The following is a 102,504-nucleotide window of genomic DNA, read 5'->3' as shown; positions in this document are numbered from 1 at the left end:
ATTTATTTGATAAGAGAGACACAGCGAGAGAGGGAACACAAGCAGGGGGAGTGGGAGAGGGAGAAGCAGGCTTCCCGCTGAGCAGGGAGCCCGATGCGGGGGCTCGATCCCAGGACCCCGGGACCATGACCCGAGCCAAAGGCAGATGCGTAACAACTGAGCCACCCAGGCGCCCCAGGATGTAGCATCTCTTGACATGCTGCACCTTCTTCTCAGAATTGGCTTTAGCATGATATTTGTCTTAACCTGATATCCCTTAGGGAAGACTGAGCCCAGGATGCTGGGTCATAGGCATTGCTGAGGCTGCCCAGAGTTCAGGGTTAGGGAATGCATGTATTATTCTGTTCTGTCTGGTTCCTAGGGGCCGGTTCCATCTTGGAGGAATTTTGCTTTTTTCAGGGTTTGAGACATTCACTTCTGGGCCAAGACCTTGGCTATAGATATTTCAGCTGCAAGCACAGCCCACATGCATGAAAGGCCTGGATTATTTTGTGGGTGACTGCCATTGCTGAGTACTGGTCCTCCTGCTGACAGAGCTGACAAATGGAATTAGAAGCAAAGGAGCCAGCCGATAATAGGGTCCGTGGGACATAGGCAGAGGGACCTTCAGGAGCTGAGTGTCTGGAGGAAAGGAGACTGAGCGTGGAGCCTAGGCCAGATCTTTGCCCTAGCTGTCCCTTCCCCCCCCCAAACTTGAGGACACAGCCCTCCCTGTGTTCACCATCATTACTCTCCCCTCAGAAATTCTTGGCAGGCAGAAGTGTTTGCTACCAAGAGAAGTATGTCCTGGCACAAGACTGAATTGGTGAGAACAGCCTAGAGGTACTTTGTGCCCCTCAGGAGGCCATCTTCAATCCCTCTGACCAGTCCTGACTCTAGCTTATTCTCTTCACCCCTACCTTCTGTTAGAATTAAGTCTCACAATGGGACTCCTGAGTGGCTCAGTCGGTTGAGTGTCTGCCTTCAGCTCAGGTCATGATCCCAGGGTCTTGGGATCGAGTCCTGCATTGGGCTCCCTGCTCAGCGGGAAGCCTGGTTCTCCTTCTGCCTGCCACTCCCCCTGCTCGTGCTCTCTCTCTCTCCCTCTGGCAAATAAATAAATAAAATCTTTAAAAAAAAAAAAAAAGAATTAAGCCTCACTCATTCCTCCCAAGTTCCTTACTGAGCTGGGAGCTCTCCATGATGTCATAGACTTCGCTCCCTAGTCAGATCCAGTTACAAAATAGCTAGCACCCAGATTACCACAGTGAACAGTCTTTCCCTCTCCTGGTCTCTCCTTTCTGCCCAGCTCACTTCTATATTGATGTAGTGCCTTTCCCCCTAAGTGTCCTTGCCTTTAATTCATGGTCTTAACAACTGAAGTCACATCAGAACTTCCTTTTGGAACCACAGAGATCCAAGGTTCCTGGAGTCAGTGGAGGTCTGAATCCACCCCCCATAGAAAGTTAGAGAAAGGGGAGAGACCCCTCATCAGAACAAAAGATGCAGTCAGCTCTAGCTTAGTCAAGAAAGTGTCCCCTACATCCCAAGGCTGGAAGGCCCAAAAGTTCGATCCAGGCAATGGATGGGAAGACTGAGTTGGCATGGAGAGATGAAAACAAGTGGCAGATGGTGCTGAGGAACATCCCGGGACTGAAGAAATGTGGTTCCCAGAAAGGGAAAAAGGAGACATTGGCAAAGTCTTACTCAGCAACTGTGACAACCTGGCCAAAGAAAGCTGCAAGATATGGCTGAGAACACATTTATGGTATCAGGATGCTGCTGAGCTCAGACACTCACTGTTCTGTCACTTCTTCTTGTGCTCTTTTACCATAGCCAGAGTAAACAGCCTTGGTGGCCAGGAGGGATGGGTCAGGAAAAGCCAGGAATAGAAGAGATTAGAAAATGGTCCCAGAGGGCGCCTGGGTGGCTCAGTTGGTTAAACCTCTGCCTTTGGCTCAGGTCATGATCCCAGGGTCCTGGGATCGAGCCCTACATCGGGCTCCCTGCTCAGAGGGAAGCCTGCTTCTCCCTCTCCCTCTGCTGTTCCCCCTGCTTGTGTGCTTGCTTGCTCTCTCTGTCAAATAAATAAATAAAATATTTTTTAAAAAAATGGTCCCAGAAACTTGAGGAATTGCTGAGGCCAGACCTTTTTCTGGGTGATAAGTAGTGAGCATAGTCTGTGGAGAGACTGAATCCAACCCCCAAGGGCAGCAGGAGGGGCGTGGGGCCCGAGTGACGTAGGCTTTGAATGGCTTAAGTCCTGCCTGGCCCTTGACCTCCCCAGGTGCTCGAGGTAGTACGAGCCAACTATGACACGCTCACACTGAAGCTGCAGGATGGCCTGGACCAGCATGAGCGCTACTCGGAGCAGCACAAGGAAGCTGCCTTCTTCAAAGAGCTGGTGAGTCTGCCCTGCCTCCATCTCTGCCTATGTCTCTTGAGGGCCCTTTCCCAGCCAGTGGGTTATACTGTGCAGCTGGGCATCTAGGGAACAACCACAGTTTGCCAAAGGCTGATGAAGTAAGACTTGAGGGGTCTGCTGAGATTGGGTGTGGAACTTCTCTTCCAAAGCAGCCCAGGACCAGGCAGTGAGAGAAGATATTCCCCAGGGTACTGGTGCCAGGCGGGCAAGGGTGAGGGTTAGGGTTCTCTGAGGCAGCATTGCCCGTCCATCTCTCTTCTGCAGCCATGGAGACAGCCCTTGAACAGCTCCAGCTGGGCCTGGGGTTTGATGTGTGTTCGCAATGGCAGCTCTGGCTCATTACTCCTTATCCTGTCCTCCAAGCAACTAATGAGAATCATTGATTCTTCTCCTCCTTATGCAACACTTCTTCCTAAATTCCTAACCGGCTTCTGGTCTGAATGCCCTCCCAGTCTCGTTCTCCAGTCTTCACTCCCCATCCCCACCCCCCCTTCCAATCACTCAGCTGCCTGCAGCCCCCACCCGTGGCCACCTGGAGCCAGTGAGCATTTGCTCTGCCTCCTCCTCCACCCCCCAGTCAGCACTGCCACAGAACCCGGCTCTCCCTGTTGATGGTCTCTGTCGTGCCCTGTGCTCAGAGCTGCTCTCGGGAAAAGCTAGACCTGCCTGTCTCAGTCCTGCCACTCCACCCGCCTGGTTGTAAATGAACATTGTGGCTGGGGGCTGAGACCAGGACACGCCACACCTCCTTCCCATAGCTCAGCCCTCCCGCTGCTGGGGTAGAACGCGCCTCCTTCCCCTGCCGTGTTCGTGATGAAGGTGCGGGGTTGTAGATTATCTGTCTTGTACTAAACGCAGTCCAGCTCTGACCCTGACGTGAGATGCGTGAGATTTTGGACTTGCCCAGGGTGAGGAAGATCTGCTCTGCAAGTGAGTGAGTTGGGAACAGGGGGAAGCCATTAATATAAAGAGAGCAGATTCGAGCATCTTTATGGGGTGCATGGCAAGTCTTTAAGTTGATGTGGGGGTTTTACTAGGGGTGCAGATTTCACAAAGAGAGTAGGACATTGGAGATGAAAAGACTGTGGAGGAGAGAGTTAGAGGAGCTCTGTCTCAGGCCCTTTGGTACTAGGCACGCCTGACTCAGTTCTCCTTATAGCTATACCTCTGACACAAGGGAGCAAAGAGGGTCTGTTCTGACTCGGAGCTAATGGCCTTGAGCTGCCTGCTGGTTGCCATGCTGCCCTTTCCTCTGCCTCCTGCCTAATGACTTCATTACATTTCCCACAGCTAAGCAGAAATTGGAGGAAAGCTCCCTGGTCTTTGAGGCCCAGGGTAGATACGCATGCTTTTTCTCCTTTTTCCCCCACTTTGTCTCTCATACACCATTCACTTCTGTTTCCCATGAACGATGCTCCTTCAAGAGTGCGATAGATTCCTCCTAGAACCCACTCAGAGTAGGAAGTCTGGCCCTTTGACTCCTTCTCCACAGGTCCTTTCCCCACTGATATGGGCAACCCTTCCTGCAAGGGCCTCAGTCTATGGGAAGAAAGCACGTGAGGGGAGCAGTGGGCACACACAGGGATATGCCCCAGTCTTTTCTCTAAAGCAGGGGGGCTTCTTTGTGGTATGGAAAGAGTGCTGGACTGGGAGTTAAACCTGGGTCCTGCTTCCAAGCCTGGGGCTCACAAGCTGTATGACCCACTTCCGGTCATTGGCCTCCTTGGATCGTACTCCTGCCATCTATGCCAGACAGGGGCTGCATCTCTAGGTGTTCTTTCCAACCCAGGAAAGTAGATAAATAGAGTGAGAAGATCAGAAATGCATTCTCTGGCATCATTTTCTCCTCCTCTGTCAGACCACTGATCAGACCAGTCCCCCTCTGCATGGCCAAGGCAAAGACAAAGGCCTGAGCTCACCCTCCTTCCCTGTCTGTGCTTACCTCTACTTCTTCAGGTCAGATGCTCTTCTCACATCCACTAAAGTTTCTGTCTCTCAGCCCCTCTTCTTTCCTTCTACTTATATGTAACTGTTTGCTGATTTACCTGCAGAAATGATAGCTGTTAAGGTTCATCTCCTAAGAGAGAAACATGTAGCACTGCATCTTGGCTTTGTCCCTCAGGCACTGCCCTCTGTTGTGTGTAACCAACTCTCTCCTCTGTTTTCTCTCTGCCTATGCCCTCTCACCTTCCCCAACCTTTTCCCAGGTTCGATCCATTAGCACCAACGTCCGGAGAAACCTGGCCTTCCACACACTCAGCCAGGAAGTCCTGCTCAAGGAGTTCTCCACTATCTCCTGAGGCCACGCAAATCTGAGCAGCTGCTGACTGCCCTTACCCATGAGGCTCCTGGGCTGCAGGGGGACTGAGGGGAGAGGGGCTGTCCCCAAGGTTGGAGAATAACACAGATACCGAGTTCTCTCGGTGAAGGCCGTGCTTCAGTGGAGCTTGGACAGCAGGGCCAGGAGGGGCAAACCAGGGATAATCTTATTTGGGGAGGGTTTGGGTGGGCACAGGGAGAAGCCTTCAAGAATATGGGGACTTCCAGCATGGGCTCCCTGGATACCCCCTCACATTTCCAATTGAGATTACAAATTGTGGCTGCTGACTAATTTTCAGGGGCTGTTGGGGGAAGTCTTAGAATGATGCCAACATCCTGAGAGTCAGTGGTTCTCCAAGGCTTCTGAAAACAGACTCTCAAATGTAGATGGAGCCAGTTCTGCTTTCTTTGGGCCTGGGGCTGAGCTGGGCTTGAAATCTGTGTCCCCTGCCCCTGCAGGCACTCTGTCCAGTCATTAGGACCCTTAGCTCAGCTCAAGGTAGGGTAGGAATGGAGGACCTTTTTTCTACTTTCTAAATCTGGGAGACTGGAGACTAGAATCTGCCCAATGCCCTGCTGTCCGGCCACCAATTTCTGGATTTGATTCTTGGCACCAGGAGTACCTGTTAGCTTCCCCTGCCTTCCAACCCATTGATTGGTCAGCACTATAGGGTCACAACGTTAGCTTCTAATTTTCAGTCTGGTTTAAACTGTCTTTAGGGTGTGTGTGTGAAATAAACATTGACAGGTTTTCTGGAGCCCTCAGGTGCCTACTTTGCTGGTTCCCTTTCCAGCAGCCTCCCCACCTTCCCAATCACCTTCTCCTCTGGGAGCCTCTCCTGCCTCTGCTGAGCTCCCCTCCACTGTTCCGCCCCCTCACCCGGCTGTTGTTTACAGCCAGCCTGCCTAAGAATTTCCTCTGGGGAGGAATCTGTTCCTGCTGTGGTCTGGTGCCTGGAAGGGAGAGAACCTGCTGGGGGCAGGGTGCCCTCCATCTCAAAGGGGCCAGGTGAGCATCATGGAGAGGCCATTCTGTCTGCCCATATTCAGGGTGGGGCGACAGGCGAGTCTTCTGGCCTTTGGGAAGTTGGCCCATGATTCCTCCTCTGGACAGCCTCCATTGGACTACTGTAGGCTTTCCCTACCCCTTGGCTGCTTTCAAAGTAGCTGCTCTGAGATTCCCCCCTTCTAAAGCACTTTCTAAAGCCCTTAGGCTGGCAGGGAACAAGCAGCACAAGAAGACTGGGAGTAAGTGCAGGAAACCAGCAGTGAGAGCAGGTCTGGGACCTCCCTGACTGCTATTCCTACTTAGCTTCAAATCGCTTTAGGATACTTGCCTTCCCTGGGAACCAGAGTGTGGCTCCAACATGGAGCAGATATGCACGAGTTCCAGAGAACCCACCAGCACGCTGCCGTACATAGACGCAGATTTCTGAGAGATCAGGGGCTGAGTCATCTGATCGCTAGATGGCGTAGCTCAGCCTGGGGCATATAGTGTTCTCCACAGTTATAAACCCCGGAGGAGCTGGAGCTGGAAGCTGGTGGCAAGTTGAAGTTATTAAAAATTGATTTGTATGGGACGGTCTTTTTAGTGTCTTTTGTTCGTTTGCTTTTCTTCATCTCTGTTACTCTGACCTCATTTCTCAAAGACAGTTAAGGTAATCTCCCAGGTGCTGGTCCCGTCTGCCTAGGGGACCCCTGCCTACCCTCACTCTCCTCCTAAGTCTCCTGGCCCTAGTGGAAGCCAGTTAGGTTCAGAGAGGTATAGTCTCCCTTGCCTTTGCTGCTTATGGTCTCCTTTCCTATGAAATGAACAAGGACATGAAGCAGAGGCAAAGGACTCCTTGCCCTCCATTGTAAAAGTCCATCTCTTGGCCCATTTACATATATCTGTTCTAAGAACTCTGAACAGGATCCCCATCATCATCTAGAATTCACCCCCTAAAGGGGCTGCCCATGCTCTGTCCGTGCCCCAATGTCTATGCCAGGTCTGTGGAGAACCCTCCAGAGCCAGGGGAGAGCCAGGAGCAGGGCATTGCTCCCAGAGAGAATCCTTTTAGCTGCTTGTCCCCGTCTCATGCCTGAACTCCTACCACAATTCCTGCTGAGTTAATTGAATCAAGTGCTTGGAAATTAAATCCAATTGAAGACATTAAATGTGCTGGGGTCACTTTAGCTGAAGCTTTCAGTCTCAGCAGGTCACTCCTCCAGAGGAGCAGTTGGGCAGGCAAGAGGATCACATGGGACATTGCCACCACATCATCCAGACCCACCAGACACTGTCTCCCCACCCCCCCACCCCCCTGCCTTCCTTCTGGCGGGTTGGGGGCTCTTGTTCTAGTAGTCCAGTGAAGAGCCTGGGGAAGGTCAGACAAGTAGGCTCAGTCACTCAATAGCCATTCCTGGGAGAGCTGGAGGCAGCCCAGCTCAGTGATAGCCCTTGGCTTCAGAAAAGGAGCTAATCCAGGGGAAGGGGGCCTCATAACAAAAGCATTTCTTCCCACTCTGTATCCTCACCTGGATCCCCCACACCATTCAGTGACTCCCCAAATCTTCTGGAAAATAGAAGGAATCTAGGACAAGGCAGGTCACAAGAGAGAAGGGCAGGAAAGTTGAAAGGGAAAAAGGAACAAAAGAATAAAGTCTTGAAAAACACCTGGTTCACTCTTTTCCTTTTCTTCCTGGTGGGCCAATGGGGGTCATTAGATCAGGGAAGAAGGTACCATCAGAGTGAATGTAGCCCAGAGACGGGTCTTGCAGTGGCTGAGAGTTGGAGTCTTTCTGAGAGAAGAGAAAACTAGTCCACTGGCCTGAGATGAGCCTGTTAGAGGCTGGGCTGATCTTTGCTCTGCATCCCTAACCCCCTCCTAGCAGGGTGGGCACTGGCGGGGAGCCACAGAGACCCGTACATGGGAGGAGAACAATAGAGAAGGTAGGGGTTGACATGGAGACTGACCTGAACAGGACACACAGACTTACCCTGGCTGGTGCTGATGGTGGGAGAAGGAGTGCCTAAGAGTTGGGGTGGGGGGGGCACGGTTTCCTCACAGTGGGTCTTTTCTGGCCCTGCTCCCTCCTCCACCGCCAGGACCCATGGCTTCAGGTTTAGGGGGTAGTGTTGCTGGAGAACCAGTCTCCCTCCCCGCACTTCCCAGCTCACCCTTTCACCGGGTTCCTCCCCCGAGCTGCAAAGAGGAGGGGGCGGGGGGTAGGGGGAGCCAATCCCGGCAGCGCCAAAGGGGGGAGGCGGCGGTGACAGCCGCGGGGAGGGGGCGGGAGGAGAGAGGCGGCTTGGCTCTGGCTCCGTGCTTAGCTCCGCTCTGCCTCCGGCTCTGCGCTCACCTACTGCCCAAGCCTCCGGCTTCTGCCCCAGGACCCCCGGCAGGACCCCAGTCCATCCCAGACTCAGCCCCAGCTCAGACAGCGTGCAACGCCGCCAGGGGGCGCCGTGTGAGCGCCCTATCTTGGCCACCCGGCGCCCCCTCCCACGGCCCAGGCGGGACGGGACGGGGGCGCCGGGGGCCATGCGGGGCCAAGGCCGAAAGGAGAGTTTGTCCGATTCCCGAGACCTGGACGGATCCTATGACCAGCTCACAGGTGAGTCAGGGGCTCAAGGGTCGCGGGAGGGAGTGTAGATTCCATCCCCGCAGACCCTTAAGCCTATCTGACCCTGGCCAGGCCCTTATTCACACTCTACCCTATTCCCAGGCACCCTCCAGGTTGTTCCGGGCGGCAGGACACCGGGGTTCAAAGCCTTGGGTCCCGTGGGGGGTGGGGGAGACAGGCGGGCAGGTGGGGAGAGGCAGCAGGTGTGGGCGTGTGTGACACAAAGCTAGGAGAGTGTCTGGAGTGGGAGGTGTTACGTGCGTGAGCGCCTGTCATTCTTTGTGTGTGTCTGTGTGTATATGTGTGTGCGCCTCCCTCAGCTGGTTGCCATGTGCCCTAGGCTTGGTGATAGGGTGAATGTGATTTTGTTGGCTGTGCAATTGTATGATCTTGTCAGATGTTTGAGGTTGTGTAGGACTCTGTTGTACTAATGAAGTTGTTTTGACCATGTGTCTCTGTTGTATGTGCAACTCTGTGCTTTGAGTGTGTGATTCTGTATGCAGTGGCATGTGACAATCAGAATGTGTCAGGGCTTCACTTTATGGGGGTATGTGTCTTTGTAAGACTTTAATGACTGTGGCCCTCCTGGGGCAAGCATTTGTTAAAGTAGATTGTATTGTTTTGTGATTGTGAGACTATGCAGATTATATTGGCAGTTCATGCTGATTGTGTACTTTCATGTGGCAATGTCTGCAGTGGGGTTCTGTGTCTGTGACTCGTCTTACCCTTGCTTCCTCTCTGGTTTCCTGGTGTAGAAGGGGGCCTTTACCGCACACCACTGCTTCCCTATGTTTTCCACAAATAGCCCAGGTGGACTCAAGGAGGGACTCTAGTGTCTGCCCAGCCTGGCTCCCAGGAACAGCACCTGGCCCTTATGGGGAGGCTTTGGTTAGTGTTTGGGTCATTGCCCCCTGCCCCCAAGAAAGTACTGAGATATCATTCTTTCAACTGAAGCTCCTTTAACCCTCAACAACCCTCTCAGAACTTCATCCAATCTGAAGGAAAACATTCCCTCTTGCTTCCCCTCCAGACCCAGAGATAGAAGCTCTTGGCCTGGAAGGTGCCGTGTGACCTTCCCAAACTACTTTGCTGCCCAGGCGTGCTCTGTCTCCCACAGTATGGAGTACATCTGTGCCCTCACATATTCCTGGGTTTGGTAGGCAGACCTACGTGTTTGTGTGGGTGACTGTGTCACCTTGTATACATTTCCATGTGTGTTTTCTGTCTCATTGTGCAGCCTGCCCAGGAACTCCAACAATGAATGGGAGGAGGGAAACTGTCTCCTGTCTCTGAAATAAGTTGGGCAGGTGGGGGGAGCCCATGACCCTTGTCTGTCCTGAGGGGAGTGAGGTTAAGTCTCCAGGATGGGGAAGAGAACTAGGATCTAATTGAGACACTTGAGAAAGGGTCTCCCCTACTCATTGACCCTGGGAAAGTCCTAGTTCCTATGCCGAGACTCCCAGAAGGGAGAGCCCTTTGGCTCAAGCAGGCCCCAGATGTGACCTAGATGTGGTTCAAACTGTGATGGAATCCAAAGGTCCAGCTCTGCCTTGACCTGTGTTCTCACCAACCCAGGATCCTTGGGAGTTTAGGGCCCCAAGTTGCTCATGAGCACCACATTAGTCAGTGTTTGCTTCCTGCTTTAATTGATTCTCCCCTTTAGTGGAACCATCCCCTCCCCACTTGGCTATTTGAAAGAGAGACTGGGTGAAGGTGGGGAAGTACTTGTATTGCAAGGTGCAGGAATGAGCTATTACTTTTGCTCTCTGGGTCTCACTTTTCTCATCTCTAAAATGGAGGTCTTGCCTGTCTGCCTCCCAAGGGAAATAGGTCAAATGTTGACAAGTGTCAGGAATGGTGTTCATCATCAGCATCCCCACTGTAGATAGCTCCACACACGACTTGGAAAGTAGAAACAGCACTACCAGGAGCTCTCCTTTCGAGGGAGGGCTTATCTTACAGCAGGAGACAATTGTGGTTGGGACTCCCCCTGATAAGGCGATAAGGTGCTGGGTGCCTGGAGACACCGGAGTTGAAGCCCGAAGGGGAGTCGTTGTCCGAGGTGCTGAAGAGCCTTCTGGACGGATGTACTGCCATGCCTTCCTAGTTCCCAAAGTTCCTTCCCTGTGCAGGCGGGATTCCTGGGATGGACATGGGGGTGGTCTTTGGCTTCCGTCATTCTGGTCCATTAGATTGACAGGGAGGGAGTCCTTAAGTCATCAAGGCATCCTGGGTATACACCCGATCATTTTCCTCCCCCACTCCTCCAGACTCAAAGCTGGGGGAGATTTTTTTTTTTTTGGTGGGGGTGGGGAGAATCTGAGCCCCACCCCGCCCAGATCTACCCCCTCTGGTCTTCCAAGCCTGGTAGGGCTACTTGGAAGTATGGCGTGGTGGGAAAAAGCAGCAATCGGTGGCAGTCCTGTCTAAGCCGGAAGCTGGGGGAAGATGAGGAGAGAGTTGGGATCTGGCTGGCCAAGGCCTGAACTCGGGTCCCTCTGCTCGTAAATATCGTTTCCCCAGTCTAGGGCGCCCCCATGTGGTCTTAGAGCAGCCATGCTTACGGAGCTGATGCCAAATGGGGATGTCGCCTCCAAATCAAGGGGCAAAATTTGCATGGAGTTTGGAGGTGACTCTCGCCTAAATCATAAATGTAGGATTTTTAGCCAAAAATACAGGATCCCGGTCGGAGGAGTGGAACTATGTCTCTCCTGTAGGCTGTCCCAGCAGTTTGAAGCCGTCAGTGGGTCCTGAAAGGGTTTCCTTTGGGTACAGCCTGATAGGAGTCCTGGAAAGGGTCGGGGCTGGGACTGAGGGGAGGAGAGCTTTTCCTTCATGCATTTGGCTGGCGGTCAGCATATGATGGGAGAATGTGAACCCACTGGAGCAAGACAGAGGGACACAAAACCGAAAGTTATGAGAGAAAGGGATTTGGAGCAGCCTCTTTTGCCACCCCACTACAATGTGCAGTTCCTCCTCCTTCCTCTTGCTCTCTCCCATTGGTTTAGGAAGTATGGAAGTGTGGGACGTTGCCATGACGACTATGTCCTCTTACCCCCCATGGCTTCTCCATGCCAAATTGGGAGGAGGAGGTGTGCGACAGGCAGAGAAGGAAGGGCTGCAGCGGGGCAATAAAGAGTAACGTTCATTATCCCCTCCGCCAGCTCCTTTTTCACAACCCGTAGGTGCCTCCCCTCCCCATTAGAAATCCAGAAAACATTCCCAAAGAAGGCTGAGAGAGTCCGTCCTCCCCTCCCCCACCCCGCCCAGTCTAGGAACTTTGAGGACGGGTGCTTCAGATGACGGGGCCAGGGTGCGTTTTCTCCCTTGCAGCCCAGAGGAGAGAGCGAGCGGAAGATTCTGGTCCTGCCCGTCCGGCCCTCCCGCGCCGCCCATGCAGGGCCCACTGGAGTGGGGGCGGAGACCCGACCTCCCCGGGCCTTGGGGGCGGAGCTTCGCCAGTGTGCTCTCAGCAGAACCATGAACCGATGCCCCCGCAGGTGCCGGAGCCCATTAGGGCAGGCAGCGAGATCCCTCTACCAGCTGGTGACTGGGTCGCTGTCGCCAGGTATGAGGAAGGGAGGAAGGGGCTGGACCCTTCAAAAAGTGAGTGAAGTGGGATAAGAACCTTACAGAGGTGGGGAGGGGAAGGGCCCCTCACAGAGATGGAGGGAGCAGGATCCCTCAAAGGAAAGGGTTTAAAGGGCAAGCTCCCTGACAGAGTGGAACTAGGGATAGGGTTTCTTATAGTGAAGGTGGAGGATAGGGGTCTTCAAAGAGGAGAGGATAGGGGGCATCATGGTCCCTCAAATGGTGGAGGAGGAGGCAGGGCTTCTCACTGAGGATAGAGGAGGGGGCCTTAGCAGGTGGATGTAAGGGGCAAGGCCCCTTGCAGAGATAAGAGGAGGAAGCTTGCAGCAGAACAGGGAAAAGGCAAACCCTTTACTAAATTGCTTAGTTTAATGGGATCTTAAGATGCCTGGGGTCAGTGTCCAGAAGGGAAAAGTCCTGAGGTGGGACAGGACCAACATAAAGTCAGCTAGTGAGTTCATGAATGATGGGATGAATAGACTTGCGTGGCATAAGGATTGTATGTCACCATTTTGTCTATCTCTGGGAGTCTGTACGAACAGGGTTATACATCACTCAGGTTGTAATCACTGGGTCTGTGCATCCTCGGGGTTGCCTATCTTTGGGATTCTGTGACACTGAAACTGCATGTACCTGGGGTTTTGTGCTTTAGAGTTGGGTTGAGGGTTCCTGAGTCACACTAAGTGAGTTGTGTAGTCTTCACAAGATTGTACCTTGGTGTGGGATGTGTCGAATTTATGACATGTGGATTGTGGATATCATATCATGGTACTGCTGAAATTTACGCACACCTCCACCTGGGTTGACTCAGGGCAGCCTGGGCAAGGCCCACAGAACCTAGCATCACCTCTCCACCCGGCCTGGAGAGACCAAAACCACCTAGCCCCGTGGCATTCTGGGATCTGTAGTTCTCTGCCTCTCTCCGTGGTAACCTCTTGAGCCCCTGGAGGCCTCTCCTTGCCATGTGTCCCCAGAAGGAGGGGAGTTGGGGCTGAGCTAGAGCCATGCTTGGCAGTCTCTTGGGGAGCATGCGTCCCTCAAGCCCCCTGCTTGGACCTGTCTCCAGTGACAGATGGCTGGAGCCCGGCAGGGCCAGCTCTCAATCATAACAGGAATGACTTCCAGGCCCCAAAATAGCCCCAAAGCCTAGGGAGTTCATTAATCACCTAATGCAGCTGGGGGCTGCCGTGTCTTCTGGCCTGGCTGGGGATGGAATGGGGCTGGGGAGCTGAGAGAAGAGCTCTGGGGTCTTCACTGGCTGGGGTCTTCACTGAGGGGTCAAGGACTGATGAAAGTGGTACAGCTACATAGGGTGGGTCCCCTCATAAGGCAGTATTATTCCAGGTTTGAACTGTGAGAGATAAACAACTAAATGTTAGGAGTATCTCTGCAGTGAGATTTGAGGGGCCTAAGGAGGGCCCACCTAATGCTTCAAGATAGTGTTCCCTTGAGCCCTCACTCTGCCTGAAGTGCTTCCATTAAGACTTCATTCCCTTGGGTGAAGAGCTAAGTGACACAGGGATGCTTAAGGACAGATCTGGGCAAGTTTCTCTTTGGGCCCTAGGACTTGAAAGGTCTCTCAGTGGGGAGGAAGGAGAGTCTGGAAAACAACTCACTCTTTCACTTACAGACCTTCCCACCAGGGCCCTGGTTGATTAAGAACCCCGAGTCCCTGTGAGGCTAGGTCAAGATCTCTGAATGTTGAGGGTGAGGGTGAGAGACAGAAGAGGAGGGTCCAGGGACAGGGCAACAGCCTACAAGGCTGTCAATCTCTCTATCTGTGAATCAGCAGCAGAGAACCAGAAGATGTGACTGTGCTCCCTCTTTCATTCCAGATAGTCTGGCTTGTCATTCAAGGCTCTATGGAATCTGAGCCATTTTGGTCTTATCACTTACGGCTCTCCCAACACAAACTAAGCTACAGTCATCCAAGGTTCCTTGACCCCACACACATTGGAAGGACAGACTGGCAGATCTTTGGTCCTGGTTTAAGTCTTGATCCATCCTTCTCCATCTGTGCTATCTTGGGAAAATCACTTCCCTGAGCCTCAATTCTTTCGTCTGCAAAATTGGTATACTACTACTCACTCTGACCATGTCAGCTGTAAACACAGGAGTAATAGACCCTACCTCTCAGGTTTATTATGAGGACTAAGTGAGATGATATATGTAGTGTCCAGGACACAAAATGTGCTCAATAAATGTGGACCCCTTTGTTAAGGTAGACTGTTGACATTTAGCCATCTTTTAAGAACCAGCTCAAGAAATACCCTCTCCAAGTTTTCCCTGGCCTCCCAGTTAGAGAGCTTTTACAGTTAAATGAGCTTTTATAGCTCATTTCATGGCCTGCCTAGAACAGTTCCTACCACATAGTAGGCACATAACATATTTTTTGAGTGAATAGAAGCCTTATAGTTCTCTCAGTGGGCTGTCTCTCCCTACCCAATGGAAGCCAGAACCCTGTTTAGTTCACCTTTGTTCCACAGAGCCTGGCATTCAGTTTATATAAGTCCAATTTTTAAACATCTTTGCCCTTTAGGAGCTTGGAATCTAGTTGAGGAAACAGGACTGATCCAGAAAGATCTGGGTTCAAATATGCATCCTCTCATCTTAGCTAGGTGACCTCAAGCAAGTCTCTTTATCTCTATGGCCCTGGTTTACCTCATCAGTGAAATGGGCACAATACTATTCAGTCTACCTACCTCATAAGGTTGTCATGAGAAGCCATCAGGATAACAATGTTTGTGGAAATGCTTTGTTAATTGAGAGTTATAGAAATGTAAGGGGGAAGATGTTATGTTATTAATAATGTGCAAACACTTCACAGTTACTCTGTGCCAGGAGTTATTCTAACAGCTTTCGATGTATTAATTCATTTACTCCTCCCAGCAACCATATGAGGTGGGAAACAGGCACACAGAGGTTAAGAACTTGCCCAGTTAATGGCAACTGACAAAACCAGGATTTGAATCCAGGGAATCTGGCCCTCTGGCCCACACTATTCCCTACCATGCTATGCTGCCTCCTTTTACTATTCCCACTTAATAACATTACAGAATTCAGTGCTAAGTTTTGAAGGCCCAACATTGAGTTCACTAGAAATTCAGGTAGTTGGGAGCCTGCTGAGGACTGGAGGTCCTGTCAGGTAAGAACTAGAGAACAGAAGGAGAACAGAAAGGAAGGCATTCATAGCAGGAGCAAAGGCACAGAGATAGCACCGAGTTTGACGTGTTTGGGGGACAGTGAGGAGGCCAAAGTGGCTGGAAAGAAAGGAATCTGCTGATGAGGGTAGGGGGAATTAAAGGCCAGGTATGGAATTTGGACAGTGATAGGGAGATACTTGCTGGTTTCATCTGTAAATCTGTAACCTCTAAGGAGTGAGAAGCCAAAAACAGTCCCTAGATTGACTTCTTCCTGGAGGAGGGGTGGAGGGGCAAGCAGAGGACCAAGCCAGCCTGTGGCATACCCTTCTTCCCATGCTTTCCACACTTTCCACAGATGTTGCGGGGTGGGGGATGAGGAAGGGGTAAAATAAGGTATGAGATGGACGCCTGACCCCCAGTGGTGGCCATGTAGAACTGCAGATCAGTGAACTTCAAATGAAGTCGTAGGGACAGTCCCACCCAGACTTTCACCCCACCGCTGGAGGTGAGACACACTCATCCCAGAGCTGGACAAGGGAGAGGGCTCCCTCTGGGGTCAGTCCCCCTAAACTGGGCCTCCTGAGTGGGCAAGCTGGCTAAGAAGGGAGCCAGTGTAGTGTGACGATTTAGAGCACAGGCTCAGCGCCAAACTGGGTTAAAACTGAGGCTCTGACTCTTACTGATCTTGGTGATTTTCTTAACTTCCTTTTGCCTTAGTCTTACCAGCTGTAATGTGGAGGTAACGGTACTTCCTTCATAGGTTTATTATGAAAATTAAATGTGATCATGTCTGGGGGCACCTGCAGGGCTCAGTTGGAAGAACATGTGACCCTTGGTCTCGGGGTTGTAGGTTCGAGCCCCACGTTGGGTGTAGGGATTAGTTAAAAAATAAAATCTTAGAGGCGCCTGGGTGGCTCAGTCATTAAGTATCTGCCTTCGGCTCAGGTCATGATCCCAGGGTCCTGGGGTCGAGCCCCACGTCGGGCTCCCTGCTTGGCGGAGAGCCTGCTTCTCCCTCTCCCTCTGCCTGCTGCTCTGCCTACTTGTGCTCTCTCTCTGTCAAATAAATAAATAAAATCTTAAAATAAATAAATAAATAAATAAAATTTTAAAAAATAAAATCTTTTAAAAAATGTGATAGAAGGGCACGTGATGTAATGAGCATTGGGTGTTATATGCAACTGATGAATCACTAAATTCTACCCCTGAAACTAATAATACACTATATGTTAACTAAATTGAATTTAAATAAAAAATTTAAAAAAACATGATCATGTCTGTAAGCACACAGCGTGTGTTACCTAACACAGTGTATGCTCAGTCAGTGTTTGCCAGCACCAGCCGTAGTTCAGAGGCTCACTGGCTCTGCGAGCCGTCCCCCACCCACCCCTACAAACACGCACACCCACACAGGCACATACACACCACCACCACCACCACCACCACCACCACTGACAGAGAGCAGGGAAGATGGGGGAGGGGCTCCGGGAATGCTCCAGGGGGTGAGGGTAGGTGGTTTCCTTGGAGGGTTCAGATTTCCCTCCTCCTCTGGGCTTCTCCATCAGCTCCGTAACAGTTTTCAAGGAGCAGGCAAGGCTTTGGCAGATCCTGGCTGAGAGGAAGGGAGGAGCTCACTCTCTTCTCTCCCAAGGAATCTGAATCTGTGGGGCCCAGAGGTAGCCACAATAAGTCCTCTCCCCAGGGGGTCATGATAAGGCTAAGCAGCCTTGTTCCTGCCCAGGCTATTGGACCTAATCCTCCTTCCCTTGGGCCTCAGTTTCCCCATCTGTGGCCTGTGGAAAGAGAGGGCTTCCCGCCTCACAGTCTCCATGGCAACCACGATCGATGTTGGCGGTGTCCTCCTGGCTGGAGAGGTCACTGCCTTCCCCCCGCTTATATTCTCATACAGCTCCACGCAGATACAATTACACAATCACTGTAGACCCATAATCCTAATATAGGACACATCTGTACTATCAGTCTTCAGACCTACACCCACAGCCCTGCTAAACACGTACCCCTCAAACCCCATACACACTCAAATACTCCAGGGCACGCACACACACATACCATGGACAGCCAGGTCACTTACCCATATAGACAAGACACACACCTAATAGACAACACACGATCATGTGTAAACCACACACAGAGACACACATAAGAGGAGAAACACCTACTCTCCCTACACTCAGACACAGGAATGCACACAAGAAAACACTTATATTCTGCCACATACATCTATTACTTATACATGTGCAGCTCATAGTTTCCCTCATACACACACATACACTGCCCTTCCCTGCCCTCTCCCTCAGCATAGCTCCTCCCTCTGCCCTTTCCCTTTGGCAGAGTAGCCACAAGGTGTCTGGGGGAAGCTATCCTCAGGGACAGAGGCAGGTCACTGCCTTCCTCCTCTGGCCTGGCCTGTTCTGGCCCATATCCTTCTCGCCAAGGGCTCCTGAGATGCCAGTCTGTAGGCTGAACTGGCCCCGTAAAGAGGAAGAGGCCGTGGCTGGGAGGCGTGTGGGGCAGAGGCGGGGTGAGGGGGCGGGGAGGGAGGAGATGCTGGGAGGGAGAGGGGGAGGGAGGCTGCAGGCGGTCCCTACACGGGCTGGGGAGCCTGAGGGGGAGGTGGTGTGAGGAGGGCTGCCAGTGTGTCTGAGCCTCAGCTGGTGGGGGCCATGCCCCAGGCCCACGATGAACCTGGAAGGGCTGGAGATGGTTGCTGTGCTTGTGGTCCTCGCTCTGTTTGTCAAGGTCCTGGAGCAGTTTGGCCTTTTTGAGCCTGTCTCCTTGGAAGGTAACCCAGGTGTCTGGCTGTGTCTGGGTTGCTGACTGGAGGAGCAACAGCCCGCAGCGCTGGGGAGGGCGTCACTCTGCTTTTATGACTGGGGGCAGGGGTAAACATGTTAGTGATGGGACAGGGCTTCTGGGGGAGGTGTGGAGGGGTGCTTGGGGAACAGGACATCTGAGAGAGCTAAAGAGGGAGATTCAAGGAGTGGGACTGGGGGAGGGGCTTCTAGGGGAGGTGAGGAGGGAATCTGGGGGCTGGGTGTCTGAGGGAGGTGAAGAGAGAGGGCCAGGGGCCAGGGTGTTTTGGGGGGGTGATGAGGGGCACAGCATGGGAGGACTGGGGTATGGAGATGAGGGGAATCTATTGGGGACATGAGGAGAGGTCTGGAAACAGGCAGGGCTATCAGGAGTAGAGGAAGGAGGTTCCAGGGATCCTGAGATAACACCAGACTTCGGGGGAGTCCCTTTGGGGCCAGGGGCCCACCATGGCTCTGAAGACGTGTGTGACTCTCCACACTTCCATCCTTGCAGGTGTAGGTTACAGAGTGTGTGTGGACTCCGTGTGAGAGATACAGGGGGTGTGACCATGTGTTCATCTGTGTGAAAAAGGACAAAGTGTGTGACTGGGTGAGCCTTTGTATGTGACAGGGATGTGATTTAATGTGTCAGAAGGAAAGGGTATGTGGCTTTGTGAGATGGTGAATATGACTGCCTGAGGGGGACAGGTTGTGTGGCTGGGCCCCTTTGGGTACTGGATTGTGTGTGTGGCTGTTCCCAGAGTTCCCTGAGGAAATACCAGCTCCATACTCAAGGCTTGGGATGGGGGTGGGTTCAGGAGGGACACAAGTGGGAACACTGTGAATGAGACATTTATAGATCAGCTCTGACAGGAGGGTGAGGGGTAGAACAGATCAGGGACCTTGCTTCCCAGGCCCCCTTGCCCTCCCAGTTTGTCTCAGGATCTCCAGGTCCTGGGCATTGGGAATGAGAAATCACTTCTCCACATCACCCCAAAGTCGAGTGGAGAGAGTGATATTGGAGATACAGAGGGGAGCATGTTCTGCCTCCCCTGAGAGATTTGGCCTCTCCCTCCTCTTCACACCAAGAATTGTGCAGCTCCATAGCACAGCTATTCTCTAGTTCCACCAGGGACAGGAAAATAGGCAAGAACCGTGATAGGAGGGTTATAGGGTAGACACCGGGGAGAACTGAAAAGATGTGAAGGGAGCTGGAGACAAGAGGAAGGGCCAATGAACTGCCTGCTCTAGGGTTCAGTAAGAGCAGGAAACCCCCAACTCACCTTCCATCCTCTGCTGCATTTATCGGAGTGGGGTGGGTAGCAGGTTGGTCCTAGATGAACTAGGGTTCATCCAATCCTGAAACGATGAAGTCCATTTGGCTCTGACGTGCCGTGCCATGCCCTTTAGACTGGTGGGAAGAGGGGTCATCCAGGAAACCCAGGTGTTCTGTAGGCTGAAGGCAGCCCTTTCCCTTCCCACCTTTCAGAGGAGCCTAGAGGAAACGGAGTCCTGGGAGCAGGGAGGGGACCAGGGAAGGGGGGGAGTGTGAAGACGGGGAGGTTGGGAGAGGCGGCGGTGCCGTCCCCCTCCCCCCGCCCTTCCCAGTCCAGCTGCGACCACACCACCGGAGGCCCCAGACGCAATCCGGCTTCGGGAAACCAAAGTCGGGGCTAATGGAGCCCTGGGCTGGGGGCCAAGCCGCCATCGATCCCCTACTCGGCCCATGGTCTCCCTCCTACCTCTCCATAGCTCTGCGGGGGGAGGGGAAGAAAGGAAGTATCGGAGGGGGAGGCGTTGACTTTAAGCACTTACCTCCTGGGAGTAGGGCCGGGTCCTGAAGGGTGGAGCCTGGTTGGGGGGGGCGGGGCCTGCGTGGGAGCTGGGATGCCCTAGTAACCTACAACCCAAGGAAGTTGGGCCCCTCCAGGAATGGACTGATCAGTGTGCTAGGGCCCTGTGGACTCTGGTCCTGGAGTCTGGAGGTGGATGCTGCGGGAGACAGGCACACCAACGCAGAGCCCTCCCTGGGATGCAATTAGAGCTATAGGACACAGGTGTAAATAAGGGGAAGTGAGGGGAGCTGTGGTCAGTGGCTCTGGATAGCCCCACATTACAAAAAATACTCATCTCCAAGGTCTGTTATTGCTTCAAAGTTTGCTATCATGTCACCTTCAAAAACATGAGAGGGGGCACACTTTTAGGGTGGGTGAGTTAGCTGATGAGGAACTTTGTTCCACTGGTAGGGAGATTCCAGGTGCTCTGGGATGAGGGGTTATAGGAAGGAAAGGTGGGCAGAACAAACATGGGTTCTGTTGGTGATGTGCAGTCTTAGGTAACTGGGCACCTAAGTCACAATATGATATGGGTATGTGTCGTGGTGACCTTGATATGTGTCATAATGTTATAGGGTCACAGTATATTATAGTGTGCTTAACACACCGTGTCATGATGTCCCATGTGTTTTTGTATGGTTTGATCATGCTGCATGTAAGATGGCCTATGTGGGTCCTCATATGTGTGTGTCGTTTTTCCTAGGCTACATTTGTATGTTTGTATTAAGGAATTCTATGTCAAAGTGTGTGTGTGCCTGCGTGTGTGTGCATGTGTTGGGGCCTGCTTGATTAGGCCATTGGGTTTGAGTGAGTTGCTGGGTATCAAGCTGTCCTTGTATGGCATCCATCACTGTGATTTATCATTCTATGTGTCACTGTACACGCTTGTCACGCGTGAGAGAGAGAGAGAGAGACAGAGATAGAGAGGTGTTCCTACCCAGGCAGTCCTTGGGTTGGACGTCACCCTCAGACGTCCAGCTATAGCACCGGAGCCAAGGGCACTGGGTCAGCAGGCACTGAGGCCAGTGCCACCTCCCCTTGGTGGCCTCACTGTCCCCAACTGCGTCCCATTATACAAGATGCCTGAGTGGACTTTTTATGCCTGTGAAACCCACTGGGCTCCCCTCGCCCAGCCCCAGCTATTCTCACCATTCTCTTCCAGTCCTCTCCCAACACCCCTTCCCCTCAGGGTTGATTTGTGATGGTGGGGAGGGGAACGGAGGGATAGTAGAGGTTAATGTGCCTTCCTGGGGTCTTCTCTCTTCCCAGGCCACCCTCCAGGGCCCACTAAAAAAGCGCTGAAGCAGCGGTTCCTCAAGCTGCTGCCTTGCTGCGGGCCCCAGGCCCTGCCCTCAGTCAGTGAAAGCAAGTGCCTTTCCTGTGCTTCCGGGGGCGGGGCCCGTGTGTGTCGGGGTGTGGCCAGTGTGACAGAAGCGGGCCTGCGTGTGTGTGTGTGTGTGTGTGTGCGTGCGTGTGCGTGCGCGCGCGTGACCGGTGGGGGTGGGTGGGCGCCGGTAGGTCCCAGTGTGGGGAGGGCGTAGCTTCAGTGCCAGGAGCAAGCGGAATGTGGGGCGGGGCCAGTTTGGGGGCGGGGCCCAAGTGTCTGTGGGCGTCACGGGTCAGCAAAATGAGTGAGCCCCGGTGTTTGGGCGTGGCCAAACAGCCCGTGGCAGGGCTGAGGCCTGAGACTATGTGGGTATGGCCAATGTAGCCGGGCAAGACCAGTCTGCTGTGAGGTCTGTGCGTGGCTTAGTGTCTGCGACTGTGGCCTCCCGCTTTGTCCTGGGGAATGTTTTGGGCCTGGAGATGCATGTCGTCCCTGCCCTGACTGGATGGATGCAGGTGCCTACGATGGATCCCGTCTTCCTCCAGATGCCAGGACACTTGGGTTTTCCAGTCCCAGCCGGGCCCGAGTTGAGTGGCCTCACTTTGTCTCCAGGCCTGTTTCCTCAATTGGGCCTTGCCCACCCCATAGGATCATACTGAATTTTGCAAGCCACAGAGACCCATTTTGTAGTTATTGGAGAGTGTCGTTGTGTTTGATTCCACTGGGTCCCACATGGGGGTAGATTCGGGAAAATGACAGGCGTGAGCCCACAAGCATGTGTGTGGGGGGTCTGTTTCGTGTGTGTCTGTGCTCGTTCATTATTTGTGCCTCTGCGCGTGGGGCTGGGTGTGTGTGCATTGTAACACGCAGGTCTGTGAGATTTGCTGTTGCGTGTGAGGGGCGAGGTGTGTGTCTGCAGTTGGCCGGGTCTTCCACTTTCTCGGTGACAGTTCGCTCCCTTCAGCATTAGCAGTCCCAGCTTCCCTCCGCCCCCACAGACCCCGCCCGCTGGACCCAGGTGACTTACTGTCCTGGTGGGGGCGGGGACGGGGGCCTTCGGGAGCGTGGGGTGGGGGCACTTGCCTGGGGACTGGATGTTGGGAGCCTGGGGCAGGACTGGGATGGGGCCAAGGGATGAAGCCTTAGCTAAGGTTTACTGGGAGCAGGATAGGGGTGGGGTCTGGATGGGCTTGGCTGGAGCTGGGCGGGGCATGGCTCGAGCATGGCTGGGATAGGCGGGGATTGGCTGGAGAGAAGGATCTGGGCGGGGCAAGTGTGGGGCTGGGCGGATCTGAGTGGGTCAGGGAAGGCCCAAAGCCTGGACCCTCAGACGCTTCCTCTTGAACCTATTCTTTCTACTCCTCCCTTCCCGGGATGAAGATGGGGCTGGGGGCCTTCCCCTTCAACGAGGGCCAAGGGCCCGGGGGCCAGCGATGAGTCGGACCCCTGGCTCCAGGGCCAGGCCTGCCCATGGGCCCAGCCACCTGATAGACCTGGAAGCTGACCAGCGTCTTCTCCTTGCCTTGATATCCTCAGACCGGGGTCCAAGGAACTGGCAGGCTGGTCTCTGGTGTTGGAGATGGGGAGGTTGGGTGGGTCGGTGGTTTTGAAGAGGGTTCGTGGAGGCCGGGCCTGAGGCGCGGCTGTTCCCCCCTCCCCACACTGCCCCCCTGCAGACAGCGTGGAGGATGAGTTTGAACTGTCCACGGTGTGTCACCGGCCAGAGGGTCTGGAGCAGCTGCAGGAGCAAACCAAGTTCACACGCAAGGAATTGCAAGTCCTGTACCGGGGCTTCAAGAATGTGAGTGCAAAGCAAGGCCAAACTGGGTGAGGGGCCGGGCCTATCTCGGACTTCTAAGATTGGCCTGGATGCTTTAGGAATGTGAGAGGGAAGGGGAGGAGGAGGGACCCCTCTTCCCCAGAGACCAAACTTCTAGCCCGAGGCTCCTGCCAATTTGAGGCAAGGTGGAGCCTGTAGACTGGCCTGCTGGTTAGTTCCATTTTTTAAAACTTGTGCACTGAGAAGTCTTGCCTTCCTTAAAAGAACTGCATGGTGAGCCCCCCGAAGACAGGAAGCTTTTCCTTCTCTGGGAGCCTCTGGCATGGAGTAGGTGGTGGTTAGTAGAAGGGGGTTTTGTTTCTGCACTCCATCTGGTTTCTAACTTTCCTCCTACCTCCCAGGAATGTCCCAGTGGAATTGTCAATGAGGAGAACTTCAAGCAGATTTACTCTCAGTTCTTTCCTCAAGGAGGTGAGAGGACAAGGCCTGAGAGGAAGCAGCTGTCCATCTCTAGGCTGAGTTGGGGAGAGGGTTCTGGAGGGGCTGGGAATGCCAAGCAATAAGAGGGGTTCGGGGAACCCCACAGAAGTAGGAAGTCCTCTCCTGTCTGGAAGCCAAACTTATCCATGCTTATCCTACAGACTCCAGCACATATGCCACTTTTCTCTTCAATGCCTTTGACACCAACCATGATGGCTCCGTCAGTTTTGAGGTGAGCTGGAGGAGGTGGGTCAGGGAGGCCTGCTTCTTGGGGCTTCAGGGCCAGGATCCACAAGCCAAACCCATATTGGGGATTGGGTAAAGGGTATCTGAAAATACAGTTCCCCCTTGTCTCCTTCCCAGGACTTTGTGGCTGGTTTGTCGGTGATTCTTCGGGGAACCATAGACGACAGACTAAACTGGGCCTTCAACTTGTATGACCTCAACAAAGATGGCTGCATCACCAAGGAGGTGTGGAGCAACTGAAGAGTTGGAGAGCTTTTATGTGTGGGGGGAGGTGCATAGGGCCCTAAGGAGGAAAATGTGACCCATGCATGCTTCACCAGCAAGGGGTGAGGTCTGCCCTAGGCTCTAGGCCTCCTGATTTGGAGGCTGGGGGCTCTGAGGAAGGATCCTTTTCTTTCTTGGCCTAATAGGAAATGCTTGATATCATGAAATCCATCTATGACATGATGGGCAAGTATACTTATCCTGCACTCCGAGAGGAGGCCCCAAGGGAGCACGTGGAGAGCTTCTTCCAGGTGCCTGGGACTGGGTAGGCTGGAGGGTCCTGGAGTGAAGGGAAGGAGGCAAGGTCCTGGCAGGGAACTTACCTGAGTTCTGCCTGCCTCTCTCCTGTCATCCCTCCTGTTCTCTCTACCTGACTACCTTTTTGCAGAAGATGGACAGGAACAAGGATGGCGTGGTGACCATTGAGGAATTCATTGAGTCTTGCCAAAAGGTACAGACCCCTGCCCTCCACATTTCCATGATCTGGACTCAGGGTCCAATTCAGTGATGTAGGAGAAAGCTCCTTTGGGCAGAGTATCGTCTCCCTAACTTGCCCATACTCCCAAGTCCTGTTCCTCCACAACTCGGGGAGGCCTGTCCCTTCCCTACTTCAGATCTCTCTGGGTGTCTCCTTCCTTGCCACCTCTCTCTGTCTCTGAATGTCCCCATTTCAGGTGAATGTCCCTCTCTGTGTCCCTGCTAAGCTCTTTTTTATTTCTCTCTCTCTCTCTCCAATCTGCCTCTCCCCCACCATGGCTACAGGACGAGAACATCATGAGGTCCATGCAGCTCTTTGACAATGTCATCTAGCTCCCCAGGAAAGGGGGTCAGTTGTCCTGGGGGGACTATACTCTAGCCCTAGTCCAGGTGGAACTCACCCTTCTCTTCCCAGGTCTGTCCTCATCCTAGCTGGGCCCTGGGGGCTGTAGGAATCTAAGAGTCTGGGGATTCAGTGGTCCAGATTGCTGGAGCTAAAGGGGCCAGGGCATGGGCAGAGTGTATCTGTGGGGTGTTCCCAACTCCCAACAGCTCCCACCCCCTTCCTGCCTGACACTCAGTGCTGAGGGTACCCCCGCTATAGGAAATAAATGGTCTCCACCTTCCATCCCCACTCTAGAAACTACAACACTAGACAGAATGTCTTCGGCTATGGTGCTTTCCCTATCCCTGATCTCATATGCATTTCCTCTAAGATTTCCTTCTCAGAGAGTCTGTTCTGTCTATGGCACTGACTGGCCTTTCAGACCAGGGCCTTTGAGAGCCTTATAGGAGGAGGGACAAGAATGAAGAGGGAGAAATCTTAGGCCTGAGCCAGGTGGTTAGGTCATAGGTGGCTGGGGTAGAGTGCAGAAAGGCCTGGAGATTGTCAGTGACAGCTCAGGCATGCCAGACTATAGCTCTGAGCTCCATAGGTCTACCACCCCCAGGCTATCAGAATTTGGGTTCCAGGCCCTTCAGAAGACTCTGTCTCCTTGGAAATGCCCCAGAAATTTCCATACTCTCCTCAGTATTCCAGGAGAGCCTGGGATCCTGATGTCTGGCTCATGCCTAGAATTCCTTCCTCTCCTTCCTTCCTGTTTGTGTGGGTGGTGGCAGCAGCAGGGGAATATGGGTGGGAGATGTCCCAGCTGATACCTGCCGAAGTTTCAGGCTACCCTGTCTGAAGGCTACAACTCAAGTTTTCATTTGCCATTTCTTCTAGACTTGGAGGCATGGAGTGAGTCAGGGACCATCCAGTGGATGCCTTAGAAGAAAGGGGAAGGAGGGAGGCAGGCATAGCATCTGAACCCTGTGAGGGGGGGCATTCACTAGAATCTTTGATCTACCCAGGCTCTATTCCAACCCCCCACATAGTCTCCTCAATTCCTACTTAGGGTCTTCTTTTGCTCTATTCAGTCTACCCAGAGATGCCCCCGTACACACCTAGAAGGCAGGGACCACTCTTGCCATGCTGCCACCCTTTAATATACCTGCTCGTTCCATTTAGCTCACCCTCCCAGTCAGTCAGGATCTGAGGGGAAGGGCCCCGAGGGAGCCCCCTTTCCCATCAGAACACTGTTGACTGCTTTGCATTTTTGGCTCCTCTGTATATTTTGTAAAATAAAAAAATACACCAATCCAATAAAACACAATGGCTATGCACAGGCTGCTGTCTCTGCCTTTTTGTCCCTCCTGCTCCACACATACCTCACAACACTAATTCCTGTACCTACAGTAGCCTTTTAGATTCCAAAGAAAGTGCCTCTCTTTTTCATAGCATAGCCAACCCTTGGCAGGAGATTGAGACACAGGTTCTGGAAGGGTTGGAAACCTACCTGACCTCAGAGAGGTCCCCATGTGAATCTCTCTCCCACATCCTTAGAGGAGATGAGAGACAGGGTGTTAATATCCCAAAGATTATGCCAAACCAGCTGTCTTTTGGCTAGACATTCTTACAAGTTGAATCAAAAATTTCTAATTTACAGACATCTTAGTTAACCTCAAAGTGCTTTCTTTGGAGGGGGGATTCCCTTTAGTTTCTAAAGAAAGTTCCTTTGTGTAAACATCCCAACCTTGTCTCCAATATGGACATAGTTTGTGTCTATACTCCAGCCAAGAATGATGAGGGATCAGATGGGGTGGACCAAGGCACCATGGAGCAAGTGACACAAAGGGTAATAGAGACTTCCTATGTGGAATGGCTGCCTTTCTTTGTGCTGTTTCTGGAGAGGGGCCACCAGTGGTAGGTTCATCCCATCCTTTCTCTAGGGCACCATTATATGGTGACTAAGCTTCACCATCCATAGAAGGGGGATCAGGCCTTCTCTTCCATCACTGTATACATTGACAAGGTCAATGGAGGAGTATGGTGTCCAAGAGAGAAAAACTTACTTTCACAAGCCATCATTTTGTCATCTGTGTTTCCTGCTCACATTATCACACAACTATCTGCTCCATAGGATTTCTTTGGGTCACAGCCCCTCTAAAGGATCTGATGGAAGTTATGGGCCCACTGTCCATATATTTTTGTATCCCTGAAGCCCAGTCATGGACCTGAAGTTAAGAACCTGTGGTCTAGTCTTTTCTCTCAGCCTTCCATTGTACATAAAAGGAAACAGCCCCAAAGAGGGAAGAGGACCTGCTCAAGGTCACCTAGTGAGTTTATAGGAGGATTGAGACTAGACCCGGTCTCCCAAGTCTCTGTCCAGGTTGCCTTGGGACATAGTAAAGATTTGTGAGTGAAAGATGGATGCTATGCATATCATGCAGAGTCTAAACAAGTTGGCACTGTGACAGCCTCTCATGGTACCCTCTACTTGTCCTTTGTGGCACTTCTCCGTTTGTCACTATATAATTATTTGAATGATTGTCTTCTTTGATACACCATAAGCTCCTGAGGGCTCCCTGAATGCCTGGACTAGGTTTCTTGCCCCCACCCCCACCATCCTATCCTTGAGGCCTAGCATATAATAGGTATTCAATAATTATATAATTGTATGATTGGATGAATGAGCATGGTGATTGTGTGTATGTATCTCAGGTATGGAGATGGTCTCTATGTTTTAGGGTAGATTCAAGTTTAAGGGAAGTTGAAGTCTGAGGCTGAGTGAGGTGAGAAGTGTCCCAGAACCAGGGAACACAAATGGGATCCAGAAAAAAACAGCAGGTTGGCATTCTGATAATTTTTTTCTGGCCACTGGTTGGATTCTGAATGTTGTCCACTGCTCCTTCTCAAAACACTCTTTTCATGCTTTCTGGTATTTCATACTCTCCTGGTGTTCCTCTTACCTTTCTGGCCACTGCTTCTCCGCACCTGCTGGGAGACTCATCCTTTTCAACTGGAATTCTAAACGTTGAGCCCCATAGCTCAGACCTGAGTCCCTTCTCCGAATCACATCCAGTCCCATGGCTTTAAATGCCATCTATATGTAAGGGATTCCTAAATTTATATCCTCAGAATTCTCTTCTGAGCTTCAAAACCCATATATCCAATTGCCTGTTTGACATATTCATGTGGACCTGTAATGGTCAAACTTAACGTTCTTTTTTTTTTTTTAAAGATTTTATTTATTTATTTGACAGAGAGATAGACAGAAGAGCACAAGCAGAGGGAGTGGCAGAGGGAGAGGGAGAAGCAGGCTCTGCACTGAGCAGGGAACCTGATGCGGGACTCGATCCCAGGACCCTGAGATCATGACCTGAGCCGAAGGCAGACGCTTAACCATCTGAGCCACCCAGGCGCCCTTAACGTTCATTTTTTAAAAAAGATTTTTATTTATTTATTTGAGAGAGAGAGAGAGAGAACACAAGCACCGACTGAGCCACCCAGGTGCCCCATTTAAAAAAAATTTTTAGGGGCGCCTGGGTGGCTCAGTCGTTAAGTGTCTGCCTTCGGCTCAGGTCATGATCCTAGGGTCCTGGGATCGAGCCCCACATCGGGATCCCTGCTCGTCGGGAAGCCTGCTTCTCCCTCTCCCACTCGCGCTGCTTGTGTTCCCTCTCTCGCTGTGTCTCTCCTTCAAATAATATTAAAAAATTAGATATTATTTGACAGAGAGAGAAAAACTTAACATGTTCAAAATGGAGTTTTGATTCCTCCTTTTTCAGCCTTTCCATCTTAATAAATGACACCATCTACCTGGTTGCTCAGGTCTTTAGTAGTCTTCATTTCTTTCTACTACTCCTTTATTTTATTATTATTATATTTTAAGTAATCTCTATGCCTAACATGGGGCTTGCACTCATGATTCCCAGGCTCTACCAACTGTGCCAGGTAGGCACCCCCTCCCTCTACTACTTTAATCAATCACAATTCCACCACCAAAGGTGCACTGCCTGTCTCCACTGCTCTTTCCTAGGCCAAGCCATTATCATGGTTCACTCACAGATTACTAGTTATTTTTCCATCTGAAGTAGCCCTTCCTTGCTGTGGTTACTCTTTATCACATTACTTGATTTCCTCCCTTCATGGCACTTATTACAAACTGAGACACTGTGTATGTAATGAATTTATTATTGTATGTTTCTCTAATCAGAATTTAAACTGTGAGTGCAGAGCCCTATTTCATTCATTCCACAAGTATTTATCATAGGCCTACTAACCTCTGGTTCCTGTTGGAGATACTAGGGGGTTGAGGTGTGGTTTGGGGAAAGAGTGTGTGGCAGGAATTTCCCTTCAAGTTTGAAAGGTGCAGATATGGAAAGTGGATCTTGCCTAGGCCATGGACCCCAGAGTCTGGACAGTGGATGAAATAGCGGCTGCTGACTTGCTAGCAGTTGCCAAGCATGAGGCAAAGATGAAAGTGTCATGAGACTAAGGGCTGAGGTCAGCTGGAATGATAACCCCAAATCCTCCAAGGGACCACAATATCCACTGACGCTGCTTATGGCCTCCAACTGGTATCATAAGAGGTCCCCTAAGAAAATGCTTGCCTCTAACCCCCATCTCAACACCCCAGGACTAAAAAGAAAGAGGGACTATAAGAGCCCCTGGAGCTACAAGTTGGGCTACCGCTGGAGTTGAATATATTGACAATACTAAGTCTTAATGATCAGAATGAGACTGAGATGCTCATTTCACATTTACACCTCGCAAGCTGAAACGATCTCTTAACCGACGTAAATGTAAATAAAGTGCGTATGACGGGACTACAGGGAGTTCTGAGCACAAATGGCCGCAAGAGGACCCAAGTCCATCTAGGGCTCAGGGAAGGATTCCTTAAGGAAATTATGTTTATGCTAAGGCCCAAGGATTTCACACAGTTCACGCTCCCCATTCCCAAAGATGCCAGGCCTTTTCACCCCTCGCCACAATTGTTCCTCTGTTCCACCAGCCTGGAGTGCTCTCTTCGCTTCCCCTCTATTCCGTCTCACTCCTACTCGTCCTTCGTTCCAACTCAAAAGCAAAGCATGGCTGCCACCTCTCACCAAAGGAGGATTAAGTCAGTTCCTCCTCTGAGTTCCCGCAACACTTGGGTACACCATGTGGGGATTGTGCATGTACTTGCTTGTCTCCACCACCACACTGTGAGCTCATAGTGGCCCAAGAGCCCAGCAAGACGCAAGCTCAATTGGTCTCTGCCGAACGAAGGAATGAACTAATGACAATTTTTTTAAAGGGGTTAGCGCCAGGCTGGGGGTAGGGGAAAATGATTCAAGGCAGAGGGGTAAGCTGAGCTCCTTGGAATGTCATCTTCACAGAACCGATCCTGGGTCGGGCTGATGTGATGAGACAACCTATTAGAAGAATCTCAATAGAAAATAGGTCAGTTTCTTCCTATCTCTTTAAGAACTAGAGGCTTCGTTTCCGCGCCTGCGCATTGAGAGAGTAAACACCTCTTTTTCACCCCCCCATCCCTATTGCCCCAACCAGCTGCAGCCTCCTCCCATACTCCCCTTCTTCAGGAGAGGTAATGGTCCGTTCCAGGGCGCCCGGCTCGTTCTAGAGGTGGCGAACATAAATGGTACGCTCCACTACCTTCATTACCTTCCGCTTTTCTCGTATCCTCTGTTCTATTTCCCCCTACCAAATGAAGCTCAATAGGCTGGCCCAAAAGAAGGGGGGGGAGTCGGGCTGAGGGGACCGGTCTGAGCCGGTCTCCGGCGCAGGCGCAGTGCGGATAAACAGGAAGCGGGCGGTGGAGGCAGCGGTGGAGGAGATCTAGGGGCTTCGGGGGGCAAAGAGCGAAGAACTAAGATTATCCGGAGGCAGCAGAGGCTAACTGCGAACAAGAAAAGGAGGTTTGGCTATCTGCCTCCAGGGGACGAGAGGTCGCGGCCTCGCTCTCCGTTTAGGCTTCCGGCTCCCCAGCTTAGGCTGAGGCAGCGGCTGACAAAGGGCTCACGCCGGTGCCGCCGCCCTTCTCATCCGGGCATTCGGGTCCCTGCGGAGAGGGAGGGGGAAGGGTAGAGGGGGAGGGGAAGGAGCAGGAAGGGCGCGCGCTTGGAGCCGAGGCCGTCTCCAGGGCTCCGGGCCGGCGGCCCAACGGACGGAGGCCGAGGAGGACCCGCAGAGGTGGCGGCGGCCGTGGGCAGGAGGATGGTGCAGAAGGAGAGCCAGGCGGCGCTGGAGGAGCGGGAGAGCGAGCTCAACTCCAACCCTGCCGCCTCCGCGGGGGCATCGTTGGAGCCGCCAGCAGCTCCGGCCCCTGGAGAAGACAACCCAGCCGGGGCCGGGGGAGCAGCGGTGGCCGGGGCGGCAGGAGGGGCTCGGAGGTTCCTGTGTGGCGTAGTGGAAGGTGAGCGCTCTGGCGCGGGCTGGGCGACAGCGTCCTCCGGTTCCGCCCCGGTACTAACATATTCTCTCCTCCTGAAGGGGATGCTTTAGGAGGCTCTAAAAGGGTGTCACTCCTTTGGCTCTGAAACCTGACCTTGCTTAGACGAGGGGAGAGGCGCGACGGTGGGCCAGTCTTTCCTCACGCTCGCCTTTCCCCTCACGTTGTTCTGCAGCGTTGGATTCCCCGCTGCCTATTAACTGGCCGGCCCCCACCCGCCTTGTGCTGGAGCCAGGCCTGCTCCTGCGGAGGCGGCGGTGAGGAGCCTCGTGTTAGGCTCCGAGTTGTACGTCTTTGTACCTCGGGATCTTGTTCCCTAGGGTGGTCTCTTCAAATGATAAAACGTATGTAATGCTGCTGTCCTCACCCTTTGGAAAAAAAATCAGCCCACACAGATGTGCTTGTATTCCTGGAGTGAAGAGACGCGCGGTCGGCCTAGGGTTTTACGAATTCTCCCTTTGCTTAGTTTTTTTGGTTTGTTTTTTGTTTTTTTGCTGGCCAGTCCCCACGCCCCCACCCTTTGGAGTTTCTTTAGCAGCCTAGAAAATTGTCCTTAGCCAGCTGCTGTGCTTTGGCTCTGGGGGATGAAGCTTTGACTTTAATAGTGTCAGAGATACGGAATTTTAATTTAGGGCCTGCAGAAGAGGATTAAAAATGCCCTTCTGATTCTCCCTTCCCATTTCAAAAGATGCCGGCTTTTTTTTTTTTTCTTTTTTTGGTCTTTGGGGAAAATGCTTTGAAGACCATCACAGTTTATGAATACAGTGGACAGATATTCAACTGAACATTATATGGAACCATGAGTTACTTGTGTTAATTGATTTTGCCTTGAATACAGAATGTCTTTTACTTTTCTGAAGTCTTGGCTGTCTGCTTTATTAGTTGTTTCTAGTATATAATGGTGTGCATAGGGGTAACGCTGTATAAAAATTAGGAGAAATAGAAGGGTTGCCCTATTGGTTGACAGCTTCAGCTTTTCCAGTGTTAGCATATATATTCATTTGAAGGATGGGTGGTGGTTGTGGTATTTTAGATAAAGTTTATAGGGGAGAACAGACTAATATGTAGTTACAGTAAGGAGTGAAATAATTCACAGGTTAAAGGTCTTGCAGAATTTGGGGGAAAGACAAAATGGAAAACTACTTATATATTTGGAGTCCGTGTTTTTGAAAACATGATTGCTTTGTGTGACTTAATCTGTTGGTGTATTCATTGGGCTTGTTTCCGTGTAGGGAGAGTCTAGAAAAAGTATGTATTTTGTCATCACAGATCTTGGGGTGGAGGGTTGAGAAGAAGTGCTAGGGGATAGAGAAATTTTAGAGCTAGACTAGAATGCAGCTAAGGAAACTTGCCTGCTACATCTTCAGTAATTACAGAGAAAATCTTGTTGTGGTTTAAATAAGTTGGTTTGTTTTTTTCAGAATAGTATTGAAAGGAACTACTCAAAATAGAGTTGTCTGTCATCTATTGTTCCTCCTTCCATATGTATTTTTTTCTTGGTGACTGAGCACCTGATTTTGGGGGGGGGGGGGGGTAGTTCTAAGTTGGTGCCATTCTTAAAAAATGAATGAAGAAAGGAAATAACTGTGGGTATTGGCAGGATTCCTTTTTAAAAAATTTCTTTTCCTTACACACCTTTGTTGGTGATAACTCATGTAATAGCACTGTTTCCTCTTTGTGGTGACAGTTAACCGAAACCATGAACCTGACTCTCAGCAAAGTTAGGGTTTGTGAAGATAAAATGTTTCTTTTATATATTGAAGCAACTCTAAAGGAGTGTTTAATGCCTATTCCTTTAAGAGAAAAATGATAATGCCAAGTGTTGTAGGAAATCTAGAAAGACGTGTATAAAATTTACCTGATGGTTTAAGTTACTTGTTAAGCGGTAACACTGAATTGTCAAGATTGAAAGTGCTGCAGTTTCATACATAGGTATGCAATGAATTTTTCTTTGGTTGTCATTGTTCTTATTTGTGACACAGAGTAACCATCCTGTGTAGAGATTGGAGTTTAATGCATTACAGAAATTTCAGTTTTAGGTAGTCTCTTAAGTAGACTGTGTGTGTGTGAAGAGTATTTTGGGTTCATGATACAATCTTAATCGTAGTACTCCTGAGAGGTTGTCTTTACCTCTTGCAGGTGATTAGACAGAGGTGGAAAATAAAGGTTAGGCAAGATGTAGGGTGTGATTAGCACACGAGGGAGCTGCAAATACCAGGTTGGTGCTTATACCACTGCTTAAGTCATTCCTCTGCGGATTTGTTTCCTGCAATATGTGTTGGTACTGCTTTGCCCCCTTCTGGGACAGTGGAGCAAGTCACATTCTTGAATTTCCAGTTGTTCCGACCTTTGCTCTGGAATTGAGACTACTTGAGATTCCTATTTGGGCCAGCTCCACTGTTGAACTTGTTGTGAATGTAGTTTAAGGCATTTTTGGACCCTTTTATTATATCAGGAACTTAAAAAAAAAAAAAGGTTATCATAAAATTAATTCAGTCAGATTTTTTTCTAATTCTCTTCCTGATTTTTTTTTTGCCCCTACCTTTTTACTCTCCCACCGCCACTCTAAAGTCAGTTTAACTTCTCTCTCAGGTAGTAATTGTTACTGTAAGTGGTTTGGGATTACTTTGCTTCCCCTTCCTCTGTTTTAAGATTGAGATCTTTTAAAAAGTTAGGTTTAGGGGCACCTAACCCTAACCGGGTCAGTCAGTAGAGCATCCAGTTCTTGGGTCATGAGTTCAAGCCCCACATTGGGTGTGGAGATTATTTAAAGAAAATAATGAAAAGTTAGTTTTAGGGGCGCCTGGCTGGCTCAGTCGAAGGAGCATGCGACGCATGTTGTTGGGGTTGTGAGTTCGAGCCCCACATTGGGTGTAGAGATGAAAAAAAAAAACCCTTTAATTAGATTTAAACATATTTGGTCTTTTTTGGCAGTGAAAAGAGATGATGTTATAGGTGTTTTAAAAATAGCTGTTGTATAAGTAATTGTTAATGGTAGAAAAATCAGAAAATTTACCTAAGCAAAAAGGGAGTAAAAGTCATTTTATAACATCACCATCTAAAGACACCTTAATGTTTTACTAAATAGCCTTCATATACTGGTATATTGTACACGCTTTTTTACAAAATGGGATTGTACTGTATGTTTTGTAATCTGCTTTTCTCAACAGTTTACCACATTTTGAAACTTGAAAATAATTTCATTCTTACTTTGAATCTAGGATTTTATGGAAGACCTTGGGTTATGGAACAGAGAAAAGAACTCTTTAGAAGGTAAATTTTTTACTTTCTGAAGGAGAGTCTTAAACCATTAACATTTCCTTTTGTTTGAAGAAAAACTAACACTGAGTAGGCCAGGTGCGTTTTGATGATTTCTCAGTTGCAGAAGTTAATTTTACCTTGGTCTTTTACCTCTTCTTCACCTATGCCAGGGGTTTTCAAAGTTTCTTGGGGAAACTGAATAGGTTTTGGGCTTCACCTGTGTCACTCGGAGCTGTTTTTATTTAAGACTTTAATATGTTGACATTTCTTGTAATAAAATTTTTTTACATTTCTACTGGATTACAAAAAGGTTAAAAGCTACTGCTCCAGAATATTATTAGCTGTTTAAGAGATGGAGATGTTCCAAGAAAAGGGAAATATTGTGATTTATAGTCTATACTTGTTGCCTATTTATACATATGTAATCTTCTTTCCCTTAAGGCTCCAGAAATGGGAATTAAATACATACTTGTATGCCCCAAAAGATGACTACAAACATAGGATGTTTTGGCGAGAGATGTATTCTGTGGAGGAAGCTGGTAATCTTTTTCTTTTTAATCCATAAATTCAGAATATGTTAAGAAAACAGCTATATTTCAGATGTAGTTATACAAAAATTTTATTAAGTATTTCATTTTCTCTTCGTAGGTAGTTTCTTTTTCGTCTTTCTGATAATTCTATGTGAGTTGTAGTGCAGATTGAAAGAGTAGCACTAACGATGCACAGCCATGGTGTGATTCATGGTTATGCCAGTCTGACTCCAACCTGTTCTGTAATCATAAATTGTACTTTTTAACTTCTGTCAGTGGTCTGAATGGTAGGCCACTGGACAAAAGGGTGCTGAAGCAGTAGGCCTAGGGCAAGGCAAGTGAGGCGCTTGCCTTGGGTGCAAAGTTTAAGGGACTCCAAAAAAATCAGTGGTCAAGATAAATAATATCTTAAGCAATTTTTAAACCAGAATTAATGCAAAAAAAAAAAAATCCACGAACAAGATACCAAAATTTTAAGTAAAGACAGGATCCATATTACTGATCCTTTTGCTTCAGACTCAAGTATGGCTTGGTCTTGACCACTTGATTACTTGTCTTGTCTATATTTAAAATAAAGATCTCACCCTAGTCTAGGCTTATACTAAAGTGAAAAGCCATCACAAACTATCCTTGCTATGTGTCGTCTTATGTTTTAAGTACATAAAATTTGTACATAAGATAGTACATCACAGACCCTCCTTCTAAATTAGATAAGTGGTACTTTTCTTTGGGGACTTGTAAATGGGGAAACATTTTTATACTTGGAATTAAATGGTATACACATGTAGCTAACAAGATACTTGGTTACAGAGTGTAGCCAAGGCACTGAAGGCAGAAAGTTTTCTTAAATTATGAAGAAGCAATTAAAACGTATTCCATCTCCATCTAGTGTTGCTTACTACTCTATATAATTTAAGTGTGTGTTCAACTTAATTATTTTTTGGTGGTGCTGGTAATGAAATTTTATGTGATCAGTAATCAAAATATAGTCAAATGACTATCTTGAGATACCACTGAAAGTTATGTAAAGATACATCCTGTGATATATAGAATAGGATTTTATTTTACTTAGGAAAATTGTCTATCACATTTTAAAAACTTAAAGGATAAGGATTGTTAAGGCCATCACTTAACCCTGGTTGTTAAGAACATGTTTTTCTTTTTTTCAATTATAAAGTAGTTATATGTAGATTTTTTTATTTAAGAATGTCAGTTGTTCAGAGACTACAAAAACAGAAACCATCTCAAATACTGTAGGAAATAAAAATGGTTTATATTCAGTAAGAGAAGTGATGCTTAATTGAATATTTTTGAGAAATGGCAGTGAAAGGAAGAGAATGCTTATTGATTTTAGGGTGACATTAAGTCACATGAGGTTCGTGGCATTTTATATGGCCTGTTGTCACATTGGACATGACAGTTTGTAAAACTTAAGGGACTTTTCCTTTCTTGAGCTATTGCCAACTGGAGAAAATGACCTCTTCTCTTTAGTTGAAAGGTGAAGGTTCTTTAGTTTTCTGTGCTGCTTTCTAAAAACATGGACTCTTTTCTTTAGAGCAACTTATGACTCTCATCTCTGCTGCACGGGAATACGAGATAGAGTTCATCTATGCTATCTCACCTGGTTTAGATATTACCTTTTCTAACCCCAAGGAAGTATCTACATTGAAACGCAAACTGGACCAGGTAACTTCGTTACTTTCTCATTATTTGTCCCTAAATCAGTAAACACTGTTTTCTGAGTTGCTTTTATGAAGTTAAAGGGAAGGCAAACTTTGGGGTTCCTGGGTGGCTCAGTTCGTTGTGTCTGACTCTTGATCTCAGTTCATTCAGGTTTTGATCTCAGGGTCATGAGTTCAGGCCCCCTGTTGGGCTCCACACTGGACATGGAGCCTACTTAAAAAAAAAAAAAAAAAAAGGAAACCAAATTTATTCTTCTTCTGTACAATTTTTTTACTTTAATGCTCTTCACAGAAGGATATTTTGTGAGTTAAGAGAGCTTTACTGGAGGTACCAGTGCTTCTCAGACTTTAGTTTGCATGAGAACTATCTTAAAAGAAATGCTTAGAAGTGATTCTTAAAAGAATGCTGATAGGGTCCATTTCCAGAGAGTCTTAAACTGACTTGGGGTGGGAATACGGACTTGGAGTGGGGACTTATCTCAGAATTCAGGTTGTCCAGAATCACATTTTGAGAAACTCTGTATATTATTGGGTACTTGACTGAATTTGTGACCAGGGTTATAGAAAACAGGGTTTTACCTGTTAAGACGTCAGTTTCATTTGTTGATATGGACAAGAGATATAATTCAGTCTGGAAATGGTTGGCTGGTTTCCCAAGATTAGAAGGAAAACAGACTAGGTAGACGTGTAAACTGATTAGAATCTAAGTTCTGCTTAACATAAAAGCTGCACATCTTGGGATGCCTGGATGGCTCAGGTCATGATCCCAGGGTCCTGGGATTAAGTCCCGCATTGGGCTCCTTGCTCAGCGGGGAGCCTGCTTCTCCCTCTGCCTGCCACTCCCCCTGCTTGTGTGCATGCTTGTGCGCGCTCTCTCTCCTCTGACAAATAAATCTTGAAAAAGCTGCACGTCTTTTCTGGTAAATTTGCTGATACATTACACATATAAATGTGTGCATGTTTCTTTAGGCAAAGGTTTACATTTTTTTAAAGACTTTTTTTTAGGGGCGCCTGGGTGGCTTAGTTCTTAAGCGTCTGTTTTCGGCTCAGGTCATGATTCCAGGGTCCTGGGATCGAGCCCCACATTGGGCTCCCTGCTTGTAGGAAGCCTGCTTCTCCCTCTCCCACTCCCCCTGCTTGTGTTCCCTCTCTCGCTGCGTCTCTCTCTGTCAAATAAATAAAATCTTTAAAAAAAAAAAAGATTTTTTGGGGCGCCTGGGTGGCTCAGTTGGTTAAGCGACTGCCTTCGGCTCAGGTCATGATCCTGGAGTCCCGCATCGGGCTCCCTGCTTGGCGGGGAGTCTGCTTCTCCCTCTGGCCCTCCTCCCTCTCATGCTCTCTGTCTCTCATTCTCTTTGTGTCAAATAAATAAATAAAATCTTAAAAAAAAAAAAAAAAAGATTTTTTTAGAATTTATTTGAGAGAGAGTGGGGGGAGGGGCAGAGGGAGAGGAAGAGGAAGAGAGAGTCCTAAGCAGACTCCACACTGATTGCAGAGCCTGCTTGGGGCTCCATCTCACAACCCTGAGATCACGACCTGAGCTGAAACCGAGTTGGAAGCTTAACCAACTGCACCACCCAGGCACCCCGGCACAGGTTTATATTATTGATGGCATTAAGATGATTAAAAATTAATGAGGTTAGGGTGTCTGGGTGGCTCAGTCGTTAAGTGTCTGCCTTCGGCTTGGGTCATGATCCCAGGGTCCTGGGATCGAGCCCCACATTGGGCTCCCTGCTCGTAGGAAGCCTGCTTCTCCCGCTCCCACTCCCCCTGTTTGTGTTCCCTCTCTCTCTGTGGGTCTCTCTCTGTCAAATAAGTAAAATCTTAAAAAAAAAAAAAGTGAGGTTAAATTTCCATGAATATGCTTTTTTTTTTTTTTTTTAAGAGTGTGGTGGGGGCAGAGGAAGAGTGAGTTTTGTTGTTTGTTTGTTTGTTTGTTTGTTTGAGAAAGAATCTTGAGCAAGTTCCACGCCCAGCACAGAGTCTGATATGGGGCTCGATCTCACAAACCTGAGATCATGACCTGAGCAGAAATCAAGAGTGGGTCGCCTAACTGAATGAGCCACCCAGGGTTTTTAAGAGGTTATTTTCCTGTTTGTTCAAATACTACTGCTACGTTCCTTTAGATTCCTGGACTAGTTAGGTTTATGTGCAGAGATTAGTTAAGATCATTGTGTCTTTGGAACTAGAGCAGGCCTAGGTTTTTCGCCTCTTGAGTTCATTATTTGTGTTTTTGTATTTTTCTGTCTGTTTGGTCTTCTGTAATCATCAGCCAAGGAGGTGTAGGATAGGCCATATTGTTGAAGCTTTATTGGAACATAATGCATTCAAACCCAAATGAAAAATGTTTCCTAAACTTGTCTAGCTGTTTAGCATAGAAAATATAAAAACAGTAGGTTTGGCTTTGAACACCCTAAAGAAAATGTTTGATTTAGGTACAACTGTTAAGTGTCTGCTTTAATATTTGGAATCCTGTTTTTTATGTAAGCTCTATGCCCATTGTGGGGCTTGGAATTCAAGATCCCGAGATCAAGAGTTGCCTGCTCTACTGATCGAGCCAGACGCCCCTTGTATTTTTACTCTAAAATGAGCTGCTAAAGGGATGCCTGGGTGGCGCTAGTTGGTTGAGCGCCCAACTCTTGGTTTCAGCTTGGGTCATGATCTTGGGGTCCTGAGATTGAGCCCCATTTCTGTGCTGGTCTCCCTGCTCAGCAGGGAGTCTGCTTGTTTCTCCCTCTCTCTGCCCCTTCCCCTGCTTGCGTGTGCATACGCGCTCTCTCTCAAATAAAGGAATAAATCTTTTTAAAAAATGAGCTACTAAAACATCTTGGTTTTTTTGTTGTTTTGTTTTACCTTTTCTAGGTTTCTCAGTTTGGGTGCAGGTCATTTGCCTTGCTTTTTGATGATATTGATCATAATATGTGTGCAGCAGACAAAGAGGTATTCAGTTCTTTCGCTCATGCCCAGGTCTCCATCACAAATGAAATTTATCAGTACCTAGGAGAACCAGAAACTTTCCTCTTCTGTCCCACAGGTATTGTATATAATAGCTTTATATTCAACTAGTCTTAAGATTTTTTTAGAATTTATTTGAGAGAGAGTGGGGGGAGGGGCAGAGGGAGAGGAAGAGAGAGTCCTAAGCAGACTCCGCACTGCTTGCAGAGCCTGCTTGGGGCTCCATCTCACAACCCTGAGATGGTTTCAAAGAATCCTGTATGGGTTTTACTGTGTTGTCCCCTCTCCTTTTGGTGGTGTATAAAGGTAGGAATTACTTTTCTAGAAGACGTTTCTCAAGGCCTTACACTAGAGAAATTTTAGGGACTAATAAATGGCAACTGAACAAGCAAAAGATTTCATGTATTTTTAGTGCTGGAAGTATCTGAACAGTAGATTTTCAGGATTGAAGGAAGGATAGTATTATCAAAATGAAAAACTAGAAAAAAGCAAATTTACATTGCTTTTAACTTAGTCACTTCTCATTTCCTCCTACTTGTTCCTTTTTTCTGCCTGTGCATATCTGTATCCTTTTTCACTCTTCCCACTTCCATCTGGACTCTTATTTCCAGTAGTCAGCCTAGAAAACTTGCCAATTTTCCCTCCTTTCCCTCCCCTCTAGGTCCTTCCATTGAAAATATATTAGCCTCTCTTAGTTCCCTCTCAAAATTTGGCTTATAAGAAATTTCCCCCTGACTTGATTTCTTTTTCAGGAAGAGAAAAATAAGTTCTAAGAAATTTTAGTCTGAGTTTATTTAACTTTGTGTGTATGTCTGTTTTTAAGTACTATGAACCGTGAACCTTATCTCAGTGGTCTGATACTACATGAGTACTCAAATAATGTTTAATAAGATTATGTGGGAAATACTTAATTCACTGCAAATTACAGTTTACTTGCAGTTGAATACTAATAGCCCTGGGCATAATGTTGCATTCTTTCTGTTATGATATTACCAATTTGTTCTATTTGGCCTCTAATTGTTATTGAGAAATGTAGGCAGTTCAGAAGTATGTAAAAAATGCTAAAAATTCCAATTATTTCTTTAGTAAAATTGTGTTTTTAGTGACTGTAGGGTAATAAGGATCGGTCTGTATTATTTGAGGAAGAATATCAGATTTTATGAATTGAGTCACTTTTATTCTTTTGAGTTGATTCTTTAATGAACTACCCACTTCGGAATTTAGAATTGATAGACATTTTTCCCCCATTTAAAAACCCATGACCATTTTATTCCTGACTATTTTACTTAATTTTCCCTCCTACATTCAGAATATTGTGGCACTTTCTGTTACCCAAATGTGTCTCAGTCTCCTTATTTAAGGACTGTGGGTGAAAAGCTTCTACCTGGAATTGAGGTGCTTTGGACGGGTAAGTCTTTAAGATTTACACAGTAAAACTTTAGATAACTAGAACTTAAAAAAATTGGTTGTTCTGCTTAATTGGATACTTTTTGAAAACTGAGCCTGAACCAGAAAACTTTGTTGTTAAAATTCTCTTTCTTTATGAAGTATACATTCTTTATTTAGTATAAAAAACATCTCTGAGGATTTTGCAGTGAATCTGAGTATTGGTTGTTGATAAATAATAGGGAACTGGACTAAAGGATATTGATCTCAGCCTTAGGAGAGTATTTTATTTTATCAAATGAAAGCTATCACGCTGGATTGTCAGCTAGTAATCACTGTGTTGTATTATAATGGAAAAAAATTGTTCACATGAAAATTTGTTTCTTATCAGTTTGAGGAAGCCTGCACAAATCTCTTATCTTTTTACTACTATTTCCATTTCTAATAATGTGATCTGAGGGAATACTGGGGGCGGTTGGGTAAAACTGAGTAAAAAGACATGTTGTGTTACTTTGAAAAGAAAAATTGTTAGAAAGTATATATATAACAAAATACAATAAAAAAATTGAATGCAGTATATTTTGAAGAGTCATGTTTGAGGGTCTTTAACAAATGGTCATCATTATTTCTAGGTCCCAAAGTTGTTTCTAAAGAAATTCCGGTGGAGTCCATTGAAGAGGTTTCTAAGATTATTAAGAGAGCTCCAGTAATCTGGGATAACATTCATGCTAATGATTATGATCAGAAGAGACTATTTCTGGGGCCATACAAAGGAAGATCCACAGAACTCATCCCACGGTTAAAAGGAGTCCTTACTAATCCAAATTGTGAATTTGAAGCCAACTATGTTGCTATCCACACCCTTGCCACCTGGTACAAATCAAACATGAATGGAGTGAGAAAAGATGTAGTGATGAGTAAGTAGACAACTTTGGGGGGGAGAGGTGGAGTTAACTAGAGCTGTTGGCAAATATGTGTTCCTTTGTCGTCATAATTAAGAGGTTTTTAGAGTGTGTTGTTTAGTCCTGTGAATGAGATATATATGTGATTAGAAGAAGGGCTGAGTGGCTTTGGACAAATTATTTAATAACTTCTTGGGCTCAGTTCTTTGCTTCCCCTTTTTCCCCAGTTCTTTGCTTTTTTTCTTTTTCTTTTTCCCCAGTTCTTTGCTTTTAAAATGTGACTTAGTCTTTGAAGTCTGAGTACTAGACACGTAGTCTTTGAGTGTTCTTGTTATCCCTAGAATTACTCTGATTCATTTTGTGTTTTCTGGTGATTTTTATTAAATGGGATATTTAATTTAATTTGAGAGAGAGAGCATGAGCACAAGCCTAGGGAGGAGCAGGCAGAGGGACAAGCAGACTCCCCGCTGAGCAGGGAGCCTGATGTGGGACCCAAGACCCTGGGATCATGACCTGAGCCGAAGGCAGATGCTTAACCGACTGAGCCTCTCAGGCACCTCACATTCATTGACATTTAAACACATATTAAGATGTGGCAAGTGCACCTTCCTGGCACTAAGATGCAAAGAAGAAAGTAGTCCCCACTTTTGAAGAACATAGTCTGGTTTTGAATAAAGCATGTAGCCGACTGTGCTGTGGTTTGATAAATGCTGAGGTAGTTGTCTACAGAGTGCTGTGGGAATACAGAGGAGAGACTGTTTATTTCTGCTAAGCAGAAGTGGTGGTAAGAAACAGTCTCATAGAGGAGGGAGTACTTAAATTGCATCAAAGTATGCGTAAAGGTTGCTGGGCCTTAAAGTGTTGGTGGGCAAGAGATGAAAACACTGGACACTGAAAATTTGAAGTTATCTGAATTTTGGCCCATTTAGGAGGTGTGGAAATGTCACATTATGATGCTTTGGGTGTGGTATGTAGTCGTATAGTTGTGTTTTTTCCTGAGTTCTGTACTACTACTTCGAAATCTGTTTATTGGGATAATACCTCCCATTAAGGCTCATTGTGGATCTCCCCATTAAAAAATAAAATAAAATTTCAGTCTTCTCTGTATATATGGCACCTACCTCCTATATCTCTTTTTTCAAAGATTCCATTTATTTGAGAGAGAGCACAAGCAGGGGGAGCAGCAGGCAGGAGAGGGAGAAGCAGGCTCCCCACTGAGCAGAAAGCCCAACGTGGGGCTCGATCCTAGGACACTGGGAATCATGACCTGAGCCAAAGGCAGATGCTTAACTGACTGAGCCACCCAGGCTCCCACCTCTACCTCCTACCTCTTTTAAGGCAGAGCATGAAGCACATTAAGGAGTAGTAGATAATTAGCCAAACTGGGCCATATGCAGGGAAATATGAAGGAAAGCTAAGAATAGGAGGGTTTTGGATACTAAGCCAAAGAGTTCAGACCTTATTTATTTATTTATTTTTTAAGATTTTATTTATTTATTTGACAGAGAGAGGCATAGCGAGAGAGGGAACACAAGCAGGGGGAGTGGGAGAGGGAGAAAAGCAGGTTTCCCGCGGAGCAGGGAGCCTGACACAGGGCTCGATCCTAGGACCCCGGGATCACAACCTGAGCCAAAGGCAGACGCTTAAGGACTGAGCCACCCAGGCGCCCCCAGACCTTCTTTTTTCTAACACTATCCTGGTTCAGAGCTTCATTATGTGCTTATTATCTGTGCTCATATGTGGGTACTCTACTGATTTTTCTCTTCCCCCCTCAATACAGTTATTAATTTGCTTATTATTTTTTCGTAATGATTTGCCCATTAAGTTATAAGCTCTGAAGGGTTGGGAATGTTTTCTTTATGGAAATCATAGTGCCTTAAACCTCACATTCCCAGTGATTGGTACTCAGTGAACGTTTATGAATGACTTCCAGTGATTCTAAACTTAGTGTTCTGTATTTCAAGTGGGATGTTACATGCAGCAATGCATTTAGATGACTTATAGGTGAACTGGTTCAGTTAGGTTGTGTTTGCATTTTTATGTTTAAGTTTTGTTCTTTTTCCTATTCTTTGTTTCTGTAGTTGTACTGTAATAACTGGTGTTTTGCATTTGTTCCTCTTATCAGGAGGCTTTTGTAATCAAAACTGTTTTTTGTGTTCTTTCTCTTTTTTTTTGCAGCCGACAGTGAAGACAGTACTGTATCGATCCAGATAAAGTTAGAAAATGAAGGCAGTGATGAAGATATTGAAACTGACGTGCTCTATAGTCCACAGATGGCCCTAAAGTTAGCTTTAACAGAATGGTTGCAGGAGTTTGGTGTACCTCATCAGTATAGCAGTAAGTTTGGCCCTTTTAAGGGAGTTAGATCATATGGTTGAGTCCTAAAGTAAAGAACATTTGATGTGCCTATCATAGGCCCACCAAACAAAATTTAGGAAGGGATCTAGAGAATAAGGGTCTTTAAAATCTTAACTTTTGGTCTTAAGTAGGTTTTATCTTGATGGAATGCTGATTTGTTTTAAAAAGTCTTTTTTGGAATAATTGTTTTTAGATCTAGATCTTCAAAAGAGAAGATAATAATACGTGTTGGCATATTTAGGGGATGTTTATCATGTTTTTTTTTTCCTCTCTTCTCTCCCTACCTCCCTGATGGTTTAGAGAAATTGCACTTTTTTTTTTTTAAGATTTTATTTATTTGACAGAGAGAGAGCAAAGTAGGGGAAGCAGCAGGCAGAGGAAGAGGGAGAAGCAGACTCCCCACTGAGCAGGGAGCCCAATGCGGGGCTCAATCCCAGGATCCTGGGATCATGACCTGAGCCGAAGGCAGCCGCTTAACGACTGAGCCACCCAGGCGCCCCATATTGCACTTTTCTCAGGGCTAAGTATTATTTGGCATCTCAAATTGAGGTTCCAGTTACAGATATGATAAAACATTTCTCAAAAGACAAATATCATATGATCTCACTGATATGACGAATTTGAGAAACAGGACACTTGAGAAACAGGACATCATAGGGGAAAGGAGGGAAAAATGAAACAAGACGAAACGGAGAGGGAGACAAACCATAAGAGACTCTTCTCTCAGGAAACAAACTGAGGGTTGCCGGAGTGGAGGGGGGTGGGAGGGATGGGGTGGCTGGGTGATGGGCATTGGGGAGGATAAAAACTACGGTGAGCACTGGGAATTGTGTAAGGCTGATGAATCACAGACCTGTACCCCTGAAACAAATAATACATTGTATAGTAATAAAAAAAATAAACGTTTCTCTAGATCTGATTTGTTCTATTTCTAACTCTGATTATTTTTGTGGTAATTTATCTTTGTAGGTCGGCAGGTTGCACACAGTGGAGCTAAAGCAAGTGTAGTTGATGGGACTCCCTTAGTTGCAGCGCCCTCTTTAAATGCCACAACTGTAGTTACAACAGTTTATCAGGAGCCCATTATGAGCCAGGGAGCAGCCTTGAGTGGTGAGCCTACCGCTTTGACCAAGGAAGAAGAAAAGAAACAGCCAGATGAGGAACCCATGGACATGGTAGTGGAAAAACAAGAAGAAACAGACCACAAGAATGACAATCAAATACTAACTGAAATTGTTGAAGCTAAAATGGCTGAGGAATTGAAACCAATGGATACAGATAAAGAGAGCATAGCTGAATCAAAATCCCCAGAAATGTCAATGCAGGAAGATTGCATTAGCGATATTGCCCCTATGCAGACTGATGAACAGACAAACAAGGAGCAGTTTGTGCCAGGTCCAAATGAAAAGCCTTTGTACACTGTGGAACCAGTGACTTTGGAGGATTTGCAGTTGCTTGCTGACCTATTCTATCTTCCTTATGAGCATGGACCCAAAGGAGCACAGATGTTAAGGGAGTTCCAGTGGCTTCGAGCAAATAGCAGTGTTGTCAGTGTCAATTGCAAAGGAAAAGACTCTGAAAAAGTGAGTATGCTTAATTTATCCTCTTCTCTATCCTGGGTGGGTCCCCATGCTGATGATATGGAGGAAGCCTTTAATGAGTATAACTCTGAAAATTGACCACATCTTAGAATATGTTCTGTAAAGTGGATGTGGACTCTGCTGATTCTGGTGCATAGAGTTCTATAGTTTGACCTTAGAGTGAGGAATGAAGGAAAGTCATCACAGTTGATTATTTTAGAAATGTTTGTCAGTTTGGGGAGACACAGACTTACTGCGTATCTGAAGAGTTTAAGCCCAGTGATCCTTTAATGTTCAGGATATGTTGCAGGGACCTGATAATACAAACAGTTTATAATTATGTTTTAGGTTATTTTGTTTTTTCTTGCAGTTTTTTGAGTCATATTTTTATTGATCTTCAATAGATTGAAGAATGGCGGTCACGAGCAGCCAAGTTTGAGGAGATGTGCGGACTGGTGATGGGAATGTTCACTCGGCTCTCCAATTGTGCCAACAGGACAATCCTTTATGACATGTACTCCTATGTTTGGGATATCAAGAGTATAATGTCTATGGTGAAGTCTTTTGTACAGTGGTTAGGTAGGTGCACCAGGAATAATCTCTTCCTCAGATACATTGTCCCTTAAAAATGAAAAAAAAAAAAAAAAAGATTATCCCACAGGGAGAAAAATATTTAAGGAATTGACAGATTTCCAACTCTTTAAATTCTTTGCTTAGATTTCTTTCAAAGGTATAGCCATTGTTGGCAAACTTGAGATGCAAGTCTCCGTAAATACATCAAGCACATTGATTTTTCTCCCTTGGGCTAATTCAGCATAAATATCTTTAAAATGTGTTAGAAAAGTACTGACTTTAACTTGCTCTGACTGAATGCTTCCTGGATGGAACCCTGTATAGCACTTTTATCTGATTTGGAGATGAGACACTATGAATTGTGACTGTAAGCTCTCTGCTGCTTGCTGTGTCGTGGTAACATTAATTGCTGTGTTTAACAGAACAATTGCTGAAATGATCTAAGGGGCCTGGCAAGAGGAAGCTATCCTCCCAGCCCTGTGCGCATGCGAGCTTTAGTGGTAGGCTATTCTGGTGCTACTTGGTATTATTTCACATGGCTTTTTCTTTATTCCTCTACCAAGTAATTGGTTTTAGCAGGGGATGAAAATTGCAATCTCCTGAAAATTCTCTCCTCTCTCCTCTCTTTTGAAAACTGATTTTTTTTTTTGGGGGGGGAAATTCTCAACAAACTTGGTAAAAAGCACCAGCATGGCCAAGTTTCTCCAGGGACCTCATTTCATTTCCAGGTTTTCAATCCAGCTATAAGGAATATGTAATGGACTTACATACAGCACACAGCAGGCAGCAAGGCTAACTGACATGTCATAGTTTTCATAGTAGTCACAAATACTGTGATGGGTTACTTGGTCTTTGCTGTGAAACAGTTGTGTGAAACATTGTGAGCTTAGATTAAGAGTAGTAGCAATGAGATTTCTCACCTTCTGCCTATATATTTTTGGACTCTTTTTTTTTTTTTTTTTAAGATTTTATTTATTTGACACAGAGACACAGTGAGAGAGGGAACACAAGCAGGGGAAGTGGGAGAGGAAGAAGTAGGCTCCCCGCGGAGCAGGGAGCCTGGTGCGGGGCTCGATCCCAGGACCCTGAGATCATGACCTGAGCCGAAGGCAGACGCTTAATGACTGGGCCACCCAGGCGCCCCTGGACTCTTAAATATTAAAAAAAAATAATAGGTTTCCTTTGACACAACTAATTAGCAGTTAAAAGTAGTGTCTCTGTTAGTTTGAAAATAATCTTGAGTTTCTGTGTATTTAGCACAACAGCTAGAGAATTTTTACCTCTTGTTAAAAGGCTCCAAGCACCTCTTTTCTGTGATGTCTGTATTTAGGCTCAGGAAAAACCTCTATATTGGTTATTGGATGACAGCATTTGCCTTCCAGGCTTCTGGCCAGGGAGTTATAATTAAATCTCTTACAGGGATTTAAGTCTTAACATTTCCAGTGTGAAGTCTGGATTCTTGAGCTTGGGAACGTATCATTTAAAACATTTGATATTGAACTTTTAATTCAAGAATTATTCAAAATTAAATTCTTGATTATATACAGTATTGTTTCTATTTCCTCTCAGGTTTTATTTCTGTACTGTGCAAATATGGGGCAGCTTTCCCAAATTGTGTAGATAGCTACTGTACGATCTAAAGGTCAGAGCATCTTAGAAGTTTTTTTTTTTTTTTTTTAATTTTATTTATTTATTTGAGTGAGAGAGAATGAGAGCACGAGAGGGAAGAGGGTCAGAGGGAGAAGCAGACTCCCTGCTGAGCAGGGAACCCGATGTGGGACTCCATCCCAGGACTCCAGGATTATGACCTGAGCCGAAGGCAGTCGCTTAACCAATTGAGCCACCCAGGCGCCCAGAAGTTTTAAATAATTATCTTGGCATCCGCATAGCTTTACAAAAAGCTCATGACAAGGAGAGTATTTTCATGGATCTATAGTAATTTCAGGGAGTTACTGGTTAGAACCCTTTGTTTTCCTCCTCTCTCCAGTCCAGCTGGCATTCAGTCCTTTAAAGAATGTGGCTATGCAGTACTTTTGATTACTAACGACTTCTATTATCTTCTTCCCCATTGTGTACAGATGGGAGAATCCTCAGCACAAGTGTCTACTGCTATTGGATGGACAGCGGCAGATGTTCACAGCGCGTCATGATTAATTAGTTTAAATTGAAAGGTTCTATCTGTGAGGTAGCTCAGATTTAAGGGCAGTAGGCATGAACTGAAGTCACGTTTGCGCAGCGACTGAGGCATTAACCATGTTTTCATTTACACAGCTCTTCGTACATGCAGCTTTTTATTGTAATAGTTGGAAGTGCTAGTTATGTTGTAGTCTCAAAGTGGGGGGTAGGGGAAATTGGCTGATCTTAAAGTTTGAGAGTATAGTATTTTTCTGCAGTGTAAATTTACACTGACCTATGGAATGGGGCACATTCTCTTAGCCTAAATTTTGACCCTATTTCATATTTATTTTACAAATTTACATATTATGTATGTTTTCTTAAAGCACCCCTACCCCTAAAAAATGACAAACCTGGATATAATCTCTTAATGGGCCTGAATTGTGAACAAAAAATTGGTTTGCTTTGGGACTGTCTGACTAGCACACTATATCTTGTACTGATGAGACTGTTAACTTGAACAGGAGGTAGAATGCTGTCTTCAAATGGAAAAGAACTATATTGCGCTGCTTTATCTTGTCAGAAGACTAGGCAGGTGATTTTGATTTGGCCTCCAAATATTTGCTTTCAATTATTTCTTGTTGTTAGTTTCCTTTATTGCCTCTGAAGTTGGTTAAGTGGTGACCTTAGTGCTGACTTCTGGACCTTACACCCTGCCACTCTGTGCATGTGTTCAGTGCGCTGCAAAGATTATAATGGTCAGTCAGAAGAGCCAGATACTGTCATACTTTTCAGAAAAGTATGTTTTAGCTCTGGATAAATTAGGAGCATCAGTTGGCTCTCCTTAGCTCTTAGAATTTGTCTGACTGCTCTTATTATTAGCCAAGTCTAAATTGGATTGTCCTTGTTAGAAAAAATAGTTTTAATTGTGTTTTGTTGTCAACTTACTGAACAATTTCTTTTGTTTATTCTGCTGACCTTAGTTTTCTGACAAGATTAATCCCCCCCCCCTTTTTCCCTTCCTTACCCTTCCTTGTAATGTAAAATGTGACTTCAGACAGGTTTAATTCCTTCATGGGCTGTGATAATAAAATGTCTTAACCTATCTCCTTCATTTCACTTCATGATTACTGTAATTTCACTACAGAGCAAGCAGCTGGCTTGATTTTTTTTTTTTACAGCTGTATCTAGGGATATATAAACTTGACCCAAACAAACTTGAGACTGACTTCCAATAATTAAAGGGTAGAACTCTTTACAGTGATTATTCATTAATCAGAGGAAGAAACATTGGTATTGAAATTCCATCACAAATTAAAAAAAATTATTATCACAGCCTTGTTCTGAAACCCTGGATTATTATTGTTAGAGAGCTATTTCCACAAAGTGTTTGTTAGTGTGTTGGACGTTTGAGACCCCAGGAAATCCCCTTTCTCGTAACGTTCTCCGCTTGGATCTGATCTCAACAGGGTGTCGTAGTCATTCTTCAGCACAGTTCTTAATTGGAGACCAAGAACCCTGGGCCTTTAGAGGTGGTCTAGCAGGAGAGTTCCAGGTATCAATATGAATTCACAACTGAATTGACATTTTCTTTGTTTTATGAGAAACCTTATGTTGCGCATCAGATGGCTGGAAGGATTGGTCTGCCGAAGGCTTTCTAGTCCCAAATTCAATTTAGTTACATAGCTGGATTTTAAATCAAATTTTCCTCCTCTTTCACAGTAATTTCTGAAGGAGATGCTGCCAATTCCCCCCGCGCCTGCGAAGCGCAGCGGCTCTAGGTATACACTTCACATTGTTTCTTTGCAGGTCGCACACCATTTTAATCTGCGCCCGCAATGCACAATGCGCGCATGCTTGTCTGCCAGTGGAAATTCCATGAGCAAAAAGGATGAATAATTACGCAAGTGAATGGTGAAAGGACTTTTGGATACTTTCCCAATTATTTTATAAATAAAACTTGTACTCTAAAGAACAGCCTGTTAATGAATTTGAACAAAATAAGAAGCGTTTTTGGTGTTGAAATTTGTTCATGGACTTTTCAGGTGCTCTACTTTTCTCCCCCCAACAGGTGCTCTGCTGCGCACAGCAAACTGAAGCGCATTGCTTTGGGAATAAAGCGTCTCCTGGACAGATAACCCTCTTCAGACCAAACCTCTCCTCCTGACATTCTGTTCTGCCATCTTTTAGTACAGAGATGGTCTATATAAGATTGGTTTAGAAAAATAGATTTGTGATACTGGAATAGATTTTTTTTTTACTATAAATTTAAATCCCCATTAATATGCCACTAAAGCTATGTAACTCACTTTGGGTAATTTCTATTCAGAAGCACCCCCTTCCCCCAGCAAAGAGGTGTTTATTTTAGTAAAGCATAGTACACCCCTCTTCTTTAGGTCTGCCTGCAGTAGCCAGTTAATGTTAAGTTGGTAATCTGCAGTGCACACCCATTTAAAGAAATGGAGATCTTCCCAACACTAATCCATCTTCTTTTTGTTTCTTCCCACAGCGTTTGCTGCCAATTGATGGGGCAAATGATCTCTTTTTTCAACCACCCCCACTGACTCCTACCTCCAAAGTTTATACTATCAGACCATATTTTCCTAAAGATGAGGTAATTGTCTGCCTACGCACTTGGTATATGGTTATGGTGCTCACTTACTACTTTTCCTTTGAACTCCCTGGTTAAAAGAATCAGTTGTGGTGCTCTCTTTGCAGCAAAACTGGAACGATCCAGAGATGATTAGCATGACCATGACCCTTGTGCAAGGATGACACACAAACTGTGAAGCGTTCCATATTTTTAATTTTATTTATTTATTTATTTATTTGTTTAAAGATTTTATTTATTTATTTGACAGAGAGAGACACAGCGAGAGAGGGAACACAAGCAGGGGGAGTGGGAGAGGGAGAAGCAGGCTTCCCGCAGAGGAGGGGGCTCGACGCGGGGCTCGATCCCAGGACCCTGGGATCATGACCTGAGCCGAAGGCAGATGCTTAGACTGAGCCACCCCAGGCGCCCCTAATTTTATTTTTTTTTTAATTTTTAAAAGTTTTTATTTGTTTGAGGGAGAGAGAGCACGAGGGGGGGAACATCAGGAAGAAGCAGACTCCCTGCTTGAGCAGGGAGCCCAATGAGGGACTTGATCCCAGGATTTCAGGATCATGACCTGAGCCGAAGGCAGTCTCCCAGCCAACTGAGCCGCCCAGGTGCCCTATGTTCCATATTTTTAAAGGAAAAAAAAAAAAAGTTCTGTGTCTTCAAAAAGGTACTTTAGGTAGCAAAGTTAACTAAAACATCAAACACAGGAGGGGTGATTTTTTTTTTTTAAGATTTTATTTATTTATTTGAGAGAGAGAGAATGAGAGACCGAGAACATGAGAGGGAGGAGGGTCAGAGGGAGAAGCAGACTCCCCGCCGAGCAGGGAGCCTGATGCGGCACTCGATCCCGGGAATCCAGGATCATGACCTGAGCCGAAGGCAGTCGCTCAACCAACTGAGCCACCCAGGCGCCCAGGAGGGGTGATATTTAAGGAAGAACCTGATAAAGAACTTAGACTCATAACATCTTGAGCTAAGTCCTTTAAGTCCTCTGTATGAAAATCAGCTAAATTGTATTTAGAGTTGGAATTAATCAGTTTGTCCAAATGATACGTTGTCCTTGACTGATTTTCTCTATTAGTAATTCTGTAATTTTCAGTTGTGAAGTATCAATAGGCTGTTGATAATCAGCTTACAGGAAACAGCAAGTCTGTTTAAAGACTAACATGTTTAAAACATTTTGGACATACACAAAACAGAGACTCAACAGCATTATTTGCTGCATTTTGAATTTACTGCTTAACTACCTAAAACTATCCCCTGTGAAGCAATTCTCTGTGTTTCCCATAACCATACTGTTTTCTGCTGATATTAACAAATACAATTCTGTAAATAAATATTTAACAAAGCAAGGTGATATTTATGACAGGCCAGGCATTTTGTTATTCCCTATCCTAGAAGTCTGGTCTAACTTACGAGTCTATTGTTAAATTCTGTTGCTGTATTTCTTGCTTTGTTGCTTAACTAGATTATATTTTCAGGCTTCCGTGTACAAGATTTGCAGAGAAATGTATGACGATGGAGTGGGTTTACCTTTTCAAAGTCAGCCTGACCTTATTGGAGACAAGTATGTGATGAAGTATTTGGATTTGTTGGATTTGGGAGTAGCATTTCATAGCCAGGTTTATCAGGTTGAGGGGAATTGATGAGTAGAAATAAAGTTTCCTAGAAATCCCACTTTAGTTTTAATAAAATTTGAATATATTAAAGGGTATTTTCAGTTTCTTCTTACACCAGATGTAGTTTCCATAGATTGCCATTCAAGTACATTAGACCTACATCACTGAAGTCTAAAGTTTTGTGTTAGAAACTCATTCTGCCCTCTTTTTCTTCTGAGCAGGTTAGTAGGAGGGCTGCTTTCCCTCAGCCTGGATTACTGTTTTGTCCTAGAAGATGAAGATGGCATATGTGGTTATGCCCTGGGCACTGTAGATGTGACCCCCTTCATTAAAAAGTGTAAAATTTCCTGGATTCCCTTCATGCAGGAGAAGTATACCAAGCCAAATGGTGACAAAGAACTCTCTGAGGCTGAGGTAATAACAGGTTTAGAGATTATACTACAGTAATTTTTCTTAAGTGAAGTAAGCAGATATATCTTAAAATCTCAGTGCTTTCTAAATTTCCTGTAAGAAAGAATTCTTGCTGCTGATTCTTAAGTGTGATACTTTTTTTTATATCAGACCTTTTTTTTAAAGAGATTTATAATTAATTTATTAGAGAGCATGTGTGAGTGGGGGGTGGGGGGAGAGCAGAGGGAGAGGGACAAGCAGAGCCTATTCCCAGAGCGGAGCCTGACACAGGGCTGGATCCCGTGACCCCTGAGATCTCGACCTGTGCCGAAATCAAGAATCAGATTCTTAACCAACTGAGCCACCCAGGCGCCCCCCACTTAAAAAAAAAAAAAAAGATTTATTTATTTTAAGGGGTAAGGGCAGAAGGAGAGAATGACTCCCCACTGAGCATGGAGCCCATTGGTTGCAGGGGCCATGGGACAGTTGGGGCTCAATCCCATGATCTGAGTTGAAATCAAGAATCAGACACTTAACTGACTGACCCACCCAGGGGCCCCCTTAAGCATGGCATTTTCCATTGTTCCCTCAGCATGATGGAGTTTTTTTATTTGGAAGTGTTATAATACTTCCTCAAGTAAAAACAAAATATAGACAGAGAACCTTTTTTTTTTCCTCCCTGTTTTGAAGCACCAAACTTAAATGGTCTCTTCCTTGGGGACTCAGGGCAAGTTTAGGTAATTAAAATCTCTCATTTGCTTGGTTGTCAGGCTCACTTGCCTTCTCAGTAATGTATTTTTCATTGTAATAAAAAAAACAATAGGGGTGAGCTGCTCTGAGAGTCTGTTTTCAGATACGAGCACTTTTTTTTTTTTTAAGTAAGTTCCACGCCCAGCATGGAGCCCAGTGCAGGGCTTGCTCTCATAACCCTGGGATCAAGACCTGAGCAGAGATCAAGAGCCAGATGCTTAACCAACTGAGCCACCCAGGCGCCTCCAGATAGGAGTACTTGTCATGTCAGCCCTGTCCCAGCTTCAGTGAATTTTCCTCTACAGTTACAGATAAACATCAGCATATATATATATTTAAAAATAGTTCCTTTTTGATAATGTTTATGCTCAATAAATACTTTTAGATACATATTTGGAACCTCCTTCTTGTGACATTTATCTTTTTTCTTCCATGTTGTTCCTCTTTTCCTTTTCTGAAATTCTTTACTTCTCTTCCCCATACAAATGTACTTATATTCTCTTACAGTTTATTACTACTTTTTACCTTCTGCCCCTAGCCAGATGGCTGTGTTAAAAGAGGGTGGTGTGGATGGCCTCACTTACTCGGAATTACATAGATATTATAACTACAGTGTACTGATGATTGAGCTGTTGATATTTTACTGTTCCAAATCTGATAATTATAGTTTTCAGCATAGGAACATATAAAGAATAACCAGGGTGTCTACTACAACATTTTTTACATGCACATTTTGTGCAAGCAATACAAACTTAAATTTTTTAAAAATTTTAAATATTTTTAGATTTAGCAAAGATAATACAGAGTTTCTATATGCCCCTCACCCATTTTCTACATTTGTCCAAGTCTTAAGAAACCAACTTTAGTGCATTATTATAAATTCCACATTTTATTCACCTCTTTTTCCACTAATGTCCTTTTTTTGTTCCAGGATCTAATCCAGGATACCACATTACCTTTAGACAAACTTTTAAAAACAAAAATGCTGGAGTTATAAGCTAATTAATTCTTCATGTGATAATTACATAATGACTGGAAGCTTGAATGTTGTTCTCCTTTTCCTATTGCTGGGTTCTATAGTTGGGATATAGATACATAATGACTAGCTGCTAAAAGTCAAGAGATTCTTTCAAATTTTTACAGAAAATAATGTTGAGTTTCCATGAAGAGCAGGAAGTGTTGCCAGAAACTTTCCTTGCCAACTTCCCTTCTCTGATAAAGATGGATATTCACAAAAAAGTAACTGACCCAAGTGTAGCCAAAAGCATGATGGCTTGCCTCCTGTCTTCACTGAAGGCTAACGGTGAGTACGTTATTTGTGTAGTTGCTGGTGTTTGGGCTAAGTGGGGACAGGATAAAAAGTAAATTACGGTGAATTTACATTCCCTTCCCCACCATTTATGGTTTGGCTTCTGAGTTATTAGTGGTGTGAGAATTGCATGTGTATTAATAATTGGAAAATGCTCCTTTGTTACACTATAAATGCTTGTTTTGAGCTCCGTTGAAATGAGACATGAACACATTGAGGTTAAATTTATTTTGCCAGGAGACTCACTATGATAATTGAAAATTAAATGAACCTTGGGGAGAAACTTCATTTAGGAATGCAGAGTTGCCAATTTTTTTGAGTTTGTTTGCCAAATTCAACCTTCAGAAATACTTTGCTTTATATTAGTGGTATGAAAACTTTTTCTGTAAAGGGCTGGATAATAAATACCCTAGACATTTATTTATTTATTTATTTATTTATTTATAAAGAAGATAGGAAGGAAAAAAAGGGGGGGAAATAATTTATTTTATTTATTTATTTTAAAGGTTTTATTTATTTATTTTGACAGAGACACAACGAGAGAGGGAACACAAGCAGGGGGAGTGGGAGAGGGAGAAGCAGGCTCCCTGCCGAGCAGGGAGCCCCGGATCATGACCTGAGCCAAAGGCAGATGCTTAACGGCTGAGTACACTCTATGTCCAGTGTAGGGCTTGAACTCAAAGTCACATGCTCTACCTAGTGAGCCAGCCAGATGCCCCTATATAATATATTCGGTTTTTACACAACCTTTAAGAAGTGTAAAAAACTATTTTTAGTTCTTGTCCAATACAAAAATGGACGGCTTGAGACCAATCCTTAGAGGGTTGTTGATACATGGGAATGCACTTATTTGCATCTTTGTATCATTTGAGTCAGTGGTGTCCCCTTTGTGGAATTATTTATTTATTTATTTATTTTTAAGATTTTATTTATTTATTTGAGACAGAGAGAATGAGAGACAGAGAGCATGAGAGGGAGGAGGGTCTTGAGGGAGAAGCAGGCTCCCCGCCAAGCAGGGAGCCCGATGCGGGACTCGATCCCGGGACTCCAGGATCATGACCTGAGCCGAAGGCAGTCGCTTAACCAACTGAGCCACCCAGGCGCCCTGTGGAATAATTTAAACAACTCTGAAGATAGCATAATTCTCAGTGTTGTGCTTTGGACAGAATCACGCAGGTATATGAGGTATGTCTTAGAATATACAACATACTCTGATTATATTGGCTTGTGACGTAGGCTGGAATGGCCTTTGCCCTTCAAAGGTACTTTATATTAAAAACATTAAACAGGAGCGCCTGGGTGGCTCAGTTGTTAAGCATCTGCCTTCAGCTCAGGTCGTGATCCCAGGGTCCTGGGATCGGGCCCCGCATCGGGCTCCCTGCTCCACGGGAAGCCTGCTTCTCCCTCTCCCACTTTGCCCTGCTTGTGTTTCCTCTCTCACTGTGTCTCTCTCTGTCAAATAAATAAATAAAATCTTAAAAAAAAAAAAATTTAAACAGGAGGTATTCTCTGCCTTGCTCCATGTATTTTATTTTGAGGTTTCTTAGCCTTTTCCTCAAAAGATTTTCTTTCTGGGGAAGAGTTTCACTGACAGTTGAATTTTTTTTACATTGAGGTATTTTTGACAGTTAAGAATTGTATATATTTAAAGTGTACAATTTGATGATTTGAAATCGTGAATAATCACATTCAAGCTAGTTTAACATATCCATCACTGAAGATAGTTGCCACTGCAGTATTTGGTATTGATAAATATTAATATTCATTGAATATTAATATGAATTTTAAAAATTGTGTTATGAAATTTAGGAGCTGTTATAGACAAGTTCTACTATCATCTATTTGAAATATATTAAAAATTCATCACAATTCCTAGCCATGATTCGAACTGACCTTTACATTTTTGAATATTTGTTTTATTTCTAGGCTCCCGCGGGGCTTTCTGTGAAGTGAGACCAGATGATAAAAGAATTCTGGAATTTTACAGCAAGTTAGGCTGTTTTGAAATTGCAAAAATGGAAGGATTTCCAAAGGATGTGGTTATACTTGGTCGGAGCCTGTGACGTTTGTTGGCACTTTGAACTGTCCAAAAGTCTCTTAACTTCACCTGGTGGGTGGTGGTTGGGGTCTTCATACAGTTGAGCCTCTGGAATGGCAACAAATCAGCCAATTGGGATTGGAAACGAAGACTGTGTAAAACTCACCAATCACACTTTGAGATTACTCACTGGTTGGAAGATAGTATTGATGCAAATCCTGTTTGAAACAGATGTGGGCCTCCTTTCTGGGTCTTGTGTTAGGTGCCAAGACCTCTATATGGGCTTATAGGGAGGGGGTCTTCAATAAATGTAGTCAGCACTGTGTTCTGCATCCAGTGTGGTTGCATTTCTCATCTAATAAGAGTAATCAAAATAATTTGTCATCCTCTTTGGCTTATTGAATGAAATGTCTTTCATTCTTTGGGGACATGTCAGAAGTGAGAAAGATTTAGTAGGTTTCAGAGGCTTCAGGGTAGAGATTCCAAGTGGGATGATTGTTGGCATAGTTTTAAGCTGAATAAATGATTTTAATTTGGGGCAGTTTTTCTGCTCTTTGTAAAGCCATGGCCAATTGTCTCTTGTAGTGACCATTGGTTCAGGCATGTTGTGCTTTTGTAGGGACAAATGTGCAGTTGTTTGTGGCAAAAGCTTAAAAATGGCAAACTTGTAAATTTTTGTATATAAACTAGTTGTAACCTGACTTTTGTGTTCACTGTTTTTGTAATTTTTTTTTCCTTTTGAAAATGAAAGGGTGTGGTTCAGGATGGCACTTTGAATAATGTAAATCAGTGGAAGATGGATTTTCTTACTTTTCCCTTTGTTTTGTTTTTTGGGTTTTTTTTGTTTTTATTTTAGAAGTTTTATTATTTTTGAAGTGCCTCCCACCTAGGGCTAGGCCATGACCACTTTGGGTACGAGAGCCTAACTTCATGGGACTCAATCTGTTGCAAGGTGCAGTCACTTCTGGAAATTAACCTCGATGCAGGTCAGCATGTGAAATGTTAGTTTTGACATCTGTCAAGTAGGGTTCAGGGACTGATTGGTCCCATATGCCTTGAGATCAGTTGTCCTTTAATGTCAAGACCTGTTACAACTGGTTTTATTAAATCAGAGTCTTTAATTCTTGCATGTTTGTATCTAATTTTTAAAAAACAATGAGCACACTTTAACCAATGACTTATGGTTACCCTTTTCTTTTTCCTTTAACCACAGATTCTGAAAGCTCCATGTATTTTGATTTAGATTTGGTGTTTTTAGGGGTTCTGAGCATGAGGCTAGCAGGTAATCTCTGCAGGATTCATTTTTTCATCATGGCTGGCTGACTTTTCCATGGATTCAGAACAGTATTTTGTTATCTTGCTTCCCTGCAGTTTTGTTAAATCGGCTGTTTTACTTTGATCTGAGGTGGGAGGGGCAAGGAGAAGGAAACCTGAAACATTTTCCTTCATGAAGTTCCTTCAGTGTGGGCTTGGAATCTTAAAGCATTGTACCTAGTGGTATCTAGTGACTTTCAACCAGGGCCTGTGAGTGTGCACTGAATTTGTAAGATGAAGGGAGGGGAAGAAGGAGACCTCTTCGTTTTCAGGGTAGAAACCTTTAACTGATAGAAGGGTATGATGTTGGAAAGCTGGAACCAAGTTTGCATTTTCAAGGGCTAGGGGGAAGGGAAGATCTCTACAAAATACTGTTTAAAACAGCTTAGTGCCACTTGGTTGTCTCTTTTAAGTACATGTTGTACACTAGTAGACAGTTCTAGCATTTATCTGGAGGATTTCAGGGTCAACCTATGGAATCAGGATTTTTAGCAAGTTTGCTTGTGGTTTTATCTTGGCTTTATAATAATCATTTGGCTGGTCTTCTGGTCATAGATGCTAACTATGAAACAGATGTCCAGGCCTATACTTTCATCACTCTAGGATGGTAAAGTGCTACGCTCTCTTCTATGGTTATGAATATTATATTAAGGTTGGAATGACATTTCATTGATTGTTTAGATCACAGCTCAGTTCCTGTAGAAAACGAACTGTAAAACTATCTGAAGACCATGCAAGAGGCAAAATAAAACTTGAAGTGAATGTGTGTGGTGGTGTACTGTGTAAACCTACTTCTTGTTTCTGCCTGGTACCTTTTCTCGTGCCTTTCATGCCTCATCTATAAGCACGTATTCTCCACAGCTGTTCCAAGTTAGGGGCTGCATCTTCCCATTCTCATCTTCAGCAAAAACACTTCCTTCCAGATTTTCCTCAAGGCAAGCAAGGTAAAAGATGAAAGTAGACTAGTCTTGGCCAAGCCACTCTCTTCCCACAATTAACAGCCTGGGCGTGAGTTAGGGCAGCTAGTTTGAATGAGTTCCCTTAATCTAGTGGGATAAGGAGTACAGTTTCAGTTTATCAGATTCTTTGGTCAAAAGGTGAATGATGGGGGTTGGAGAGTTGCCCTGCCCAAACTATGTGACAGAGGAGTCTTAAGGTGGAAGGATGTTTGGGTTGATTCGTAATAAGCTCCAAAACGTGCCTGCCAGGAGTAGCATCCCCAAATCTGATGTGATATCCTTTGCTAGCAAGCTCCAGCATCAAGGCAGCATCTGAAGCTTAATAAAGCTATGCCTTCTGGATAGTAAACTTAAGGTTTTTAGAGCAGGAAGCATACTAGGAAGAGGACCGAGTAGTTCAAATAGAAAATACCTGTAGCTGAAAAGTCTTTCAGGATCCTCGGCTCTCCTGGAGCAAAGGCAAATAGCATGATTCCTTTGCTTTCATAAGAAAAGCGCTGCCCTGAAATTCGCCTTTACAAGGGGAGTTGGAAGTGTTTACACTTCTGTATCTATTCTCCCTTTAACGAAAGCTTACCTGGATCGGGGGAGTGGAGACAGCAGAGGGTGAGAGGAACTAGAGAAAATGGAGGCAGGGGCCACCTTCGGGAGCCGTGGTCATGGAAGTAAGCAAGGGTATTAACATTAAAAAGAAAAATCCATGCTTCTGTGATGTTACTCCCCGCAGTCCCGACACAACAGTCTGACCAGAGGCCGGACGGGCTCCCCAGGACCGGTTGCGCCCCGGTCCCTTCTCTCTCAAACGCCAGCGGCTCCTTTAATGGGCGGGGCCGGAGCCAGCGACGAGTCCCTTCGCTTTGTACGTGTCGGGGGCGGAGTTCCCAGACGGCCCTTGCAGCATGGCCGCCGGCGCCGCCGCCGCCTTAGCGTTCCTGAGTCAGGAGAGCCGAGCCCGGACCGGAGGGATCGGGGGTCTGCGGGTCCCGGCTCCGGTCACGATGGACAGTTTTTTCTTCGGTATTGAAGAAAGGAGGGGATGAAGGTGGTGCTGGGGCGGTCGGGCAGGGCTGAACAGGAATGCAACGTGGGTGAACACGACGTGGGTGGGGACGAAGGGGGCCCCCCCCGCACGCTGCAGCCCAAGCGGAAGGGGGCGGTGCGACCCTTCTCCTTATGTGCAGGGAGGGGCCCAGGGCCGAGTGCCCCAGGTGTTTCTAAGAAGTGGGCCCGTAAATGGCCGGTCTGACCTTGGCTACACGTGACAGAGGTTTGGTGGAACGCTCAGACACACACTGTTACCTCTTCCAGGCTGTGAGCTCTCCGGCCACACCCGCTCTTTCACCTTCAAGGTAGAAGAAGAAGATGATTCGGAGCATGTGCTGGCTTTGACCATGGTGAGGGGCGGGGAAGGGTGGTGAATAGTTGGTCCAGAGCAGGCAACTCGGGGGGCCTCCACCTGTCCCCCCAATCCCTTTTACTGAGAGTCACCTCTTCCTGACCCCCACATGGGCGATTCCCTGGCTAGGTGATCCGGGGACCACTGGGGCGGGGCAAGTTCTAGGGTAGATGCCTCCACTTGTGGTGCCAACCCTTGTTTGGGGAGACCCAGAGGCCCTGTGTACCCTTCCCAGCTCTGCCTCACTGAGGGGGCCAAAGATGAGTGTAATGTGATAGAAGTCGTGGCCAGGAATCATGACCACCAGGAGATTGCAGTCCCTGTAGCCAACCTCAAGTTGTCCTGCCAACCCATGGTGAGTTCCCCTGCCATGCTGGGTGATGGAGGTGGGGGTAGGGCTAGGGGTGGGGGTGAGGAATTGAGGACTGAAGGACTAACTTATCAGGAGGTTGGGCAGGCCAGGCCTTCATCCTTGTCTTCCTTCCAGCTCAGTTTGGATGACTTCCAGCTCCAGCCACCTGTAACCTTCCGCCTAAAGTCAGGTTCTGGCCCTGTGCGGATCACTGGGAGGCACCAGATTGGTGAGAGCCCTCTCCTTTGCCTCTAGTGGATTCTCCATCGGGTCTCCCCCACTGCTTCACACTCCTGCCCCATCCCAGACTTATCTCCTAGTGCAGGTCCCATACAGGCTATACCCTCCACTTTCTGTCCTACTCGAGCTTACCTCCTGCATGAAACCTGTCCCAACTTCTCCACCTCCATTAATGTGGTCTCCTTTAGCTCTCTGTCATCTTAGTATCTGAGGTTCTTCCCACCTAGATCATAAGCTCTGGGAGGTCAGGGTCCCTGCAAGCCTGGCACCACAGGGCATGAATAAATGACATATGGTATGAAGGGGGTCTGGCTTGAACCTCCTCTTTCTTTACTGCTTACATTTCCACCAGTTACTATAAGCAATGACGTTTCTGAGGAAGAAGAGAGTGAAGAAGAAGGTAGTGAGGAGGAGGAAGCTGAGTTGTGCCCCATCCTGCCTGCCAAGAAGCAGGGGGGTAGGCCCTAGCCTCCTTGGTGAGTTGGGGGAAGGGGTCCAGCAAGGTCTGGGATGAAGTAGGACAAGCAGGTGAAGGCCTAGATGCTGACCCCTTGTTTGCTCTTCTCAGGTCAGCTAGCTACATGTGCCATGCACCATGTTCCTGTACAAGTTTCAAGAAATTTAAATGTGTCTTCTCCGTTGAAGAGGATGGGTGGGTGGGTGGGGTCTTGGGCTGGTGCTAGGAGAGAGGGTGGTCCTATCCCTCATAGAGCCCTGGTATTTTTCTAATCTTACGGCCTACCTGGGACTTCCCTTTTCTCCAGGATTGGGAGGAACTCTGAACTTCTGTCCTCACCCTCTCTCCCCACTTGGCCTATGAGATTGGAGATCAGCATCTGAAGCTCAGGACTGCACATTTTTAATACTTTTTACATTTTTGGATAAAGGTTGAAATAAAGTGATGTGGAGTTTTTTGCAACTCATTTGTGTGGCTTCTTTACCTGCTGGTGTGGCATTCCCCTAGGGACCACCAGGTGGCACTGTGGCAGCATCGAGGGTGGCCCTGGGCCTGGGGAGGGTGAAGAAATGTGGGATCCTGCTATCCCTAGGACCCCGGGGGCAGGCCAGGCCTGGGCCCCAACTGCCTTGCTAAAAGAGGACCTCCCAACACCAAGCCCATTCCCAGTCCCTACAGGTGGGGGAGGGCCATCCCAGGAGGTTATCAGCATCCAAACAAGGGGCTTGGGCCTCTGTCAGCACTCAGGCTGATGGGCAGGGGGGCAGATAAGGGGGCTTAAGCAGTCCAAGGAATGTGCATCCCTAGATCCACGAAGGGGCTCAGGCCCTGAGAGGGCCTGTGAGGGGTAGGGCAGAAGCCAGTCTTTACTCCTCCTTCCAGTCTTACGGGCTGTCTCTGAGCGGGTCTGGGCCCTTAGAAACCTGATTCCGGGGGCCAGATGGAGGGGGCTGGCCAGATTGGGTGACAGGGAAACCAGAATCCGGGTGGCCTGGCATATGGGGGCAGAGAGGGGCTCCTGGGATTCAGCCTCCTGGGCTAAGGGGTTCCTGATTCCCAGCACATTGCCTGGTCTGGGGGTCTCTGGTGCCCGTAATCAGGTGTTCTGAGGTTTGACTGCTCCTATGCCAGGAAGAGAAAGGGAAGTACCTGGTGTGAGCATTCGTGTGTATGTGACCAACTCTGGGGTCAGCAGTTCAGCAGCTGTGTTGATGTGGGGTGGGGGGCGCGTATTTCAGTGTCCCACATACAAACAAACAAACAAGAGGTTAACTCCTGAGACAGCCTGGGGCCAGACATGCTGAGGATGGACAAAGTACAGTGCCTGGTGGGGTGTGGGGTGGTAGGGCCAGGCCCACTCCCTCCCACACTGGCTGCTGGGCAAATGAGTGAACAAGTGGGAGGGGTCCCTAGGTAAACCCGAAGAGGCTGGTATTGGGGCAGGTAAGGTAAACTTTGGGGAGTGTCCCACAACACGGAAAAGCATTCCCACTTCAACACACATCCCTGGAGTAGGTTCCCCCTCCCCGTGGTGAGGAGCTCTAACTTCCCTTTTCTCTCAAGTTGAGGATAAAGGAAGGTGATATCTCTCTGTGTTGCAGTGATCGGGGTCGCAGGCCCCTTTCTCCTCTCCAGGAGGGCTTTGCTGAAGTGCTTCCATCGGAACGAGCGTGGTGGGCCGACCAGGCTGCAGACCGTTCACCTTCCTGTGGCAGGGGTCCCGAGGGAGGGGGAATTGCAGCTAGCGCCCTCTGGTGGGCGAGATTGAAACCGCCTTTGGCCGTGGGCTCCCCACGCCGCCTTGCAGGGGGGCTACGTGAGTGATCTCGCCCGTGAGTGGCCTGGGGGGCCGAAGTTCAGGCTGAAAGCGAGGAGTAAGTCACTGAGGCTGACTCTATTGGTTCTTTGATTGATTGATTGATTGATTCGTTCGCTAGAAGAGCTCTTGTTAGAGCCCTTCTCTTCTTCCTCTCACCCATAACCTCCAGAGGCCTCGGCACGTGCTTGGTTGGGGGCGCGGGAGACTGGCTGAGTGCCGCGAAAGTCATCGCTGGGGGAAGCCTCCCCAACCCACCCATCTACGCCCTGTGCGTGGCCCAGCTCGGACATTTACCCCCTGCGAAGCCGCTGAGCGCTCATTGTAAGCCTTGACTGTTTGCTGGGTGGCTCTCCCCGCGACCCAGGCAGGCGCCGAGCGCGCTCCTGCCCGCAGTAGGGGCCCAATCCACATCTTCCCCTTCTTGCAGGACTTTCCCGGCCCGAAGGGGCGCCCGGCCGACAGAGCTGGGAACTGTTTTTTCTCCCTCTCCGCCCCGCCTCTCGGTGCCCGTTCCGTCGGCTCAGCGCACAGTAGGAGCACTGCCAATTCGCTTTGGCCGGGAGCACTGAGGGATGAAGGCGTCCGCCGGGGTTTGCAGACTGCTGGAGGACGGGCAGGCCTGTATTCGGGGGGCGAGGGAGACGACTCCCAGGCAGCGGCCCCAAGTGCTTAACGTAGTCTCGGCGATTTGCATTTGAACAGTCGGTGGAGAGTCGGCGGCGCTTTGAACGCCAGGCGCCGGAGGCGCGCAGGGGAGCTCTCGGCAGTCCGGGCGGCCCCGCGCCGGCTGGTGTGGATGTGAGGGGCCCAGGGTGGGCCGGGGGCGAGGGATGCGTTCGGAAAGAGGCTGAAGGTGTGTGTTTGGGTCCCTGCGAGGGCGTGTTTGCGGAGAGGGGCTGTTTGTGTTGGCGAGGAGTGTGTGTTTGTGTTTGCAGGAGGCGAGGGCGAGGGTGAGGGTGTGGGTGGGTGTGTGTGTGTGCGTGTGTTTGCGGAGTGTGGGGGCGGCCGGGAAAGGTGGCCGGGCTGTCACTCAGCGATCAGGTTGACAGGCGCTCCCTCATCAGGGCTGGGGAGCTCTGATTGCAGATTCGAGGAAACAAAATAGCAATTGTAATTACGGGGCTTTGATAAGATAAAGGAAGGAGCGAGCTGGCCGGGAAGGGAGCAAGCGAGGGAGGGAGAGAGTGGCTTGCTGGGGCCCCGACGGAATATTTGCATCTGTCACTCACCGGGCGTGCCGGGGCGGTGCCGGCGCCCTACGTGAGGGTGTCCCCATCTGCTCCCTCCCCCCTCCCCCCACACCCCCACCACAAGACATAGACTTTTGGGGAGATGAGAAGAATCTCTAAAACTGATGAGGGTTCATTTCGGGGGAAGTTCTCAAAATGTAAAGGAATTCTGTCCTATAGAAAGGCCCCTTGATAGAGGTTAAAGTGTATACTAAAACCTTGACCTCCACACTTTTAGGTCCCAGGACGCCCATCTCTCCTGGGGAGTGGGTTAAGATCATTGAGGCTCAGCTCAGGGACTTCAGAACCAGGGTTGTGGGAGCTCCAGAACCAGGGTTGGACCTGAGTCAGATGCTGTCTGGCCTCCATCCCCACCCCAGGGAAGGGCTGGTGCCCAGAGTGACTCCAGTTGTGGCTCCAAGACTATGCACGCTGAGCATGGGCTAGACTGCCCTGACTCCGGCCTGGGTCCTGCTCCACGCTGTTCTCATCAGACTATTTTCAGAGGGCTGAGTCCCCAGTGGGGAGAAGGCCCTTCCCACCCTCTGCTCTCCATCTCTCCACTCATTCATTCATGCACACAAATAAACATTTTCAGGGGCCTACTATGTGCAGGGCATGCGTTTAAGATGGTGAGCATCCTGCCTGATTGCAGCAGTACAGCTGGGGGGTGGAGACTCGGCAAGCAGCCTGCAGGCCTCTAAGACAGAGGACAGTAAGGAAAAGAGCTGGTTTGGGCTGTGGGCACCAGAGCCCACCTCACCTGTCTCCCTTCTAATGGGCTCACCTCTTAGTGGGGTTGAGAGGAGACAGTGCAAGTCCAGCCTTTAGCAAATATGAGTGCTCAATAAATAGTGGTGCTTATGATTATTATCCGAAGGCAAGTCTTCCTGGGGAAGCCACTCCTGGGCTGAGGTCTAAAGTCTCAGCCAGTTTCTTCATTGTTCATTCATCAAATGCCAACTGCAGAACAACCCTGCCCAGGCCAGTGCCATGAGCTGCAAGTTCCGATCTAAAAGACGTGGTCCTTGCCTGGAGGTCTGTGTGTGCAAGAGCCAGAAGAGTGAACAGACTCCTGGAGCGGGGGGTGGGGGGACACGGGACAGGAAGGCTCAGGGAGTCTCCTTCTCTGAGGAGGGATGAGGTCTTGAGACAAGTCCTCTGACTGTTCTCCCATCTATGCATTGCTCAGTGTTAGCATTATGGTTGGGAGTAGGAACAGGTGGGGCATCGGGACAGGTGAAGCACGGAGAGAGGGAAGGTAGGCAGAACTTGATTGTACTGCTGGGCAAGGACCTGCCTACTGCCCCTGGCCTAATAGCTTCCCAGGACCACCCCAACCCCTCCAGTCCAACCCCCAAGGACATGGGGTGCCAGTGGGGCAGGGGAGGTCGTGGGTGGATGCAGCAGCTGGGTAGGGCATCAGTGGCTCAAGCTGCTCCTCAGAAATGTCAGTCCCAGGGCGTCTCTGCCCACCCAAGCTGCTGCCAAAGAAGCACCCATGGCTCAGGGTTTCCAGAAGCCTCTGGGGGGAAGCAATGAGGGGCTGGGAGAGGCTTGGACACTACTTCCTTCAGGGACACCCCCCTCCCATGCTTGACACAAAGCACCAGTCCACGTCTAGTCCAGTAGGTGTGTAAATGCCTCAGTGCACAAATACTGAGGCTCAGAGAGGGAAAGGCAAGGCGGCCTGGATCTGAGTCTCTTCTCCAGGAAAAGCAGCTCACAGTCGTTATTTTTGCCCCCTCCGCCTGCTGCTCTGGGAGGGCGGCAGCGACTATAGGTCCTGCCAGGGACCCACAAGGGTGGCTCATGGTGCCTCTCAAGCTTCAGGTTAGTGTGTGGGGGACGGACGCAGGAGTGAAGGTGATAGTAAGGGAGGGGACATTCCTCGCTCTCAGGGTCTTTTTGGAGACGGGGCGAGACAGAAGAGACCCGCAGCAAGGGTTACTCAGCACAAAGGCGGGGGTGGGGGTTCGGGTCCCCGTCGCAGGGAGCGCACAGCCATTCCCTCCCGCGTCAGCGGCCACTTCCAGGGGACACACAGGGCCGAAGCACACAGTAGGTGGCTCAGAGACCCGCCGCCTAGTCTGAGGCATAAGCGGACCCGGCCCCACGGTGGAGACTTGGCACCTTCCGACTCCGGCGCACCCGCGGTCCAAGAAGCCCAAGCCCGAGGCGCCCCCCCACCCCCCCTCCCCGCGGGTCCAGACCCCTAGAGCGCGCAAGGGGTCAGCCCCGGGATGGGGGGGCGGCGTCCCCACCGGCCCCCCCCCGCCCCTCCCGCGGTCCTCAGACCCCTCCCCTAGCCCAGACCCCCAATCCCAGACCCGCCGGCCGCCCCGCCCCGGTCCGCCCCGCCCCCGCCCCGGGCTGCGTCCGGGCCCCAGCTCCCAGCCGGGGGCTGCGGGCTCCGGCCGCCCGCCCCGCGCTCCCCCCTCGCGCCCGGTGCGGCGCCCCCCGCCCCTACCCCGCCCCCTCCCTTCCCACCTACCCACCCACCCTGCTGGCCCGTTACCCTCCCGCCCGCTCCGGCTCCTGAGCAGCCAGCGGCCACCGGCTCCGGCAGCGGCGCAGAGCCAGTCGGCACCGCGCGGCGCGGCGAGCTAGACATTCCACGGGACCCGCGGAGCCGCGTCCGGACCGCCGCCCGCCTCCCGCGCTCCAGCCTTCCTCGGCCGCCGCCGCCCTCGGCTCGTGCGTCGCGGCCGCCCGCGGGCCGGCGCGATCCCGCCGGGGTTCTCGGTGCTCCCCGGGCCGCGCGCCATGGGCAGCCCCCGCTCGGCGCTGAGCTGCCTGTGAGTACGGCCGCAGCCCCCGCGTCCCCGCCGGGCCCGCGCCGCCGCGCCCTCTCCGCTCACCCCGCGCCCTCTCTCTCCCGCCCGCTTTTGTCTCCCACAGGCTGTTGCACTTGCTGGTTCTCTGCCTCCAAGCCCAGGTAAGGCGCACTGCGCGGCGGCGGGGCCCGGGCGGGCCGGCGGGGGCCGCCGGTTGGCAAGGTCGGGCAGGGGCCCGAGGACCGACCCTGCGGCCAGCGCGGCAGGGCTGGAAGGAACCTTAGGATTCCAGCCCCGCACTTGCCCTAGGAGGGAGCTAGGGAACAGAGAGGGAGCGCCCCGCCTAAGGTCACACAGCTGGTGTGCGGCGAGGCTCGAACCCAAGGTTTCGGACTCCAGCGCTGTCTCCCGCGCATCCTAGCCACCCCTAACCTGGGGTGGATAGGGAGCTCGAGGGGCAGCCACACCTGGCTGCCGAGGAAGGGGGGAGCTGGGGCCTGGGAGCGTTCGTTGTCAGAAGTCCCGGTGACCGCCGCAGGGACTCTCTCCGCGGCTCTCTGGGGAGACTTGTGGCGGGTCTGGCGGAAAGATCAGGTGCCTAGGCTCTCTGCGCTCTCAACATTTGCTCCGTAAATTTGTCTTTATAAATGTCAGGGGTCGGGCAGCGCTGTCTCCCTACTTACAAGCGCCCTGCTTTTCTAGGAAGGCGTGGTGGTGCGTGGGGGTTGGGGGGGGGCGGCGGCGCTGGGCAGGGAGCTTGCTTCCCTGATCCTGGCCAGGAGTCCCAGGGTGTTTCCCAACAGGTAGGTCCAGATCGTTCCGGGATCATCCTTGCTAGGCTGGGTCTGCCCGACTTTCCTGGGTTGGGTGTTGTGGCCCGAGCTGGCATGTTGTGGGGGACCACCCAGCCCCTGCCGGCGGCCTGGGGTAGTGGAGGCGCGTGCAGGGCGATGGGGGCCACTCGGGCCCCTGGGCAGAGTAGCATTATAATGGCGTGTTGTGTATTTTTCAATTTCCTAAAGGTAACTGTTCAGTCCTCACCTAATTTTACACAGCATGTGAGGGAGCAGAGCCTGGTGACGGATCAGCTCAGCCGCCGCCTCATCCGGACCTACCAGCTCTACAGCCGCACCAGCGGGAAGCACGTGCAGGTCCTGGCCAACAAGCGCATCAACGCCATGGCAGAAGACGGGGACCCCTTCGGTAAGGCGAGCTGCACCGGGCAGGGTGAAGGTAGACTGTAGAACATGCCCTCCTTCCCCTGGCTGGCCTGCCCTGCCCGGACCCGCCCGCCCCATCTGTGCTGGCCAGAGGCCTCTCCAGCTCAGAGGGAAGGAGTTAAGGCAAAAAAGCATCTTGGGGGTCAGATGGAGAAGAGAGGGCTAGGAAGGGGACCCTGGGGAGTACTTGGCCCACAGGTACCCCTTCCCTGCCCAGCAAATGAATGAATCCAGGAGTCTCCCTTTCCACCTCCACCATTCACACACCCCTCCCCAGGTGCAGGTGGAGACAGAGGATTCTGCGGGAGGGGCCACAGGTTTAAGGGAAGCGCTTGAAAGAGGATATGTCACCAGGGTCCAGAAAAGGAGAGTTGGGAAAGAGAAGGGAGAAAAATCCCCACCCCACCCCCAGCCCTTCCAGCTTGTACAGGGGGTGCCACAAACCTTTGAATATTTTGATCAGAAGGGCCAACTGCACATAGGCACTGGGCTTGGGAAGGGGCCCTTTCCACTCCACTGACCCAGGAACCCAGGTGGTGGTCGGAACCGGGCTCCTGACTCCTCATGGGGTGGTGAGTCCAGGGAGCTACTGCAGGGCAGAGAGGCTGAGGACTGATTGATTTCTAAAACATTCAATATTCCTGCCTTGAAACCAGGCCAATTTCCAGAGTCCTGGACGTACCAAGAGAAAAGCAAGCCCTCTGGGCGGCTGGTGTTGTTTTTAGAGAGCGATTATTGTGAGTTTAAAAACCTTTAAATAATGACCAAGTTAAACAAGCATGAAAGGAGAGGGGAAGACTCTATTAAAATGTAATAAAAAGGTGAGGCATTTTAAGAGCTAAGAAGAAAAATGAAGAATGATATAAAACAGAAAAAGAACGAGCCTTTTTTCAGATGTGGAGTTTGAAAGGAGTTGCAAGTCTGTAAATGTTAAAAAAGAGGTTCAAGATTGTTCTCTATGAATCTCTGGAGAGACCCCCGCGTCTGGCAGAGCGATTAAAACTCTTCTTACTTTCACCTTTTTTAACATTTCCTGAATACTTTCTCCTCTTCGCGAGCCAGTTTGGGGGATCGAGTATGTCTCACTGCATTTTTTCTGCATCGACGTAGCTGACTTCCCTTCAAAGCTGGAGAAGGAGACATAATTTTCCCGGGATAAATCTGTCACTGGGGTGGAAGAATAGGTTTGAAAATGTTAAGCTTTCCAAAAGGCCGTTCGGGAAAGCCGCCGCAAACTGCAGCCCCAGCTCCCCAGCTCCATCCAGGAAGGGGAGTGGGGGCTCTCAGTGGAGAGGGTGGGGGGCGGCCTGCCCGGTGGCCGAGCTCCCCCGCTGGGCTGGCAGGGCCAGCCTGCCGTCCCTTTGTCCCTCCAAACTGGCTGCTTGCTGCCCTTCTCAGCTTCCAAGGAAAGGGAACGAATGCTTAGCTCCTCCTGGGTTTACTCCACTAGAGCAAATGGTCCAGCATCCTTGGGTTTTGGGGAGGGAAGAAGAGGCTACGCTGGCCATGGCGGAGCTCATCTTCAGCCCTCAGAAGTCTGATGCCCACTTCTGTCCTTACAAGTGTAGGAAGCTTTCCAGGTTCCCTGATCCCTGCCTGCCAGGCAGGAGTGGGAGCTGGAGGGCCCACGAGCAGAGGCGTTGGGTGTGCAGCTGGGACAGTATGAGTCTGGGGGAGAATAGCAGAGAGGTCCGAGTTGCTTCCCTGCGGGTCCCAGGAAGGAAGAGAGGGATTGTTCCAGCCCCGTCTGCCCCATTTGGCCGGAATCCTCAGAGTGGGATCCTCTCGCCCCTTCTCCCGTCAGTGTCCCTCCTGGCCCTAGCAGCAGTGACTCCTTGCTCTGGAAGGCAGATCAGGAGAGGGATGAGCAGACTGGCTGGGTCCAAGAGGAGGTGGGTGGGAGGGGAGGTGACAGCTGCATTTCCCTGGCTGACTTGGAGCCAGACTGGAGAGTTGGCCATTGGGTCCCAGCTCTGTGCTTATGTGAAGGGGTGGGGGGCAGTCACAGGCTGGGCAGTGAGGGCTGCCTTGCTGACCTTGGTGCCCATCCCCCCCATTAATTTTGGGGACAAAGAAGGCGCTGCCTTGTTAGTGCAGGCTGGGAGACAGCTCTGGGAGTTCCAGAACTGCTTTCTCAAGGAGGGAAAAGGAGTAGAGAGGACAGGAGACCCAGCCCCTCCTGTCCTATTCCCAACAGCTAAGTCAGCCCTCATTCCCTTCTTGGGGACAGCCTCAAAGGGAGGAATTACACAGGGACAAGACAGGGACCAGGACTTCTGTGGCAAGTTGGCTGTCTGAGGGGAGGGCACAGGGGAAGAAGACACAGAATTCAGCTCCCTGTCTCATCAGCTTTCCAGACTGAGAGGCAAGCATGCCTGATTTTCTCCCCTCCTCACCCACAGAAAGTGTTTGGTCACTGGGGTGAGAAGCCCAGCTGTGATGGGGGTTGAGAGAGAAAAGACTATTTGAGTCATTGCTTTCTGGACACTGGGGCTGGGGACAGTGGTGACTGGGAAGCGTGGAGAAGAGCAGAAGCCTCCTGGCTGGGGTCTGAGGTTCTGGGGAAGCAGCTGGTTGTGCTCAGTCTGCGTGTGTAGGGAGAGTGGTCCACATGCCCGTCAGAGCAGGGGTGGAGGGGCGGTGGCCAAGGCTGTGAGTTAGAACCCGAGGTGTCAGAAACGGGAGAGAGTGCTTTTAGGTTTCGCCTCAGAACTCATGTCACTGCTGCACCCCAGAAGTTTCTAGTGGTCTGTGAGGCATGTGCACATACTGCTTTGAGTTTGAAGGATTCCCAGAGATCTTCTGATGAGAGTAGAACTCTAGTCATGAAGCCTTGACATGGAAGTCAGTACTGTCCGGTTTTAGACGAGGGTCTGTTCAGTTTGATGGCTCCAAGATTCCTCTGCAGAATCCAGTTTGTGCTTCATGATCTTGTCCATCCCCCTGTGTACCGCCAGGTGAGGGGCCTGAGGCCCAGGAAGGGGACGTGATCTTTCCCAATGTCGCACAGCATATCGGCAGCTGGGCTGGGGCTGGAGCCCACGTCTTGGGTACCTGCTCTTGGAGCAGTTGCTACTGGGATGTGACAGGTCTGAGGGTCAGCTGGGGTGCAGATGTGGTACAGTGGGGGTCAGGGCGCTTCCAATAACCATCCCCCCACCTTCCCTGACAGCAAAGCTCATTGTGGAGACAGATACCTTTGGGAGCCGTGTTCGAGTTCGAGGAGCTGAGACTGGCCTCTACATCTGCATGAATAAGAAGGGGAAGCTGATCGCCAAGGTGAGGCCCCAGAAGGAATGGAGGGTCCCTGGGGCCTGGGGAGGGGGCTGGGCTGGCAGAGCTCCTCCAGGATCCCAGAGAGACACAGGGCCACCTTGGGGTTACCTAATGACTGGGTGGGGGTTGGGGAGGTGAGAGAGAAGGAAACTGCTTGAGAGATGAAAAGCTATAAAGGCCAAGGAGGAAGAAGGAAGGCTAGGGAAGGGGCTGGTGGGGGGGTTGGTAAATTCCATATATCTTTTTAACAAATCGCCAAATTGCTTTGCTATTATGTCCAATTACATGGTACCAGCATTTGGAATGTTCGGTAAGCCGCAGGCCCAGCCCCTCAGCCGAGCTCTGAAATGGCCCCATTAGTCACGGCTCTTCTCCAGCCTCAAGCTCCCTGCTTCCTGGGCTCCGTGTCTCCCCGAAGGCCTCCCCTCCCCCATGGGGTGGCTGCCCTGGGGCCCCTGGGGTCCTGAGGGGCGGGGGGGGGGGGGGGGGGGGGGGGATGTGTGGTGCAGCTGGGGAAACGGGTGCGAGCCGCTCGGCCAGACTGGTGGGCAGGAGGCCAGGGCAGGCAGGGTCTGGGCCCCCTCTCTGGCCCTCTGTGTTGGGGCCCAGCCCCTCCGGAGACAGCCATGTGTCACTGCTGCCCGGGAGGACAGGAAGTTGCCGGGTGGGCTGCGGCTTGTGAGGGATTAGAGAGCGGGTGCCCGGGCGGGGGTGGGGCTGTCGCTCGTGCCCACCCTGCCATCTGCTGGGGTGCCCACCTGCTGTCTGGGGCCGCCTGCCCTCTGCCTCTGCTGGGGTGGGGGTGGGGTGGGGGTGCGGCTCGGGCCGGAGCCCAGTAACGCCCGCGTCTGGCCCCACTACCTGCAGAGCAACGGCAAGGGCAAGGACTGCGTGTTCACGGAGATCGTGCTGGAGAACAACTACACGGCCCTGCAGAACGCCAAGTACGAAGGCTGGTACATGGCCTTCACACGCAAGGGCCGGCCCCGCAAGGGCTCCAAGACGCGGCAGCACCAGCGCGAGGTCCACTTCATGAAGCGGCTGCCCCGCGGCCACCACACCACGGAGCAGAGCCTGCGCTTCGAGTTCCTCAACTACCCGCCCTTCACGCGCAGCCTGCGCGGCAGCCAGAGGACTTGGGCCCCGGAGCCCCGGTAGGCGCGGCCGCCCTCCCCGCCGCGCGGCGCCGCTGCTCGCGGGGGAGCACAGAGAAACTCCGGGAGCCGAGGTCCGCGCTGCTGAAGGCTGGGGAGGAGCTGGGGGAGCCCCGGGTTCTAGCCTTTGATAATTGTTTGCCGTTGGGTTTTTTTTTGTTGTTGTTGTTGTTGTTGTTTTGTTTTGTTTTTTTAAACAAAAGAGAGGCTCTATTTTTGTATTCCATTTGGCTGTGGTGTCTGTCTTCTTCACTTTCGGGAAGGCCGGCAGTGGCCTAGACTGGGATTCTGGCGGGGTTCCCTCCGGGTCGGGGGGGCTTTTCCAGGCCAGCAGAGGTGCTCCTGAGATCCCGGCGCCTGCAGGACAAGCTGGCTGGGCAGCCGGGAGCCCACTCCCCCGACACCCAGGCGGGGGCAGGGAGGAAAGGGTGGGGACTTAGAGCAGGTTTTTTAAGGCTGGGTGTGGGGAGGGGGTGGATGTGTATTAGTTGTTATTAAATGACTGAAATATTTATTTAACTTGCGTATTAAAAATGTGTGTTGGAGAGCAAGTCCTGTGGGGGTCGGCCCCTCCCCCTTCCCCAGCTGCCGGGGCGGCCCTAACCCTAACCAGTTCCCGCTGGAGCCTCCCTCCAGCCTGACTTAGGACCTGTGCCTGTCATTGTTATGGAGGGGCTCTCCTGATGGGACAGAAGCAGGGAAAGGGGCAATAAGAGGCTCTTAGCTGGTCCTGGGAGCTCTCAGACCAGGACCTCCTCGCTCCTTGGGGGAGTCATTGCCAACACTTCCCCTAGCCACCTCTAGGGCAGAAAAGAGGGCTCTGCTCGGACCAGAGCTGCTTTCATGGTTTCAGTGAATCTTTATTTTTATTTTTTTAATATTTTATTTATTTATTTGTCCGGGGGGGGGGCGGGGAGTGGCAGGCAGAGGGAGAGGGAGAAGCAGGCCCCTGCTGAGTGAGGAGCCTGATGTGGGACTCGATCCCAGGACCCCAGGATCATGGCCTGAGCCGAAGGCAGATGCTTAACCGACTGAGCTGCCCAAGCGCCCCTCAATGAGTCTTTAAAAAGTGCCTCTGTGTGTGTGTCTAGATCTGTGTGGAGGGCAGGCTGGAGATGCCAGAGCTGGTGCTTTCTGAGTATCAGGCTCCAGCGGATGAAAGAAAAGCAGCTGCCAGGGCCCAAGGTGGGGTTACGCTGGAGGGCAGACTGCCAAGACTGGTGCTGGTGACTGAGACACGGAGCGGTGCTGACTTTTGAGGCTCTGGTTAGAGAGCTGTGAGCGGAAGTTGCTGAGCTTAGGTGCTGCACCAGGGACCATGGCCCTGGGAGAGGCTGCCGACCCTGGAGAGATGGTGCCCAGAGGGAGAGGAGCTGGGCAGGGGACCAGGAGGGAAGTTCACGGGTGGAGAGCAGGACTCAGACTCTGGCCCCGGAGGAGAAGCAACAGCTCATGGGGTCAGAAGGACTGGCGCAAGACGGACCTGCTGTGGAGGAAGGAAGCCCAGGCCGCGCTAGGGCGATGATGGAGCAGGTCACGGTGTGGGCACAAGGGCTGGCCTGTGGTGGGCAGAGAGCTGTATGTTTGGATGTGGACTGGAGAGCCAGGCATCACAGCACATCGAGGGACAGCCCAAGCCCAGAGGCAGCAGGTCTCCTGAGGGCAGAGCTGGCCCCGTCTTCATAACTGAGGCCTCCCATTCGGGCCGTTTCTGCTGCCTTCTTTTGACAGCGCAGCTACCGGGCCAATCCAGAAACCTCTTCCCTCTGGGCCTCTGTTCCTCGGCACTTCCTTGGAGTGGGGGGCACCCCAAGGCTTCCTAACCACGTGGGCCTCCCAGAGCTGAAGCCGCAGGTTCCAGGGTCAGGCCATCCAGGTGGACCAGGAGCTCCATGACTCAAGGGGAAGCCTTGGAGGAGAGAGGCTGGGGATACCCTGGGCTCTGGCCATGCCACCTCCTCTGGCTTGCTATGGGGGTGAGGGGCTCTGGAGAGAGGAGGTGTCTCCCAGGCGCATAGACACCAGGGATGTGGGGAGGGGCTTTAGACATCTCTGTTCCAGCTCCCCCAGCTCTTAGTGCCTCCTCCTCTGCTCCATCCCCTCCCCTCCCCCTTTAATTAATTCTGGGTGAGCAGCCTGGCTTTATTGTGCAAGGAGCTCGGGTCTCACTGTGGGAAAAGTCACACCTTCTGAGCAGCTTCTGATGCCATGCAAATGAAGAGACCGTCCAGGAAACGCTTTCATCTGCACGGCCGCCTGTCCAGCCCCCAGCCCAGTAATTGCCCACATTTCATTTGTTTGAGAGCAATTCCTGGGGGAAGCCATAGGGTAGGAGGGAGTCTGGGGTGGGGGTGGAATGTCAGGCTCTCCCTGCCTGTGATCCTGGCCACGGAGCGGCGGCTGGTCACTGGCTAGGCCAAAGCCATTCCTGCAGCCCCCCGGGGCCAGGGACACTCGAGTTCTCTGGCGTGGTGGATGGAACTGTGCCGTGGTGGCCGTGAGGGAGAAGCGGTGGGCTGTCCGCAGAGCCAGACCTGCCTTACAGAGAGGAGGGAGATGCCTGGTGGTGGTGGCTGGGGGCAGCGGAGAGGTGGCTGGGAGGTGGGGGTCCTCGAGGCTGCCCAGGGCTTTGGGAAGGGCTGACTTCTGGCAGGACCCCGGGCCGGGGACCCATGCGAGCAGAGCCCAGAGCGGTGGGGCCAGGCTGGGCTAGAGCACCCACCACCTTGTTTATCTTCGCCTTGCCGCCTCCATAGAGCCCTCGCTAATGGGGTTTTACAGCCCACTCAAGCTGCAACTGGCCAAGAATCAATCATTACCGGCACTTAGTGGTTTGATAGTTAACAGCCTGAACTGAAGCCAAACTGGTTGTTAACTGTGATAACAACTGATTTCAAGGGGTTATTGCCGGCCCAATATGCTCAGTCCATTTATTTCGGGGAAAACAAGCAGGGAGCCGTGGCAAGGCCCAGAAAAGGGAGGAAGACTGAACTCTTCTCAGCCAAAAGGTCTGCAGCTCTGCCCTAGCGTGGGCGCTGGCTGTGAGGGTCCTGGGGGCCGCCTGAGGCCTGTGGCAGGCTTGACCTCCCAGGACTCCCTGAGGACCTGCCTGCAGGCCCAGGGGACCCACACAGAAGGCCTTCTCTTCAGTGCTTACCTCATCCTGATCCTCCCTCCTTTTCTTCTAGCAGTACTGCCCATGAGACCTTCACTGGGACAGACCAGCCATGAGGAGGAAGCAGGCCTCCGCTCGTCCCCACCAGAGGGTGGGGCTGGACCCCCTCACTCATTCCTCCTTCCCCCAGGCCTCCCAGAACCCTGCCAACTCCAAACTAGAACCTTGTCTTCCATTTCAAGGCCAGCGAAGACTCCACCCAAGCCTTGATGAGAAAGAATGAGTGAGGGCTCTCTCCTCTCACTCCACCAGGTTCTGTCCAACCCTTCCTTCTACCCTAGCCAAATGACAGAAGGGGAGGCTGTGCGCAAGCATCATTCTAGAATGCTGCTTCAGCGAAGGACCTCAGGAGTTCTTCAGCATCTATAGCTAGACAGCCTAGGGCCCGCCCGGAAGACACATTTCTAGCTAGTACTAGAAATCAGGTGTTAATTTCCAGACCAAGGCTGCCTCTTGAGGATTGTAGGTCTTTCCCTAATTCCATTCATTCATTTGATATTTATTGAGTGCCTATCGTGGGCCAGGCTCTATTCTGGGTAGAGGGACAAGCAGGAAATGAGACAAAAGCCCTGTCATTATGGAGCTCATATGGGGGGGGAGGGGGGTGCAGAGCAAATGGTATATAGTATGGCAGACACTGAGAACCACACTGGGAAAAGTGCAGAGAACGGAATGAGTGTAAAAGGAGGGTAGGGTTGTAGCAATTTTAAATAGGGTGCTCCGAGAAGGCCTCACTCAAATCTTAATGTTTAAGCAGGCACCTGACCAAGGTGAGGCTTTCAGGTATCTGGGGAGGGGCCATCCAGGTGGAGGGAAGAGCAAATGCAAAGCTTTCTGCATTTAGGGGAAGAGGAAGGAGGCCAGTGAGGTTGAAGCAAAGAAGGGAGGATAGGGGTGTGTTGGGGGGCAGGGGCGTGGAGGAGGCTAGAGGCTGAGGTGAGGCCAGAGAAATAGAAAGGGTGGTGGTGGAGGGCAGATCACATAGGGCCACTGAAAAGACTTTAGTTTTGATTCTGAATGAGATGGCAGACCATCGGGGGTCTTTGAGCAGTAGAGTGACATGCTCTGAATGAAGTTTTAACAAGATTACTTTGGCTGCTATGTGGAGAACAGGCAGCTGGGGGGGCGGGGAGGGCAAGGGAGACCAGTTACGAAGTTATTGCAGTAATCTAGGCTAGAGATAATAGCGGATTGGAGGCAGTGAGAAGAGATTGGGATTTGGGGCAGTTTTTACAAGTGGGGATGGCAAGATTTGCTGATGGATTTGAATATGGGCTGTGAGAGAGAGGGGTTGAGGGGTCTCCAGGGGTTTTGGCCTGAGCCACTGAAAGGATGGAGGGGTCATTTGCTGACACAAAGAAGATTCCAGAAGGGGCAGATTTTGAGGGGAAGAGTAGGAGTTTAGTTTTGGATACGTTACATCTCAGCTGACTAAAGAAATATGCAAGGGGAGACGGTGAGTGAGCAGTTGTGCATGAGTCTGGAATTCCGGGGAGGGGTCTAGTGTTGAAGATACAGCTTTGGGAGTATTTGGCGCACAGGTGATTTTTAAAGCAGGAGATGGAATGGGTTCCCTCGGGAGTGAGCCTAGCGAGAGAAGAGAGGAGCCCCAAGCCTGAGCCCTGGCACACTCCAAACATGCAGAGGTCAGGGCGGAGGGGGAGCCTGGGGAGGAGACTGAGAAAGTGTGGCCCGTGAGGTAGGTGGGAGGAAAACCAAGACAGTGTGGCATCCTGATGATATGGGACTAAGACAACAATTTCTGGGCCCGAAGATTTCAGTGTCCTACTCCGCAGCCAACACCAGGGCCAAAAGGAAGTAGCCGACAAGTAGGGTTGGTTTGACCTGGGAGTCTCCTGGGCTCTTCTTTCAGCCTCTCCCGGCCTCTCATCGTGCTGCCTTTACCTCCAGAGCCTAACTCAACTCCAGTCCACTTACTCTTTGACTTCTCCACCACCCTCACCCTGCTCTAAGCCGTCATCAGCTCGTGTCTGGCTTTATGGCAACAGCTCCTAAGTGTGCTCCCTGATTCCTCTCGTATCCCCCAACAATCCTTTCTGTGCTCAGTAGTCAGAATTTACAAAACACAAATCTCATCTTTTCATTCCCACCTTATCTAGAATTGAACTCAGACTCCTTTCCGTGGCCCACACGGTCCCTGGCTTGCTCTGGCCCGGCTGTCCATCTAACCTTAGGGCTTAACCACTTAACCACTGGGGTCACACCTCCTTCCAGCTTCTCAAACCAGGCTGGCATCTGCCCCAGGGCCTTTGCACATGTTCCCTCTGCTTGCAATGCTGTTCTTCTCGAACTTGCAGGACTGACTGCTCATTCTGTAGATCTCTGCTATAACTCTCTGCTTTATTTCTTTATTATCTTTATCCCTATCTGATATTATCTTGTTTCTTATTTGCTTGCTTTTGGTCTGTCTGTCCCCCTCCCACCCCCAGGAGACCAGGGACTTGACTTGCTCACTGATGCATATCTAGTGCCTGAACCAGTGCCTGGCATGTCGTGGGTTTTCAGTAAACGTTGGTGGGAGCAATCAACTGATAAAATGAGAGGAGACTGGGAGGCTGTTGAATGGACATGCAGGTCGGGCGTTCTCTGTATCCAGGGTTGGGTCAGCCTTGAAATTCCTGAAGGTCAAGGAGACTTGAGGGTGGTCCTGGGATGGGTGACCCCTGGAGCCCATCCAGACATGCACAATCTTACTAAAAGGAGATCCAGGGCTGTCCAACACAGGCTCATCCCCAATTTCCTCAAGCTGCAATGTCTGTTTCCAAAACTTGGACAAATGAGCATCTAAGCAGGGCCTGGTGGGATGGATATACCAGAACCACCTCAAATTCTGCTTCCTTCCCTACCCCTGGATGTCCATAGTAACCAGGGGACTTCAAAGGAGAGAGTGAAGGCGAATTAAGAGCCAGAGAGTGGAGGAGAGATGAGGAGTAAGTAGCGAGACAGATGGGGAGCTGGCAGGGACTCTGGGGGATGCCCACGTCCCATGGAACTGTGGAGGGTTGGACCAGTAAGGTCCTTTTGGTTGCCCTGCTTCCCCATCTGGGTCTCTTGCTGACCCTCAAGAGCTCACTGTCCATCTGGGCAGGCCCCAGAGCTGACCCTCATGCGTGACCCCCTCCTACTGGCTGGCAGATGCTGAGAAGGGCTCCGGCTCAGTCCTGCAGCCTGTCACCTACCCTTAAGATTTTTTTTTTTTTTTGACAGAGAGAGAGACAGCGAGAGAGGGAACACAAGCAGGAGGAGTGGGAGAGGGAGAAGCAGGCTTCCCGTGGAGCAGGGAGCCCGATGTGGGGCTCGATCCCAGGACCCTGGGATCATGACCTGAGCTGAAGGCAGACGCTTAATGACTGAGCCACCCAGGCACCCCCTGTCACCCCCCCTTAGCCCCTCTCTCTGGGAAACGAGCTCAGGCTGCTGGACCAGTCTGGGAGCTGCATTTCTTCTCCCTTTCTTCCCAGGTTGTGGATGGTGGAGGGAGGACGTGGTGAAGGGGAGAGTCAGGGCATTAGCCCACGCCAACCGATGTCTGTAGCTTTGCAGTGGGCGATGAAGGCCCCAGTCATGAAGAATCAGCTGGGCCCTGGCTTGTGGCCTGGTTGGAGCTACTCAGAACAAGGGGCCCAAACTGGACACTGCTGTGAGGAGGTAAGGAGAAGCCTGGACAGAGCTCTTCATGGTTTGCAGCTCCCACTCGAGCCCAGAGAACAGAAAATGCCTGGGCCTGAGGCTTGGGAGTGGCAGAATAGCAAGCCCTCGAGGAGCCAGGGCACAGGGCTCTGAGGGGGACCTGCGACATTTAACATTTCAACTTGACAAACATCACCAACTCTTGCTAACTCTTTCTTCACAGAGAAATGCCCCTGTCCCATCACAACCTATGCTGGGCCATTGCACGCCCTCCCACCTCATTGTCCTGCCCAGTCTCTCCCTGGGCTTTCTGGACACCCTCCCCTCCCTGCCTCCTGCAACCCTCAGTAATGAGGAACAAACTCATAAAACATTCATTGTGGGTAATACACCATGTAGGATCCGCCTGATCTCAGGTCTGATAGGAGAGCCGTCTCAGTAGGATGCTGGGTCTTTGGCTTCCGAGGGTTTGGGCTGACTTCCCCACCTTGGGTTCAAGTTCCAGCCACTTCCATTAAGCCAGGCCTGATCCTCCCTTGTAGAAGGGAGGGTGGGAGGGTCCTGGGGAGAGGTGTTAGCAGCCCAGGGAGGGAGAGGTGGCTTCTAGGGGTGCTCCTAAGTGAGGCATGACTGGCAGCTGGAAGACAAGGTGAGCTGTGACCAAAAGGCTGAAGCCAGAGGTGTGTGCTGAGAGCAGGGAGGGGAACAGGGTCAGAGCCTAAGCACTCAGCGGTGTCTGGAATGGTTATTTTTGCCCCGGGGAGCCTGGTGAGGCGGGATTGTGTGAGGGACAGAAGGAATGGCCTTGGTGGTGTGCCTCTGTGTGGGGGCACTTCCATCACATCAGTGGGGCAGGTAGAGAGAGGGAAGAGAAGGGACCCTGATTGCCCATCCCCCGCTCCTGGCCAGGCCTAAGCAAATCAGGGATTTTGAAAAATGGCTACAGCAGCCCCTGGAGATCAGCCAGGGCTCCGTGTGACGTCAGGAGTCGGGGCTTCGGAGTCAGACAGAACTAACCTTGCATCCTGGCTCTGGAGCTCCCTAACTGTGTAAACTGCAAGCCACCTCACTGCTCCGAGCTGGAAGAATGGGAGGAGAGAGGAGTGAAGAGAACACGGAGGATCGGCATTCAAGGCTTTCTACCTTTCTTCCCAGCCAATGGCAAGCTTTTCCTTTCCCCAGGGCCTTGAACTGACACATGCCAAGCCTACCGGACACCCCCTCTGTGCCGGACATTAAAGCAAGTATTAAGAGGCAACAGTGAGCAAATCAGATAGACCCCCGACTCCCAGAGCTTCCCTTCCAATGCAGATGGCCAGAGCTGGCCGGTCATTTCTGATGAGGTATGGGAAAGGCTGAGACAGCTGAGGAGCAGGGGGTGTGCGAGGAGAGAGGGGTCCCGGGGAGGAGGGCACATGGCTCAGAGTTGAGGCCACGCTGGCTAAGAGGCAGCCCGGTGGGAGCGGGGACCCCGGGCTGCTCCTGGTGGAATTTGGCTCAGCTCAGCTCAGCTCGGCTCAGCTCAGCCCCGACTCGGTTCAGGGCACACCGGAGGTGGAGTTGCTAGAGATAAAGGGGTAGACAAAGCAAGGTCCCGGCCTTCAGGCTGCACCCCTTGCATTGGGGTTCACAGACTAATGGCGTGGGCAAGATATGCGTTAGCACCACGCACTCCGCTTGGCTGGATCGTGAAAGGGATCCCAGAGAAGATGAGTCAAGAGGAGCAGCTGTGAAATCCTCAGGGAAATTCATCTTTCCTGAACCTTAATTTCCTCATCGAGAAGGTAAAAGGTTTAAACCAGAGTATTTGTTTTCAAAAAAAAAAAAAAAAAAATTAGCAGCAGAACCTAATTTCCTGAGGAAAACCTGGTCAGAAGTCTATTTCATAGAAGAGACGTATACAATATTTGCTTCAGTCAGCTGAGGGATTGGCGTCCCCTCAGTTTCTTCCTTCACGCCTGACATTTCAGCTGGGGCAGGTGGTGAAGGAGATGGAGGGTCCGAGCTCTTTAGGGTTCTCTGGGGCATTCGGGGGGAAGATGCTGGCAAGGACCCTCCAGGGAGGAAGGGCCGGGTGGGCTCCAGGCCTTCTGTCCGGGCCGCCCCCTTGACCCCGCCGCGGCCGGGAAGGTGCCTCCAGGAGGAGCAGCTGAGCCCGCTCCCTCCTCAGAGCACCTGGACCAGCGGGGCTGTTCCCACAGCCTCTGAGAGGCTCCCGTCTCTTCCTGCACTGACCACTCACACCCAGGGATTATCCCAACCAGAAACTTCCATTTGGAACAAAGCTCCCAGGAATGAAACCTGAGCTGCCACTGAGAGGCTCCCAGGCTAACTGGGAAGTGGCTGGGAAAGGGAGGGAAAGCTTGCAAAGCACTGGGAGCCTCAGGGAGGCCATGAAACCTGAAGACAAACGACCAGCCAGTGGACTGGTGCTGTGGGGCTGCCACTGCCTTCTGCAGGACCAGAGGTCGGGGCTGAGCCGAGTGGGAAATGGTGGTGGTGGGGGGGTGCACCCCCAGGCTTTTCGAGGGGAGAGTAATTGGTGCACCTGCGGCTAGGGCCAATATCCCCTGTGAGGCCCTCAGGGCTTGCCTGCAGTCACTCAAGCTGCCCCCCCATCCCCTCTCCCCCCCAACTCCCTCCCAGCTGCTTCCACTTACTCCAGTGGGGCTGCTGGACCCGTCAGTGACGGGCCGCCAGCTCACCCAAGGGAGGGGAGAGAGGGTCACAGCCACAGTTACCATTTGTCAAGCGCCCATTTGTCAAGGCGTGCTGCCCGTGTTATTTCTAACCCTCAGGACAGCCCTGCAAGCTGGGCACTACTAGCCCCAATTTACAGATGGGGAAACGGAGGCTAAACGCTGTAAGTAATCTGCCCCCAGAGATAGAGCTATTTAGTGGGTGACCTCGGATCTGAACCAAGGGCTTTTGGACTCGGAAGTACTAAAGCAACTTCTGCCACACCACACTCTTCAGTCTTAAACTCCCTCATTAGAGCCCAAGAACCTTAGCTGTTGTTTTTTTTTAAATAAACTCTCTCAGGGCAGCTGGGTGGCTCAGTTGGTTGAATGCCCGACTCTTGATTTCAGCTCAGGTCTGAACGCAGGGTCATGGGATCGAGCCCTGTGCTGGGCTCCGAGCTGGGCATGGAGCCTGCTTAAGATTCTCTCTGGGGCGCCTGGGTGGCTCAGTTGTTAAGCGTCTGCCTTCGGCTCAGGTCATGATCCCAGGGTCCTGGGATCGAGCCCCGCATCAGGCTCCCTGCTCTGCGGGAAGCCTGCTTCTCCCTCTCCCACTCCCCCTGCTTGTGTTCCCTCTCTCAATGTATGTCTCTCTCTGTCAAATAAATAAATAAAATCTTAAAAAAAAAAAGAGTCTTTCTCCGCCCCCCCGCCCAGTAAAATGAACTCTCTCTTCCCCTTCATGTCATGGTATGACACAAAGGAAGTGCTGTGAGTGGTCCTTTCTCTAGCTTGGGTCCTGTGGCCATGTGAAAGCGACTCACTTCTCTGGGGTGAGGTGTCCTCATTTGTAAAATAGGATTCATTATAGTGCCTAGTTAGAAGTGGGGGGGGGGGCAAAGATAACACATGTAAAGTACTTATTTTTTATTTTTTTTAAAGATTTTATTTATTCACTTGAGACACAGAGATACAGAGAGAGAGAGCATGAGCAGGGAGAGAGGCAGAAGCAGGCTCCCTGCTGAGCCAGGAGCCCAATGTGGGGCTCGATCCCAGGACCCCGGGAACACGACCCGAGCCATCTGGGTTAACCATCCGAGCCACCCAGGCGCCCCACACATGGAAAGTACTTAGAAAGTGCTGGGCACAGAGCAAACACTCACTAAATGCTATTGTTCTTGTTGGAGGAGTTCTTTTCCCCCTTTGCCTGGGCAGCCCTGAGGAAGAAGCCCCGCAGCAGGCTGGGTGGATTATCCTCCACCCCTCCCGGCCTGCCTCTAGGGATTCCGATGTAGGTTAGAAGGCACCTCAGAGGGCTAAGGCCTTTCAGGTATTCTGGGAGCCAACAGGGAAACTTCTGCTCCCACCTGCAGAGCAGCTCCATGCCCTCCAGTGGCTGAGCCCCCAGATCTTCCACATAAATAAGGCGCTTAGCTGAGCTACTACTAGTTTGCCCTGTGTGGTTCTGAACGCTGCTGTGAGTCCCAATCCAGCAAAACACTCCGTTTCTGAGGATCCTGGGAATGAAGCCGACAGGGGCAAAGGGAAGGCAGTTGGACTGGGTCCCAGGAACCCAGCTGTTGTCTAGGTGTGGGACTCCTTGTGGTACTGCCGAGTGGCAGGCAGCTTTGGACTCTAAGAAGGAGTACATTTGCTACGCTAAAGGCCAGGAGCGGAGCCAGAGGCTGTGGTCTTGCTGACGAGCCTTTCTCCTGCAGCCTCCCGAGCTCAGCCTTCCCCGACGACTGTCCCCTGGGCCAGCACAGAGGGCACCAAGGGCTGGTTCTACCCCACAGGTAGAGAGAGACCCTCGCTGGTCCCTGCTCAATTCCTCAACATCTGGGCATCTCAAGGCCTGGCTTGTGGCTGCCGTTAGTGACTGGGCTTAGGCTAAGAAGTCTTTTTTTTTTTTTTTTTTTTAAGATTTTATTTATAGGGCGCCTGGGTGGCTCAGTTGGTTAAGCAACTGCCTTTGGCTCAGGTCATGATCCTGGAGTCCCTGGATCGAGTCCCACATCGGGCTCCCTGTTCGGCAGGGAGTCTGCTTCTCCCTCTGACCATAACCCCTCTCATGTGCTCTCTCTCATTCTCTCTCTCTCTCTCAAATATATAAATAAAATCTTTTTTTTTTTTTTAGATTTTATTTATTTATTTGAGAGAGAGAGAGAGGGAGCACAAGTGGGGTGAGGGGCAGAGGAGAAGCAGACCCCCCGCTGGGCAGGGAATCCAATGAGGAGCTTGATCCTAGGCCCCTGGGATCATGACCTGAGCGGAAGCCAGATGCTTAACAGACTGAGCCACTCAGGCGCCCCCAGAAGTCCACTTTTGTGATGCCCGTGAGTGAGCCTGGGCAGGCAGCAGAAGGTGGCGACTTTGAGAATGGATAGTGGGGCTGGCTAGGAGGATGCCTCCCGGCTTGGGGACGGGCTCCATGTGGAATGTGGGGCTTAGAAATGCTTCTCTCTGCTGCGGTGCACTAAGCCCTAGGCTCCACTCCACTTCTCATCTGCAGAGAGAGCCGTGGTTTTGTTCCTGTCCCCGGGGAGTTCACACTCTAGTAAGAGAAACTGTATATACAAATGATGGCTGGATGTCAAGTAGGCAATTACAAATGGGTGTGCTTTTCAATTTTATTCCAACTATTCAGTGCAGATGAGTCAGATAGTATCATTACCTTTTAAAGATAAGAAAATCAAGGCATAAATGCAATATCAATATTGATACTGAGCCCATACTCATAAATGATTTAAGTTAAATGCTTAGGTATCAAGCGTGCAGTGTGTGTGTCTATGTGTGTGTGAGCGCTTATGTGTGTGTGTGTCTGTAGTAAGTTCACATAAATATTCTTTAGTGAGCGCTTTATGTTTCAGGCACTGTGTTTATATACTTTATTTCAATTATTCCTTCTGTTGATCTAATAACTCTGTGTGTTAAGCATCAATATTCCAGATTTGCAGAGGAGGACCTTTGGGTTCAGCAGGGTGAAATAATGTCTCTAAACCACACAGCTGGCAAGTGGCTGAGCCAGGACTAGAAGCTGGATCTGAGGACTCTAGACTTTCCACTCTGCAAAGCACGCTGATGACTAATAATGCAGAGCAGAATGTCATGGAAAAGGTGACCTAAGACAGGTACCAGCTTGGTGCTAGGGAATTTCTAGGAGGGAAGAGTTCCCACCTGGTGGAAGGGAGGAAGCACTGAGGAACAGAGACCTACCGGCCCAAGGTCACACAGCCCGTTCATTAGGCGTTAGAGGTAAAATTCCGGTGTCTAGACTCCAAGGTCAATACTGGTTTTGAATGCTACCGACAACAAGAACTTTGAGAGGAACTCACCTCAGCCCTGTTTTGTTAAAGAAAAAATTCCGCAGTCTTTGCAAGTCCCTCAAAACCTGTGTGAAATTTGACTGAACTGAAAGCTCATAGCAGAGTGGAGAGGAATCTGACCTCTCCTTTCTGGTGGGTCGGGATCTACTGCCCTGCCCCAAAGATTGGGACTCATTTGCACTCTTTCCACTACAGAGTAGCCAGAACAAAAATTTCTAAACAAAGCCAAGGACTGTTTCAAGTCACCTGCATGCTAAAAAATCTCCACTCTTTCCCCATGCCCACTGGATAAAATTCAAATTCCTCAACATGAGGCCCTTCACAATCTGGCCACAACTTTCCCAGCTTCTCTCCTTCCACTTTTGTGGGAGATTCTAGTGATACAGATCTTTTTACTGTTTCCCAAATACTCCGTGCTCTTCCATGCATTTGTCTTTTCATGTACTGTTCCCTCTACCTAGACGAACCTCTACCCCCCTTTCAAAATCTAAATTGTCTCCTCCCCATTGTGTCTCCCAGGCAATCCTCTGTGGTGTGGTCTCATACATTATTCTGTTTATAACACCGAGTTACGACAATTTATTGAGAACTATAATTCTTCATGTGGTCTTGGAATATAGCAGGTGCTTCATTAATTTTGGTGAATGAACGAATGAAGTCCCATCTGCTGGCTTAGTGCTTGGTCTTGCCATTATGGGGCAAATAAGAGGGCTGCAGACATGACCAACCATCTCTAGAGTCTGGGATCCTTCAAACACCAGAAGCAGTTTTAGAAAGGAAAATAAAAACAATAGCTAGCGTTTATTAAGTGCTTACTATCTACCGTGGACTATGCTAAGTCCTTCACACGTCTCATCTCATTTTACCCTTATGACGATGATACTCTAGTAGCTTGTTATCCCTAGGAGGATTTTATCCCCTAAATAAGTGGTTATTCTCATTTTACGATTGGAGAAACTGAGGTTTGGAAAAGTGAAGGAACATTTTCCCTCCAGTTATGCAGCCAGGATTTAAATCCAGAGCTGCCGCCCTTTAAAACCCAAGTTCTTAACTTCCCAGCTTTTCCGCCTCTGACTCCTCCAAGTGTGAACTTCTACTGTTCACAGTAGAACATCCGGTCCGGGGGGACCGGATCCCATTGCTCCTCCTGTCTACTTAGAAACGCCACTGGCACGAGGGTTCTGAGCTGCGTGGCATAGGGACCAGGGTTACACAGGTGGCTGTAAGGGATCAGAAGCTCCAGCCTGAAGTCTGTGCTCAGAGAGACCTTGACATGCGCCCTCGGCGGGGGCGGTCACTAATCATTTAGTTATGACTGCTCCCACTATCCCTGGGATGGCCTAGGCTGACAGCTAAAGCAAAAAATTAGAAAACAAAACAAAACAAAAAACCGATTTAGGATTGACTGGGGTTTCCCTCTTCAGGTTATAGGCACTTTGTTAGAAAAATAAAACCCCTCAATGGAAGCTCAAAGGGACTTCACTTCGAGGACTGAATCTGGGTTCTAGCCTGGCTTTTGTTACTAACCAGCTGTGTGACCTTGGTCAAGGGGTTTAACCTTATAAGCCTTCATGAGTGTGCAGAAAAATGGGCAAGAACACAATGCACTTAGGGAGGAAAGATCCAGATGACATCCAGAGAATGGGAGTCGGAGTTGGAGTACAGGTCCCCCCTGGGAAAGAAGCTCTAGAGCTATTGGTGCTGGTGTCCCATGCTGGACATGAGAGGCCGTTTACCAGCAGGAACCATGGGGAGTGGGAGAGAAAACCAAAGACAAAGAAGGCATTCCTTTTTCCTCGAGTGGGGCCATCACAGTCCCTCTGGAAAGTCAAGCTGTGGGTGGGCATCTAGAAAATCCCAAGCTTCAGGAAGGACTAACTCCCCTTCTTCGGGCCTCCCGGTACCCAAAACACTCTTCTGTCTCAAATGCACTTCCTCGGCAACCTGCTCGGTAGCCAGTGAACTGGAGTGAAGGAAACTTGACTTCTTCGTCTCTGTTCCTCAGCCCCTATGCTGACTGCCTGGCACAGTAGGTACCTCGTCGGATTAGTGAATGAACGGATGAATGGATAAATCCCAGGTGAGTAAGAAGAGGTTCAATGTCACAGAGTAAACTTTTATCATTTATTTATTTATTTTAAAGATTTCATTTATTTTTTGACAGAGAGAGAGACAGCGAGAGAGGGAACACAAGCAGGGGGAGTGGGAGAGGGAGAAGAAGGCTTCCTGCTGAGCAGAGACCCCGATGTGGGGCTCGATCCCAGGACCCCGGGATCATGACCTGAGCTGAAGGCAGATGCTTAAGACTGAGCCACCCAGGCGCCCCGCAGAGTAAACTTTTAAAGTTCATTACAAAAGAGGAGTTACATTCAAGAAGAAATAGAATCTCAAATGGCTTGGGGGATTTAGGAGCTAGGAACACCAATCCACATGGTCCCTGGGACCACTAGTGGCCACAGAATCCTTGCCTGGGTAGACTCTAGGCCATACGTCCTCATTTATACATATTTCCCAGAGTAATTATTAATACTTCAAGGGTGTCCTGATCCTGGCTTGGATGACAAACTTTCTTTTTTTTAAAAAAGATTTTATTTATTTATTTGACAGAGAGAGACACAGCGAGAGAGGGAACACAAGCAGGGGGAGTGGGAGAGGGAGAAGCAGGCTTCCCGCAGAGTGAGGAGCCCGATGCGGGGCTTGATCCCAGGACCCGGGGATCATGACCCGAGCCGAAGGCAGATGCTTAACGACTGAGCCACCCAGGCGCCCCGACAAACTTTCTTTTTTAAGTGGCATTTCCCCCCATCTTTTCTTTTTTCTTTTTCGTTGAGATTCACATAGCACAAACTTTTCCCCTTTAAATTGTACAATTCAGTGGTTTTCAGTATATCATTGTCACTGTCTAATTCCAGAACATTTTTATCATGCCTGTTAACAGTCACTCTCCATCCCCTCCCCTCCCAGACCCTGGAAACTACTAATCTCCTTTCTGTCCCCGTGGATTTACCTATTCTGGACATTTCATATGTTTGGATTCATATAATGTGTGGCCTTTTGTGTCAGCTTCTTTTACTTAGCATAATGTTTTCAAGGTGCATCCATGTTGTAACATGAATTAGTACTTGGACAATAAATTATTTGGCCACTATACATATAGCTGTTGATATTGTAGTTGTTGCATTGTGGATGCTCCCCTGGGGTCAAAGAGGAACTGAGGTGGTGGAGGAGTCTGGCTAAGATTCTCTTGCTGGAGGAGCCATTCTTTGACTTAAGGCAAAGAAACCCTGATGGGGGATAAAAGAGAGACACAACCTCATTTAGGATGTTAGACTCTTGAGTTGGCATTTTTATTGGCTTTGAGGTCCTTGACTCCCTGATAGTAGTTACAGAGAAATGACCACAGTCTAATATATAGCCAGCTTTTTGGACAAAAGCAGAACTTAGTGAAATAAAAATGAACCAGGTGGGGCACCTGGGTGGCTCAGTCATTAAGCATCTGCCTTTGGCTCAGGTCATGATCCCAGGGTCCTGGGATCAAGTCCCATGTCGGGCTCCCTGCTCAGCGGGAAGCCTGCTTCTCCCTCTCCCACTCTCCCAACTTGTGTTCCCTCTCTCGCTGTCTCTCTCTATCAAACAAACAAATAAAATTAAAAAAAAAAAATGAATCAGGGGAGCAATGAACAATAGACTCTAGATTTGAGAGCTTGCTCAGCCACTGGCTTTGCGTGGTATCGACTCAGTCCCCCCATTTCTCGTCTCTGCAAAATGAGCACAGTGACAGTAAGGAAAACCCCAACACTATTAGGTTTTAAGACATTTCCCAGAATCTTCTAGTGGGTTTTCAGGGCTGTTATGTAGATGTATAATGCTAAGATCCACACACTCAGGGCAGGCTGGACCTTTTGAAAAGAATATATAGCTCACAGAACTGTCTGTGGTTTTGAGCAGTCCAATCATTTGGGTAGTTTGTGTGCTAGGCAGTTAGGCCCAACTAGTTTGGGAATCTCTCACACTCTTTTAATGGCACAGGGTTAATGATGAGGAAATGTTATGGATGTTCTTGCGGATACATGTCTACGGTCTCACTTCCTCTACAGCATTGAGTTACTGGGGCCAAGGGCCAATTTTAATACGATTCTGTCTCTTCTGCACTACCCAACACAGGGTCCTACACACGTAGGGGCCCCGTGTGTCCTGGAAGGAAAGCAAGGGAAGGCTAAGCAAGTAATATTTGTTAGTGTGTGGAAGTATTTCCTCATATTTGGGAGACTGATTCGCAATCTGCCCAAGACTCGGGGGTCAGGGTGAGGGGCTCTGTAGTTCCACCTGAGGTGCCGATCAGAAACCATCACGAGGGGCCACTGGTCTACCTAGCAGGAGGCAGGCCACCGAGCAGCAAGGGCTGTGAGTTGGCAGAACCAGGGAGGCTGTCCTCAGGGGAAAACTGAGGAGAGCAGGGCATGCGAGCCAGGCCTGCTGCGCTGAAAGCAGCAGACGGGTAATTTCCAAATGACCATTTCAAAGGAAGGTTGAATTTCTCCGAGATAAGAGGGAGAGCAGAGAGCATGCCTATATCTTCTAACCCCCTGAGCGAGCGGCCGTGATAACAGCTGTGGGGTTGGAAACCTAATGCTGATGAAAGAGTTAAAGGATGGCCGTGGGCAGCTATCGGTGACACGGCTAGGAATTGAGCATGCTCCTGGAGCGCGGCTGGGGACTGGTGGTACTCCATGAATAGAGGCCACTCTCAGGGAGTTTTTCCTGGAACAGAATGGGGTCAGGGAGCCGCTTGGGGAACAATGGTTGCCACCGACTAGCTGAATTTCTTACAATCACACACCATACCCCCTGATCAAATAGCTCCTTTGTCCGGCTGATATAAAAACATGTCATACAATGATGATTTGGAAGAATGACACGGGTTTGCCTTTCACAGAGATCAGAAGGGCTTGTTGTGCAGCAGGGGGAAAAACATCAGAGTCAAGGAAAACCTGGAGAATAAAAGGAGCAAATGGAAACAGACAGCAACAATAAGAAAGGGCTGGGTTGCTCGAAAGGCAGACAAGGGCTTGGTTACCAGCAGGGAGACCGAGCACTCAGGCAGCTCAAGGAGGGAAGAGCCCGCTGGCTGCTGTAGCCGGCTTCACAGCGCCCCCTTGAAACTCTTGGGAAGCTCAAAGAATTAAAGAAACACAACCTGGAGGAAGAGGCGGTCGAAGGTGGTTGGTGGACGCAGGGCTGTGTGCCCAGACCAGAGGGAATGCAGAGGGACCTGAGAGATTATCCTACCCGCACTGTTATTTTACAGATGGGGAAACAGATCTGGGGAAGGACAGTGTCTTCACCATTTCCTCGGGTTGTCTAGACTCAGGACTTTTTGGGCAGCGGCTTCTCCTATTTCCCTGACTTTGGAGAGGGACATGCAAGAGCTTCTCAGGCATTCTCTGTTCAGAGAATGGAAGAGACAAGCTTTAGGGGTTGAACTGGGACTCTCGCCTACACCAGTGATTCCTTATATAATGGAACTCAGGCAAGGCAGTGCATTTCCGTGTGGCTCTATTTCCCTATCTATAAAAGGGGGGCCCTCCTGAAGTCAGCCAGCCATTAGTTCAGCCATCATTTATTAAATGCCTTCTGTGCATCTCACTCTAGATGAGAGCACTGGAGAGAGAAGGAATGGAGAACCTCATTAAAAGATAAGCCACAGTCACTGGACCTGGTTAGGCAAATGCTGTCTAGATAGACAGCGTGGACACCAAACACTGCCTCTCAGCTGAGATCTGTAATTGAGGTGGGCAGGTTTCCTGTCTGTTGCAGGTAGGTCAGACTGAGACTTTGTTGTTCAAAGAAAGAAGGCTCATATAGCAAGATTCCTGCAGCTCCCAGTCATCAAGTAGTTTTACAAAGAAAATGACAATTGTCAATGTCACTAATTAACATTCGTCTTCAGTGCAGCAACTGTAAGTGGATCTGAAGCCTTTATATTAGATTTCCCTAGAACTATGTGGGGTTAAAAAGCAGGAGTATTTTGTGTTAATATATTCTCTTTCATTCCCAGATCCTGAAATCCTTTACCAACAGATAGCTAGTTCTCAGTGCTACCCCTGTGGGGAATGTGGAAAAGGCCACTCTCCCTGTTCCCCAGCTGGGAGGTCTGGGTCACAGAAGGGTTCGAACCCCTGCAGTGGGGGATGGAAACCAAGACCGTCACCCTCTCATTCACTGTTCCTGCTTTGGACTACAGAGCAAGGCAGTGGAAAGTGAAACTGGAGGCTAAGCCAACAGTGGACCTGGTGTACCTCTGAATTTTAAAAATTTATTGGATTTGAATTTTTTATTGGATTTGTTTAAATAGATAATACATATACCTGGTTCCTCAGAAGGTACAAAGGAGTAGAAAGTAAGTCTCCCCACAACCTCTGTCTCCATGCACACCATTCCCCATCCTGGAGAAGACCAGTGACCAGGGTCTTACGAGCTATTCTATGCCTTTATAAACATCTACATAAAATATTTTTCCTTTCTCACACATGATATATATAAACTATTCTGTACATAGAGACCATGTTAAAATGAATATGAAATTAACAGATAATCAGTGCTCTGTGAATGCAAAGGTTGTCACAGGGTCCTGGGGAGGAGGCCCAGCACTCTCAAATTAAACTGCTGGCTTTCTGGGCCCCAGAGAAAGGTACCCATTACACCAGAGGTGGGTACAGGAGTTCCTCTGAGCTTCCTAGAGAGAACTACCCCAAAATGTGGGTAGTCGTGGTCTCACAATGGTTTTCCACATAAACAATGGGAAGTTAGCTCGAGTTTAAAAATAAGAGGTCAGGGGCATCTGGCCCCAGAGTGTTCTCCTAGCAGAGTCTCCTCCCTCAGGTAGGAACTGAGAGCCCTTTGATGTGACGCATTCCGTGGGGGGTTTAGGGCTGATATTTTGAGTGCTCATTGTGTCAGGCTCTTAAAAAGTGATAAGCACTTTTTACATGTTATGTTGCTTAACCCTCGTCATTTTATCATCTCCATTGTACCTCTGAGGAGATGGAGGTTTAACTAATACATGGCAGAGCTAGGAAAACTTGACCTTAAGTCTGTGTTCTACCTTCCCACTTACTCCCATGGGGTTCTGACCAATATCTGTACCTGAAGAATCAAATCCAAACTCCTCAGCCGGGACTTGAAGACCTTCTCCCATCTGTACACAGTTCTTTCCTAGGTTTATCTCCTCGCTCCTTGTCAGGCACTGCTTGCTTGAGTCGCACCAGATCACTCGCTGTTACTGGGTCTCGCATTCATCCAGGCCTTTGCTCGGGCCATTCCTTCCACATGGGATCCTCTCTCCGCTCTGCCTGGCAAACTGCCAATGTGATTTTTCTAAAACTCAATCTGTCTTACCTCGCTGTTTAAAACCTCTCCATGTCTCCTCACCACCTAATGTGATCAAGATCAATGTCTTAACTTTAAACAGAGGATCTTCATATTCTAGGTCCCACTGACATCCAGGCTCGCCTTTCCCACTTCCACCTCCTACTTTTTTTTTTTTTTTTAAGATTTTATTTATTTATTTTTGAGAGAGAGAGAGAGCACAAACTGGTGGGCGGGGGGAGGAGGGGCAGAAGGAGAAGCAGACTCCCTGCCAAGCAGGGATCCTGATATGGAGCTCGGTCCCAGGACCCTGGGATCATGACCTGAGAGGAAGGTAGATGCCTAACTGACTAAGCCACCCAGGCGCCCTTCCACCTCCTACTTAAAAATGTTCCATGCCTGTGATCTGCTTATGGTTCCCTAAATATTTGGGGCACTCTGTTCTAGGTCTTTGCATATAAAATATTCTTCCCACCCTCCCCTTTACTTGGCTAATTCCTACTTGTCCTTCTGATCATTGCTTGGGCCTTTTTAGTCTCCTTCCAAAAAATCCGTCCCTCCCCCACCCCCAGTATATATGTTTTAAAATATCTTTTTTCTATACTGAGCTCCTCAAGGTCAGTTAATGTCTGGTTCCTCAAAGCCTCACGTGGGGCCTGGCACCCAGGCGGTCTCAAGAAATAAGTGATGATTGGAAGAACCAATGAATGGATGGAAGAATGAGCTAGAATTTAGAGTCCCTGAGTGGGGCCTAGGTACACAGTCTGACCTTAGACCTTTCCTTTTTTGTCAGCTCTTCCCTGATAGTCTTGCAATTACTCCTATTATTTGGAACCTCTTCACTGCAACATGACCTTGTTTATGTGAATTTACCTCTTTGAGACTCAGTTTCCTCAAATGTAACATAAGAAGGTGGGAGCATATGATCCCTACTGTCCCTTCCAGATCAAATGTTACGTGAATCCATGCGGCTTGCAGAGAAGGAATTTTCCAAGCACCGTGTGCTTGTGTGTGGGGAGAGTACCAGTGCTGCTGGTGGTTGCATGAGATTTTCAGAGACTCTAGCTTAATTCTTTAACTCAGGGTAGTTGGCAAACTATGGCCGATGGGCCAAATCTCTTTCACTGCCTGATTTTGTAGGGCCCACAAACTAAGAATATTTTTTACATTTTTAAATGCTCAGAGAAAAAATAAAAAGAATATTTCATGACATGTGAAAATTATGTGGGATTCAAATTTCAGGATCTGTAAATAAAGTTGTATTAGAATGCATCTTTGATTATTTGTTTGTGCATTGTCCATAGCTGCTTTCATACAACAACAGCAGAGTTGAGTAGTTGCAACAGAGATTGTATGGCCCTCAAGTCCTAAAATATTTACCATCTGGCCTTTTACAGAAAACATTTGCCAATCCCTGTGCTGACTCAAGAATTCTCAATGGCTTCCCACTAATCTCTAACAGCTCTGTCCAATAGAAATATAATGGCAGTCGCATACGTAATTTAAAACTTTCTAGTAGCCATGTTAAAAAATAAAATAACTTTAAAAAGTTATTTTAAAAAGTAAGACTAACAATATATTTTATTTAACATGATAGAGAAAAATATCATTTCAACACAATCAATACAAAAATTAATGAAATTTTACATTCTTTTTTTTATACTAAAATTTCAAAATCTGGTGTGTGTTTTGTGCCTACAGAACACCTCAAATTGGACTAGCCACATTTTGAGCACTTGGTAACCACATATGGCTAGAGGCTACTATATTTGACAACTCGGGGCTGTCAATCAAATTCAAACTCTGACATGAAGTTCTAGGTCCTGCATTCTTTGGCCTTAGTTTCACTCTTACCTACTTCCTTAGGGGCACCTGGGTGGCTCAGTCGTTAAGCCTCTGCCTTCGGCTCAGGTCATGATTCTGGGGTCCTGGGATCGAGCCCCACATCGAGCCCAGCATCAGGCTCCCTGCTCCACGGGAAGCCTGTTTCTCCCTCTCCCACTCCCCCTGCTTGTGTTCCCTTGCTCGCTGTGTCTCTTTCTGTCAAATAAATAAATAAAATCTTAAAAACCAAAAAACCCCAAAAAACTTCCTTAAATGCCAGCCACATGGATCCATTCTAGGCCCCTTAAATTAGATACAATCTTTCCCACCTCTGTTTCTTTGCTCACTCCTTCCTTCCTTCCCTCCCTCACTTGCTTCCTTTCCTCCCTCTCTCCCTCGCCCCCCTTTCCTTCTTTCACAACTTTATTCAGATGCAATTCACATTCTATACAATTCATCCATCTAAAATGTACAATTCAATGGTTTTCAGTATATTCTGAGTTGTACATCATCACTACAATCAATTTTAGAACATTTCATCTCCCTAAAAAGAAACTCCATTACCTTTAACAGTCACCCTCATCCCCCAAATCTCCCAGGCCTGGCAACCACGGATCTATTTTCTGTCTCTCTGAATTTTGCTGGTCATTTTATACAAATGGAATCATACAATATATAGTATTTTGTGACTGGCTTCTCTTAGCATGTTTTCAAGGTTCATCCTTGTTGGAGTGTGTAACACTACTTCATTCTTTTTTATTGCTGAGTAACATTCCATTGCTCCTTCCTTTGTGCTATGCTCTCTTCCTCTAAGACCTTCTTTCAAGAGACTGAACCCCAGGGCCCCAACAAAAACCCAAGAAGGTAAAGAAAAATCTGCCCTTCTTAGTCTACAATGTTTAAGATCAAACAGAAGACCTGTTTAGATTTTATAGAGGATAAAAGGAGATAAAGACCTTTTAAAATCATTACCTTTGTAACGAAATACATCTTAAAAAAAAACCCCAAAACCCCACAAACCACAACATGGCCCAAAGGGAAACCTTTGGATCAAACTGTTGATGACTCTAGAATAGTATACTGGGTGAGCCCATTCGGTGCACCAATAAACTGAACATGGCAACCCAGCCTCAGCTTAGAGATCCCCACAGCACAGGTCAGAAGGCAAGTTCCAACTTGCCTCCATCAGACTCTCTTGCTGAGCTGCTTAGCCATGCTCCACGCTTTCACAGCAAGACAAAACAAACCACAAATACCTACTAAACTCCAACCCTTGTTCTTTCAGCTTTTAGGATTATGCTCCAGGTGATCCTTTTTTTTTTTTAAAGATTTATTTATTTTAGAGAGAGAAAGGGAGAGAGAGTAGGGGGAGGGGCAGAGGCAGAGAATCTTCAAGTAGATTCCTGCTGAGCGTGGAGCCCAGCTGGGCTGGATTCCATGACCCATGAGATCATGATCTGAGCCAAATCAAGAGTCTGGTGCCCAACCTACTGAGCTACCCAAGGGACCTGGATTATGATCCAGGTGATTCTGACTCTTTGAAGTTCCCACTATTATCCTCTCTCCACCTTCTCTGGCTTAAGCCCATGCTGGGCCATGGCTCCATCTTTCCTTCTCCTCTCCTGATTTCTTCTTTCCTATTGCTCCCCCTTAACTCTTCCCTTTCCTCCTCTCGCTCCCTCCCTTTTTAGTCTCTTCTCCTTTGATCTTCCTCCTATTCAGAAACTCTTCTCTCCTTTTCCACATCAGCTTCCTCCTTCCCTTGCCTCCCTGCACGGTCATCACTCTACCTCTTCCCTGTCTTTTCTCTCAGGGTGTCCCACATAAGTAGGTGGAGCTGGGGCGTCCTTGGGCTCATCCCACAGGACACAGCCAAGGATCCAGGAGTCAGACCCAAGAATGAAATTCCGCTACATCACTTAAGGTCAGCGGAACTATGAGCTAGGTTCCTCAGCCTCCCTTACAGTATTAAAGGTTATAAAGTGGCATAGAGTGAGCCTTGTCTTTTTTCCAACCCGCACTGGAGAGTAGGAGACGCTTCTGCACAGGTCCCAGAAGCACCAGTCACCTCTGCGATCTTTCCTTCACACCTTCTCCTCATCTTGGTGCCTCCCGTGCCCCAACACTCATTCTTTCTCTCTACTTCGGGGGAGGGGGCGCCCTTACGCTGTCTCCCCATCTTTGCTCTTCTCCCACCCTTTCCCCAGGTGTTTCCCCATTGTGTTCCTCTCGCAATCCCTTCCCACTTTCCCACCTCTCTTCCGGTCCCTCCTCAAGCGAGAGCCACTCGGTGCAAGCATTGCTGGCACCCGCGCCACTTCAGGTCACGTGGCCCTCTGGGCCCAGGGGCCTTTGGGCAACAGAGAGACGCGGCTCACCCGAGTGCCTTCTGATTGGCTGGGCCTCTCAGACGGGTTTCCCTAGCGCCACTGCCTGTCTCTGCGCAGGCGCGCCCAGTCACGTGGCCCAGTCCTCGTAGGCGAGGGATCAGTACTGCTGTGGGTGAGCTCGGGGTGAGTTTATTAAAAAACTTCTAAGTTTTCCATGTTATTCTAGTCACTGGTGCTTGCTAAAGAAACTCGAAGGTACATAAAAGTGGAAACAGGCAATTTCTTCTAGTGCCATGCTGCCGCTCCCGATCTTAGTGTCTAGGTGGGAATGTGAGCTACATATGTATTGTTAAAACGTGGGAATCCTGCTGTAACAGTAATAGAAGGAAGTAGTGATGGTAGATAAAGTTTATTGGTATTTTCTATGTGGACTATGCTAAGTGCTCTTTACACTTAGCTACCATTATTCTCAATTACAGGTGAGAAACTGAGCAATTTGCCCTAGGTCTTAGAGTTACTAAATAAGTAGTAGTGGCAGGATTTAAATCCGAGTCTGACTCCAGAGCCCTTGTACAGCCTCTCCCTGGTGTGGGGTGATTTTTACATGCAGTGTCTGTTCTCCCTCTGATTTGGGAACAGTTCCCCTGTTGTTAACTCTCCTATCATTTTATGGCCTCTGTGCAACATCCCCTGTTGGTATATTTGGGAGAAGAGAAACGGCAAGCGGGGACTGGGCTAACTCCTTTGGAAAGGCCTATCAGGCCTGACGGAGAGCCAGCTATCCTAAGCTGTCAACAAGGATACCAAGGGCTGGACCACATAGAGGCTGCCTCTGAGGGTGAGAGGTTCTTCCTGGGAGTTAGTGATCCTGTAGCCACAGCTGCATATGCACAATAATAATAAGAGTGAGGGCATGGGCTTGATGCCAGGCAATTTATAGACATTATTTCAGTCACCCCTCACAATAACTCTGCAAGGTGTATGAAATGACTTGCCCAAAGCCAGTGTTGTTAGGACTCGAACCCAGGCCTATCTGATGCTAGAATCTGGGTATTTCCATCTTGCCCTTTGCTTTTCTGTGAAAATGTAATGGTTACTAAGAGTGAGTCTCTGTTAGGTGCCTGGTACTCTGCTGGGATTTGTCCATGTATTGTTATCTCACTAAATCTGCACAGTAATCCTGTCAGAAAGATAAGATGATTTCCCTTCTACAAATGAGGAAGCTGAGGTTCAGAAAAGTTCTGTAAGGTACTCAAGATTGTATAACCTATCAGAAGGAGGAACAGTATTCACACTCTTACTGATTGACTCCTAAGCTTAATGCCCTCTGTTTGCTGCCCCATGCCAGGGCAAAGTTTTTATCTGGATTGAGGGTTTAGACCAGAGCTGGGTTCGACCTGGGAAGACACTTGTTTAGGGAACAGGTAAGAGCTCAGATCTGTCTGAAATTTCTTCAGAGCCCCAGGTTCTTCCTGTGACATCCACTATGGGGTGAACCAGAGCAAGGCCACGAGAGGAGACAGTTATTCTTCTTTCTATGAGGGGGTCACAAGGAAACTCTGATATTTCCATTGTTGTGCTTTAGTCCCTCCATCCTGTGCATCTAGGTCCTGCTGAGCCTTTGGTTCTCTTGATTTTGTTTAAAAGAAAAATATCCCATGCCACAGATTCACAGGGGTGGAAAGAACTTTGAAGGAGAGTTATCAGTACAGCCTTCCATTTGATGGCTTCTCTGTGCCCCAGTTTCTTCCTCTGTTTCTCAGGATTTCACAGGGTCTTGGGTAGGAGAGGTAAAATAATGGATGTGGTAGCATTAGAACTGGAATAAATAGCTTTTGGTTCTAAACATTTTGATTTTTTTTAAAGATTTATTTATTTGAGAGAGAGAGAGAGAGAGAGCAAGCCAGGGGAGGGGTAGAGGCAGAGGGAGAGAGAGAATCTCAAGCAAACTCCCGGCTGAGTGCAGAGCCTGACTTGGAGATTGATCCCACGACCCAAGATTACTACTGGAGCTGAAATCAAGTCAGATGCTCAACCAGCTGAGCCACCCAGGCGCCCCAGTTCTGAGCACTTTACATCAGCAGTTTTCAAAGTATGGTCTGGGGACCTCTGTGAGTTCCTAAGATCCTTTCACAGTTCTGCAAGGCCAAACTATTATTATAATAATATTAAGGTGTTGTTTGCCTTTTTCACTCTCAATCTCTCACAAATATATAGTGGAATTTTCCAGAAGCTACAGAATATGAAGCTTCTGGAAAAGCTTCATTCATTGCATTCAGATTGTTGTATTTATTGCAACAGACTGAATGAAGAAGCAAATATGAGAGTCATGTCATCTATGAAGCCAGAAATAAGACAGATTTGCAAAAGGACAAAACAACCTTACTCCTCTTTGTAATTCATCTTTCCCTACACCCTATCCCCAGGCAACCACTGATCTGCTTTCTCTTACCATAGATTGGTTGGTGTGTTCTATAATTTTATGTACATGGATCCATACAGTAAATACTCTTTTTTTTTTTTTAAAGTAGGCTCCACACCTGGCCTGGAGCCCAATATAGGGCTTGAACTCACAACCCTGAGATTAAGACCTGAGCTGAGATCAAGAGTTGGATCCTTAACGGACTGAGCCACCCAGGAGCCCTGTAAGTACCTCTTTTTGTCCGGCTTCTTTCACTTCTGCAGAGAGATTTTGAGATTCATCCATGTTATTGTGCTGGGGATGAGATTTGAACTCTGGTTCTGCCACTTATTAACTGCATGACTTTGGGGAAATCACTTGTCTTTTCTTCAGAGAGGAGACAGTATAACTCCTATCTTGCATAGTTGTGAAGATAAAATGAGTCAATATAAGTAAATAAAACAGTTCAGTTCCTGGTACTTACTGGGCGCTTGATAAATAGTAGTTATTTTTGAATATATGATTGAGATAGGAATTAAGGAGGGTAACTAGTACAGCATGGGGATGGGGAGAATCTTGTTTAGACTAATTTGATTCATAGCTCAGGTTTAACTGTTTGTTAAACGTTTCTCACTTGCACACCCCAAACCTCCACACACGCCAACCTAACCAGGAAATTTTTCTTCAGTGAGGGCTGGGGACATGGAAATTTGTAGCTTTGAAAGTCCTGCCAATTTGGAGTTACCCTGTTGGAAAAAAACAAAATCCCACTAGGCTGCTTTGAAAATGGAAAAGGTGTATTCTTTCTTCATCCTCGTTGATTCCAAGTCCAACTGGCCAGGTTTACTCATACTTGGAATGAAAACTCCATGTCTGGGGATGGTGTGGACTTCAGAAGGTTCTTGGCCAGAGGAAGTGGGAGATTGAGGTTTTCTGTGTGACTCGTTGCAGCTGAGCCTGGGTTGGGACAGAAGTGTTCAACTGAGGAGTTTCTCAGAGAATCCACGCGGGATCCCCTGCTTCTCTGCCTTTCTAAGCACTGAGGGCAACGGGGACCTGTTATAATCATGTTGTGTTTGCTACTGACAGCTGAGGCTTCTTGTATCCTCATGCTGCTGGGAGGTAACTGCTTTTTCCTAAGCCTGAAGACACAGTCTGAGAGAAAAAGAACACAAAGAGGACAAGAGAAGAGAGAAGGAGAGAGGAGGGAGGGTGAGAGAGCGCTGAATTGATCGCTGTCTGTTCAGGTCTAGCTGGAAAACACAATGAAGTGAAAAGGCTTCTTGGTTGGTGTGCTTTTCTTCATTTTTTTTCCCAGGGTTTGAAGTGGGGAGGGAGGGATGGGAAAACAGAAAGGAAGAGGTGGAGGATTGGCAAGGCCTGAGCAGAAGCAGCACGAAGCCTTCAGGACTACGGAGGAGAAAGTAACTTGGGGATTCTGGGACCCTCTTGGGTCACCCCCTTACTGGCCAATCCCTTCCTTCCTCAAGAGGCTGTGGCTCAGGGTGGTGCTGCTGGTACTGCATTTGGAGTGAAGAAAAGCCGAGGAGCTGAAGGCGGCCCATCCCTGCCCTAGAGGAAAGACACCATATAATTTTTCTTCCAGTTGAGTGTGGGATAGGTGTTGATGTTGGTTTTATTTTTTTTCCAGTATAGAGTATTTTGCAAACTTTTATTTTGATACTTTGTACCCAGCACTATTGTAAGTGCTTTACAGGCCTTATCTCAGTTAATTCTTAGAACCACGTTGCGAGGTGTGGTTTCTATTATTAACTCCATTTTATAGATGAAGAAACAGAAGCTTAGAAAGGTTGAGTAAAGAACCTAAAGTAACTGGTAATCGGCAGAACCAGGCTTCCATCCTCAGGTCTGTCTGAACTCCCCTCGGAGCCTGCATTCTTAAGTCTTGCACTATGCATACATTTTGATACAGTCTCTTAAATAGCTCAGGGTTTACTGTTACTGGGAGGAAAGGAGGAAGAGAGTCATGTTAAAGCCACTATGATACAGTGTAGTTACAACGGGCCCTACTAGTGAGTTGAAATAAATGCCTTTGGAGGCCAAGGAGGAGAATACTTACTACTTCTACAGGCCTGGATTGATGGGTTTAAGGAAGTCTTTTTACTTCTTCTTCTTTTTTTTTTTTAACATGACTTTTTAAAAGGTTAAAAGCGAAAGCTACAGAGCTTACTGCCTGGCATCAAACCCAGCTCTGGCACTTATTAGCACTGTAACCTTGGTTAAGTTACTTACAGCCTCTCTGAGATTCAATTCTTCATCTATAAGATGAAGATACATTTATTCAACAAATGTTTACTGAGAGCTGTTTTGTCTCAGGCACTGTTCTAAGCAACAGAGAGATATTGGTGGACAAGATAGAAAAGGCCCGATAATCCCAGAGTTTAACATTCCAGTTGGAATAATAATAATACCTACCTCACGGG

The 102,504-nt window shown here is 48.8% G+C and overlaps 5 protein-coding genes and 1 non-coding gene across 15 annotated transcripts in view; all 6 read left to right on the top strand.

Moving 5' to 3' along the window:
* Positions 1 to 6,303, top strand: part of ARMH3 (armadillo like helical domain containing 3) — a 178,314-nt gene extending 172,011 nt beyond the window's left edge. Inside the window, exons 25-26 of the mRNA XM_021700255.1 lie at positions 2,267 to 2,383; positions 4,612 to 6,303. Coding sequence (XP_021555930.1) covers positions 2,267 to 2,383; positions 4,612 to 4,704 — 210 coding nt within the window. The 3' untranslated portion in view covers positions 4,705 to 6,303. The remainder of the gene's footprint in view (positions 1 to 2,266; positions 2,384 to 4,611) is intronic.
* A 1,747-nt stretch (positions 6,304 to 8,050) lies between these two features.
* KCNIP2 (potassium voltage-gated channel interacting protein 2) lies at positions 8,051 to 25,826 on the top strand. Of its 7 annotated transcripts, none has more exons than XM_021699465.1 (10): positions 8,051 to 8,320; positions 20,981 to 21,076; positions 22,003 to 22,056; positions 22,715 to 22,839; positions 23,220 to 23,289; positions 23,460 to 23,530; positions 23,662 to 23,769; positions 23,955 to 24,059; positions 24,197 to 24,259; positions 24,571 to 25,826. In XM_021699465.1, exons 1-10 carry the CDS (start codon positions 8,248 to 8,250, stop codon positions 24,616 to 24,618), a joined length of 813 nt encoding a protein of 270 aa, XP_021555140.1. In that variant the 5' UTR covers positions 8,051 to 8,247; the 3' UTR covers positions 24,619 to 25,826. The 7 variants fall into 7 exon arrangements, with proteins under 7 accessions (XP_021555140.1, XP_021555139.1, XP_021555145.1 ...); XM_021699464.1 differs by having other exon boundaries at positions 8,248 to 8,320; positions 21,958 to 22,056; positions 24,571 to 25,820; XM_021699470.1 differs by lacking the exons at positions 20,981 to 21,076; positions 22,003 to 22,056 and adding an exon at positions 23,107 to 23,123 and having other exon boundaries at positions 8,248 to 8,320; positions 23,216 to 23,289; positions 24,571 to 25,820.
* A 4,592-nt stretch (positions 25,827 to 30,418) lies between these two features.
* Positions 30,419 to 59,189, top strand: OGA (O-GlcNAcase). 3 transcript variants are annotated; one of them, XM_044916134.1, is made up of 17 exons: positions 30,419 to 30,528; positions 30,753 to 31,025; positions 34,283 to 34,334; positions 34,764 to 34,861; positions 36,408 to 36,538; positions 39,397 to 39,568; positions 40,799 to 40,897; positions 41,508 to 41,792; positions 43,956 to 44,114; positions 45,105 to 45,718; positions 46,120 to 46,294; positions 49,873 to 49,958; positions 50,913 to 51,017; positions 52,487 to 52,572; positions 52,846 to 53,038; positions 54,908 to 55,067; positions 57,000 to 59,189. In XM_044916134.1, the coding sequence occupies exons 2-17, from the start codon at positions 30,827 to 30,829 to the stop codon at positions 57,134 to 57,136; spliced, it is 2,751 nt and encodes a 916-aa protein (XP_044772069.1). In that variant the 5' UTR covers positions 30,419 to 30,528; positions 30,753 to 30,826; the 3' UTR covers positions 57,137 to 59,189. The 3 variants fall into 3 exon arrangements, with proteins under 3 accessions (XP_044772069.1, XP_021555958.1, XP_044772070.1); XM_021700283.2 differs by having other exon boundaries at positions 30,419 to 31,025; positions 57,000 to 59,181; XM_044916135.1 differs by lacking the exon at positions 43,956 to 44,114 and having other exon boundaries at positions 30,419 to 31,025; positions 57,000 to 59,181.
* Positions 51,100 to 51,208, top strand: LOC123325192. Its single transcript, XR_006540296.1, has one exon. It is a non-coding gene; the product is annotated as a U6 spliceosomal RNA (small nuclear RNA).
* Positions 59,190 to 60,266: 1,077 nt separating the features above from the next.
* NPM3 (nucleophosmin/nucleoplasmin 3) lies at positions 60,267 to 62,291 on the top strand. 2 transcript variants are annotated; one of them, XM_021699912.1, is made up of 6 exons: positions 60,267 to 60,401; positions 60,693 to 60,778; positions 61,016 to 61,135; positions 61,268 to 61,361; positions 61,725 to 61,848; positions 62,137 to 62,284. In XM_021699912.1, the coding sequence occupies exons 1-5, from the start codon at positions 60,284 to 60,286 to the stop codon at positions 61,838 to 61,840; spliced, it is 534 nt and encodes a 177-aa protein (XP_021555587.1). In that variant the 5' UTR covers positions 60,267 to 60,283; the 3' UTR covers positions 61,841 to 61,848; positions 62,137 to 62,284. The 2 variants fall into 2 exon arrangements, with proteins under 2 accessions (XP_021555587.1, XP_021555588.1); XM_021699913.1 differs by having other exon boundaries at positions 60,270 to 60,401; positions 61,941 to 62,291.
* Positions 62,292 to 67,643: 5,352 nt separating this feature from the next.
* On the top strand, positions 67,644 to 73,308 carry FGF8 (fibroblast growth factor 8). Its single transcript, XM_021700023.1, is given in 7 exon segments — positions 67,644 to 67,675; positions 67,779 to 67,815; positions 68,357 to 68,423; positions 68,426 to 68,457; positions 68,710 to 68,857; positions 72,047 to 72,153; positions 73,018 to 73,308. Coding segments are annotated over 7 exon segments (714 nt in total).
* The last annotated feature ends 29,196 nt before the right edge of the window (positions 73,309 to 102,504 follow it).

Source organism: Neomonachus schauinslandi, chromosome 6 (genome assembly GCF_002201575.2).
Source record: "Neomonachus schauinslandi chromosome 6, ASM220157v2, whole genome shotgun sequence".
Classification (NCBI taxonomy): domain Eukaryota; kingdom Metazoa; phylum Chordata; class Mammalia; order Carnivora; family Phocidae; genus Neomonachus; species Neomonachus schauinslandi.
This window is presented reverse-complemented; position numbering and strand designations above follow the sequence as displayed.

What these genes read in the sequence shown, in the direction of transcription:
- KCNIP2 (XM_021699464.1), top strand. Translation starts at nt 8,248, where the DNA reads ATGCGGGGCCAAGGCCGAAAGGAGAGTTTGTCCGATTCCCGAGACCTG. An exon ending in ACCCCGCCCGCTGGACCCAG is followed by an intron (nt 22,057 to 22,714) that starts GTGACTTACTGT and finishes GCCCCCCTGCAG; the next exon opens with ACAGCGTGGAGGATGAGTTT. An exon ending in ATGGCTGCATCACCAAGGAG is followed by an intron (nt 23,770 to 23,954) that starts GTGTGGAGCAAC and finishes TTGGCCTAATAG; the next exon opens with GAAATGCTTGATATCATGAA.
- OGA (XM_044916134.1), top strand. Translation starts at nt 30,827, where the DNA reads ATGGTGCAGAAGGAGAGCCAGGCGGCGCTGGAGGAGCGGGAGAGCGAG. An exon ending in GTATTCTGTGGAGGAAGCTG is followed by an intron (nt 34,862 to 36,407) that starts GTAATCTTTTTC and finishes TCTTTTCTTTAG; the next exon opens with AGCAACTTATGACTCTCATC. An exon ending in GTCTTCACTGAAGGCTAACG is followed by an intron (nt 55,068 to 56,999) that starts GTGAGTACGTTA and finishes TTTTATTTCTAG; the next exon opens with GCTCCCGCGGGGCTTTCTGT.
- NPM3 (XM_021699913.1), top strand. Translation starts at nt 60,284, where the DNA reads ATGGCCGCCGGCGCCGCCGCCGCCTTAGCGTTCCTGAGTCAGGAGAGC. An exon ending in GATGGACAGTTTTTTCTTCG is followed by an intron (nt 60,402 to 60,692) that starts GTATTGAAGAAA and finishes TACCTCTTCCAG; the next exon opens with GCTGTGAGCTCTCCGGCCAC. An exon ending in AGTTGTCCTGCCAACCCATG is followed by an intron (nt 61,136 to 61,267) that starts GTGAGTTCCCCT and finishes TCTTCCTTCCAG; the next exon opens with CTCAGTTTGGATGACTTCCA.